The sequence below is a fragment of the Dermochelys coriacea genome, chromosome 5, assembly GCF_009764565.3.
Source record: "Dermochelys coriacea isolate rDerCor1 chromosome 5, rDerCor1.pri.v4, whole genome shotgun sequence".
Lineage (NCBI taxonomy): Eukaryota > Metazoa > Chordata > Testudines > Dermochelyidae > Dermochelys > Dermochelys coriacea.
The window spans coordinates 120,059,208-120,203,386 of NC_050072.1; the positions used below are offsets into that span (position 1 = coordinate 120,059,208).

The window sequence follows — 144,179 nt, forward strand, 5'->3', positions numbered from 1 at the left end:
ATTTCAGTGGTTTGTTTGTTCTATTTTTTCCTTTCTGTATCATCATCCCCAGAACCCAGTGTGCAGGGAACTGGACTGGGCTTCAAGAGTCCTAGGATGCTATTCCCAAGCACTGCCACTTGTCTGCTGTGTGGCCTCAGGCAAGTCAGGACATCGCTTGTGCTCAATTTTCCCATCTGTAAAATGGGGATGATGATACTTAGCTTCCTTGAAAAGTGCTTTGTGAGCTATGGATGAAACAATGAAGGAGTCATACAATAACTGTCTGTGGTATCTACCCAGTCAACACTGTGAAGTCCAAAATGTTCAGAGCTGACCTATGGTTCTGGGCTCACTATAATTGATTGTATAAGTTTTGGGGGGTATGCAGTTTGGGACAAATGTTGCACACATGAAAACATAAGGCCAGATCCTCAGATGATATAAGTCAGTGTAGCTCCATTTATTTCCATGAAACTATTCTGATTTACACCAGTTGAGGATCTGGCCCTTACATTTGCTCTGTAACTAGATTGGACCCAAAAGTAGTCACACATGCAAGCCAGGTATTGAGCAAAAACAAAGTTATGCACTTAGGGTTGGACAATTTAGAGGCCACTGTGAAAATTGCACAGTCTGAGAAGTTTTGAGTTTGGCTACAACAAGGAGAGCAAGGAGCATGGCCTATAAATTCAAAGGATGTTTTCCTTCCTGTTTCTCCATTATTTAAATTACAGAGCAGTAATTTTAATCCCAGTTATACTCAATTCTGAGTGATGCACAGAATTGCATGTATTGCACAGTATTGGCCTCCTGTCCAAGGACTGAATTTCACCCCAATTGCAGTGCTAGTCTACCCCAAGCCAGCCATGAAGTCGGTCCTTCTCTGTCCTTATTTCCTTCACGAGGCACTGAATAAAATCTGTCAGCAAATAAAATCTGTCAGCAAGATAAATTATAGAGAGAGGCCTAAATCAAAATTTGGGATCCTAACATCCTTGGGATGCATCCTGAGGAGCACAGTTCACAAATGCTGGATCTTGATCCATCTTCTTTGTTTTATTTTCAGCTGGACCTAAAACTTGGAAAAGGCTAATTTCCACTGCTAGAAATCAGAAGAGAAAATGAAGCCCATGTTTCCTGTACCCTACCTGCCTCCGCCCTCCGGACAACCTACCCATTCACTCATAATGTCTTCTGGAATGGGTTAGTAGGGAATTGCATAAACAACTTGTGTGGTTTGTAGTTACAAGAGGTAACAGTAGAGTGTCTCTCTCTCTCACGTGCGTGCATGTGTGCGCATGCACATGCACACAAATAGCCAACAGTCAGATCAAATAACTCAAACCCTACCTGCTGGTCCTGAAGAAAGAAAGAGAGTGATGTTTTTATTTGCAATTAATGAACAGCAGTGCTGGATGCTAAGTAACCACCTACCTAGATTGAGAGTAGCAGAGTGGACTGTGCTACTCCCTATTGTCCTGTGTAGCAAGGGCCATTGACTAACAGCTCACAGAAGTGCCCTGTTGAGTTAGTGGGTGGAGGTTTAATCTACTGCCCCTTACCTTGAAGGGGTAGTAGGGGCTCAAGTGGCAACCACTTCCAAGAAGGGGAAAATGCTACCTGAGACTATCAATCCAGTGCCAAGTGGAAAAGGGGTGATGACATCATTCTCAGGTGGAGACATAGATATGACTCCAGGGAAAGAGCAAGGTAGGATATTATAACACACTCAGCAATCTGGTTTGAATGCTGTTTATTATGCTTCACATCAAAACCTGCCTCCTGAATTTTCAGGTTGACAGCATCTGGACCAGGACAACTGAGTTTGGTATTTCTCCCTCCCACCCCACTCCCCACTGTTCCTCTGATATTCTTGTTAACTGCTGGAATTAGCCTACCTTGCTTGTCACCATGAAAGGTTTTCCTCCTTTCCCCCCCCCCTGCTGCTGGTGATGGCTTATCTTAAGTGATCACTCTCCTTACAGTGTGTATGATAAACCCATTGTTTCATGTTCTCTGTGTGTGTGTGTGTGTATATAAATCTCTCCTCTGTTTTTTCCACCAAATGCATCCGATGAAGTGAGCTGTAGCTCACGAAAGCTTATGCTCTAATAAATTTGTTAGTCTCTAAGGTGCCACCGGTACTCCTTTTCTTTTTGCGAATACAGACTAACACGGCTGCTACTCTGAAACCTATGTCTCTCTAGCAATTCTAATGCTGAAGGGAGTCCTTAGCAATTCTTACATTTTTGCTTAAAGTATTTCCAGTCCATTTGTCTAAAATGAAATATAAGAGGCAGAGTAAATTGTGAAATATTTACACGTGCATTATGATCTATAGCTGAAGAGCACTAGGTTATCGCAAATTACTATTACATTTAGTTAAGAAATTAATATGAAATAAATCTGGGGAAAACAATATGTCGGATGTGCCATGGAAGAGAGAATGGTAGTTTATTTTATAGGGCACCGTTTCTTTTCCTTTTTCCGTACTATCACTGGTTTAGACAGAGTTTTACTTTGAGATCGTCAGCGTGTGCCAGGACAAGAGAACAAAACTGAAGAACGGGAAAGGAGGAAAAAGCTGCTGGGTCTCAAGATCAAAGTCAAAGACAGAGACAAAAGGGAGTGTGTTAGCGTGCTCAGTTAAACTCAGAATACTGAGTCAATACGTGCTCAAGGCTTAGTGTAAGGGAATATTTATTTCCTGTGTCCGGGACTATTTTACCCAGATCCCTTAAACTCTAGACAGATTGTAGCATTAGTAGAACAGTAATATATTACTGCTGTTAATCGTGATCAAACCATTGTTCTTTTTTGGTCATACTGTAAAATGCTGAAAAATACTCTAACAGTGGGTTTTCAAACTTTATTCATTTGCAGTCCCCCAAAAAATTTCAAATGCAGGTGCAGACTCTTCCGGAAATCTCAGACATAGTCACCCAGAACATTGAAAACCTCTGTTCTATGGTAAAGACAACTTTTCACAGACCCCATACATATAGTCTGTGGACCTCCACAGACTACAGGTTGAAAACCACAGCTCTAATAGGATAAGGAAGGATGGTTTTGAGGTGAAGACATTGGAGTGGGACTCAGGAGAGCTAGGTCCAATTCCTAGCACTGCCACAGACTGACTGAGACTTTGGGCAAGTCACTTAATGTCTCTGAGCCTCAGTTCTCAAGCTCTACAAAATGGAGTAAATAAATCTTGTTTTCCCCCACCCCCATCTTGTTATATTGTCTGCTATCTCTTGTACAGCATCTAGCACAATAGGGCCTCAATTTCAGTTGGGATCTCTAAGTAAAACCGCAATACAAATAAATAATAGTAAGGGTTTGCTGTTCCCTGTAAGTTGCTCAAGTTTGTAGCCGGAGAACATGTTTCTGCTATCACCAGCATAATGCCTGCTGGCCCATTGCAGGCAGTGGGGTCCAGCAATCTGCAGTGGTACTTGACATCCCAAGACCAGGCAATAAAGATTCAGTCTTGCAATCCTGAACAATCTGGATATGCAAAGCCTGCAAGATCAGATTCTCAGTAACTACTGTGCAGGATGTGACCCTCTTAACCTGCTTATTTAGGCAGTCAAGTTCATAATTCTAAAATTTCTGGATCCTTGGTAAATCTATTTGCTAGTTACCTTGAAAGAAAATAAAACTGGAAAAGTTAATAAAGCTAAGAAATTACTTGACAAGTAAGAGACAGGAGCATTACAAGAAGTATTTGAATGAATTCATTCTTTAAAGTAATAAGGCCATGTATATACACCCAGTGAAGCACGCCTTTGTAGAAGCGTAAACTAGGTGTTTTAAGCCTAGTCAATGCGAACAGAAAGAAGAGAGAATACAGCCAGAATCCTGCCTGGGCATACCCCTGCTTATGCATAGACCCATTTCATAGAATCATAGAAGATCTGGGTTGGAAGGGACCTCAGGAGATCATCTAGTCCAACCCCTGCTCAAAGCAGGACCAATCTCCAATTTTTGCCCCAGATCCCTAAATGGCCCCCTCAAGAATTGAACTCACAACCCTGGGTTTAGCAGGCCAATGCTCAAACGACTGAGCTGTCCCTCCCTCCCCCAGCCATGAGGGATGGAGAGAGGCACAGAAGTAGCTGGATTTACACATCTTTTAATCTCTAATTTAAATATATACTTTGGAGGGTTCACCAGGATGATTCAGGTTACAACAAATCAAAAAGAGGAAAAACAAAGGAGATCATAGCCGTAGATGAAGAGAAGCCTGTATGACACATCTAGGATAGCACATCTCCTTACTAACAAGTAGGTTCCCTGTATATAGTATAGTGGACTATATTTTTTAAAAATTGGACTTTCCTCCTTCCACATCCCCCCTCCACATACTTGTCACCTTCTCTCCCCAAGTGGAATGACAATCCAGGATTCTTTCGAGGCATGCTCAAATAAATTTGTTAGTCTCTAAGATGCCACAAGTACTCCTTTTCTTTTTGTGAATACAGACTAACATGGCTGCTACTCTGAAACCCAGTAACACTCACATTCAAATCTAGCTTTCACATCCACAGTAGTTGATTGGGTCTGAAATTAGGCCAGATGGTTTTAACGCTCCCTTTTATTAATTCAAGAAAGGAAGGTGAATTTCAGTGAGTGTCTGATCATACCCATTTATGAAGGTTTATCTGACACCACTACAAAATACATTAGGACTGTCCCTTTTTGAAGTCAAAGCAGACGCAGAGATCTGCCCACAGGGATCAGCTGACATCAGCAAAGGGTGGCTATGTAATGTTACGAATATCTGTTATGCTGGGAGAAAAAAACCCAAACAAATGAGAGTTGTACTGTATGCAGAGAAAATTATATCTTCCCCAGCAAAGTCTGTGCCCAGTAATCAAGAGACGCTTTTCACAAGAGAGCTCATATTTCACATGTCAAAAGAAATGAAAAAGATTTAATTAAATTGCATGCTATCTTAAGAGAAAAAAAGTTCAGTACATTGATGTGTTATCTTTAGTCTAATCAAATGGAAAGACACATTTTGGAAAAAGAATTGTTTATGAGCTGTAATCCATCAAGAAACGCTACAGAGTTTATAACCATAGACCTACATATAACAGTTTGTCACAAACAGCAAGTGCCCAATGTGTGTTCTGAAAAGCAGAGCATAGGTGCTCAAACTAGGGGTATGGCAGCACCTCCTGTCTTGAAATGGATTCCATCATATACGGGTTTACAGTTTGCTTCATTGGCTTTCGGCACCTCCATTATACAAAGTGTTCCAGCACCCCTGAAGCAGAGAGAGACACAAATAAGCTCTAGCTCACCAAATCCATTGCAATACACACTGAAAGCTTAAGCTGCCCTTGTGCCAAGCTGCTCCAATGTTCTGTACAACTCCAGTTTATTAACTTGCATAAGTTATTTGGCCAAGTGTTATGCACTTATGTTATACATGGGTTAAAGTTTTCCAAGCCAGCTTGGGGGATTTAGCCACACAACTTCCACTAGTTTCAACCTAAAATTGAATTAGTGGTTATCTATTTACTAGATGTGTCTAAAGAAGATAAAGCTGGATGAAAGTGGCTACATCACCTATTGTGTTTGAAAATCTCAGCCAAAGACTTTATTTAAGCTAGTTCCTTAAAAAGTAACATTTTAATAAGTATCAGAGGGGTAGCCATATAGTCTGGATCTGTAAAAAAGGCAGAGTTCCCCACCCATAGCCTATTATAAATCCCAAAATGGAGGGTTGCACACATGCTTATAAAGAAAAAGGGGAAGAGAAATGGAATTATATTTCCCCCCCCAAGAACACTTTATTGTTGCATCATTATTTCTTTGTTTTGGGATAGCATCTAGGGGCCCGCATCATAGATCAGTGCCCCATTCTCAAACACACTTGCAAGTTTTGTCTGAAGTGGGGATATTAGGGATGTGTGCATTTTGCTTCTGAAAAGTGTACGATTGTCTCCTATTTGAGCATCTCGAGGACAGGGGTAACATCTACTTCTTCTTCCCCAGAGTTCATCTAACAAGGTGACAGGAATTCAACCCGTCAGTGACAAGTGCAACTCAGCACAATTATGGTCCCCGTTACCTAGTAGTTTAATGGTTTTGTGAAACTGAGCATTCCACATAGATGCCTCTGATAAAGAATATGCCAGATCAATGGGGGAGAAAAAACAGTTCATTTAACTGCATGGACACAAGTTTAAAAGCAATCTATTTTGTGCACTTCACAGTGATCAAAGAGAGAGGAAACACATGGAGAAAGCACCTGAGAGCTCAGTGTAGGCCACCCACAAATAGAGGAAAGGTTAAGAAATAAAACCCCTCAGTGTTCAAAGCTTTTCCAGCTTCATGAACCCCTCTTTCTCTCTCTTTGGAGGAAGAAACCATTCTAAAACAATTACGGCCAGTTACTACCAGTCTGCATGTTACCCTCCAGTCATATTTTTTCCTGTAAAAGCTGAAACACACAAGAAAAACTGAACTCCACACTTTCCCCATCCCTAACCTGCCTGTAAATTTAGAGCTAGTCCAAAACCACACTAACCAAAAGAATCAAGCCAACAAGAAGGCCTGCATAATAGAGCATTTTGTATGAAGACAACATTATAAGACACACACAAAAAATGTAAAAATATTACTTAACTACAGAAAAAATTCCTGCTTTCTCTTTTCATGGAATTCTCCTCTTTTCTCGCAGAGAACTTTAAATCTCTTGGTTATCTGATGAGGATACAAAGTTTTTACTGTATCCTTTAAAGAAAAGAACTACCAAAACAAAGATTTTCAAAAGAGCTGGGTAGAGCTGGGCAACACACGCATTTCAGGGGGCAGCGAAACCATTTGCTCTGAATTAGGCAAATAGTTTTGGCGGAACAAAACCTGAAAACAAAAATTCTAGAACTGTCAAAATGGTTCATTTAGTCATGGTCTCTAATCAACATTTCCAAAACAAAATGTCGGCTCAAATCAACATTTCATTTAGGAAGGGTCATCTCGAATCAAAATTCAAAAAACATTTTGCTCTTCCTGCACATATTTCCCACCCCCCCACCCAGGTTTTCATTTCAACAAGAAAAAAACCCCAGAATTCACATGCGGTTTGAAACACTCTCTTTTTTTAAAAAAAAAGTTTATTTTTGGCTGCAACCAAACCGGGAAAAAAATCAATTATTTGCTCAGCTCTGGTGGCTGCTGATTTTAGGGTCTCCCTATGTGGGTGCCCATATGAAGACATTGTAAAAAGGCCTAAATTTCAGAAAGTGTTGAGCACCCATCCTCTGAAAAAATCAGGCTACTTTGGGGCTCCCGGAATGGAGGCTTCCAGAATGAGTAGTTACTGTTCAGAAAACCTTGGCCTAGGTTTTTGGGTTGTGGGGGGGAGGGGGAAGATAACCTTTAACTTGGCTTTTATTTGTCTTATTGCCTTATTTGGTGGAGGAATAGACCACCTTCACAACAAAGAGAGAAGACATGGGGAGGGCATTACACTTTAATGCAGTTATGGCTCTACAGTACATAAAGCTGTGCGTGAAATCTGTGTCTGTACAGATAAGAGCATTATATCTACAATATTTATTCCCAGGATGTTTAAACAAGGTGAACAGCAATAAATAAGACCATTTTTGGAAGTGTCAGACAACACTCTTTTTTTTTAATAAGTGGTTGAGATTCTTGTTTGTATCCTTGTAAAGGTCTACACAGGGCAGAGTGAAAGCTTGATTATTTTGCACAAAAATAACCTCTGCAAGTCCTCTGCTCTTAGACGGTATCATTCAGACATACACACACACTGTATAAACACAGTGTGTTTCTTTTTCCCATTAAAGCACAACTTAACAGTTGCCAAATTAGCAATTATCTACCGTTTATACAAACATCACTTTACACAGCTCCTGCAGTGTAAAGGGGTGTTAAACTGGGCATAAATTACATTTACCCTGAACTTCAAGGTCCCTCCACCCTGCTGCAGTAGCATAAAGTGGACTTACAGTAAACGAGCATCAGGTCTCAATACACATTATAATACTTGGATAGGAGACCTCCAAGTAAAGTAAGGTGCTACAGGAAATGGGATCGGCCATTCAGTCCAGAGCTCCTTCCCCTCCGGATCTGTACTGAACCAGGTTACTAACAATGCTAGTGGTGTAACAGGATGAGCTATCTTTTAGCACGAGATGAAACCTGTCCTCTTATTTAAAGAGCTCATTAAAAATCTCTTCTCCTTTCCTTCCTCATGCTTAAAGCTCTTAAGAGATGAGGGCACGAAGGTGGAATTTGCCTTTCCCTACCATCCCACTTTCACTCTGAATTTCTCCTGATCTCCTTTCCTATTTACTTCCTTTAGGCCCATCAATAACCTGTTGCTGGTAACTGCTGCCAGCAAAATGCGCCTCCCACACCCACAGCTCCCAGTCACCGAGTGCTCAAATGCCAGTGAAGGTGGGAAAAACAAATCAATCATCTCAATCACACTTTCTGTGATGATGCAGAAAACCTTTCTGTCTAGATAAGGTCAACTCTTTTTTTTGATTTTGAACACACGGTTCAAAATAAAGAAAGGTTCCTGTGTCGAATTTTCTCAAACTGAGATACTTAGAAATTTTGAAATTAGAAATAAATTGAAAAGCATTTCATTATTTGTTTTCCCCACCATTTTTCCACCAGTTCTTGACCCACTAGCACTTAAGCAATTTCCAACACTGTTTGAAAGAGTGAAAGGAGACTGGGTTGCTCAGATCATTTTTCCAAACATTAGACAGGGCCTATGGGCAGGTCCTACACCAGAAGTGCTATATTGTCACACCAGCATTGATGCAGCTGCACTGCTGTAGCACATCTGGTGAAGACTCTCTATACTGACAGGAGAGCACTCTCCCGTTGTTGGGGTAAAATCTTGTTTTGGTATATTTCTCTTCTAGCCTCCATCTTGTTCTGTAAAAACAACAAGAAGGACTTCATTTTGGATGCCCTCCTTCATGGAGAGCTTCCTGCCCCTCCTCCCTGCCTTTTTCGAAATAGAGCGGGAAAAGGCAAGGAGCGGTTAGGATTACATGACTGCATAGTCTGCCTAGTAACAGCAGACTATATAGGTGACAGCCACACTGCTGCTCAGGGCTGTCCATCCTAGAGGCAGCCAGTGTCTCCCACGTTATCAGCCTGTGGAAGGAGTCCAGCTAGGCCAGGGATACAGTGTATGGTACCAGGTTCCATTGGTGTCATCCATTGCATGCACCCATTCTCATTTTCAGCTGCAAGTCTGCACACTACCACTCAGGACGACGCATAGGGAATGGAAGTGAGAAGGAAGAAGAGAGAAGCCACTTACCTGGTTATCATCGCGCCCTGTTCCTGTGCTCCAGAGTGTTCCTGTGGTCCAGCGTCTTCAGTCTTCCTTGGTTCTGTCCAGGATTCCAGAATCATCCTCATTGTGGTCAGGGTTCATTCCGTGGAACAGTCAGGGTCCATCCCTTGGACAGTCGAGGTTTGCGCCTAGGACAAGGAGAGAGATGGTACTGTAGTTTCCATTTATTGTCTTTCGGTTATCCCAGTGTATCACGTTTGTGGGCTCCTGACTTTAAGTACACTTCCATCCGCTGTTAACAACCGAGCCATTTGTATTTACCTGTGTTTTGTTATTGCTTGTGCTTTGTTATTACTTGTAACAAGGGTTCTGCTTTTAAGACCAAGTTGGTCTAATAAAGCTTACTGTATTTGCACCTTACCCGGTTAGTTTCATCTTTAATCACCCCAGTAACAGATACGGGAGGGAGAAGGACCTGTAGATAAGCCCATCTTCTCAGCGGCCTCAGAAGGTAAACATCTTAAGAACTGTTTCGGGCTAACACCGTCAGCATAATTACTCCACCTCCATGAGAGGTGGAAGCTATGTTAGCAGGAGGCGCTCTCCCACCAACATAGCGCTGGTGTGGACAGTGGTTAGGTCGCTGTAACTTGCATCACTCAGGAGGTGTCTTTTTCACACCCCGGAGCAACGTAAGTTAGATCTACGTAAGCAGGTAGTGCAGACCTGCCCTATGTTTCTTGCCATTCTCAAATTTACTTGTTCTTTTAGCTTCTGGCATCTCTCTCTCTCAAACACCCTGTCTTATTGCCTTCAAAAACCATCCACCAAATCAATACTGCTCACTGACTCCAAAGTTGCTACTGAACATTCATGTATCTGAACTGTGATTACTTCCAGGCTTATCTTTTCTGTTTGAATTATACATTAAACTATACAGAGCAAGCAAAGACTTTGTCTTTCTATGTGTTTAAAAAAAAACCATCATATGCTTATGGTGCTTTATTAATAATTAAATAAAATGTGTTCATATATTTCCAGGAAAACTTAAACCTCAAACAGTAAATATTTAACAAACCAACCAACCATCCATCTCTCTTCTTTCCTCTTACTTTGTGATATTAAACTAATTGCTTTATTTCAACAAGATTTGTATCTCACCTACCTCAGTGCACCTCCCCACCCACAGAACAATGCACACCTCTCCCCCACAAACTAATGCACCGTTCCTCCTGAGTTTTGCTCTAGAAAGGCCAGGAGGAACAGCATAGTCCTGGATTTATTAATTAGGGTAACTCTCTGCAGGTACAATCCTTATGCATGCACAGTGGTCCCAGTCAGATCAGCATTTGCCCAAACTTTACTTTTATTTAATACTGCTCCTATGAGCTGCACCATAACATGCCACACGTTCAAAATGGTTCAGCATATGTGTGTGAAATGAGCCAACATTTTACAGATTGGAATTTTAATAGACAACAAATAACCCTATGTTGCTACTTTTAATAGTTAAGGCAATAGCTCTTACATCTTGATCAAACTGCATTTTCAATATGTACCTTTCTTCCTTCCAATATTTCAAACCCTCCAATCTGTGAAAGGATCGATATCAAGTAACTAGTATAGGAGTGACTCTAAAAATGTGAGGACGTAAATGTTAATTTGTACACCTAGTCAACGTTTTGGAAACAAAAAAATTAAATTGAAAAATAGCCTAAAAATTGTCAACTTTTTAAATATCATTTTTGCAAAAATTGTTCCATCAACTTTTAAAATTGGAAATATCAAAATAGTTATCAATAATTTCATTTAATAAACCATTTTTAGGAAAAACATTTCAACAATCATTGCGGTAATGTTTTCAATCAAATCATGGATTTTAAAAATCAAACTGAAAATGAGTCATATGAATCTTGCAAACAACAACTGAGGGTTTTTGTTTTGCTTAAGCAAAAATGGTTTCAGTGGTTAATTACATTCACTATTAAACATTATCTTATTTCCAGCTTGAACTTTTCTGACTTCAGCTTTCAGTCACTGGATTTTATCATGCTTTTATTTGCCAGATTAAGTACCTCTGCATAGGTTCTTTATCTGTCTATGCCTGGTACTTATCTGGACCCCATTATTTTAGTATTGGAGCACCTCACCGTCTGTAATGTATTGTTCCTCACAACCCTGGGAGGCAGGGCAATGCTAGCATCCCCATTTTCAGTTTGATAACCGAGGCGCAAAGAGACTAGTGACTTGCCCAAGGTGACACAGGAAGCCTGTAGTGGAGCAAGGAATCAAACCAGGTCCCATACTAGCTCGCTCACCACGGACCATCGTTTCTTTCTTATAGATGGGATCAAGTTCTCTTTAGTATGCAAAACAGACTGAGCTCCTTCAGTCTCATTGAAATGGTTTTGTTGTTGTTGTTTTTAAACACAGACTACTAAAAGGATTGACAAGAATTGATTTGAAGGGTGTACACCAAAACTGGGCTCTGTATTTCAGTACTGGTCTCACTAATGCCATGTACAGAGATAAATTATCTCCCTGTGTCTACTTGATATTTCCCTGTTAATACCGGCAAGTATTGTGTTACCCCTTTAGTAACAGCATCACACTGGGAGCTCATGTTTCATTGATTATCTGTAATTATCCCTAAAGTCCTTTCAGAGTCACTGCCTTCCAGTGTACAACAACATGTCCCTTGATTTTTTAAGATGACCCCAGATCACGTCACAGCTACAGCCTATAGATAACAATTCTGATGATTCCACTGATGATATAAGAACCAGCTTCTCCTCTGATAAGGCAAGATATAGTGCACTAAGCACAAGACTGACAGCAAGGGACCTATTTTGACACTGACTCTCTATGGCATGTGATATGTCACATAGGCAATATTTTCAAACTTCTGTAAGCTAGACACTTAAATCCAAGGCTCAAGGTCACAGATTAAGCCTATGGAAGAGTCAGTAAATGAACCCAGATTTTCTTTTCTTTCTGAGTACCAGTCTTGTGCCCTAAACCCAACACCACCATTTTTCAAAGGATCTCAAAGTGATTTATTTCAGAGTAGCAGCCGTGTTAGTCTGTATTCGCAAAAAGAAAAGGAGTACTTGTGGCACCTTAGAGACTAACAAATTTATTAGAGCATAAGCTTTCGTGAGCTACAGCTCACTTCATCGGATGCATCCGACGAAGTGAGCTGTAGCTCACGAAAGCTTATGCTCTAATAAATTTGTTAGTCTCTAAAGGTGCCACAAGTACTCCTTTTCTTAAAGTGATTTATAAACATTAATGGATTTGGACAAACACCTCTGGAAAGGAGGTATTACCATACCCATTTGACAGATGAAGAAATGGAGGTGGCACACAGAAAGATTAAGGATCTGATTTTACTCCCACTTTCCCGAGGATATGCAAGATGTCTAACAGAGCTGGAAATAAAACCCTGGTCTCCTGCTTCAGACCTATGTTTTCTTCTTCTTTTCCCCAGTACAGATAGGGTACCATCAATTGGACATGGTAACTGTGACTGCTCTGTTGGTTATTTATATTACAGTTTGTAATCTACAAAGCCTTACTCATACATGTTATGTCTTCTTACATACGGATATACAGAATTGAGCCCTTTGTCAACACACTGCTCACGCACTGGGGAATAGGATGCCCTTCAAGAGACAAAATGTATCTGTTTTTCTAATTTCTGCCATCTGAAAGTTTTCAATTTTACAATGGGCTTCATACTGCTGTTTTTTACAATGATTTCACCTTTTTAACAAGATGGATGCCATCTTCAAAAGGTCAATTGCAATTATAAAATTTCTATTGACATGCATTTTACAGTTTGTCCATGTTGAGAACTGCTTATGAATTTCCAATCTGCTGAGTTCAACAAAATTATCAGACTTCTCCCTGAATAACTGCTGAGATGATCCACTTTTTAGAGAGGGCCCACCTGGGATGCACAACAAAGCAGTGACTGACTCCGGATACTCAGAGGAAAGATGCTACACATCACTTATTGGTTCAAAACAAAATGCATAGTCAGAAACCTTCAGATACCATTTACAATATGGGACAACTCTCACATTTACAAAAGAAAAGAAAAAGGAGCTTCCTATAATAAATCACCTGAAATAGGAAAGAAAAAATAGGAAAAGGGGATCATTAACAAGACACATTTGTGGGTTTAGAGGGCTTTTATGCTACATTGCCTTTTTATACATTTTAAAGGCCTGATAAAAACTAGCCTATCTGTGGACTCAGATATTGATCTAGTCTCAGTGGTGCTGAGACATCAGCTTACTAATCAGAACGTGCTATACTTTCTATTACCTTTCATTCCTCCCCCGTGCAGTGAAAGCAGTTCAAGGATTGCAACAGCGGAGCAGCTGGTGACGTTATTATGCACTGTGACTGAATGAATCACTTTCTCCAAGACGGTAATTATTTTCCATGTCTTTTATTGCAAGTTCTTCTTTTGCAGCAGAATTTTCCAAGTGGGTGCGCATGCAGCCTAAAAAGATAAGCGCTCAGTGTTGGCTGCCTGTAAGACCTTTGGAATTTTCAAAAGTGAGCTTGGGTGGGGATAGAATTTTGAAAAATCCGCTGCCTCTCTGGGTTACCAGGCTATCTTGGTCTTCTGCATGCATGGCCTTTGTGATTTTCATAAAGCACCTATCAGATGATAACATGGTATCCAATGACTGGGGCACAAACCTAGAGATTTTGTTCTGTGCACTGCTTTGAGTCTGTTGCCAGGGGGGAAAAAGAAAAAAAAAAAGAGGGTCTTCTTGTTAAAGCACTGGACTGAGACTCTGCAGATGTGGGTTCAATTCTTAGCTTTGCCCGAGGCTCCCTATATGACCTTCCCACGTCAATTAATCTGTGCTGCAGTCCCCCATCTGTAAAATGAGGCTCATATCTTCCTCATCTCTCGGGAGTGTGAAGGATACATTGCATAGTGCTCGAGAGACACTCAGATGCTACTGGGAATGGAGCCCTATAAGTAGCCAGGAAGCAATGCAAAGTCCGTACACGGACTAATGGAATAAAAGAAGCAGCCAGATGCCTGGCATGCATATTATCAGAACATGATTGGCAAAGCCTCTCTTCTTTTATAATACACCTACCCGTATGAACTGCTGGAGAAATGTCGCAGAAAAGGAACATGCAACCAATAAATGGCTACTTCAGCCATCGCTCTCTGAAGCAGGACAGACTAAGAATGCTTCTGATAACTTCCTTTGCTAGCTGTATTTTAGAACACCGAACATCAGAGTGCCCCAGGGAACACAGACACATATAATACAGTAAATTATGCTTGGTTATCTGTGACTGGAGCTTTGGATTGGGATATGAAGATGACGGTAAAGGGGAGGTGCTGTACGTGACAGATACCGAGAAAACTTTCCTCATTGCTAGCTCCCAGGATCAGAACAAGTGAGGGAACCAGTAGAGACCAATGGTCAGCCTTTCTTCAGCCTCAGAAAAGCAACTGGACTCCATATACAAGACACTGTCTACTAGAGGCATGCACCAACCTTTCAAATAAATGGTGTCACGAAATGTCATGGAGAAGCTCAAGCACAATGTTCCCTTTATAAGGACGGGGGCAAATACAACCCAGTCCTCTCACACATTTCCCAACCACCTGGACAGAGCAGATATTTATCCATCTCACCAGCACAGAGTCGGTTGAATTCAACTATATTGAACAGCGACTATGCTGCTTCCCCAAGTCAGGCATAGCTAGAACTCCTGTGCTTAGTTGCTGCTAATGGCAGGGCGCAGCTGACAGCTCAGGGCTGTGTGATGCATTGCACAGCCTCTCAGTCCAAAAGAGAAGACCAAACACACACAACCAGCAGGACAAAAACAAAACAAGACCACAAGCAAACCAACATCCCAATGGAGAGTGGTCACTGATGGATCTTCCATTTTCTGTAACATAAAATTTTCTTATATTTCAATTTGTCATTCCACGTATAAATTGACAAGTGATTGGCTGTTATGAAGAGTGTGTAATATCAGTCCACAAACTCAAAAATATTGTAAAACAAATCAAACAATGTTTATGCCATTATTGAAACCTTCCTGCATTTGATTATGCATTATACAGGTCCAGGGGTGTTGATAGCACTCAGCAGCCAGAGAAGAACAATGTCCTTGACCCAAGACGTTTACAGTCCAAATTAGCATTGGGGTTTGTAGCAGTAGATCAGACCATCTGATTTGAAGGACATACACTGTGAATGCCAAGGCTAACCTCAACTACTAATTTTTTTTTTTAAAAAGGTACTTTATATGGGTAGAACTTATTCACATGAGAGCTCCTATTGATCTCCAGATCTCACCTGGATAAGAGTTTTACAGCACTGGGTGCTCAACTTCTAGCCTTCATTGTTGGGAAGGCATCTTTGCAAGGGTAAGATGATTGTTGGGGCTAGCCTACTACTGAGGGAGGGGCTTGTTCCTTTTGGGAAGGGTTAGGTTTGAAGGCCAATCTGTGACTGTGAAAAGGCTGTGTTACGTATGATGCCACTGATGGCATTAAGGCTTTCTCTTCACCGCCAGTCATCTGCACTAAGTAGCCATTGTTGCTTCTGGCCAAACAGCTCAACTGAGTGAGCAGTTGACTGAGCTACTGGACAATACATAGGCCTAAAAAGTAAAAGAATCTTGCTTTCCAAGCCCCAATTCTCACACCAGCTTCCTCTGTGGACTTGATCAAGTTACCCCTCTTACACCACCTGGTTAGCTGCTTTTCTTGCTACACTCGTCTCTTATAATCCTTTAGTGTGCGAACCTAGATTCCTTAGACTTCTTTATCACACAGTAGACAAAGAGGTGCATAAGGGGGTTGCAAAATACACACTGATGAGAGGATCTGAGACTCTGATTCACAGTAGAGAGAGAAAGTCTAACATGGTAAAATATAATCTTTCGAGGGGCCAGAGGAATGTCTAAAGGTAAACTCAAAGACTCACTTTTCAACTTGGCCCTTAGGTTTCCTTGGACATGTAGGTATATAATGTATCCTTCCCTATATTATTGTTCTTTATTTATAAATTGCCATGTGAATATATGACACCTTCTAAACAGACAGAAACCCAGTGATCTACATGGTAAACATATAGCAAAAAGAATATTGTTTCCTTTCTCTCTTCCTCATGTAAGAAACTAATTGCTTTGCCCCTTTATTTTAAAAGCTGCATTTCACACACCCTGCACAAACACTACCACGCGGCTCCCCCTGAGTCTGAGCTCTGGGCAGACCTCAGTGAACTCTGTACTCATGTTCCGATTCATCCATGGTGAGTATTTGTATATACAGGCCTGGTGCATGTACTTCCCCAGTTCTTCCTCAGACTTCTACCTGGCCAAACATTTCTATTATTCAATACTAGTGCTTCTGAGTGCCACCGTAACATATGCTGTGTGTGCCAGTTAGCATTGTGAAATGAGCAAATATTTTATACTTTGGCATTTTAATTTGAGAAACTGTCAGCTTTAGAACTGCTAGGCCAAAACCCCTCACAGGTAAATCATAGCAAGGATATAAATTCGGAGGTCTGGCATTTTCTGATACCAGATTTTTTTTTTTCCCAAAAAGGATCTTCCAAAAAATTGTTTTACATCAGTGTTGGTGGATATTAAAAAAAAAACCTGACATCTAAACTAAGCCACGTTAAACAGAGGTGATACACTGTGCACTGAAGGCTAAGATTGGTCTATCTATCTTCGGCTTATCAGCTGGCTCCAATATCCTTCAATAGCATTCTAAAGCTTTTAAAGGTCAAACCACAGTGATGGAAATACAGCAAGGTACAACAAATATCTACAGTGAAAATTTACTGACTAGAACAGCACAGGATCTACAGATATTAATATATTTCACACTGTTATTAATTCCCCACCAGTAATATACACTCATAAAGTGAGTTGCATCTAAATCTGATAGCCTTCAGTAAAGTGCATAGTGAGCAGAATGCTGCACTCCGTTCTCAGGTTAAAAAGTTCCACCGAAGCCAAGGAGAGTTGCATGGGAGTTAGGAATTTGCCATTACACCCTTTACATATAAAGCATTCTAAGAGAATGCAAATTATAATTGCCTTAATGAAAATATGCTGAATGAAGAATCCATTTTATTCCTATAATTAATAATAGGTAAGGAGGCCCCATTCAAGGCTCCATTTGCTGGCAGTGATATTCTTAAGTACCTAAATATTCTTAAGTATTCTGAAATAGAAAGAAATGTAGATCCCAACAGCTGGTGCAGAGAGGAAGCTGTGGTCCAAGGTGGGGAGGAAGGAAGCGGAGGGGAATAGAACAATGAAGGAAAAAGAGGAAAAAAATGTATTTCTATTGGATGACAACATTTTGAAGGCTGTTCCCACTTTGATATATGTGTGTATCTAACTCCCATTTAACAGGGCTTGTGCACAGCACATCAAGAGGGATGGATGACTGTTCCATGACTGCCACGGAGGATGAGTATCCATCCACAAAAGGTAAAGATGCTTTAAATCAAATGTACTCACTTTCCAATTATTAAGCCATTAACAAAAATTCAAAACAAGTTCTCCTGAAGTTATTTAGATTCAGTTCTTAAAATCCAGATCCTTCAGAGAGTCCAGATGAGCGGATGGGAAGTTCAAGGTCTTACTACTCAATGCAGATCAGAGTTCACTAGAAAGATTTTTAGTGTTATGAAGAAAGATTGGATCCTAGTCCACATTATTCATTTAAATTTATATTAAGTGCTTAGTTGCTAACCAGTTTAAAGCCACCTAGTACTAACTGCTGTACAACCAACCAGAAAACGATTGCCTGAAAAACCTTACTATCTACATTCATTTCAGAATAGATTTCAAGCCAGATTAAAGACTCCTAATAAGAAAAATATTTTTTATAATTTGAAAAATGGGTGAACGTTTTCACCAAAAAGTTGCACTGAAACGTCCAATATTTGAGAAATATTGATGCACTCAGCAATGGACTACACTCAGCTCCTTGTGGCTACATCTGGGGATCAGCTCCCACCTGGTCTGGAGCCCCTTTCCATTGGTTACTCATGCTGTGACCCCCCCCTTCACAACTTGGGGTGCTCTTTCTCTGTGATTTAGCCCTACGGCCAGGTCGCTCTGTACTCCTCCCCTCTGGAGGAGAGATATGAGATAAAGTCCCTACGGACCAGCTGCCTGGTTGGCATCTCCAACAATCCTGTGCTACTTCCCAGGAGCTAGTAGGGAAACCAAGGCTCGCCCCCTTCCTTGGGTTCCAGTCCAGGGGCCCCTATAACAAGCAGCCAAGGTCTGCTACTCCTACTCCTTGCTGCTGTTTCCCTGGGCTTCTCCCTACTCAACCCTCTCAGGCTGTCTTTCCTCACAATTCCTCTAGGGTTGACTGGTCTTCCAGGGCTAGGATCCCAGGCAGGGCTGGCTCCAGGCATCAGCTTTCCAAGCAGGTGCTTGGGGCAGCATTCAGAATGGGGTAGCAGTCTGTGTCCCATGGCAGCAATTCGGCAGCAGCTCCGCTGTTCTTCCGGGCGCGGTGGCAATTCGGCGGTGACTGCTTGGGGTGGCAAAATTGGTAGACCTGCCCCTGATCCCAGGGCTTTTGCTCCCTTTTGGGTTGTCTCTCCCCCACCTCTCTGCTCCCAGGGAGTGACTGCTGGGTCTCTCTATGCTCTCCTCTCTCCACTTCCTGACCATATACCAGCCCAGCCTGCTGCTGCCCAGCTGGACTTCATCACTGTTAGGATATAGCTATTCAGGCCTGTCTGTAAAGGCCTATACTCTAAGAATTTAGGTGTATTCTTATCACTTAGCTAGTTCTAGAGGTATAAAAGAGAGAATCAAAATCACTGTCTGCCAGTGTAAGGTCCTTCTCTTACTGTGACAGTCTGAGGCCCTGTTCTTAGGCTAAGATCTTTGGCTAAGCAGTAGAAGCAGCCATAAACTGGGAAGCGAATGGTCACATCCTCACATTCTAACCTAGTCACATTGAAATAAGGTGCTATTGGGCTGTTAGAAATGCAGTCCTGTCCTGATAGTGCCTATCACCTCCAGAGAAAGGGAAGTGCCTAGAAGATGTAAAAGTAAACTCAGTTTGATAGCATCCTGTCTGGCAAGAACTCACTTATCAATAGCTGGGATGTGAAATCCTCATTTCTCTGTTTGTTCTATCACTGTAGTCCCCATTTCCCTATTGTTTGTCTGCATAATCTCTGTCTGGTTCTGTGATTGTTCCTGTCTGCTGTATAATTAATTTTGCTGGGTGTAAACTAATTAAGGTGGTGGGATATAATTGGTTAAATAATCATGTTACAATATGTTAGAATTGGTTAGTTAAATTTCAGTAAAATGATTGGTTAAGGTATAGCTAAGCAGAACTCAAGTTTTACTATATAGTCTGCAGTCAATCAGGAAGTAAGGGGGGGAAATGGGAACAGGGAATGGGGGTGGGGAATTGGAATCATGTTTTGCTAATGGGGGGAATGGGAAAAGGGACACAGGTAAGGCTCTGTGGTGTCAGAGCTGGGAAGGGGGACACAAAGGAAGGAAACTGGAATCATGCTTGCTGGAAGTTCACCCCAATAAACAAACATCAAATTGTTTGCACCTTTGGACTTAGGGTATTGTTGCTCTCTGTTCATGCGAGAAGGACCAGGGAAGTAAGTGTGTGTCTTCTGATAGCCCCCACAGCCCACAGGGTTGACTAGCATATGAGAGTCAGAGTGTTACACAGAAAGCAAGAAGCATTACAATTTCATTTAGAGGCCTTTAGGCAAGCAAGGAAGGGCTACCTTATGAGTAAGGGTCTCCAGTTCTATCCAACCTTCAGTCCCATGAAACTTTTCTACCAGCCTGTTCTCACTGTTGGCACTTAGCAAACAATAAATAATAATCCACCATGATAATAAATATAGCAGTTTGCAAATATTAATATGTCTGCTTTCTGCACAGGAAAACCTGCGGAGAGAAATATGGAATGTCTAGCTCTAACCATGCTTTCCAATTACTGAGATAAGAAATGTCAGGAGCATACGTCTTTAAATACACTCAACAGTCCACAGAGAGAAACACCTATTTCTAAGATGCAGGTGAAAGAATCAGACACCATCTTGCAGGTCTGCTCACGCACGCAGAGGGCTGAGCTGTTGAACACCATATACAGGATATTTCAAAAGCAATGTAATGAACTACAAGTCAAATAGCCATTGTGGGAAATATTCATTTAACCCATCTGAATTTCCTTGATCACGTTCCTTTTGATCTCGAGCTAAAAAAAAAAAAAAAATCTATGTCTATTCCTCGGCCCTGATACCTAGCTTTGGTAGCACAGCCCTCCCACATTGAGCTTTGTAAATTTAAGAGGCAGAAGTAAAGAATAAAACTTTATCTCCCTGTTCAAACACATTCCTATATAGTGACAAAACATCTAAAGTATTCAGCAACATTTCTTAACTGTCACAAATTCAGATTTCTATAATCAAGAGTAGCGCTGGCTGAACACTGCATTAGGAACATTTATTATTTATTTGTATTATCATAGCATTGATCCCACTGAGCGAGATGCTGTACAAACATTGAACAAAAACGAAGTCCTGTCCCTAAGAGCTTATAAAGTATGTATAAGAAAAGAAATTAATACAGGTGTGACTGTGCCCCCATAAGGCTTTATGGAAATATGCTTATGAATATATATGACATAACTGGAATATGTTCTATGCTACATATACCATGTAATATATCTATGTAAAGGTTATGACCTACTGAATCTATTAATCCTATTTGAATGCATGTATCATTTTTGTATACAAAGTTATGAATATTGGCCATATACTGGCTTGATTTCTAAATAGCCTTAGTAGAGCATTTGGTCAGTTCCTAGAGAAAGGAATTTGCAAAGTTAAGTGCCCAGTCAAGAAGCACTTAAGGAACAATGCATCTTGGAAGGCTCCAATCCACATAAGAAGTCTTCCTGGAGGCATTCAAGATGCCAGGTGGGCAAAGGCTGCTGCCTGTAAAAACTGTGAGTCATGCATGGACATGTGACTGGCCCAGGTGACTCCAGAACTCCATCTTGGAGCTGGACTTTGCATAGGAGAGAGGAGGGGGTCTCCACCCACAAGAGAAAGTCTATTTAAGCCTGTGGACCAACCCTCCAATTGGTCTTCTGTTGGCTAAGGAGGTAGCCTCTCCACCCCCAAGGATACCTGAAAGAAACTAGAACAAAGGACAGTAACTACAGGGGGTGTGAGTGGTTGCTGGACCTAGACTAGAAAGAGACCAGCCCTGTAAAAGAGAGCTTACTGGAACTGGTAAGGATTTTATCTGTATTCAGTTTGATTGGACATAGACTTGCATGTTTTATTTTATTTTGCTTGGTAATTCACTTTATTCTGTCTGTTACTTTTTGGAACCACTTAAATCCTACTTTCTGTATTTAATAAAATCACTTTTTACTTATTTATTAACCCAGAGTATGTATTAATACCGGGAGGGTGGGGGGGGCAAACAGCAATGGGTATCTCTCTATCAGTGTTATAGAGAGCGAACAATTTATGAGTTACCCTGTGTAAGCTTTATACAGGGTAAAATGGATTTATTTACGGTTTGGACCCCATTGGGAGTTGGGCATCTGAGTGTTAAAGACAGGCATACTTCTGTAAGCTGCTTTCAGTTAAGCCTACAGCTGTTAGGGGACATGATTCAGACCTAGGTCTGGGTTTGCAGCAGGCTAGCGGGTCTGGCTCAAACCAGAGAGGGCACTGAAGTCCTAAGCTGACTAGGCAGGAAAGCAGGCGCAGAAATAGCCTTGGCACATCAGGTGGCAGCTCCCAAGGGGTTTCTGTGATCCAACCCGTCACAACAGGTAAACCGACGGGGCAGTTCAAGGAAAAAATGAGACAGTATTGGTCAGCATGAGGAGTTATTAGTTCAGTCCCTTTTAAAACTAGAAATCAATCCTAATGTTTGTGATGAATGTATTGTTCTTAAGTATTAGCCAGTTGGTATGGAAAAATAGTGTTCTACTATACAGAAGAATAAAAAAACACCCATATCCTCCATCACAAGTATTATTTCTCCTTCTTGATTGGATGACTGAAATGGTATACTAATAGGAGAATACTAACACAGTATCCCGTTTTACCCCTTTTCCAATATCTTTGGAGAACATTACAATCATCAGTTCATTTCAGCAACATTGTCAGGAGGGCGATTGTATTGTCAGAAAGCCAGAGGAGACTGCAGAAGAGAAAATCTTGTGATTAAGGCATTGAAGTCAAATTCAGGAAATCTGGGTTCAATTCCTGGCTCTCCCAGAGATTTTCCCATGTGGACTTGTGCAAGTTACTGAACCATGGGGTGCCTCATTCACATCTGTAAAATGCGGATGATAAGACACCTAAACTAGTTACTTCAGTGACAGAATGGCTGATGCTTTGGTGGATATCCTTCCTGGATTAGAACTGAAATCTATCTAGTCCAGTATAGTATCGTATCGTATCCTTGGACAGACAGCAGTGCCAGATGCCTCAGAGGAAGAAACCCTCTAAAGCCCTGAGATTAGTTTAGTATGAGATTGAATATTAATTAAAAATACTATCATTAAGTGTAACAATTCTGGATAATCTTGTTATCTGTATAAATGCCCAGTCTCTTTCAATCTTGGACTAAATTCTTGGCCTAAACATCCTGTGGCATTCTACAGTTTAATTAGTCGTATGAAAAAAGTATTGTCCTTTTATGAGTTTTGAATCACTTTTTCATTTAACTGAATGACATTCCTACTTGCGTAGAGGGTAAGTCATCATCAGAAGGACTTCTCCTCCTTGTAACTGTTCAGATCCAAGTAAGATAAACATGTTGTGTTCATCACCTGTCTTTGTGGCAGGCAATCAACCAAACTCAGTTTTTGGCAGGTATTCTATCTAGTCAGAGCTGCTTGTAAAGCAGATCATTACCCAAGGAATTCCTCCAATAATAGCAATTATTCAAACCAGTCTTCCATGCCCAGGAAGAGATCATCAGATGAGTGGCCTAAAATGCAGAAGAGAGTTTGTTAGTTTTGAAAGGCGATTAACGTTTTGCTTCTCATTTAGAAAATGGAATAGATTTACACACTGCCATCATTTTTTCCAAGAAGTGAAATAACCAGATTAGGTATCAGAAGATCATCATAAACCAATATCACTGTACTTTTCTGTGTTACTTGTTAGTTAACTACCTTTCTTAATTATAGCCATCTAAATGGATTGAGAATACGTGACACATTCTTCCACGTGTAAGAGCTAGTCACGCTGTATATTGAAGACATGCAGTAATTCTTGCTCTGCTCATTCCCTTTGCTTATAGTGAGTGGCATTTTCAAAACCACTTAAATGAATGAGGAGCACAAGTCCCATTGAAATTAAATGCTGTGGAAAATCCCACACACTATCCTTTACATTTAGCACAGAGACAGGGTTACCCTAGAGGTAGCTGGACTCTGTTTTCTGACAGTCACCAGCAGACTCAATGTATGTCTTCACTGCAATTGGGATTTGTGCGTGAAGCATGTGTACACATACCCAAGCTAGCTTTAATCTAGGTAGCTCACCTACTGAGAGCAGTGAAGCTGTGGCAGCAGGAGCTGTGCAAGCCTGCCCAGGACCCTAGGTAATTACTCAGGAAGCTAGTCTGCACTGAGCCTATGTTGCCATGGCTTCATTGCTAACAGTGCACAACCGTTAGATCAAAGCTGTATCGAGTATATCTACACATGCTGCAATCACACCTCCGATTGCAGTGCAGAGGTAGCCTCAGAGGGAGAGAGAAGCTACAGTATGTGATCGTGGAATTAAACACTATCCTAATGCACATGAGGCAATTTAATTCCGACTTCTCCTGACTTCTGACTTTTCAACCTTAATAGTGTTCTTCTAAAGTATTTTTCAAAAAAGAATATACATACACCGGATAGTGGGGGTGGAAGGGATCTAATGACCCAAACCTCTGGTCTTCTCAAATGAGGTAAATTATTACCACTAGTTGCAAGCGAAATTTGCCATTAAATAATGCAACTATTGTCAGAATCAAGATATGGGTGTTTGTTTTGTTGGGGCGCCTCTTGAGGGAGGGAGATAATAAGGGGGAAGGAAAGGTTGTTTTCATTGAGTTTTACTGTTTTGCCAGGCTTTTCATAAATAAAGTAAATCTAAAAGAAATGAAGAAAGCAAAGAAGTTTTGCTCATCAGGGCTGTGCTCCAAGGCTCAATTCAACAGAAAAGAAGGAAAAAAAATAATCTTTTTAAGGTTTCAGAAATTGCATCTTGATTGAAACAGTTTTGCTTGCTGCTATTGCTTTGCTTTTTCCTCATTGACTACAGGCCAGAGTTTTAATTCTTTGTTGCCATTAGTTGCTTGAATTCTCTGCACTTCTACAAAGATTCTGACCTTTTTGATTTTCACAACCTTCTCCAAGAAACGTGTTCAAGTAGGGTGGGCGATGCTACAAAAAACCCCACATTTTAAAGGTTTTGACGTTCCGCTATTGGTAAGTTTAACAATAAATGATGGGTGTACAATATTTATAGACAGTGACATAATAACCATTTTTCAGATGTGAGCAGAATTACAAATGATTCAGTAGGAGCCACCTGCAGCTAGTTCGGTTTCACCTTTCCTGTGATGAACTGTTGCATTCTGACAAGTGAATCAAAGAAAGTGCATTTCTTCTACTCTGAGAAATGATCAAAATGGCATCTTGGAAATGTTTGTTGTTTTTCCATTTTCTAACCATGGAAACTCAGCTTGAGTTCTAAGAGTTAAGCTACATTATTTGATATCACCTGTAACAAAGGTTCCTTCAGGCAAAATGAGGTCTGTGCAAACTCAGTTCTTCAGGTTATGCCCTCACTGGCACTTGTGTAATCCATGTCAATGGGTTTGCACCGGGGTAACTGATCAGTAACCCTTCCCATGCATCATCCACAGAATTTAATAGAACCCAGATCCCTCTGTGCAAGCTCTGTAATGCGAACAAGGAGTAAACTCATATTGTCACCAAAACAAGCAGGCAGGACCCTGAATTACAGCTCATCAGAAAAAAAAATCCTCATGAAAAGCTTCAAAATTTCAGCCAAAAACCTGAATTTTTTCATCAGAGAACAAAAATTTTGATTAAAAAAATGAAGACATAGTGCCTCTTTCATGGGCTGAGTTCCCTGGTTGGATTACATCTTCCATGGGTGGATGTACTTTGAAAAATGCATATGTTGACCCTATTACACTGATTTAAACCTGGTTTAGACTGATTACTTATTGACTTTAAAATAAACCAATCATTTAAAACTAGATTTAAATCAATGTAATAGTGCCCTCACAGGGGCTTGTAACGCATGTAAATATATCAAAACTTACACCACAAGTAGCCCACTAAAATCTATTAGACTCCTCATGTAGTAAGGGGATCAAAATCTGTTCCTAATTATTTTATCACAGGTGCAGAAACTGATAAATCTTTAATATTAAAGAGACAAGATAACAAGAAAGGTAATATGTTTTATTGGACCAGTTTCTGTTGGAGAGAGACAGACACGAGCTTACACAGCTCTGAGCATGCATGAGTATGCATGCTCAGAGCTCTGAGCAAGCTCAAAAGTTCATCTCTGTCACCAACCGAAATTGGTGCAATAAAACACATTACCTCACCCACTTTACCTCTATAATATCCTGGGACTAACATGGCTGCAACACTGCATATAATAAGAAAAAAATAAAATATCTCCCATCGGGACATGCTTGCAGGATGCTTTTCTAGAGAAAAAATATCTAGCCTTCGACATGGTGCACGGGAAGGAATGATTCACATGTTACCGTTCTCTGGCTTTTAATTGGTTTATTAAAATTCAATACACAAGTCATGAAATGCTGAGTTTATCAAAATGATTATAAAAAACACATAATCAGAAGACGATACTTGTAAATGAATCTGCCCAATGATACCTTGGCAACAAAAACAAGCTTATAGTAATGTCTGCCTGTGTGCTCCTCTTCATTTTCATTCATCCTGCTGACAATAACCCTAATTATTTTAATATCATAAGTAAGGCTGTCGATTAATCATTGCTAACTCACGAGATTAACTCAAAAAATCAATCATGATTAATCACAGTTTTAATTGCACTGTTAAACAACAGAATACCAATTCAAATGTATTAAATATTTTGGAGTTTTTTCTACATTTTCAAATATATCTATTTCAATTACCACACAAAATAAAAAGTGTACAGTACTCACTTTATATTTTTATTACAAATATTTGCACTGTAAAAATGATAAAAGAAATGGTACTTTTCAATTCACCTCATACAAGTACTGTAGTGCAATCTCTTTATTGTGAAAGCACAACTTACAAATGCAGATTTGTTTGTTACATAATTGCACTCAAAAACAAAACAATTTAAAACTTCAGAGCCTACAAATCCACTCAGTCCTACTTCTTGTTCAGCCAATCGCTAAGAGAAACACGTTTGTTTACAGTTACAGGAGATAATGCTGCCCGCTTCTTATTTACTTCACCTGAAAGTGAAAACAGACGTTCGCATGGCACCTTTGTAACCAGTATTGCAAGGTATTTACATGCCAGATATGCTAACCATTCATAAGCCCCTTCATGCTTTGGCCGCCATTCCAGAAGACATGGTTCCATGCTGATGACGCTTATTAAAAAAATAAATGCGCTAATTAAGTTTGTGACTGAACTCTTTGGGGGAGAATTGTACGTCTCCTGCTGTGTTTTACTTGCATTCTGCCATATATTTTATGTTACACCTGTCTCAGATGATAACCCAGCATGTTAGTTTTACGAACACTTTCACTACAGATTTGACAAAACACAGACAAGGTACCAATGTGAGATTTCTAAAGATAGCTACAGCACTTGACCCAAGATTTAAGAATCTGAAATGCCTTCCAAAATCAGATCAGGACGGGCTGTGAAGCATGCTTTCAGAAGTCTGAAAAGAGCAACACTCCGATGTGGAAACTACAGAACCCGAACCACCAAAAAAGAAAATCAACCTTCTGCTGGTGGCATTGGACTCAGATGATGAAAATGAACATGCATCGGTCCGCACTGCTTTGGATCGTTATCGAGTAGAACCCATCATCAGCATGGCTCATGTCCTCTGGAATAGTGGTTGAAGTATGAAGGGACATATGAATCTTTAACGCATCTGGCACGTAAATATCTTGCAAAGCCGGCTACAACAGTGCCATACAAATACCTGTTCTCACTTTCAGGTGACACCGTAAACAAGAATTGGGCAGCATTATCTCCTGCAAATGTAAACAAACTTGTTTATCTGATCGATTGGCTGAACAAGAAGGAGGACTGAGGGGACTTGGAGGCTCTAAATTTTTACATTGTTTTATTTTTGAATGCAGTTATTTTTGTACATAATTCTACATTTACAAGTTCAACTTCCATGATAAAGAGATTGCACTACAGTACTTGTATTAGGTGAATTGAAAAATACTGTTTTATTTTTACAGTGCAAATATAATAAATATAAAGTGAGCACTGTACACTTTGCATTCTGTATTGTAACTGAAATCAATATATTTGAAAATGTGGAAAACATCCAAAAATATTTATATAAATAGTATTCTATTGTTTAATTGCGTAATTAACCGTGATTAATTTTTTAAATCACTTGACAGCCAATTGATTCTGTGTCAAATTAGTGTCATTCTTCAAGTATGGAATATGAAATCTTTAATTATTCCAATTAACAAACCACAGTAGCACACAGTAAAGTTAATGAAGGGCCCAATCCTGCAAGGTGCCAGGTGCCCTCAAACACTTGCACACTAAAGTCAATGGCCCTAAAGCTGATACTGCGAAAGCCAGTGAAGAACACAGTGAAATTATGGAGCTATGACACTTTACCCCAGCTGAAGACCTGGCCTGAAGTGCCTCCCTCTACCTTGAAAGATTTTGCTTCAGTGGATATTACGAGAACGCTGTCCAACAACTTCATCATTTCTTTATGCAGCATGGAATACACACTTCAATTCTGTTGATCATTCAGTAGCAAGAGCAGTTTGGTCAAAGAGCAATATTTTTTTTTCAGTACAGAATATGTAGTTGAAATGTGGTTCACTTTTGACTGAGGCAGAGTGCAATGCTGTTCTTCCTGACAAACTTTATTTCAAAATCTGGTTTTCATTGTATGTGCTTTTACAGGACTCTAGTCTCATTACGGAGGAGCACCATGTAAACAAGGAGAAAGGAAAAGGCTTTCCCCCATATGGACGTGCTTTTCTGGCAGAACAGCTTGTAGAAATATTTATGGACTAAAATCTATCGGGTCTATTATGATTTAATTTCTTGTAGACAGAATCACAGGCAATGCTACAAAATGGAAAAGAAATTGGTGTGCTTAAGGAAAACAGACCAGTGTTTTGAGGCAGCTGTTGCCTCCTCCTTTTCCTGACATTGAATTAAGTGTCGGTCTTTGGAAGCGTACTGCAACTATAGATGGGAGCCTCAGAATTTATTGATCCCTGAGGCTCTGCACCAGATATACACTAAAATTTTCAAAAGCACCCAAGTGAGTCAGGCACTGGGGAGCCTACATTCCAGTGATTGTCACTGAGACTTAGGGTATGCCTACACAGCAATTAGATGCCCGCGGCTGGCCTGTGCCAGCTGACTCGGGATCATGGGACTCAAGGTAAGGGGATGTTTCATTGCAGTGTAGGCTTCCGGCCTTGGGCTGGAGCCTGAGCTCTAGGACCCTGCAAGGTAGGAGGGTCCCAGAGCTCCAGCTGGGGTCTGAACCAGGAGGTCTACACTGCAATGAAACAGCCCAAGCCCTAGGAGACCAAGTCAGCTGGCACAGGCCAGCTGCAGGTTTTTCTTTCAGGTTTTCTTTTCTCTATCCTTAGGCTCCTAAATCACTTAAATTTTTACTCTGAATCGCCTCTATCACAGTGATGTGTACCAGTGTATTTTTAGTTATGGGGTCTTTTCTTCCCTAGATCTGTGCATGCATTTTCAACTTATGATAGTAGAAATTGCACATTCCTCCACAAAATTCATTTAGATTTCTCCTACTTTAAGAAAAAAATATTTGGGAATTATACTTCACTGAAAAACGTAATACAAAAAATCAAGGAGTCAGCCTGGAGGTAAAGACAAAAGAGTGACACTACTTCAGCTGCACCCACTATCCCAGAGGAGCTAGGTGTTGCTTAAAATGATCAGCAGCTAAACAATTCAGTGTTATGTTTAGGTTAACATCACTTTGAGATGAAGGTGAGCCACCAAGCCTTAGCTCTACTTATTTCTACAGATTAATAAAAATGTACCCAATCAACAGTCAGCACTTATATACAATGAAATCAAACAAATTAGCCAATGATAGATTATGGACTCCTCCCCCATCAAGCAATTGGGAATAATAAATACCCATTTTATAAATGTCCTATACACATTCATCAATTAATCAACCCCTATCTCAGACGTCTGGGGGAAATGATAGCAAGAATTTCCCCAAAAAGTCAATAGATTTTACCTGTAGGATCAGTGTGCAATGTAGGTTTCAAAGTCAAGGTCCATTAACTGAAAATACCCTCTCATAAATAGACTAGTGGATTGTCATTTTAACTACCTCATCTCATCTCAAATGTTGCAGTGTCAAATTAGGAGGCAGATGGTCTAAGGAAAGGCAGGGCATATTCCAAACCCATTGAGATTCTGCACTGGCTGAAGTTTACCAATGATTTTCAGGTTAAGCACCTCTGAAGAGCATGTTACAGTAATCCAGCTCTGAGAAGACAAAGCTATAAATAACAGTTAAGAAGTAAAGGCCAGAGCCCTTTAGCCAAGCGAAGACAAGAAAAGGATTCTTGGCCAATGCTGCTGTTTGGCCATCCAGATCAGTTGGAAGATCCAGCAAGACGCCTAGTAGAGCTGGTCAGGAATTTTCTTTCCAAATGTTTTTTCAATGGAAAATGTGGTCTTTGGGATATCAAAATTTTTCTTTATGAAGTTTTTTAAAATTTTTCCATCTGGAAAAAATAAATCACTTTGGGTTGGTTTGGGCCTAGGCCACTACAGCATCAATTTGAGGTGTAGTTTGAGTGCCTCATATCCCCATGCTCCTCTAGGGACTGGACTGCCTGCCTAAACTATCTTCCATGAAGAACTACGGTCTCCCATCCGGCGGAAATCCTTAAGTCCCTGCAGTGCTTTGCTGAATGGAGGCAGACTTAAGCATGTGCTCAAGTGCTTTGTTGACCTGATGCTTTAATCAACAGTTACCTTTATATCTGTTACAAAGGAGACCTGTTTCTTGTCAACTACTTGAGAGCATTACATCATGGCAGTTCATATACTCCTGTATTACACTAGGCTAAGAAGATTAAAGACAACCAATTTCTACTTGCTTTGTTATGGGAATAGCCACTGGTTGGTTGTCCCCATTCATCCTGCTTTCGTAAGTTAATCAATTTATTCTGACCCCTGTCCTCCTCCCACAAAATTTTGGTAAATACGTTTTGCAATGCAACAGAAATCTTTTGTAGATAAAACTTATATCACATTCATTATGCATTTACAAAATGCTCATGTGTACCCTAGCACTGTAATTAAATTATTTTCCAAAATTAACTTTTGCTGTGTAGATGATGGAATTCAAAATCCAATTTAATGTTAGATTAGTGAAGTATCCCCTCATGGGATAAGAGCTAGACAGCTAACAAAGCTCATTTACCATAGGAATAAAGGTTCAGAGAATTGGCACACAAAGATAGCTGCTGCAATCTACATGCCAGACACAGTTAGCTTCTTGTTCAAGGTCTCTAAAAGTGAAAATATTCCACAAAAGACAGATGACAATTATAATGTATTTTAACAATAATTAAAAAAAAGAAGGCACACAGCAATCAAAGGCTCCAAGATTATTTTTTTCTTCATGCCTATAATTTTCCTCCTGTTCCTAATGTTAACACGGTGCTAGATTGTGGCTTAAAAGCCAGAGCTCTAAGTAAGAGGTGATGCAAAGTCAAACCACCAGTGAAAGGAGCAGCAGAGAGACAGACTCTGAGGGTATACATACAGTGCAATAGTAGACCCACAGGCACAGCTGTGGCTGGCCCAGATCAACTGACTTGGGCCCACAGGGCTCAGGCTGAAAGGCTAAAAATCACAATGTAAATGTTTCAGAGTAGCAGCCGTGTTAGTCTGTATTCGCAAAAAGAAAAGGAGTACTTGTGGCACCTTAGAGACTAACAAATTTATTAGAGCATAAGCTTTCGTGAGCTACGAAAGCTTATGCTCTAATAAATTTGTTAGTCTCTAAGGTGCCACAAGTACTCCTTTTCTTTTTAATGTAAATGTTCAGGCTGAAGCCCAGGCTCTGAAACCCCTTGGGGTGGGGGGTGTCTCAGAGCCAGGGCTCCAGCCTGAACATCTATGCTGCAATTTTTAGCAGGGATGCCACTTGCCCACAGCAGTGAGGGGATTGCACAATCTGCTCCATTTATGCCCATGGGGGAGGGGGAGCCAAGCCCCAAGACCATACATGATCATCTGCACAATCTACTGTGAGTGGTGTCTCCTGCGGATGGAATTTATTTTATAGGGGGAGCTTGGAAGAGTACCATCACCTTCCCCCGACCCCTAATCTGACCTCTGGTTTCACTTGGCAGCAAGGAACAGTGACCTACTGGAACTTATAAAAGGATGCATTATGTATCTCCTTTCTCAATATCATTTCCTCCCTAGTACTTGAGCACTCACTTATTTGTTTGCTTTTCTTATCCTATGCAGATCAGCCCATAGAGTTTTCAAGTCACTTAGCAGAGATGTAACAATACCACAAGGACTACACAAGGCAGGGGAAAAAAACAGGGAAGTTTGCAACAAGTGTTTTGATTATGAATTATTAGGCATAGTCTCAAAAGAAAGATTTAATATAAAAGTATATTTCTAGACAACTACAGAAATGCTGGCAGAACACTACATTAATGAGTTAGCTGAACAACACTGTGAGCCGCATTTACACCACTTAGATAAAAGTGCAAAAGAATATTTTAGCCTCAACATGTGAAATTGCTCACTAACAATATAGCCTGTTGGCTTTTTTGATAAGAGATTCAGAAGTAACTGCTTTTATTATTTATATTTTTATTATTTATAATGCATACATCTAAGTGTCCATACTGAACAAACCTGTTTTCTGGATTTTTTTTTAAAAACTTTAGCACTTATCAAACTTGCTAAATTGACAAATCTGTTCTACCTATAACTGGCAGACCTCAGGAGGTCATCTAGTCCAACCCTCTGCTCAAAGCAGGACCAATCCCCAACTAAATCATCCCAGCCAGGGCTTTGTCAAGCCTGACCTTAAAAACCTCTAAGGAAGGAGATTCCACCACCTCCCTAGGTAACCCGTTCCAGTGCTTCACCACCCTCCTAGTGAAAAAAATTTTCCTAACATCCACCCTAAACCTCCCCCACTGCAACTTGAGACCATTACTCCTTGTTCTGTCATCTGCTACCATTGAGAACAGCCTAGATCCATCCTCTTTGGAACCTCCCTTCAGGTAGCTGAAAGCAGCTATCAAATCTCCCCCTCATTCTTCTCTTCCGCAGACTAAACAATCCCAGTTCCCTCAGCCTCTTCTCATAAGTCATGTGTTCCAGTCCCCTCATCATTTTTGTTGCCCTCTGCTGGACATTTTCCAGTTTTTCCACATCCTTCTTGTAGTGTGGGGCCCAAAACTGGACACAGTACTGCAAATGAGGTCTCACCAATGTCGAATAGAGGGGAACAATCACGTCCCTCGATCTGCGGGCAATGCTCCTACCAGCTAAATTTTGGAACAGAGCAATGGACCTACTGAGCTTCAGCAGAAACCAACAAGGACTAGTAGAGATCGACAGATAACATCTATAGGGACCATCTGAAGGATTCAAATAGTCTAATGGAATTTCCAGTAGAGAAAATGATAGATTTTAAGGCTCGAAGGGATTATGATCATCCAGTTTGAGCTCCTGCAACACACAGGCCATAGAACCTCACCCAGTAATTTTTGCATCAAGTCCATCACTTGTCAAAGCCATGCACTTGATTTAAACAAGTTTAAGTAATGAAGACTCCACCATGTCCCTAGAAGAGCTGTTGCAAAGGTTAATTACCCTCACTGTTAAAAATCTCAACATAATCTTCACACAAGAAATGGAAACCTAGTTTTTAATGCCATCAGGAAGTAAATAATGCTACAAAACTTCACGTAGTACATTTCCCATTGAAATCCCCTTCCCCTCATCTCTCATGGGGGAATCTTTACAGCACAGAGTCCACTACTGAGGGCTTAGATCACATGCTGCATGAGACCCAGGAGGCTTCAGATCCAGCTCCAAGCTCAGCAGATCACTTCTAGTACGTGATGTGAGGAAACAAGCATGCTGAGACCAATCTTCACCCCTTGTGGGAGAATCTCACAATCCCAAATCAGAGCCCTGTTGCATTTTTTCTTCTTTTCACAATCATATATAATGTGGAGGAACCACATGGTAAGGGTTGGGCCCAAATAACCTTGTTTAGTAACTACAGTATATACACACCAGCTTCTGGCAGCTTCTTAAACATAGCAGACCAGTGAGGATCATTAGAGGACTCTTAAAAGGAAGACCACCCAATTCCTATGCACTACAGGCCCCTTTCTGACCCTCAGGTTATTCATCCAGCCAGAAATTTCCCAGCATCTCAGATGCTATCCCCCTCCCACATCTCTGGTGCTGAACCCAACGGCCTATGGATCTCAGACACAGGAAGTCTGCATTGAGGAGGATTTGTGGGCTACTTCGGGGATGGAAGGAGGCAGCATGTTCCATTATCACCATGCATAGATTTATGGCAGTTAGTTCTCTAATGGTTATTGTGTTGCCCCCTCATGCCTGTCTTCCGGTTTTATTACTGGAAAGAGATTAAGGGTCTGAGTTCTTGTAACTACTTCAGAGGCTGTAATGGAAGTAACCAAAATGATGATAAAGTACCTACAGCTAAAAAGAGAGAGCACTGTAATTGTTTATATCTTCAGTCTCTGAGAAAAGTTATTGTTTAAAGTATTGCATTGTGCACACCAAGCTAGTCACAAAGCACAGTCCTGCTAACTTTACCCTCTTCGAAAAGGGATCAGTCTTCAAAAAAGTAAACAAATAATAAACGTGCATTTATTTTCCCTTCCCCATATATACTACTTAGCTTTACACTAACAATAACAAATGCAAACACATTGAAATGATGGAAAGCTATGACAACTTGTTACCTAGCTGATGACAGCAACAAGCATAGAGCAGCAAACTGCATTCTCAATATTTCATATGCACTCAAGTTCATTTCTGGATTGCAGCCAAAGAGCAGGAATTTGATTTTGCATTTAAAATTGTGGATTCATTGCTTAAACGCCTTCATATCCTCTGAACTCCTTGGATGGAGATGGACTTTTATTTTTACAGGAGCCCAGAATTCACCTCACTGGACAGGTAGAACTTTAAAGGCTATAGGGTTCTGTACTTAAAACTGTGAACAAACCTGATTTGGGAATGGATATTGCACATTTGCTTTGCTTAAATTCAAACTGGAAAAATCACCTCAGAAAATTAGGCCACAGATGTTGGCACACAAGTTTGAAAGTGTTGGCCTAGAGGACACACACATGTCCACAAGAACATAAGAAGAAGATAAGAACGGCCATACTGGGACAGACCAAAGGTCCATCTAGCCAAATATCTTGTCTTCTGACAGTGGCCAGTGCCAGGTGTCCCAGAGGGAATGAACAGAACAGGTAATCATCAAGTGATCCTTTCCCTATCACTCATTCTCATTCCCAGCTTCTGGCAAAGCTGAGACTAGGGACACCATGCCTGCCCATCCTGGCTAATAGCCATCAATGGACCTATCCTACATTAAATTTATCTAGTTCTTTTTTGAACCCTGTTATAGGCTTGGCCTTCACAACATCCTCTGACAAGGAGTTCCACAGGTTGACTGTGAGTTGTATGAAAAAATACTCCCTTTTGTTTGTTTTAAACCTGCTGCCTATTAATTTCATTTGGTGACCCCTAGTTTTTGTGTTATGAGAAGGAATAAATAACACTTCCTTATTTACTTTCCCCACCCCAGTCATGATTTTATAGACTTCAATCATATCCACCCTTTAGTTGTCTCATTTCTAAGCTGAAGAGTCCCAGTCTTATTAATCTCTCCTCATACAGAAGCCGTTCCATATCCCTAATCATTTTTGTTGCCCTTTTCTGAACCTTTTCCAATTCCAATATATGCTTTTTGAGATGGGGTGACCACATCTGCATGCAGTATTCGAGATGTGGGCGTACCATGGATTTATATAGAGGCAATATGATATTTTCTGTCTTATTATCTATTCCTTTCTTAATGGTTCCCAACATTGTTTGCTTTTTGACGGCCCCTGCACATTGAGTGGATGTTTCAGAAAACTGTGCACAATGACTCCAAGATCTTTCTTGAGTGGTAACAGCTAATTCAGATCACATCATTTTATATGTATAGTTGGAATTATGTTTTCCAATGTGCATTACTTTGCATTATTCAACATTGAATTTCATCGGCCATTTTGTTGCCCAATTGCCTAGTTTTGAGAGATACTTTTGTAGTTCTTCATAGCCTGCCTAGGACTTAACTATCTTGTAGTTTTGTATCATCTGCAAGTTTTGCCACCTCACTGTTTACCTCTTTTCCCAGATCATTTATGAATATGTTAAATAGGACTGGTCCCAATACATACCCCTAGGAGACACCACTATTTACCTCTCTCCATTCTGAAAACTGACCATTTATTCCTACCCTTTGTATCCTATCTTTTAACCAGTTACCAATCCAAGAGAGGACCTTCCCTCTTATCCCATGACAGCTTACTTTGTTTAAGAGCCTTTGATGAGGGACCTTCAGAAAGTCAAAGGCTTTCTGAAAACCTAAATACACTATATCCACTGGATCCCACTTGTCCACATGCTAGTTGACACCCCTAAAGAATTCTAGTAGATTGGTGAATAAAAGTGTAGATACATACAAAATTCTAGTAGATTGATGATTCCCTTTACAAAATGCATGTTGACTCTTCCCCAACAAATTATGTTCATCTATGTGTCTAACAATTTTGTTCTTTACTATAGTTTCAACCAGTTTGCCCGGTACTGAAGTCAGACTTACTGGCTTGTAATTGCTAGGATCATCTCTCGACCCAATTTTAAATATTGGTCTCACATTAGCTATCCTCCAGTCATTTGGTACAGAAGCTGACTTAAATGATAGGTTACAGACTACAGTTGGTAGTTCTGGAATTTCACATTTGAGTTCCTTCAGAACTCTTGGGTGAATACTATCTGGTCCTGGTGACTTATTACTGTTTAGTTTATCTATTTCTTCAAAAACCTCCTCTAATGACACCTCAATTTGGGACAGTTCCTCAGATTTGTCACCTAAAAAGAATGGATCAGGTTTGGGAATCTTCTTCACGTCTTCAACCATGAAGACGGATGCAAACAATTCATTGAGTTTCTCACAAGGGCCTTATCGTCCTTGAGCACTCCTTTAGCATCTCGACCGTCCAGTGGCGCCACTGGTTGTTTAGCAGGCTTCCTGCTTCTGACATACTTAAACATTTTTGTGCTATTATTTTCTGAGTCTTTCAATAGCTGTTCTTCAAACCCATTTTTGGCCTTCCTAATTATATTTTTACACTTCATTTGCCAGAGTTTATGCTCCTTTCTATTTTCCTCACTAGGATTTAACTTCCACTTTTTAAAGGATGCCTTTTTGCTTCTTACTGCTTCTTTTACTTTGATGTTTTGCCAGAATGGCACTTTTTTGGTTTTCTTACTATGTTTTTTTTTTAATTTGGGGTATACATTTAAGTTGAGCTTCTATTATGGTGTCTTAAAAGTTTCCATGCAGCTTGCAGGGATTTCACTTTTTGTGCTGTACCGTTTAATTTCTGCTTAATTAACTTCCTCATGTTTGTGTAGTCCCCCTCTCTGAAATTGAATGCTACAGTGTTGGGCGGCTGTGGAGTTTTCCCCACCACAAGGATATTTAAATGTAATTATATTATGGTCACTATTACCAAACGGTCCAGCTATATTCACCTCTAGGACTAGATCCTGTGCTCAACTTCGGACTAAATCAAGAATTGTCTCTCCTCTGTGGGTTACAGGACTAGCTGGTCCAAGAAGCTGTCATTTAAGGTGTCAAACTTTATCTCTGCATCCCTTCCTGAGGTGACATGTACCCAGTCAATATGGGGATAGTTGAAATCCCCATTATTGAGGGTTTTTTTTTATCACCCTGAGCATTTCACAGTCACTATCACCATCCTGGTCAGGTGGTCAGTAATATGAATCTCTACTCCTATATTCTTATTATTAGAGCATGGAATTATTATCCATAGAGATTCTATGGTACAGTTTGGTTCATTTAAGATTTTTATTTTGTTTGATTCTACACTTTCTTTCACATATAGTGCCACTCCACCACCAGCACAACCCGTTCTGTCCTTTTGTTATATTTTGTACTCTTGTATTACTGTGTCCCATTGATATCCTCATTCCACTACATTTCTGTGATGCCTATTATATCAATATCCTCATTCAATATGAGCACTCCAGTTCACCCATCTTATTATTTAGACTCCTAGCATTTGTATATAAGCACTTTAAAAACTTGTCACTTTTTAGCTGTCTGCCATTACATGCTGTAATTGAATGGGAATGTTTTTCATTTGACAGTTGCTCATCAGATCCTACTTGTATTTTATCATCTTCCATCATCTTCTCCTTACTAGGACAGAGAATCTCTCTTAATAGAGCTTCTCCTAAGGGATGTCACTGTCTGAACCATGTGCTCCTCCACACCTGTCGACTTTCCACCAGCCCTTAGTTTAAAAACTCCTCTATGACCTTTTTATCTTAAGTGCCAGAAATCTGGTTCCATTTTGGTTTAGGTGGAACCCATCCTTCCTGAATAGGATCCCCCTTTTCCCAAAAGTTTCCCCAGTTCCTAATAAATCTAAACTCCTTCACTCTACACCATTGTCGTCTCCACGCATTAAGACCCTGCAGTTCTGCCTGTCTAACTGGCCCTGTGCGTGGAACTGGAAGCATTTCATAGAATGCTACCATTGAAATCCAGGACCTCCATCTCTTACCTAGCAGCCTAAATTTGGCCTCCAGGACTTCTCCCCTATCCTTCCCCATGTCGTTGATACCTAAATGTACCACGACCACCAGCTCCTCCCCAGCACTACACATAAGTCTATCTAGATGTCTTAAGAGATCCGCAACCTTTGCACAAGGCAGGAAAGTCACCATGCGGTTCTCCCACTCATCGCAAACCCAGCTATCTATGTTTCTAATGATTGAATCGCCCATTACTAATACCCATCTCTTCCTAATAACCAGAATTCCCTCCCCTGGAGAGGTATCCTCAGTGTGAGAGGATACCACAACATCATTTGGAAGGAGGATCCCAACTATGGGATAGTTTCCTTCTGCTCCAGTTGGATGTTCTCCTTCCCTGAGACTTTCATCCTCCTCAACAACACAGAGGCTGTAAGACTGGGGGTGGAACCATTCTACTGTGTCCCAGAAACTCTCATTTATGTACCTCTCAGTCCCCTTTAGCTCCTCCAGTTCAGCTACTCTGGTCTCCATAGCCCGTACACAGTCTGAGGGCCAGAAGCTCCTTGCACCGAATGCACCCATAGGGCAGGTAATCATACATGCTAATCAGTGTCCAAGGCAGCATTGGAAAATTTCAGGCACCAGACTAATGCTTATTCCTCTAGAGCTCACCGACTTCCTATATCCTTGAAAACAGGGTTTAATAATAAATAGACAATAGAAGATGCACCAAATGTAAAATGGGTCTAAGATGAGTAACCACAGGAACATAATTTTGATAATCCTGATCCTCCTTCAACCCCATCCCCTCCCTAGTCCAGGTTTTAATAGAATTTAATACACTTTTCAGAGCAATTATTCGTACTGCAGTAGCAAGAAAAGCACTCCTGTAACATACCTCTCACACATCCAAGCACATTAATTAATAAATAAATAAATACTGATAATACGCACATGGTTTAGGAGAAGAACATCAGAAATAAGCTATTCCTGATTTCAGAACTTCTAAAGCAGGTTTCACTTATTACTACCTATGTAATATCAAACCGGTGGGTGCAACTGACCCCACTGCAGAGACCTGGCACAAAAACTGTGCCACTTTAATCTAATTTATGTCCCCAAAAGGCAGCTTAAGTGGGATTTAAATGGTTCGTAAGCATTTGTTGCCCTCTGCACAGGGTGAATTGCACCATATGTTACTGTCTATATATGCAGAGAGAAATGTAAATATAAAATCAGATATTCTGCATCTAAATATTAGCTTTTATATGAGCTATGCTGGATTTATTTATGAGTCAGAGAGAAGCGGAACCTTAAGTAGATTAGAAAGTCATACAAAATTTTTCAGTAAATTTCTTCTGACGCAGATTAGTGTGTACAATTTTCACCCAAGACCATAAAAATTGACTAATAGCTGTTTTTCATTTATGCAGTTAGCCCTCTTTCTACAGACAGAAATGAAGTGTCTTGCAATACAAATCATTAACATACATAAAAGAAAACCTATCCCAAAACAGAGTTGCTGTTGCACACATCTTGTGGGAGGCAAGGCAGTAAGAAGTGGGAGGAATTGTTTGTATTCTGCATATTATCAATACCTACATTTCTGTACCAAGGTTCCGTCAACTCCCTTCCCTGGGCCACACATCAGACAGCTCACCTCACTGTGCTTCTGTAACCCACTGAGCAGTGCATTCGTTATGAATTTCCCAATTCGCAAAAGGATATGGATCTATTGCAGCTCAAGTTTGACAGCTTGTCTCTCTTACTCAAGCTGTAGAGACTTGTATTTCTAGTTCTGGAAACCACTGGGTCAATCCTCACTGTCAGCAAAGATGGAGGCCATCACTTTTACCTGTGATATGGAGAGTAAGGAGCAAAGGAGAGTAAGAAGCAGTTGATTAAGGGAGCATAAGACACCATGGGCCTATTAATTGTAAGGAAACCATGGCTGTTTTTCAGCCTAATCCTGCTCACTAAAGTCCGAGACAGAAAATTACATCCCTTTTGGGAACAGATTTTTTTTACAGTTCTTGCTTAGCTACAGTGTAAAAAATGTTGAAGAATTAGACTAGATTCAAGTTCTCTTACAGGGACACTGCCAAGATAAAATAAACTTGTATTTGACTAAAGCAGGTCTTCCAGACTGGCATCCAGTCTTGATTTGAAGACTTCAAGAGATGGAGAAGCCACCACTTCTCGTTAGTTTGTGCCAACACTTAATCATTTAGAATTTGTGCTTTATTTTAATTTGAATTTCTCTGATTTCAGCTTCTAGTCATTGGTTCTTGTTATTCCTTTCTCCACTGAATTAATGAGCCCTTCAGTTCCAGGTATTTTCTTCCCAAGAAAGTATGTATACATTGTAATGAAGTCAACTCTCAATCTTTTTTTCAATAATTTTAAGCCTATCCCATAAATGAAAGACACACAATGCAGACAGCTGGCCATAAAAACCCACCATACATCTCCCGAATTAAACCTGCTCTCTTCCCAAAAATCCAAGAATTTAAAAAAAAAAAAAAAATAAAAGTCCCTTTCACTTTTTGGTTCTCGTATACTAGCAGAATACAATGGTGCCCTGGGGTTATAAAATCACTTCTAGGAAGTATTTAAAACTACATTTTATAAAAAGTTAATTGTTATATTTAATCTTAATTTTGAAATTAATGACCTTTTAAAAGATGCAAACCCTTTTATATAATCCTGGCCTTTATCCTCAGTGAGCTCTGTGCAAGCAAACTCCTGCACCAGTGTGACTTCTCTTTGAAATCAGCAGGGCTCCCTGTGGGTACAGGGTTCTGCCCAGTCAGCACTCATTGCGGGATCAGGGACCAATCCTACATAGCAGTGTTCCTTAAAACAGCCTTTATAAAAAGTTCAGAGGCCTGTACCACCGCCCGGCACCCCACCACCATGGCAGATCTTCAAACATAGCAGAAAAATCATAGAAAATGGCTCCTTGGAGACAGCACTTCAGACTTATTGTCCACATTCCTCCCATCCAATTAGATTATTTGAATTGATAGCACATAAATTGTTAATATATTGCTGGGTAAGTGAAGAAATATACTTATCTCATTTTTCCAGCCCACTGGCTCAGTTTCTGCACGATACAATCATTTATTACAAAATTTTCATTTTTTCATTACTTTTTATTGTTAGTACAGAAATAAAATCCCATTAACAGAGGATTTATGATGACAAGATAACTACAGTGCAGGAACGGAGAGTGTGTGAGTTTAATGACACACAAATAAAGTGTAATGAAATATCATGTAATGGAAATTATATAGAGCCTGAATAAATCTCTCCAGGAACTATATATTGTGATTGTTAGATGAGAAGATTTAGGAAAACAGTGTGATGTAAAAATAAGACATCACACTGAACACAGTGGCACTGTCCGAAATAGTTATCCTGGTCTACTTTTATATTTAAGAATTTCTCAAAAAATATCCAGCACAAAACACCCTTTCCTTTTCCTCATCTATAGTGTTCTACTAAAGAAATCTGCCAAAGTAATAGCTACTACATATGAAGAGCCATTCAGAATAAATACTAATGCAATGAAAAAGGAAATTGAGTCCATATTTAAGGTAATACCTATTGAAGCCTGACTTTTTGTTTTTTAGTCATCCCACAATTTCCTGGGCTGAAGGCAGGACATTCAATAATTCCTAAACACCTTTATTAAAGCAGGAGTTTTAAATATGCCTACCTTGTACAGAAAAGAACCAATAAGAATGAGTGGGCTCCTACGCTGCACCTAATTCACGTCAACGGGATTAGGTTGACTGATGCCAGCAGAGGAAATGGCTTTACAAATCTAGATGACAAAGTCAAGAGCATTTGGGATAAAATCCTGGCACCATTGAACTCTGCGAGAGTTTACCACTGAGTTCAATTGAAACAGAATTTCAGTCTTGTAGTTTAAGTTCGACAAATATCCTTAATTACAGCCCTTCCCTATATACTTGATCATCTTCCCACATCTGTTTCCTTAGGGTACTACACAGCAAAAAAAAGGCAAAAAAACAAATCACTGTTGCAGTGCTTCTCAGAACCTAGGTCAACTGACTTGGGCTTGTGGGGTTCATGCAATGGGGCAAAAATATAGCAGCTTGGGCTGGATCTCCAGATGTGATACTTGGTGAGGGTCTTGGAACATGGCTTTCAGAGCCTTGGTGAGGGTCTCAGAATCAAGCCTGAACATCTGCACTGCTATTTTTAGCCCTGTAGCATAGGCCCCTGGAACCCAAGTCAGTTGACCCAAGTCATCGGGGGGGGGGGGGGTTTGCTGTGTAGACATACCCTTAGATATTCATACACCTATACAATCCAACATCATCTACATTTCTAAGATGGATGTTCATATTGGGTGTTTTGGTTCAGGCCATTATAGAGAGATATGGGCCTTATCCTGGAAGATTGACTATGGATCCAAATTTCTCCAGGAAGTGTTCAGATCTTGGGTGTTGGTTCAGACCATCTCTAATATATTTTGGACAGGCCTTAATATATTTTTTCCTCCGTAAAAAGGTTATTTGGTAATTTGCATTATTAAGAGTGTTCTCTTGGGAGAAAAAAAAAAAACTGATGTTGCTTCTTCAGCTTCTTCTAATTTAGGTCAAACATTAGATGAAGAGGTTAAATTTGATACAGTCTTTGATTCATGAATTATTGTGAATCTGTCCTTGATAATTTTAAATATTTGCCAATATCCCAGATGAATAATTTGTAAACAATGGGTTGTTCACCAAATATTCACATCAGCTATTTGCTATTCATTTTTCATTATTCATGATTGGTCATACAATATTTGTTTTGCTTTTCTTTGTACACATCTTTTTCCACAGGCAATAGTTTGTGTTTAGTTTAGTTTTGGCCAGACATATTAATACTTGTACATAGAAGCATCCAGAACTCACTGAAGTCAAGGGAAAGACTCAGACCAATAGACATTTGCGATTGAAAATAATAGACCAGCCTGTCCATGTCCTTGGAAACTAAAGGGTTTTTTGGCAATATATTATTTCCCTCTCCTACACTTTAAAGCTAATTTTAATAAATGACTGGATCAATCCATTATCATTGCTTTGTGATATATGGAATAAGAAACATAATTGCTAAAACCTTGAAAGAGGGTTGTGTTGTAAAATGTTGATATATATTGACATTCGTTAATAAAATGTATCTGGGCATGTTTTTCAGTGCACTATTGTGTTGCAAATGTTCTTCAATCTCTTTTCAGGAAAAATAAACTATGAAGTTCCTTCTAAAAAAATACTGATTAATATGACCAAAAAAATCAGAAGAATGGCATTCAATCCTTACTTTAGTATTCTGTTTTTTTCTCCTACATCTATGGTACCATCACTTTAAAAATGGAGTAGTAGATTCACAGATCCCAGAACAACTTGTATTACGAGTCTTGCAATCTCTCTCTCACCCACCCCTGAACCCCCATACTCACCCTCCATCTTACGGCAGACATTTTCAATTTGCTCTCCTAAGAATGTAATTCTCCTGCAGCCATTTTTAAATCCTAGCTTTTCAAATACCTCTGCACTCAAATGTTTTATACTCAAAGGCTACATCTGCGCTACAAGCTAGTGGTGGTGAATCCCATGCTTGTGTGCACATACTCATGCTAGCTCTCATTTAGCTAACTTGAGCATAAACAGCAGTGCAGCCCCAGTAGCAAGGCTGAACTGTGCTGAGTACAAACCCACCTGAAACCAGCGGGTGCCTACTTGGCCCAACTCAGCCATACCTACCCATGAGATACTGCTATTTATACGTGTGCTCACTCGATGAGATCTGTTGCAAGTATGTGTACATAAGCAGGGGAATCACAGCCCCCGCTAGGGTTTGCCAACTGTCTACTCACAAAAACCCAAACACCCTTGCCCCGCCCCCTGCCTACCCCTTCCTCAAGGCCACACCCATTCCCCACCCCTTCTCCAAGGCCCCTCCCCTGCGCACTCCAGCCCCCACTCCATCCATTGCTCACTCTCCCCCACCCTCACTTTCACCAAGCTGGGGCAGGGGGTTGGGGTGCAGGAGTGGTGCGAGCTCTGGGCTGGGGAACGGGGCCAAAGGGTTCGGAGTGTAGGAGGGGTCTCCGAGCTGAGCCTGTGGCAGAGGGTTGGGGTGCAGGAGAGGGTTCAGGGTGAGGGCTCTGGGAGGAAGTTTGGGTGCAGGATGGGGCTCAGGGCTGGAGCAGAGGGTTTGGGTATGGGTGTGTGCTCTGGGAGGGAGTTTGAGGGCAGGACAGGGTTCTGACCTGGGGGAGGGAGTTTGGGTGCAGATGGCAGGTCAGGGGTGGGACAGGGGGTTGGGGTGCAGGCTCTGGGAGGGAATCTGGGTGCAGGAGGGGGCTCAAGGCTGGAACAGGGACGTAGAAGGGGGTTCAGAGCTGGAGCTCCGGAAGCAAGTTTGGGTGCAGGAGGTGGTTCAGGGCTGGGTCAAGGGGTTAGGGAGAAGGAGGGGGTGCTTGTTCCAGGAGGAATTTTGGGTGTGGAAGGCAGCAGGACTGGGGTGCGGGAGGGGCTCAGGGCTGTGGTAGGGGATTCAGGGTGCAGGCTCTGGGAGGGAGTTTGGGTGTGGGAGGGGGCTCAGGGCTGGGGCAGGTGCGGGAAGAGGTTCGGGGTGCTCCGGCCAGGCAGTGCTTACCTCGGGTGGTTCCCGGAAACGGCGGCATATCCAGCAGCAGCTTCTAGGGTCAGGGACACCCATGCGATTCTGTCTGCTGCCCCTGCCCGCAGGCACCGCCCCTGCAGCTCCCATTGGCTGCAGTTCCACATTTCTGGACAATGGAAGTTGTGGAGTTGGCACTCGGGGCGGGGGCAGAGCGCAAAGACTCCCTGGCCACGCCTCCTCCTAGGGACCACTGCCAGACGTGCCGGATGCTTCCGGAAGCAGCGTGGAGCCAGGGAAGGTAGGGAGCCTGTCTTAGCTCCACTGCACCGCCAGACTTTTAGCGGCCTAAAATCTCCCAGATTGGCTTCAGTAGTCTCTGGAGGATTGTGCCCGATTCTGGGACACTCCCGGCCAAACCGGGAGGGTTGGCAACGCCCAGCTCATAGTATAGACATAGCCTAAGAGGGATCTTAAAATTGAAACCAACTTTATTGCTAAACTTTAATAAAATTGATGCAGGGATGTGCTCCCAGCCTCTCTATTTCATATCTTATCTATAGTACAAAGAGAGCCTGAGGCACAAGTCCTGGTATTAGGGGCCTGGTGTAAGGCCTAAGGCCTGAACTAAAGTCAGGCCCTGCTAATATAAAGCAAAGTTAGCAAGAACCAGGCTATAAGCAAAATCAGGCCCTGTTAGAAAACATGCCTGCTTGCCGGTTCACTGTCTGGAACATGAATTTGGCAAGAATGGGGCAATTGCAAAAACAGGCACTCCCAAGAAGTACTATGCACAGGGTATTCATGTATGCACATTCCAGAAGATGCCAGTACCCCCTAACACAAAGAGATGGCATAAACACAATATTGGGAAATGGAATAGCAACACACCGACCCCAAGTGAAGCAAGGATGGGAAGACAGGATAAGATGATGGATGAAAATGTTTTGTTTGAATCAGCAGGTACAAGGTGTAGGGTTGGTAAATAACCAAGTCAGAAGGGCAATATATAACTTGCTTGTATCAGTGTATAAAAGAAGGGCCACAGAGGGGGTTTCTTTGTCTGGCTCAGGAGGGAATGGAAAGTCCCATTGTTCAGTGAGCTGGTCCATTGTAACAGGCATACATGTGGTCCTGTAAAGTCTACGGTATACTAGGACCTTACTTCGTTGACAATAAACCTGACCGAGTGCCTTCACTACAGAACCAAGCCTGTGGTCTTCTTGGGCAGTTTGATCGAGGTCTGCTGTGTCAGCTATCTGCCAAGCAGACACAGCACACATCGAGAACACACACGTAGCCAGCAACTGACAACACTATCTAAAACAAAACTTGAATTTCTGGATCAAATATAACTGAACAGCATCATCAAATTAGCACATTTGCAAATTTAGAAAGGATTTCACACTTTTTGTGAAGTATGATTGTGATCATTGATGGGATAATGGTCATTCTCTCTGGAGCTTCATTCTCAAAGAGTCAGGAAATGCCAAAGTTAAAATTCAATAAGCAGCCTTAACTAAGCCCCTTGTAATAGAGGAGAAAATGGGAGTACTTAATTTCTTAAAAATAGGATTTGTAAACAAAAATATATATAGTTTCTAGAATATATTATATTCTGAGCTCCTCAGAGGAGGAGCTCTGCCTACTTCTGTTGAGAAAGCAATTAATGGGGCTGATTGAATATTTTCCCTCAAAACTTCCCATTTTTGACTAAATGAAAATATTTGTGAAAGGATCCGCTTTCCTCAAACAATGTATGTTTTTCCCCCCCTTTGGAAAATTGAAAACTCCAAAAGCAAACATTTTCAGCCAAAACGCAAAACATTTTCTTTATTCAGCTGCTACTTTCCAGATTTGATTACCAAAAAAAAGTGAAAAATGTTCATTTTTAACTTTTCACTAAAAAGTTGAAGTTTTTCCACTGAAAATCTTAAAAATTGAAAAGTAATTTGTCAAAATTTTCCACACACACAAAACTAATGTGACAAAAACAACAACTATTAACCATGGATGCCACCAGAAAGCAATAGTGATGAGTACTTCTTTAATTATATGAGCACTAGAATTGGGCAAGTTATCAAATATATTACTTATCAAGTTTCCCCTTCTTTCTGACCAAATTGGCCACGAACAATTTGCAGTTTTCTCAAATGTATCCATGATTCCCAAGGATTCAACAAATAATTTTTGGCTTGTACACATCTTGTTTGAAATGGTTGAGAGTATTTATATGGAAGCCTGAATTAACCAATATGCACTTGGTGCATTTGCCCTAATCACCAGATCTGGGAGCAGTGCAAACAGGAGCATGAGGTCACAATGCCACTCAGGTTTGACCCAGCCACCCCTTCATCGTGAACAGGGGAGGAAAGGGGTAGCAGGCCTAATTTGAGTGAAGGAGGGACAATTTCCACAGTGCACAGAGCCACACAATTTTTTAACCTAGCACTATTCATGTGTTTGTTTTCTGATTGGATGAGTATAACTATTAAACTATTGCTTCTGGTGCAAATACTCTACTTACAATAGCAAATTCTATATTCTCTTTCTGCAAATATTCAGCCACTCTTATTCCCACCAACTAATACTTTATTCCACAAGCAGTCCCATGGGGAGATATTCCTCACTGTGAATAAAGGTTGCAAACTGAGACCTCGTATTTAACTGGTCAGCAAACAATTACAAATATATCAGTTGAGAAACATTTTTAGAAGAGCATGCCATTTGTTGGCTGAATCATTTGTGAACACCCAGTTCTATTATCCACCCTGAAAACTACCTGTTGAAAATTAATTTATTTTTTAACTGCGAGTTAAAAAAAAAAAAAAAAAGCTTTATTGTCCCATAAATTCACAAACAGCTAAACAGAGTTTGATCAACCCTTCCAGAAAACTTCACCTCTACAGTGAGATTAAGCATGGCAACTTTCTTTTGAAAAGGTAAAACATTCATAGAATCATAGAATATCAGGGTTGGAAGGGACCCCAGAAGGTCATCTAGTCCAACCCCCTGCTCAAAGCAGGACCAAGTCCCAGTTAAATCATCCTAGCCAGGGCTTTGTCAAGCCTGACCTTAAAAACCTCTAAGGAAGGAGATTCTACCACCTCCCTAGGTAACGCATTCCAGTGTTTCACCACCCTCTTAGTGAAAAAGTTTTTCCTAATATCCAATCTAAACCTCCCCCATTGCAACTTGAGACCATTACTCCTCGTTCTGTCATCCGCCACCATTGAGAACAGTCTAGAGCCATCCTCTTTGAAACCCCCTTTCAGGTAGTTGAAAGCAGCTATCAAATCCCCCCTCATTCTTCTCTTCTGCAGACTAAACAATCCCAGCTCCCTCAGCCTCTCCTCATAAGTCATGTGCTCTAGACCCCCAATCATTTTTGTTGCCCTTCGCTGTACTCTTTCCAATTTATCCACATCCTTCTTGTAGTGTGGGGCCCAAAACTGGACACAGTACTCCAGATGAGGCCTCACCAGTGTCGAATAGAGGGGAACGATCACGTCCCTCGATCTGCTCGCTATGCCCCTACTTATACATCCCAAAATGCCATTGGCCTTCTTGGCAACAAGGGCACACTGCTGACTCATATCCAGCTTCTCGTCCACTGTCACCCCTAGGTCCTTTTCCGCAGAACTGCTGCCGAGCCATTCGGTCCCTAGTCTGTAGCGGTGCATTGGATTCTTCCATCCTAAGTGCAGGACCCTGCACTTATCCTGATTGAACCTCATTAGATTTCTTTTGGCCCAATCCTCCAATTTGTCTAGGTCCTTCTGTATCCTATCCCTCCCCTCCAGCGTATCTACCACTCCTCCCAGTTTAGTATCATCCGCAAATTTGCTGAGAGTGCAAAATCCACACCATCCTCCAGATCATTTATGAAGATGTTGAACAAAACGGGCCCCAGGACCGACCCCTGGGGCACTCCACTTGACACCGGCTGCCAACTAGACATGGAGCCATTGATCACTACCCGTTGAGCCCGACAATCTAGCCAGCTTTCTACCCACCTTATAGTGCATTCATCCAGCCCATACTTCCTTAACTTGCTGACAAGAATGCTGTGGGAGACCGTGTCAAAAGCTTTGCTAAAGTCAAGAAACAATACATCCACTGCTTTCCCTTCATCCACAGAACCAGTAATCTCATCATAAAAGGCGATTAGATTAGTCAGATTCAGAAGTTCTCGGAACCTGAAAGTAGTGGGTTATAATGAAAAGCCTGACATAATCTTAGTTACAGTGAGTGCATGCCTGCCTCTGTTATAATAATGGTCTGTTATGTGATGCTCAAACATTGAAATTATGTAATAACTGTCCACGTTCTGGGACTTGGACTGGATTGTGTCTCTAGCTGTTAGCTTGTAGCAAGAGGTCGAGTAGCTGTACACTACACAAAGGGGAGCACTAGAAGCATTGCGTCTTGGAGAAAAAGAATGCCTTCCATGATGCAATGGTTGCACAGTGGGAAACATATTGTGACACACCCCTTCAAGGGACTGCAGTGTATTCCCCCACTGGACAGTCAGCCAGCTCTACTGGTCAGTATATTTGGAGAAAAAGCCAAAGCTGTGATTACTCTGCATTCCTCCCATCCCTTTTTGGGTGATTTGCTTTGGGAGGAGAAGGAACATCCAGATCTTCTCCACCCTCCCTCCCCACACCAGCATACGGACTAGCCATGCTCAGTCATGACTAAGAGAGAGAGAGTCAGTCTCCCTGTTCCATCTTTGTTCTCTATGCAACTGGCAACAAGGATGGGATCCTAATCCAGGAATACTGTACAATAGACTGAGCTGCTATGACCTGCAGCAATGTATCCAGGTAGGTAGGGCTTGTGTGTTTATATATAGTTAGCAAGCACAGTTATGTAGAATATGAGGAAACCCCATATTCACAACCGAGTTCCAAACTTCTTAGTCCACGACTCCAGTCTGCAATCTCACCTTATTACTCAGAATGTTTTAAAACAAAATAAAACATTTTGAACAGGGATAAAAATACATCAGCCCCTGTGGAGTGCTAACAAGCTGTATAAACAGCCCACGCAAGGTTCTTTTTCAAACCTCGATCTGCAAAGTTATTAAGCAGCCATCCATTTATGAAATCTTCCTCCACCCTCTTCTACCTCTTCCTTTGAGCTGTATAATAAAAGGGAGACTTTGGAAGCACCCTCTGTTTAGGAAGTTTTCCAGTGCAAGTTTTACTAAAGTGCGGCACCTACAATATTGTTTACTTCTATCAGCAGCACTAAATATCTATTGTGAACTAATCCCAGTTGGCAGGCAGCTCAGGTACAAAACAGCACTTTGTGCCACAGCTGGCTGCTCATTTCCTAATACATTGAAGTGTTTTCCCTTGAGCCTATGGGCCAGTCAACAAGCAAAAAGTCTTCCAGTGTTATAAATGCAGATTGATTCTGCCTTAGTCTTGTCGCACCACTGTAAGGCTAATAACAAAGACCCTTTTTAATCTATGTGCCCTACTGAATGTCAACTCTTTCTTGATGCAGGGCACTGACCCTGTTTTTCTGAGTATTGTTCCACATACTTTTTTTTTTTATGATAGAGCAGCAATGGAAGTCCAGAAAGCCCAGCAGCCTCCTATGCCCTGAGTGCAGAAGAAAACTCTGAACTGTGTATTATGGGATGCTCATAAATATGTTTGGACCTGATTTTCCTCTGCCTTACTCCTTGCACGGTCATTTACACCTGTGCAAAATGCCACCATTCTGATTGTGTAGTGCTTTGCACAAGTGAATAAGACTACACCAGAGAAAAAGGCAGTGGAGAATCAGGCCCATTTGTGTCTTAGTTTCCTTGGGCAATACTATATGTTACTCTCCATATTCAGAGTGTGCTTCCAGATAGGGCTCAAAATCAGTGTAGGAGAAAGAGAAAAGAAGAATTGACAGTCTGTTGGACCTTGAAATTCTATACATGTAGAATGAAATTTAAATTTGATCCTTGAAAGAGAACCAACAATGTATTTTGTCCCTGCTTTGTAACTAGAGCTGTTGAAAAACATCTACATTTTATTTCCCCGCCAAAATTTCTAAATACAAAGAGAGCGGGAATGAAAAGAAGGTAAAGATTCTTGCTGGATGTTGAAATGAAATTTTCATGTCATTTCAAAATTATTGTCTTTGAAAAACATAGTTGAAATGGAACTGCTTAGGTGAAACAATTTGACACACTTCCTTTTTCAACTAAAAAACTACTTCCTTGAAAAGTTTCAATCAGCTCTATTTCTAGCATGTTAATTATGGTGAAGTTCATGATCAGTTTCCAGTGAATATGAACCATATTTTTGTTACCACTGCAGCAGTTTTGCTTTCAAGTTTCAATACGTTTTTGTCATCAGCTAATATGTAAAAAAAAAGAGGATGTACAGGTCCCTGCTCATGCAAAATATGATTAAGCATTTCACTTAATATGCAACATGTTTTGCATACAACAGAAGAAATTAAGTTAGACACTACCTGTGTTAGAAAATAAGACACCAGAGAACAATTGGTTACAAGTTTACAACAAGCAGAAGAAAAGATTTGACAGAAGTAAACTCCAAAAGGCTTAGTACACATTTGCTTGTACTGAAATATTCCAGTTTATATAAGACAATAGTGAACTCCAGCTGCAGAGGGTGTTGTGGTTTTCAGGAATGGTACAGGAATCAGCAAGATATGAAACCCTAAATCTTGCGATTGGCTTAATTGTTCTGAATGAGTTGCATTGGCAAAGGTGACTCTACAGCACCTTTGCGTATCTCTAACTTTAGAGGCAGCTGGTCTGTCTAGTTTATATCTTGCTGCCCACGACTCCAAGGGGCCGCTGTGGCATCTGGAGATCAATGGAGCGTAGATTGTCTAACATTGTATGACCCACCAACCAGACACTAATCTTCAGAGTTTTGCACAAGACTAGCTTATAAAAGTACTATAATCAAACTAGCATTAGAAAGAAACACCAAGAAGATTCCGAGCCATCACCTAGGACGCCCAAATATCTTTAAAATTAGATCCGAGCTTGAATTAAACCCTCAAACCTGAATATCCCTGAACTTGGATGGTGTTCTGATCAGGACACAAATCTTTAACTAGTCGCTCTCTCTCTAATAGATTGAGACAAAACCCCAGATCAGAATAATACCGAATTTGCAGAAGTTCAAAACTGCATCTGGATCCACGTTTTGCAGATCAGGCCTCACTATATTCAAAATAATCACAACCTTGAGGGCTGTTTGTGGTATCCCTCTTACATTCTTGCAAGGACCAAATCAGGGGACTACACTTCTTGGAATGATTCAGAGTCCAGTGTGTAACCAACTTCAGAAAAGTAGCAAAAGAGTCACCCTGCCCACAACCCTTCTCCATTGCCATACACCCACCTTCCCATTATTTCCTGCCCAGCTTTTGGATTCCTTACTATTAGAAGAAATTCCTGAAGAAATTTCATAACAGATGTGTAGTCTGTTGTGTGCCCACTACCCACCAGCTAAAAATACATTTTTCTGCTTCCTGTATTACAACAGGTTCACTTAGCCAATGGCAATAACTTTTCAGGCACAAGGAATAATCAAGTATGATCATGACCCCAGAGCAGAATTACCATTATACAAGGTCCTGGCAGTACTGATAAAGTGTATGAAAAATTAGTTGGCCTTCAGCAATTTAGCCTAGTCATCCTTCATAGTGCCCTCCATCTAAATGCAGTCCTGGAAAGAAAAAACATATTTCAGAATGAAGTATTAAAAACAAAAACAAAAAAAAAAACCTGAGTTGCTTAAAGGGTGGAGCATTCAAAGGGCTAGATCTTCCTAGTGTAAAGAATGGTGTGCCTCTTTGAAAATGCTATACATTGGGCCCAGATGTACATATAATATTAAAAAAAGATGAAAAAGGCAGGAACTACCTTAAGTTCAGGAACTGGATTTAGTGCAGTGTAATATACAAGTTGGATCTAGTTATCAGAAAAGGACTATTCAGTGAGAATCACATTAACCTCCTGATCTCTAACTTGCTAGTGCAGGGGTGTCCAACCTGAGCCTGAGAAGGAGCCAGAATTTACCAATGTGCATTGCCAAAGAGCCACAGTAACACATCAGCCGCCACCCGTCAGCTCCACCCCCTCCCCCGTGTCTCTCACCCACCAACAGCACTGCAGATCAGCACCTAACCCTCCATCCCTGCTCCTCCTGCCTGCCGTGATCAGCTGTTCTGTGGTGTGCAGGAGGCTTGGGGGGAGGGAGGAGAAGGAGCAAGGGCACAGCAGACTTGGGGGAAGGAGTGGAGTGGGGCTGGGGCCTGGGGCAGACCCAGGGGTTGAGCAGTGAGCACCCTACAGCACATTGGAAAGCTGGCACCTGTAGCTCCAGCCCCGGAGTCAGTACCTATACAAGGAGCCGCATATTAACCTCTGAAGAGCGGCATGTGGCTCCGGAGCCACAGGTTGGCCACCCCTGTGCTAGGGGATACAGCTCCTCTGTTCCTGCCATAAGGCAGGAGTATTTTCGCAAGAAATACTTACAGACTTAGCATACACAAAGTGGATCTGATTTTGAACTGGTTGCTAGAAGGAGGAGCTCCTCATTGTGCTCGACTAACAAATCAACTTAAAAATGCTGCTCGCTTGGGCTACAATCCTGCATCAAGCTCCAGGTGGGTGGTCTGCCTTTGCCCATGCAGAGCTCAAATTAAGTTAAAAATCATGATGTATATCTACCTCCCAACCGGTACTCTTCTTTTAAATCCATTTTGACAGACAAATACATTCCCTGAATTGACAGGTTTCAGAGTAGCAGTCGTGTTAGTCTGTATTCGCAAAAAGAAAAGGAGTACTTGTGGCACCTTAGAGACTAACAAATTTATTTGAGCATAAGCTTTCGTGAGCTACAGCTCACTTCTTCGGAATTGAAGTCCATAAAGGCACAGGAGACTACTGGAGACCACAGCTGCAGAGCTTATTGCAGGATCAGAGGTTTGGGATAGCTTTTTCAGTGACAGGAAATATTACATCTGATGCACTGGAGGCAGCTAGGAATGAACACACACAAGTCCCTGCCCCCATAAAGCTCATATCTCCCAGCACTCTCAGGCGGGACTGTCCCCCTCTGCCTCTTGTCCTGGCTGAAGTAGAACATTTCCCATATTCAGTGGTGCCCACAGCTGTGTATTTCAAATAGCACACTCTATCGGCAGAGGCAGAGCTAGGGAGGACAGCACCTTCAGCTCCTGCTCATGCTCAGCCCCCACAAGTGTGCTCAATGGCTGCACTGAAGCTCAGGAATGGGGAATACACGGAGTGAGCAAGGCGTGGAACCAGCAAGGAAGATGCTGGGGCCAGCGACTGCAGCAAGGGAGTTTGTTTTAAAGGAGAATTTGTAGGAGGACAAAGTTGTAGCTTTGTGGATGTTTATGGGGAACTCCTTCCAAGTGTGAGGGGCAGCAGGGAACTTTAACTTTGCTACCATATCCCAGCCATTATTATTCAATTAATCGAAATCAGACAGCCCTAGGAATTATATAAATTTTCAGCCTCGGTGAAATGCAAGTCCAAATCACTTTGATCTGACCACATATCCAGTCACTACCAAACCCAACAGAGGGAGTTAAATCACATGTATTTGGTCTTTAAGCTTTCAATAACATGACTACTACTCTGCTAATTCCTGAAATACAGAGTGCAGCTGATTTTTGAGAATAGTTTAAAATCAATAAATCCTCTTCAGAATTATACCCAATAAGCTACTGCATCACAGTCAGGTGCTTTTTCCACATGTGCACATTGTTGTGATATAAATATTTATGCTCACTCTGCCTGAAGGCTTGTTTTATTACCTTAGATACTCCGGGCTACAGATTAAGGAACATGTACTGTAGATAACACCACATTCACCTCCTTTCTCATTAGCAGAGACATATCTAGAAACAGTGCATCCATTGCACTATCTTGGTAGAGCTGGTCAATGAATATGCACAAACTCTGATTCATTTGGCTTACTCAGACAGAGCCATTCCATTGGATTTATTTTTATAGCACCTTTGATCAGAGTGAGGGGAGAGAATAACAGAAAGGAACCACAGTACAACCGAATAACCCAACAATATCCATAGTAAAAAAGTAGTCAGCAACTGGCTATCCTGAAAGAGATGGAGATCAAAACAGAGTGGTAGTTAAACAAAGGGAAGGGAAGATGCATTAAATCACTAAAATAAATTACACTGAGGAGAGAAAGAGATTTTGAATTGGGGTTGAAAACAATAGAGAAAGTCAGGAAAACAGAGCTGAAGGACGTTGCAGAGAACTAAGGAATGTCACTTTTAAGGCATGAAAATTAGGGGGATAATCCTACACTGTATTTCATTATTTGGGAAGCGCAGAAAGAATCTGGCTTGATGCTTTTCAAAGCCAACATAGTCATGGCTGCAAATTCTTTCCTCCATTCCACAATGAACGTTCCGTAGTAGCATGGGACCCACTCTTTGACAGACCATAAACTGCTAGCATTGGAAACAGCTACAATGTGTATTAGGCACTGAAAAGCACAGATTTTCAAAAGGAAACTCCCTGTTTATTGCTCTTATACAAAGCCCAATGAAGTCAATGGAAAGACTTCCATTGACTTCAATGGGGTTGATATTAGGCTTTATAGGAGATATTTGCAAAGGGGAGGCTGACACTCCAAACCCTGACTTTCAGTGAGAGTTGGGAGTCTAACTCCCTTTTACACCTTTGAAAATCTTCCCCTGTTCAGTCTGTTTGTTGGCACACATACCCCAGAAGAGGGGCTAGGTGCCTACATTTTCAGGCCAAGCTACCTCCCTGCACATAGGTACATGCCTGCCTGCCCGCCCATGCACAACTATAGGTGTTTGGGTGGGTTTACCCAAACAACTTAGTGTGGGCCACTTAGTTTCGGAACAAGCCTAGCTGTGATCTCTATGTTCAGACAGCAACAAGCTTTGTTACAAATGATACACAATTTTATATTGGCTTAGGTCAGACTTTCTGGGTAGATCTATACTACCACTTAAGTCGCTGTAACTTACTCGCTCAGGAGGGTGAAAAAGACAAACCCCCCCCAAGCTACATAAATTACAGCAACCTAAGTGCTGTCCACACCAGTGCTATGTTGGTGGGAGACACTCTCCCATCAGCACAGAGCATCTTCACCAGATGCGCTACACCAAGAATGCAGTATGTGCACTGTATCACTGAACACACACTGAAAATATATTACCAATGTTTTATATTTAACTCTTATTACATTGCCAAACTACGCCAATATGTACAATATATGGAACATTTCACATTATTCCTATACTTACAGCTGTATTTTAGTATGTTATATCAGTTATCTCTTATATTTTTGTAATCCCGATTCATTTTGTACAAGGCTAGATTGTTGTAACTTTACAATCTGCCCTGAGTAAAGGGCAGCACACAGCTATACTGCTCCAGGAGCGGAGCAGAGAACAAACTGACTCAGGGTCACAATTCCGACCCTTCAATTGGTTGCCATCTAACTAGGGGCAGCCACACTTCCACATTCGAGGACTTTAACAAAATGGTGGTCACCTTCCCTGACTTCAGCTCCATTGAAAGTCATGGAGATAGCGGATATGTTGAGTAAGGGAAAATTCATGAGTTGAATTCAAGAAGCATGCTTTCATGTTGAAGATACAGAGATTCCAGAATTCACAAGACTCACAGTAAACGGCAATGCTAAGGAAGTATATTATGAAGATGTACAAATTTTCAGATCTACTCTGAGCGAGCCCTCTTTTTGGGGAGGCCTTTAACACGTGAGGGCCGAAGGAGCACGTGAATGCTTTTTTCTGGAAGAGAAGCTCACCTGTCAAAAGTTTTGGAAAGGCTGCCTCACCCTGTCATCTGCTTGGTGGGCACTTAAGAGCTGGGTTCATTTTTTAGAGTTCTCATTTAAGCAAATGTGCACACTACAACTCTGAAAACCTAGCTCTCAAAATAAAGTCAGAAATATTAATATATCTCAGTTAAGAATGCCTTGTACATGCCAATGGAAAGTAAAGCCAACACCCAGTCCAAAAAAAAAAAATCTGTCTCTTCATTATATATTAGCAATAATGACTTGACACAGGACATTTTCTGGGGATTAATGGCTGAAGGAGATTAATGGCTCTGATATTCTTTGAGCCATCAACTCCTCCCAACCAGTCATTAATTCCCAGGAAATGTCCCACACCTCAATCATTATTGCTTGAGTATGATGCGATCAGCAAAAAAAGTTGCCATTGCAATACAATTGTACTTTCCCAAGCAAGATTCAGCAACAGCAACAAAGTGTTCATGGTATTATTGCCTCTCTTTCACACATCTTGAAGATCTCATTCTCAGTTTAACCACACATCCAAAATTACCAGACTGTTAGAAAATACTGAGTTCAGAAAGCTTCTTTATCTGAACACCGTGGGCTAGATCGATACAGCCCTTACTCAACCATGCAGTGTTAAAAAGGAGACGTAAGCCCACCTCCATTCCCTTACTTAGCTCCCAAGGTCTGCTGCTAACACAATACTCCCTGGCTGTGAGTAAACAGGTGGGGATGGAGAGGTGTAGAGGAGGTGGGGGGAGTGGCAAGGGACTTGGCTCCATCCCTTATATGTCAGCCAGAGCACCTGGCTGGAGGCACTGCAGGTATAAGCTGCTCAATGAAAATGAATGAGTTAGTTTTGCTCTCCCCATGAATCAAGGTGGGGGAAGAACTGTGGCCAAGTCACCATGATTCCCAAGGCTCCTCCTGGGGCAGCACAGTTGTACTGTTCCCTTTGTTCAGGGGTAGGTGCTTTTAAAAAAAAAAAAAAAAAGCACACAAGCCCAACGTGATGAAGGGAAGCAATGATTAGAGCATGGCACCGGGAATCAGAGGACCTGGATTTGATTCTCAAGTTTGCCGGTGACTCACTGTTTGGTCTTGGACACAAGATTTACAGCTTGTCTACAAACAGCAAATTGCTGCATGGCAAATCAGGGTGTGACTCTACAGTACACCGGCCTATGGCACATGATCCTGTGTGAACACCACGAAACCAGAGTGCGGTTTGACCGAAACTGTGCACGAAGCTGCACTCCTGGATTTTCAGTGTGCTGCAGCAGTATCTGCACAGTACATTATTGGCAGGCCAGCTTGTGCACAATGGATTCATGCCCTGGTTTGCAGCACAGTAGCTTGTCATGTACACAGACACTTTGCCTCAGTTTCCCCACCTGTAAAGTGGGGATAATAAAAACAGCCAACTTTGTGAAATGCTGGAAAAGTCCCCAATTGAAGCCACTGTTTAAGTCCAAATGATCATTTATTATTTTCCCTCCTATTTGTTTTTTTTTGTCTCACAGCTGATATTTTGTTATATTAAGCATTACCTAAGTCAGATTTCTCAAAAGTAAAATTAAAAGTTTTCCTTTCCACTAAATTTTTAATGCTTTGATTGAGTTTTAGGGTGCTTTTGCATCAAGTGTATTGGAGTATGACCTAGATTATATTTGTAAGCCTAATTGGAAAAACATTACACGGAGCGCCTAATAATATGTCACACTTGTGTTGTGATAGTTGCAGCAGTTTTAAAGAAACTAAATCAGTAGCAATTACCATTACCATTACAATGTTTTTAAATGAAGCATTTCAATTATTAAGTCTCAAATTCCATTTCATATACCCACTAAAAGCGGCATCATATAAAAAAATAAATTTACTCATAATAAGGTAACATGTAAAAATAATTTCATGATGCTTAATTTTTTATTAATACAATCACTCTTGCCAGGGTCATTAAAACTGATATTTTCTCTATGCAATTAAGGAACAGCTTCTCATTTATGTAACACGTTCCTATAATTTCTTGCTTAGCTCAACTGGGAGAAAGTGCCACTTCAATAAACCCCAAGCTGGCTGATCTGCATGGAGTCTACATAGGCCATCTCAGGGCTCTGCCTTTCTCACCATATCCAAATGAATGAAACTGAACACTGTGACATAATACCATGGCTAAGACTGGACTGAATCGAACTGCTGTCTAGCACAACACAGTAGTTCAGCACAACTAATAGAGTATCAGGGGTTGCCTATGGGAGGTATATAAATAATTGAAAGGACAAATGCTCAGGATGTAACAGCTTTGGTGGTTCATAGATTCTAAGGCCAGAAGGGACCGCTGTGATCATCTAGTCTGACCTCCTGTATAACACAGCCCATAGGCTGTTGTTGTTGTATTCCATAGCATCCCAAGGTGCAACGTGGAATCCAAACCCTGCCAGGGACACTGGACATATGGATAATCAGTAGGTTTCCCAATGGAAATGGAACACGTGTCAAAGCTGTCAGTGTTACTGAGCCTATATCATTGTTTTTATATATTTTAGCTAAGTCATGTGTCCCGGTCCCCTGATCATTTTTGTTGCCCTCTGCTGGAGTCTCTCCAATTTGTCCACGTCCCTTCTGTAGTGGGGGGCCCAAAACTGGACGCAATACTGCAGATGTGGCCTCACCAGTGCCTAATAGAGGGGAATAATCACTTCCCTCGATCTTCTGGCAATGCTCCTACTAATGCAGCCCAATATGCCTTAGCCTTCTTGGCAATGAGGGTATACTGCTGACTCATATCCAGCTTATATGGCCTGCGGAATGGTAGATCACAATAGGACTGATCCAATGCATACTGATGTCAATGAAAGGATTCTGAGCACAGTTGCAGCCTGTACTGAGGGGGGGGGCTGAGAGATGCAAAGCATTGGTTCAGATAAGCACACAGTATTTGGATGCTTATGTGAACTTTATCCAAACTATCGGAGTCTCTTGTATCTGAATACCTGGGCCAGATGTGCTAGGAAAATAAGCTTTCCCAAAAGATTTCCAGTATTTCCTGCTTTCCATTTGGTTGAAAATGCCTGGAAAAAAAGAAGTCTTGCCATAGAATCTCAGATCTTTCACTTCTCTTCCTGTCCAGAAATGGGGTGACATAAAATAAGTTAAAGAAAATGTAACAAACTGTTGCAAACCTGGGGGGAAAAAAATCAATTTGGGTTCAGCTGGAGTTGTGGCTAGTTCTTATCCAAACCACTCGTCAATCCCTCTTTGATATTTTCTAATTCAAATATCATAGGTTCCCATCCAGGAAAGCACTTCAGGCCAGATTTTCCAAGGTATTTAGGAGCTTATGATGCCTTTGGGCACCTAGTAGAATTTTCAAAGACACCCAAGTGAGTTGGGTAATTAATTCATTGATTTCCAGTGGAAGTTAAGTGCCTATCCTACTTAGATGCTTTTGAAAATCTCACTATCTGCCTCTTTTAGCACCGAAATACTTAGGAAAATCTGGTTCTTAAGCACATGGCTTCCACAGGAACACTCATATCATATACTTCAAGTTATGCAGCTGCACAAGCACTTTGCTAGATTGGTACTTTATCCAGCGTTATTTCTCATTTTAAATGAGGGGAACAAAATATTTTCTTGTGCCTTGATTTGTTTTCTCTGGTGTGTGTTCTATTTTTAGACAGTTTTCTGCTCAACAGTAGCCACTAGAAAAGGATTGCAAGCCAGCCCCATGAGCGTGTTTTTCTAGATTAGGCCTTCATTTAAATTTGATAATATCTGGCATAGAGAGTTTGCTGAGATAGCGAGCCATGCAGGCCCTCTCCCAGTGTGACAATTAAAAATATTGAACTATTCGGTAAATAATATAAAATCTACAAGTACAGCAAGTTACTTTAAGATAATAGTACATGATAAGGAGTTCATTACATTTCATTGGGGGGTAAATTCCTGTTACATATCCACTCCTAGGATAAGCAAATTAATGTATTGACTGGAAGATGATAATACTTGAGGGGAGAAGGGCAATTGGGTTATATGTTCAGCCTTTGCAATAGCGCTGAAGGATTTAAAACTCAACCCAGTTAGTTCATTTACAGAAAGTGTAACAAACTCCCATAGGGATGTGATAGGGTTATATTCTGGGGACTTTCAGCTCCATTTAAAATGGTCTTGAAATTTCAATTTGTTATTATTTGTATTACAGTAGCTCATAGGTTTCCAGGTGAGATTCAGAGATTCCAAGGCCAGAAGGGAACACTGGGATCATCTACTCTGATTTCTTGCAAACCACAGGCCATAAAACGTCCTCAAAATAATTCCTAGAGCATCTCTTCTGGAAAAAACACCCAATCCTGGTTTACAAATTCTGGATTCTCCATCACTAACCACAACCTTTGGTAAGTGGTTAATTACTCTTACTGTTACAAATATATGCCTTATTGCAGTCTGCATTTGTCTAGCTTCAACTTCTAGCCATTGGATCATGCTATACCTTTCTCTGATAGATTGAAGAATTCATTATTACATGTTTGAACTCCATTTAAATACATAGAGACTGTAAATCAAGTGACCCCTTAACCTTCCCTTTGCTAAGCTAAATAGATTGGGCTCCGTGAGTCTATCAGGCATGTTTTCCAATTTTAATCATTCTCATGGCTCTTCTCTGAACCCTCTCCAATTTATCAACATCCTTCCTGAGTTGTGGCCATCAGAACTAGACACAGTACTCCAGAAGCAGGCGCACCAAATATAGCAGTAAAATAACATCTCCTCTTCTACCTGAGATTCCAGTTTATGCACTCCCGGATCGCCTTAGCTCCTTTGGCCCCAGTGTTGCATCAGAAGCCTATGTTCACCTGATTATCTACCGCAACCCACACATCTTTTTCAAAGTCACTTCTTCCCAGGATAGAAGAAGTCCCCCAGCCTCTAAGTATGGCCTACATTCTTGGTTCCTAGATGTATAATTTAGCCATATTAAAACATACTATTTGCTGGTACCCAGTTTACCATGCAATCCAGATGACTTTGAATCAATCATCTTCCTTATTTACCACTCCCCCAATTTACCACTCTACAGGTCATTGATAAAAATGTTAAATAGAGTACAGCCAAGAACCTCTTTCTGTGGGATACCATTGGAAACACACCTGCTTGATGATTTCCCATTTACAAGTACATTTTGAGACCTATCCGTTAATCAGTTTTTAAATCAATTTAATGCATGCCATGTTTATTTTATGTATGCAGTGGAGTTGAAGCCATGTTGGTCCCAGAACGCAAGAGAGACAAGGTGGGTGAGGTATTATCTTTTACTGGACCAACTTCTGTTGGCGAGAGAGAGGCTTTCAAGCCACACAGAGCTCTTCTTCAGGTCTGGGAAAGGTACTCCTAACATCACAGGAAAACGCAACGTGGAACAGATTGTTTAGAAGTCGAAGTATAGTATGTCAACAACTATTTTCTTTATGTATCAAACCGTAATCTCATCCAAAAAGATATCAAGTTAGTTTATATCAAGATGGGCAAGCGCGGGGGCTGCTGTCACGCGCAGGGGAGACGTTGGTAGGGTGCCTGCTGCTGGCGGAGCACAGTGGCTCAGGTTTGCTGGGATGGGTAATCTTCTTAAGGTCCTTACCAGGGAAGTTGAAAACTATCCACATTTTTTCCTGGATTTTGAAAATGCATAGCCTACAGATGGAGAAAGGGAGGTATGGAATCAGATCAATGCAGTTTTACAGGATTCTGAAAGCTTGCTTGCAGACCTTCAGGCTTACAAAGGAGCTGGACAAGAAATAGATGCAATACAAAACCCAAAGGATATCCAACTTCAAGAAAAAGCTTGGAATTCAGTGAAAAAAATATTGTTTGAGGGAACTGGGAATATTTAGTCTGCACAAGAGAAGAATGAGGGGGGATTTGTTAGCTGAGAACAGTCTAGATCTATCCTCTTTGGAACCCCCTTTCAGGTAGTTGAAAGCAGCTATCAACTAAATCATCTGATGACAGAACAAGGAGTAACGGTCTAAAGTTGCAGTTGGGAAGGTTTAGGTTGGATATTAGGAAAAACTTTTTCACTAGGAGGGTGGTGAAGCACTGGAATGCGTTATCTAGGGAGATGTTGGAATCTCCTTCCTTTGTAAAAAGAAAAGGAATACTTGTGGCACCTTAGAGACTAACAAATTTATTCGAGCATAAGCTTTCGTGATGCATCTGCTGAAGTGAGCTGTAGCTCACGAAAGCTTGTGCTCAAATAAATTTGTTAGTCTCTAAGGTGCCACAAGTACTCCTTTTCTTTTTGCAAATACAGACTAACACGGCTACTACTCTGAAATCCTTCTTTTGTGGTTTTTAACGTCAGGCTTGACAAAGCCCTGGCTGGGATGATTTAGTTGGGGATTGGTCCTGCTCTGAGCAGGGGGTTGGACTAGATGACCTCCTGTGGTCCCTTCCAACGCTGATATTCTATGATTTAACATGATCTATTCTCCATAAACTCATGTAGATTTGCACTAGAAAGGCAACTATTCTCTGAAAACTATCATGGGATTTGATAATTGCAGTTCATCATTCATTTATGTATGCAGCCCTAGCAGATGTACAGGAAAGTGGATAGAGCCTGAAATTATCATACAGGATGGCAAATAATGATCTAGGGTCTCTCAGTCCTCTCACCCACCCCCCATCTCAGCCCAACTATGTGGCTCCCCGAGCATGACAACTGCTGTATAAATCACACAGAGAGCAGGCATCCCAAATAGTAATTGTGCTCTGGCAACATCAATTCATTGGAAATTATCAGCATGGGAGGGAAGACTGGAGCACTAGATATGATGCTCCTGTTCCCTGACTCTTCCTTCCTGTTCTTGGCCTCTCCCCCATTAGGAACTTATTTTTGGCGGGAGCTCCTCAGATCATCGCCATGTGTTAATTCCACATGGCACACTAAGCAATGAGGTTTTCATACCAAGGCCACACAGCCCCTGTCCAACCCCACTGATGATACTCCCCTTCCTATACCACCACTGCTCCCCCTCACCAACACTGCCCAGTCCACCAGCACACACCTCCACTTACCCTCATGTCCCCAGCCATCATCTCTTAGCCTAGCTGCTTCCTCTTATCCCACAACCCCTCACCTAAACTGCAATCCCTACTTTGCTCTTCCCTGTCTTCACATACCCCTCCCTGCCACTCTACCAGCACCATGCCCCTGCTGACTCAGACCCTACAATCCCTCTTCTCCATCCATCACCCATTGCTGTACCTGGCCTCCCCCAGCCCACCCATTGTCTCCCCCATGCCAATCAATAAACCTCCAACTCCCCAACCACACACACCCAGCAATTCTTTCTGCCCTCCCTATTTACACTGTCTCCCCCACACCCAAAACACATTCCTCTATGTTCTTCACTCAACATCTTATACACTTCCCCACACCTTAAATCAAGGAAATCATCCCCCCCACAGCAAAAAAGGGGTCACTGATTTAAAGTTAAGTTTGCTCAGGTATTTTCTTTCAATACAATCACTGAATTTCCGAGAAATCACCTGCTAAGACATCAAAACAACCTACTTCATTTCACATGCTATTACTACTCAAATATCTTAACATCCAAATTCACTCACCAACCTCTTTCCCCCTCAACAAACAGCCTTTCATTTCCAATACACAACCACCCACTTTCCACATGTCCTGTTTCTCAAAGTCACACTCAGGCAGACAACACTAAAGCCTACCCTCAGATTTGTTGAAGTAGTAATGATAGGCTTTTGGATTACAAGTACAGTAACATCATCACCTTGCTGAGGGCAGAATTACAGTTGTGCCAGCAGTGTTCATAATGGTGCAATAATGGAACAGGAATCTATTATGTTGCCAGTGGGGAATGGCACAAAATTATTTCAGATGCCTGAACAAAAATGTTAAAACCGTCTCTGGTCCATTCACCTTACTTATATTCAAGCACTACAAAAATCAGACTCTGAAGAAAGCTAGGTAGTGATTTTACTTTATCTTTTTTCTCTCCCTACCCCACATATGAACCAATCTCTAATTATTAAACGGCTTTGTTGCAGTTTTACTAATTCCTTTGCTTAACCCAAACTTGTCCCTGTTAACATGAAATGTTACCATAGAAACATAATTAATCAACAAAGCCCCCTGTGCATTATAGAAAACAATCACTTCTGCTAAGAAATAACTGTTTCAAATGAATCAACTGCCAATCTCTCCTCTATGTATAATAATGCCAGATGCTGATTGGTGAGCAGTTTGCAAAGATAGGGAAATTACATGCTCTGCACAAACTGTTTGTCCTACTCTGTCCACCAAATGTTTTAAAGCAAACAGCCATTATCTGGATTGCTGCCAAAGCATTAAATCCAGAATCACAGCTGAGGAAAAAGCCTCCATGCTGGCCCATTGGTGTTGTGCATGTAGACACCTCTGTTTAAACTGATCCACTACCAATGAGCTGATTTAGGCTGCCTTTCATTCAGCACCCCTTCATGGTGGTATCACAATGTGTGCAAAAATGCTATTAAGTCATTTAACATCAATGTAGAAAGCTGGAAGGAGCGCACAGAATCCCATCCAATCTCGAGGAAATATCTAGCACTGAGTGTAGCTCAACATGAAGCTGCTTTGATCCCGAGGATGGAAGCAAAGCAAGGAAGAAGAAAGCAGCGTGTGTAAACTTGGTTTCTAATGCAGACAACACTTGGATCTGTGAAATTTGTAACAAGCTGTATCGCTCTCACAATGGGCTTGTCAGCCATAAACAGATTCATAAGGCACCTGACTAGATCTCTTATCTGTACACCATGATCAGTGGATCAGCGGTTGCCTATACTAAACATTCAGCATCAGGATCATCTGCCATACTCCAATACAGTAGCAACTAAAGGGTAGAATTGTCCCCTGCTTGGGAAATAGCCTACATATGAGCCAGGACACTGTTTCAACTCACGTTTTCTGCAGATCCTTCTAGCGAGGGGAACGGGGTCATTTTCCAATAGGCTGGATGAATAGGTCATCTCAGAAATTTACCCATTGTGTACACATTAAAAATTTCATAACAAATTACTAGGTGTGAACAAACCCATCAAATAGCTTGTGTCACACTTAAAGTTGTTGGTTAAAGGCTATGTATTTTACTGACATGGAGAAAATGATTCAGGACAGAGTAGAGTTTGACACAAATTCACCAGAGGTCTGTAAAAAGCTGATTACGCAGGGAGAGTGCTTGGGCTGAATGAAAAAAAAACTTCTAGAACACAAGAAATAGCTCAAGCCCAGCTTAAAAAAAAAAAAAAAAAACACTATATCTACAGCCATATTGTCAATTCCAAACACTCAAAAGCCATAAGCCAGGCCACTAAAAATCATGAGAGACTTCTTAAAAATAATAAACTTGGGGTTTTTATTTGCCTTCTGGGTTTTGAACTTTTAGGGTTCATATTTTCAAGCCTGCCATGAGAGCTAGAAACTTACTTAAATGAAAGCTGAGATTCTCATACAATCACATGACTCCAGGGGTTGGGGATTTAAGAAAATGACAAAACATCGTGAGTCTTGTGATATGATTGCCTAAATTGGCAATGCTGCTACAAAGGACACAGTTTACAGAGAAGCAAAGCCTCAGCATAATTTCAGGCAGCTTCAAAATCAAGAAAGGGTTAAATCCTGACTCCACTGATAGTCAGTGGTATAATTGCATTGACTTCACCAGGATTTCATGCAAAATATCCAATTCACACAAGCACACAGGCTATAAACCAGTAAACAAAGGAAGAGCCTGTGGGAAACAGACACAGGCAAAACGTGTCACAAATGCACAAGTCCAGAGAATGGATAAGAATCCGTAATACAACACAGACAATGTTTTAGAGGAAACAATGTCCTACTCAAGAGCCTGAGTTGCAGCAGCTCCATCTGCAACAGACCAAGTCTTCACCTAGGTTCCCAGTTGGAAAGATAGGTCACCAGATCAATTTAAAATTGGGTACTTGTGCACAAGTTTGTATATACTATGTGTGTATTATATCAAGTTAAAGCACTCAGGCTCATCGTCCAGAAATTGTTTAGCTGTGTATGTGACCCACCAGGCATGCAAAGTACAAGTACTGAGATGTGTAAGCACAATAAGGACCAAAAAGCATGCAAAATGTTGCTTGTAAAATCAGTTTTGTCTCAGAGCAAGTCTGGATCTGAAATTGATCGAATTGGTAACAGTAACTGGGCCGACAATGCAGTCTCATTGTCTCTAAGCCACATGATCTAATGAAAGAATACAGGAAGTATTTCATATTTTTCTTTAAAAATGTTCTTCTCTTTGGAAAGTTTCAAAACTAACCAAACTTTTTTTAAATTCAGCTTTCAAAAAAATTGGGTTTTTTTTTTCTCCCCTGGACCATTGTTGCATTTTTTTTCCCTTTCGTTTCTCTGTAACATTTCCACCTCTGGAGAAGTTTTTGAAAAGTTTGAGTGTGTGTGGGGGGTGGGGGAGGAAGGAAGTAGACATAAATGCAAAATGTGTGTTGGGGGGGAAATCCTAAACAATTATTCATTCTATACCATTCAAAAACAAAATGGAACAAAAGGGGAATGGGGGAGGGGCAGGAATCAGTTTCCAAATATTCAAATGAAGTGAAAATTTTAAATAAGAAACAATTTCCCTAAGACAAAAATGTCAAAAACCTCAAATCAAAATGTCAAAAAAGGAACTTTTCTACAAAAACTATTTTTGACAAGAATTTTTTTTCTGTAAAAAAATATTTTGATTGGTTGTATTCACTATACAAAGATCTGACTGAAATCATTTCCTATATGCAAAACTGCTGCTTAGAGAATAGACCCAAGCAGACAAAAAAAAAACAGGATCAAAAACATGACAAATTTCGCTGTTTGGCCGTTTCATTTTCAGATTCTTAATGCTGTTATGTTTGGGTTTCAAAAACACCAAGGAAAGAAACGTGTCTATAAACTATTTTCACTGGAATTACTTTGTTAATGTGGAAATATTTGCTGATCTCGTATTTTATTTAAAAAAAGTTTTGTTTTATAGAGTTTAAATTTGGCACCAAATTTAAACTGACTGCTGCTAACGAATTCCAATAATCCAATTCTGGAGTAGAAACAATACCACCTGATTTTGGTAACAAATTGCACACCTTGAATATACAGGAAATAGAGTTAACAATTTATGAATTACCCATAAAAGTACCCTGGGCTATCTGACAAATATTTATCAATAATCAGCACATGGGCAGTAAATAATGCTTCTCTCCCATGAAGTCAATGGGGCTTCATACAGGCACAATAGCTTATCCACATCGATCACAGCACAGGACTGGGGTCTGGGATGAGTTTGTGAATCACTCGTGACCAGTACAAAAGGATGAAATCTTCAGTGAATATTATTTATGATGAATAATTCAGACTATATTTATGACCATACAGGATGCATTTCAGATACTAGCTCTAGACAGCATTATACTGCTCTTTTCCCCCCCTGCTGACCATCTCAGCAAGTTGTCATGAAGTCAAATAATATAGCATTTAATGCCTATTAAGTTAGTCAGAATTAAATGCATCTTCCCTCTCTGAAGATTGCTATTAAATCTTGGGGAGAATCTGTTTAACTTCTGGGGTATATATTTCCAGCTTTTGCTTATTTAGCTTAACCACACCCAACAAATGGGAAATTCTATTATTTATAAGCAGACAAGAGCTCATTCTCTAAATTAGACAAGTAACATGATGAATAATGGCATGAGACCATTGGAGCATGTGTGTGTATGTGCAGTAGGAGTAGGTAGCAAAGCCAAGGAAGCAGGAAAAAAATGGAATAGTTTTGGCATTAAATTTATAGCTTAAGTTCCCAGTAGGCAATGAAAGAGAGAAAACAGAATGAAGGATCGCTGCAGTAAAACTCGATGAGGAAATATTTGTTCTACAGGATCAGGTAAGATATGCAATTCTGACATATAAATGGGTAATGGTCAAAAAATATGACCACTGGCTATATTTAATTTGGGAGAGATAAGGAGATCTCAAATAAAAGTCCTTCTAAAGTAAATTTTACTTAGTTAGTGATCCATAAAATTCAGGAGGTGAATTACTGAGTCAATGCTTTGGACAGGTAGATGGAAGAGTGTTTGGAAAAGCTTGTTCCATTTTGGGGAAGGGTATTTTGGGAAACTGCAATTTTTAGAGCATTTATAATAGAAAACTTGACAATCCTGGAACAGTAAAGTTCTCTGTCCGCTGCAGAGGTAGAGGAGCAGCAATTCAAGTTTCCACACATTGACATGCCAATATGTTTAAACCATGACCCAAAGGGTTAGTTCAGATTCCACGTGCTCCGATTCCCATTAAAAGAGTACAGGGCACACATGTGATTCGCACTGATGAGAGAATGCAGAGGAAGATAGGGTCCTTGGTTTCCTTGCTGAGACCATCATCCAAGGTGCCCATTATGGTGCTTGTTTTGGTGATGTGGAATCCAGGATCTGGATCTGCTAAACTCAATTAATGTAGGAGAACACCAAAGAACTTAATCTGGTAACAAAATTCAGTCACTGCTGACCTAGTGACAAAGTGATTTATTTTTTCATAGTAAATTCTATCCTTTCTATGACAATTATACCATGAGGCCACAAAATCCAAGATCATTTTTCATATTGTACATAAGAAATAGCAGCTTTCTGTAGAATATAGTTCAGGTAAATAGATATTTTAGAGATTATAAACTAAGGAGGTTTTAAGGCCCAACCCAATGCTGACAGAAATCATTAGAAGGATTCATTGGTATCAGTTGGTGTTGGATTAGGCCTTTGGATGACGAAGCAAGAGATTTCAGTTCCTGGGCCTGATTCACTGTTACCCTGCGCCTTGTGTAGATATTTATCCCAGTGCAAAGTGGATGTAAAATGCTTCCTGATCAGAATGGTACCATAGTACACTCCCTTTGAATTGGACTAAATCAGTGTTTTTCAAACCATGGGTCGCAACCCACTAAGGCACTGGGTCGCCTTGTTGTGGTCAGCACTGCAGACCGGGAGCGGTGCTGCCCAGCTAAGGCAGGCTAGTGCTTACCTGTTCCGACACCGTGCTGCGCCCAGAAGCGGCCAGCAGCAGGTCCGGCTTCGAGGCGGGGGGGGGCCCCACGGGGTGCCGCATGCTGCCCCAACCCCGAGCACCAGCTATGCACTCCCATTGGCCGGTTCCCAACCAATGGGAGCTGGGGGGGGGGGGATCGGGGAGTGTCAGGGCCTGCGAGTGAAAGTCACACACCTCTGCCTAGGAGCCAGACCTGCAGCTGGCTGCTTCTGGGGTGCAACGTGGTCTGTGGTGCACCCCAGCCGCGTTGCTGACCGGGAGCCGCCAGAGGTAAATCCATGCCCCAATCCTGCTGTCCAATCCCCTGCTCCAGCCCTGAGCCCCCCCAAACCCAGAATCCCTTCCTGCACCCCAAACCCCTCATCCCCAGCCCCACCCCAGAGCTTGCACCCCCAGCCCAGAGCCCTGACCCCCTCATGCACCCCAATCCCCTTCTCCAGCCCTGACCCCCAAACCTGGAGCCCCTCATCCCCAGCCCAGAGCCCTGACCCCTTCTTGCATGCAAACCCTGAGCCCCCCTCAAATCTGGAACCCCTTCCTGCACCCCAAACCCCTCATCCCTGGCCTCAGCCCAGAGCCTGCACCCCCATCCCAGAGCCCTGACCCCCTCGTGCACTCCAACCCCCTGCCCCAGTCCTGAGCACCCCCAAACCTGGAACCCCTTCCTGCACCCCAACCCCCCATCCCTGGCCCCAGCCCAGAGACCTGACCCCCTCCTGCATCCCTACCCCCTACCCCAGCCCAGAAACCCTTTCGCACCCCCTAAACCTCTCATTCCCAGCCCCACCCCACAGCCCTCACCCCAACCCTCTGCCCCAGCCCTGAGCCCCTCCCACACCACAAACCCCTCATCGCCAGCCCTGTTGTGTCGCGGGCATCAAGAATTTTCTTCAGCTGGGTCCCCTGAAAAAAAAAAAAAAAGTTTTAAAATCACTGGTCTAAATGACTACACAAGGCACAGGGACACAGATTGTCAAGCCGCACCATCTACTTTTAATCTTCACTTCCCGTAGAAGAAACGCTGGATTTAGGAGAACCACCAACAAAGCAAGTGACATGCCTATTTGACTTACTAAAATCAGGAGAGATATATAGGAAGTGTGTTAATTAAGAACTAAACTCTGCTATGGTGTACGATTGCAACTCGGATTTCACTGTAACAGCCGTGTTAGTCTGTATTCGCAAAAAGAAAAGGAGGACTTGTGGCACCTTAGAGGCTAACAAATTTATTTGAGCATAAGCTTTCGTGAGCTACAGCTCACTTCATTTCTAAGGTGCCACAAGTACTCCTTTTCTTTTTTTAAGATTTCACTGTGGATATCACGGGTTTCAATAGTTTCACCTGCTTGCACCAGGGGTGAATTTGGCCCTTTGTATAATCAAAAATAATGGGTCCGTAAAGCACACCTAGCACAGTGGGGCTCTGGTCCATGACTCGCCCTCCTCCATGCTACCTGAGCTCAATACCAATAAAAATAATAGAAGTAATATGATGGTGCAAAATATTTTTACAACTAGTAAATGTGAAGAGGGAAGAAACATGACATGACGTTCTAAGATTTTCTGTGTTACTGAACTATATGCTAAATCTAAAGCAATTCCTTCTTTCCCTTCCTAAAAAATGTTCTCTGGTTTCTCCCATACAGAATCAGATTCGGACACTGTCGTTCCTGTCTAACGACTAACAAAAGAGCTGGCAAAATGAAATAGCTTTGCCGTTAAATTCACCATAAGCTTCCCACACTAGCATCCAGATATACAAACATAACATACGAGTGTTGAAATCCATTCCATTGATTACTTCAGCTTTGCCAGAGGCAGCAAAAAACATTACATAACTCTACAAGTCAGTGAAGGCCGTTTTCCCTGCTCTTTGTTATTGCTTAAATAACTACCAACAGTAAACAAAACACAAAGTAACAAATGAGACTACTGCCTTCTCTCTGAAGCAAAAGAAACAGACAGGCAGCTATTATTTATCAAAGGACAGTGTATGGTACCAGGCATGTGCCTACAAATGCAGATAAAAGAATTAATGTGTCAAGATGAAGAAGCCTTATACTATATAAAGGGTATTGCTAAGTAGTTTTAATGAATAAGAGCCACTATGGTCCTTCCTCAGAAATTCAGGATGAATTTGAGACACACAGTTGAGATCTGAACAAGTTCTCTTTTTTGTGTGTGCTTGAGATGCCTAAGTATCTTTGAGGTTCTGGGCCTTGGGGGCTTCCCGATTCCATCTGGAATCAGCAGTGCAGAATCACCATGAGAGAAGTTATTCTTATATTCTAAGGAGACTTCCAGCCCAGTTTTGGCAAAATGGTAGGTTCAGATACACTTGGGACAAACATCTGTGTTTCTGGGTGTTCATGGGCACACCAATCTTCTCCCCTACGTTCTATTGTGTCGGCTGGGGGAGTGAGGTTCTATCCCACCAAAGAACAAGGGGAACAGGGGATGGGTCTGGAATTGGGACTTTGTGAAAAGAGGTTTTCTGTTGAACAGGAGGAGGAGAAAACTTGTGATGTCCCACAGCTTGTACTGTGATAAAGGGGGGAGATATTCTGATTTCCCACAGTCTCAAGTTATTTTCACCACAGAGCTCTCATTTCGCATAAAGCAGCTCATACCTAACACCATGCAGCACAGAAGCCCAAGCAGTAAACACCACACCAGCATTTCAGCTTGATCTGGTTGGGATTGCAAACTTTGATGAATTATTTGAATTGGCCCTGAAGAACTAAAAGCTGCACCACCCTCTAATGCAGAGGTGCGCAAACTACGGCCCACATCCAGCCCATGGGACCGTGCTGCCCATGTCTTCAGCTCCCGGCCGGGAAGGCTAGCGCCCCTGCCCCTCAGCCTCAGCTCGCCATGCCGCCAGCACTCTGGGCGGCGGGGCTGCGAGCTCCTGCCAGGCTGTGGGGCTGCGAGAGCCGCCGGCCTGCCCCGGTGCTCTAGACTGTGCAGCGGTGTGGCTGGCTCTGGCCAGGCGACGTGGCTGCCAGTCCTGGTGCTCTGCGCAGCATGGTAAGGGGACAGGGAGTGGAGGGGTTGGATAAGGGGCAGGAGGTCCATGGGGCAGTCAGGGGACAGGGAGCAGGAGGAGGTTGGATAGGTGTGGGAGTCCCGGGGGGCCTGTTGGGGGCTGGATAGGGGTGTGGTCCCAGAGGGGGCAGTTAGGGGACAAGGAGCATGTGGGGTTGGATGGGTCAGAGGTTCTGAGGGGGGCAGTCAGGGGGCGGGAAGTGGGAAGGGACGGATAGGGGGTGGGGGCCAGGCTATTTGGGGAGGCACAGCCTTCCCTACCTAGCCCGCCATACAGTTTTGGAACCCTGATGAGGCCCTCAGACCAAAAAGTTTGCCCACCCCTGCCCTAATGTCTCATGTCACGGAAGAGAGGGGAGCCAGAAATTGCAGGATGTGCTCCACTCTCCCTCAGAAAGCTCAGGGAATACCACTGTGATTGGCAGTCCTGCAGCAGTACAAGGTTCCTTTATATACTTACCCAGGAGTCCGCCACAATTTGACCTTCAGTATGTTTTATTCTGGCTTGCACAGTATTCTGCCTTTGTTTGCTGAAAGCTTGTTACCACCAGTCACATAAGACTATCTTCCTTTCCAGGACAGATTATTGTGTTGTGTATCCAGTGAGAAAGAAAGAACCTCCCAAGGGAAATTCTGGAATCCCATCACATGGGACATTTAAAATCAGACTGCACAAAGCAGTTCTAAATGTACTGTAGGGAACAGTACTCATTGCCAAACATAGGAACTATGTGACCTAAACGTCAGAACTGGTCAGCAAAGGATTTTTTAACCCAGCTGTGAGACCTGCAATGATAAAAAACCATGCACATGTTTTCCTATGACAGAGGTATTGGGTACAATTCTGATTATTATACAGTTATACCATCAAGTTAGCTCTATCAAATCCCAAATTTTGCACTTATTGGTTGTTATTTTTGTCTTCCTGAGACAATCTATATTGTTCTTTATATAAAAGTAGACTGTGAAATAAGTTATTTGGCATTACAGAGCTCTTATCTTATGCTCTCTAGGCTCCTGATGTCCAACGGTATTTTAAATATAGACTTGCCTTTAAAGTCTCCAGGAACCAAGGTCAAAGCACCGATAAACAAAAACTATACAGCATACACTATCGATTGATTCTCCATTGCCTTGCTGCAGTTTTTTAGGAGTGTGATCTTATTGATTTCAGTGGCATTAAGCAGTCGTACAACTGGACTAACACAGCAGAGAATTAAGGCATACATATTATGGGATGTCAAGTTTCAGAAGTAAATTGAGTAATACCAAGTTAAACACTTGGAGCATGAGTTGCAACAAACTGGGATGTTCATAAAAATATGTGGCTGAAGCATCTGCTCTTTGGTGGCGTCCACCTAATCAACCCCCATTGTCCTTGGCAGAGCCTCTCTCAGTATTCATAAGTAACATTGTCTACAAAGTTTTCAGACCAGAGGCTGTTTACGAACTATTTGACTTTGTGTACATATCTATGTTGCATGCTTGGTCATCTCAGTCACATGGCATTATTTCTTTCACCTGACTGGATGACAGTATATTTTCAAATGAATAGAAACATGCTAAAATCTATAAACTTTTGAACTCCATAATAATTTCCCTAAATTCATAGGAGTCATCCAAATACTTGCAAATGACGAAATAATACGACACCACAAATCAGCACAAAATGAATATGACACTCATCTGTTACTCAGTAGCTTTACTATTCAGTAAATGGACCATTGTGATCATCACTACAAAAGGGTTTTTTCCTCCTGCTGATAATAGCCCACCTTAATTAATTGGTCTCATTACAGTTGGTACGGCAACACCCATTTTTTCATGTTCTCTGTGTATATACATCTTCCTACTGTATTTTCCACTGCATGCATCCGATGAAGTGGGTTTTAGCCCACGAAAGCTTATGCCCAAATAAATTTGTTAGTCTCTAAGGTGCCATAAGTACTCCTCATTTTTTTATTCAGTAAATTGCTGTATTCATGACTAATAATGAAACAGACACAAACCTGAAAGAGAAAATTAACAAACCCCGGCTTTTCAAGAGATTCCTGAACACTACTAATTGCTCCTATTGCTTTAAAAGTGTCTCCTCATTTAGAAAGGGAGCTGGATTCCTTATGAGTAGTTCATAAAATATGGTTGTTCAGTTTGCCTTGGACATAACACACACCCACCAGGATATAATGCATCCCCTTTACTGCCCCAATCCCAACCCAGAGACCTTTATTGTTTCTGTGGCACTTGCTACTTTAGTATCTTTAGCATTCTTAACAGAACACATTATTCCTTTAGCGGTTTGCCTTGCTGTACATTAAAAGACATCATGACACAACAAGGAAAGCACTGGACTGAAAGTCAGGAGACCTGGGTTCTATTTCTGGCTCCTCTGCTGACCTGTTTTATGCCCCTGGGCAAGCCATTTCTCCTCTCTCTGCTTCTCCCTCCTTTGTCTTGCTGACATAAATCATAAGCATCATGGGAAAGGGATTGTTTTAGTCCATGTTTGTACATTTCCTAGCACAATGGAGACCCAGTCTCAGCTGGGCTGCTCCATACTATTATTATTGTATGCTCCTCTACTTAACAGCCTCTTCCCAAACTAAGAGAAAGGGGAGCTCCTGAATAAGGGAACTCGCTTTTGTTGGAGCACATCGGTGACTCGTTGATTATCTGGAGAGGCTGTTGTTGAGAGAAGCAAACCTCTCCGAACATTTAGATTGGCTCTTGCAGAGCATTTAAAAATGAGCCAGAAATTGTTCCATGTCGGGCAGTGTCAACAGCATTTGCCTTTAAAGGGACAAGCGCAGCTTGAAAATAGTCACACTTCTGCCTGAACACCTATCACCCTGCTATTGTCATGGGGGACGTTCAATATCACTGCAACAGTAAGAGATAAGAGTGAAGCTATTTTGTTCCCCGTGTTCAGTTTGTTTGAGCATTTGACAGCACTTTGCGTAGTCAGTTTCTCTGCTTCTCTTGCATAACCACTCAGGTCCCAATCCTGCAATATGATCCACATGAGCAGATTCCTGCACCCAAGGGAGCCCCATGGATTTCAATGAGGCTCCACATGGAAACAGAGTCTGCACTCAAGGATCCATTTGAGCAATCTGGCCCTTAGTTGGTTAGAATCCCTTGATGTTGGTATAGATCTTTCACCTAACAACAGAGGGGGAAATATTTTTTTTTAAAAGATGGAAAAATTAGATTGCAAGCCCACAAAAATGGGCTGAGGGATTCAGAGACAGGTGCAATTTGTGAAACTATTTTTTTTTAATAGAGTAGATTTCAATTTGACAATGTCCCTTTTACCTATAAGGTCAGACACTGAAAACTACTTAGAAAAAAAGATATCACTGCATGAGTTCTCCAAGATTCTGCAATATGTAATCTGGCCGTAACAATGCAGTTCCAGAGAATAAAACAACTGGTGTGAGAATATTATATTGGGTGACTATTCAGTGGTTTGCCCTGCAGGATATATTGAATTGTTTGAAACTAGACCTGTTTAGGATAGATGTGCATGTGGGCGCACGACCCAAATTGATTCTATTAACTTTACAGCCAGGCTAAGATTTTCAAAGCCATCTGAGGGATTTGGGTGCTCAAGAAATTAAATGGGCACTAAAATTCCCTCAGAGGCTTGGAAAACCTCACACTAAATGCCTGTTTTGACAAAGAATTTGCTTGTCAGACCCATTGGTAAATCAATCAGTCCTCCTGCATGCCAATTAAAGCTACTACATTTCCCTGGGGGAAGAGAGAAATGACCGCCATCCTTCCTGCTGCCAGGCATTGCTGTAAGTTTGCTTTTCTCTGGTATGGTATCATTACCTCTATCAGGTGCTGGCCAATAAAAGTAAATGTGGCAGGTCTTGTCATATAAATAAATGCAATTCAGTAAAGAAGATGATTGCAGTACTACTCCCTGCATTATCAATAGTGTCTCACTAACTAAACCTATTCTATCTGGTGCATGCAGCATGCATCCTGGCTCTCCAGCATAATGCCCTAATTATTTTTTGATACATCAAGCTATAACAATAGCACAATGTACTATCTAAATGGCTCGTACCTTTCTGGTCTGCAGTTATGTCGACTGAAGAAAAGATATTCTAAAGCCCTGACACATTTTTAGAGCATTTTAATGGTCATTTTAAAAACCAATGATGGCGTATGATAAAAATCTCCATCCATCAATCATATTGAGTAGGGTGATTTTGGTTGCAATGCCTGGTTTCTGCAAATGCTAAACACAATTCAAGACACCAGTTCTACATGCATGGACACTCTCAAACTAGTATTCTAGATTTCATTAACTTCCCTTCTCATTCCCATGTAGCATTAGACCCTTCTCTCTCCCCACAGCCCCTGCCACTAATGGCCACTTACTATATGGAACGTGACGAACACTAGTGACCCTAGTAGGTATACTCAAAAGCGGGAAATTGGCGTAACATTTACAGGGTTCTAGGAGCATGACTTAATTTTGGTGTCCATTAAAATGGTCTTTTTAGGCTCAGCCAAAGTACCAAGGACAAAGAAAACATTGGGTTAGATGCTGTGCTGGACCTCTTAGGAGATAGCCATCATGGCACTGGGAAATGATCTCCTTTTGAGCCCAGATGAGAGCTGTAACTCCATACCCATGGTGCTGGACCTGTTTGCATATCTAGCAGGGCTGACCATAGAATCCTGCTGTCCCACCTTACTCACGTAGCCGGAGCTAAGGGGAATCACTGATATGGAGTCTATCGTTGCTTTCAGCACACTCATCGTAACCCACTGAGCACACTTGCTCCTCCATCTCCAAAGCCCTCACCAGTGGAGACGCAAAGAGACCCAATCTTTCTGCCATCTGGTTTAACATTTGTATGAAACCATCGGAGAGACTGCTGACATTTTACCCCAGGCCGTCTCACAATATGGAGACATCACTCAGCTCTCCATCACCTCCACATCAGATGCAACATGCATCATTTCCCTGATCTCCTGGGACTTGACTGAGATCAGCAAGTTGGAGCTATGTCCTGGAAAGACTAAGGCATCTGTAACATCACTGTCCACTGAAGGTTTCTATCCTTATATTGTTAGAACCATCTGCACCCTCTATTCACCCAGGCTCCATCAGGATATGCAGATAGGAAAAGGCAAATTTCATGGCCCTGACTTCTCTATGGCTGGCACAGACCCTCCATCACCCAATACTACTACAATCAGACTTAGACAAACTGTTCCACACATTTGCGACCTCCAGGGCTCAAGTGTTTTATTTTCTGGACGTGCTGATCTTAGAAAGTTACAACTGTAATTTAGAAAAGTTGCTCAGCAGCAGAGTGCAGAGAGAACATCTTCCTAGAGCTCCACTTTCTTAACTGGCTCCTCTTTAAATACAGACTAAAATTTAAACACATTCCAGTCCTCGTCTTCAGTGGGGCCTTCCATGGTGCTCAAGTTACCTGAGCATGACTAACTTTCCAGCTCAGCTACATAGTGATACCTCACTGGGTCTTGGGTAACACGGAAGCACCAGCAAACTCAGATGCTGTGCAGCATCTCGCCCTGCACTTCTCTGTTGAGCTATCAACAGGATACTAGGACTTTCCAATCCACACATCAGACTCAAGATTGCCCAAGAAATGTTCACCAACCAAGGCTATGCTGACAACTCTGCCTTGCTTGTGGAAAGCCCAGAGAATTTCAGCCCTGCCCTTCAAGGTTTACAAGATGTTGACCACACCATTGGGTTGAACATCTCATTGCAGAAGTCCAGAATCTCAGAGATGAGCCACCAGCCCCACCAATGCAGTGGGTTAAGCACTATAGAGAGCGTTGGCAAGTTCATTTACCTAAGCAACAAGACGAGTTCAAATAGTTACAGCAAGCCACATGTCCTTCAATGACTAGGCCTTGCCACCTCCTGAATGAAGTCCATTCTCACCTATGGATGCAAAAATTTCTTTGCTGAGACAAAGTTCAGGATCTATCCAACCTGAGTAGTACCTGTACAGATATATGGGTCAGAAAACTTGATCCTCTTACAAGCAGACTTAGAGACAAAAGGTATTCTATATCCACCGTCAGCACCAAATCCTGAACATAAAAAGAGGCTTGACTTTGTGCAAAAGGTATCCCATAAACTTGCAGAGATCTAGTCTTCCTCTAATCACTCACTACATCCAAAACTAGCATTGTGTGCTCTTTGGCCATATCACTAGGATGGAGAAAACATTCCAGAACATCATGCTCTCAACCTCTCCACTGACGTGCAAAGGGGTGCATGGCTTGACCATACCTGGCATCACTCGCAGGGACACCCCCAGAGATTCATAGGATTGAGCCAGTTCTGTGAACTTCATTCTACAATGCATGGTGCAATGGTCCTCAGAAGACTATGCACATTTGATAATGATGACAGCTACATACCATGGGAACAAAGACATTGTCTGTGCCACTTGAGAGATTTGTGCATGCAGGAAACCGTTTTATTGGCAACTGACCTCAAATCTGGAATTCCCAGAAGAGCTCAGGATGACTACAAAGTGCAGCACATTTGACATTAAATGCTAAAGCTCCTTCAACTTACAGGAGCCATCCATACATGCACATGAGACTAGAGCTGGGAGAATTTTTTTGGCCTAAACCATTTTTCCCCCCCTATTGCAGAGGACAGGGTAGGGGCAAAAATGCAGTGTTGTCAACATCAAAATGTGTGAGAGAGAGATTTGCCAAATTCTTCATATAAAAAAAAATTCTGCAAAAAATAAATCAAGACATCTCATTTTGACATTGTCAAGATGAAATGTTTTGATGTTGCAGTTTTCATTGACTGTTTCAAAATTCCTTGAATTATATTTAAAAAAAAAAAAAAACACACAAAAATATTTTAAAATGGTCAAAACTGAAACAAAACGTTTAGTTTGACCCTAGACAGAAAAGATTGCCCGATCAATTTGCTAAAAATTTCAGAAATTTCCATTTTTCATCTGACCAAAATTACTCACTTTTTGAAATTGCTAGTGAGTTGAAAAATCCATCCAGTTCTACTCTAGCCCTAGCTTTCCCTCTCCAAAATCCCACTTTAAATTATTGCAATCATATTAGTTTTGAGTCCCCCTTACAAAGCATCCCAACTGCCCAAGAAGAAACTGAGTGCCATTCCCAACTGCGGCAAACTATACAGACTCAAACCTATAAGAGCTGGGCACACACAACTCCTGTTGAAGTCAGTGGAAAGTGAAGGTTCTGAGCACCTCAGAGAACTACTCAGCACAGTGCTGGAGTAAACTCCACCTCTAAGTTCGAACAACTTTATTTCAGCATACAATGCCATAGCAGGAGTTCCCTTCTGCCCAGGGAAACTGCCCCATGCTAAAATAGCTAGAAACCTAAAGCTACTAAGTGCCATCACCCAGACAATAATTAATCTCATAATCATCAACTCAGTTGGCTGAAAATTGTATTATTTCATCAGTTTTCATTGGCAGGAAATGAATGATTTCTATCTTCCAAAAAATGAAACAACTCAGTGAGCATAACAGGAATGTTATTTATTAGGGGGAGAATAAATCATAATCAAAGTACCAGCAAATAAATAGAAGGGAAATTCTGACAGTTCTCTTTCAGGCAGGTGCCAAAGAGTTACTACACCGCCTTTTTTTATTATTATTATTATTATTATTATTAAATCTAGATCCAAGCTTTAATGGACCCTGATTTCTGTTCCGCTCTCGCATGTCAAGTGCCAAGATATCTAGTGCCAACAGAATGCAACTATTCATCTTGTCTGGAAAATAGCAAACAAAAAACAAAACAAATCAGGAGGCGGTTTCCCAGAGTGGGTCATGAAGAGCAGTATCTGAGCCTGGTGCATCGAAATAGAGATTAGCCCAATAAAAATCACCCCAATTTTCAACATGGACATCTCCAGGGACATGGGTTCAAATCCTTGATTACTTCATAAGCAAAGAGAGGCTGAAGGCATCATCCTAAATGTGGGAAAAAGAAAAAAAAAGCCCATTTGGCAGCTTACTGATCAGGAGGCTCATTACAGGATAAAGCCGGGATGATGCAGATTTAGGAGCGGGATGCACTGGCAGAGCTGTGTAAGGGAGTTTGCATAGGAGCAGCCCATACTCTATCTGAGCACAGCTGGCACTATAGGTCTCTGCTTTAGCCCACAGACAGTAGCAGCAACTGGCTTGCACCAAGCCAGCATGCGCGAAGTGGTGGCACAGTCCTAAACAGAGAGATTGGAAGGAAGCAATGTGATTAAACAGCAATCCAATACTCCATCTTCTTTGTAAGCAACAGAGATGAATTAGCAGGTTTATTCATTCAAGCGGGTACCTTTTTCTTTTGCAGATCTAATTATTTTTGTGTCATTTGCCAGGGGATGCACTTGCCACTATGGCCAGAAATTCATATAATTAAAATGGTGCATTGGGGCCCCTTTCCTCTTCAGGCCCTGCTCTGGTAAGCTTGCCCCAAGAAGCAGGTTTTTTAGATCCGATAGCTGCAGTGACTCACAGCTTTGAGCCTTCGCAGGGGTGTATGACGACTCTGGCTATGTAGCATCTTTGCAGCCACGCTGAGGGGATATGTGGAAGTGCAATGCTCAAGCGTTTACAGCATGCTGTTACAGGCAGAATTGTTTCAGTGGCGCTGAAGGAGTACTCTCAGCAAAGACAACTGCTACACTTTGACAAAGGGTGCAGCAGGTATTCTTCCCAGAGCTAGGCTACAAGTGCTTATGGGTTGGGAAGCTGGTGGGGCTCCACTCCCCAAAATCTGAGGGATTTTTTTCACTAGCCTGTCCCATTTCCCTTGCACTCACAGAACACAATACTCACTCCAACCCTGAAGGTGCACCCAGCTGGTAAGGGCTGTGTGTAGTCAGCCACCCACCTTACATCATCCAAACAAGAGAAACCCTAATCTGATTCTATGGCTAGAACAGAGAAGAAAGAGGGGCAGCACCTCAAGAATTTATGGGATTGCAGTCTGTCACACAGCGTCTTGTGCCCCAAGATCATTTCCTCAGATTTTGGTTAAGGGTAAAGGTCTTCTTCATAGGGCAGATGGAACCGAAACTAAAACCTTCACACCATCATGGCTGATGACCACATATTTCACATGGTTATTGAGCGCTTACTAGAACCTTTTCACATCTTATGTCCCTTCTCTCAGCAACCAGATGATTTACTTCATGGAAAAGCCATCTCTCCTATCATTTCCAGGAGACTCTACACTCTCACGGTATGTCTACACAGCAAAGAAAAAGCCATGGCTAGCCTCTGCCAGCCAACTTGGGACCGGGCTGCAGGGCTGTGTAGACTTCTAGGATCAGATTGGAGCCCAGGCTCCAGGGCCCTGAGATGTGGGAGGGTCCTAAAGCCCAGGCTCCCTCCCAAGTCTGGAAGTCTACACAGCAGTGAAACAGCCCCACAGGTTTTATCCTGAGAGCCTGAGTTGGCTGGCATAGGCCAACCGTGGCTTTTTCTTTGGTGTGTAGACATACCCTCAGGGGCTCCAACCCTGGGTTTGCCTAGGACCGAATCAAACCTGAACTCGACAGCCTGTTTTCCTTCTGTGACAAAAACCAATACTTACAGTACACATTAGAAATAAATAGTTGCCACAAGCCATCCTTACTGTTAGGATCACAACTCCACACGGACATCAGAAACATCAACCAACGCATCGAAGGTCAGAATTAGAACTAGATATGGGTTCCAGACCTACAATTCAGCTCAAGGGGATCAGAATTTGGGGTTTTGGGGGGCCTATCTCGAGTCAAAACTCACAAACAGGGCTCCAGAAACACAGGTCTCAACCTACAGTGTTGAACTAAAGGAGTAGTCCCATTGACTCAACCAATAGAAGGAGACTATACGTAGCCATGTTGGCCATGACTGCATAAGCCAGACTACCAATGGCACTGCTAGTTCTCTTGTTCACTGGTATGTCCAAGCTCACCTCTCTTGCCTGTCTGCTTTCCTGTCTTTATAATTAAACATGGCATTGATCTGTATGAATTAGCCCTGCTGTGTTCTCATCCCCTACTTTAATATTTTTTCCTCCTTTAATTTTAATAATTGCACATTTTTATGTAAGAAAAGAACCAAAGCTATTCACTCCTCACCCTCCCCTTCTCACTGCATCTCCAGTACCCATGAACATTAAACATCCATCATTGTTTCTGGAGATTCAACTTTTTAATCAGGGCTGTATGTCTATTGGTTTGAGCATGTGGCAGTTTAATTACCCTCTTGAAAATGTGAAACACATCTTTGTCATATCTACTTATATCTGAAGAGTGAGGTATCCTATAACACTAATTAAAGTAGGAGGATGACAATTTTTCCCATACTCAAATTATATCCCATCTGTCTAGTCATCCCTGTGTTCATTCTCTGGATTAATTAAGGGTGGGGAAAGGTTGTTTCCCAGGAGTTTCACCTAATGCTGGGTGAAAAGTCAGTTTTAATGAAGAAACATGCAAAATTATCTTCCCCCTTGCCTCCCCCCCCCAAAAAAAAAGAAAAGAAAAAAAGAACAAAGTAAAATTAAGAACTTTTATTTGCTGATGTCTGCCTAATCTACCTATCAAGATATGTCCCTGTTCTATGTGCCCTGCTTTTGAAAGCAGTATGTTCATGGTTATTTACTGTTGCCAGCAGCTGGTCTAATAGCACACACAATACTGTCAACAAATCACAGACAGTCACTGTGTCCTGGTACCTGATTGCTTTCTGGTCAGGACAATTGTGCGCTAATGGTGTTATTAAAGGACAATGTGACATTGAAGCCAATGGACATAATGACAAATTGTTTTTTGATCATTGTCATCTTTTATCGCCCGGAGAAAGTTTTGTCTCGAGGTATTTTCTTCAGGGGTTTGAAATGTTTGGATAAAAAGTAACTCCACAAGGGATTATATAAACACACAAAATGGTTCTCACTATTAGCACTAGTTTTGCTCCACTAGTGTTCACCATTTTGGGAGCCCTAGGGTAAAACAGACTCGGGCTATTTTCAGTATATGTCAGACTTCATCTGAGAAAATTTAAAGGAGGATGGTTCACTGATTGGAGCATTAGCCTAACATTCCAGAGTCTTCAGTTCACTTCTCTGCTGTGCCACAGATTTCCCGTATGACCTTCGGCAGGTCAGTTAGGGTACTGAGATGCCTAACTCCCAGAGGTTTCAATGGGAGTTAGGTACCTATAAACCTTTAAAATCTGTCCCTTAGTTTCTGTGTCTCAGTCGCCCATCTGCAAAATAAGAACAACACTTCCCTACCTCACAGGCATGTTATCAGGGATAAATACATAAAGATGGTGAGTTGCTCAGATACTAAGGTAATGGGAACCATACCAGTACCTTAGATAGCTAGACAGAATTAACATGGAAACAGCTGAGGACAGCTGCTGGAACCAGTCAGTTACACAAGGGTTTCCAATGCTGCTATCACTAGCGCCATCACTCTTTTTAAAGTGCCCTCTTCTTGCTTAGTCAAGTCCCACAGGATTAGGGGACAGACTTGGGCCATGATGTGTAGCAGTCCCTCAGTCCCAGCTCCAGAAGTTGGATCATCTCTAATTTTGTATTTCAGTGTTTTGTTCAGAGCTATCCATTGTATTGTATCTTTCCCCCACATCGCTAGATGACTGTGACACTGAGAATCCTGTTTTTGGAGAGAATATTCATGACTAGCACTGTACTGGAACAAGAATTTCTGTTTTGTAGGAAATTTGTTTTGTTCCTATTTGGAATGGAAACAAATTTCAAACTTTACTAGAAAACAAAATGTTCTAAAATATTCATTTTGGGTCAATCAAAACATTTCCATTTCAATTTTGATTTTATTTTTAAAAAATAAATATAAAAAAAACATATTTCAAAACAAAAAAAATTAGAAATGAAAAATCTTAACATTTATTTCTGGAATATTGAAAGGCTCTGTTTCAATGTTATCAAAATGCTTCATTTCGATTTATTTCTAAATGAAATTTCAATCAAAAGTGACATTTCCTATGGAAATTTTCAATTTTGACAAAAAGGCATTTTCGGATAGAAAAACGTTCTTGGAAAATTTTTGACTCAGGGCCCCAAGCATGAACTTTGCAGCCTAGGAACATGCCCGCCAGCAAAGTCAGTGGCTAGAATAGTAGCGGGAAGTGAGCACGGTAAGGATGCAAACAGTCACAACAAATATTCCACAAAGTGCTTTGCTAGCTCTGTTTGGCTCCTGCAGAATGCCCTCTACTGGCTAAATTATTTCCCCCAAACCACCTTCCTCCCACGTCCCTTACTCCGTGCAATCTTCTTTCTTCATATGGCTAGGCCATTTGGAAAATGGCCAGCAGTGCAGAGGAAATGGGGCAAAAGTTATAAGCAGTAAGCATTTAAAGTACCTTTGATCCAAGGATCTCTCAAAGCCTTTCTCCAAAATATATCGAGTCTCCCAACATCTCTGTGAGGTGGTTTTGGGATTATTGAGAGATTTACTTGGGTTTAGGAATCAGATCCCGCTTCTTCCTACAGTAAAATCCATGGCACAAGGCTTAGGGGAAGGAATATTTCATGAACAAGAGTTCATCCCCCCCTCAACTTCTGGCAGCAAACATGGGGTCATCCTGCACACTTAGAGGATGCCCAAGGATCCACACAAAACTCAAGGGGATCAGCAACAGAACTAGAGCCACCTGTATAAAAGCTCTGCGCCCTGGTGGCTCTGGGACAATCCTTGGTAGAATAGCTCAAGAGGAGCCACCAGACCTTCCCTCTGAATGCATCTGCCAAAGAAATCCTCATTCAAGGAAAAGCCCCTTCCTCTCCCTCCCCACCAAGTGATAAGGCTCTGCTGCACAACCCAGACTGAATTACCTCTCCTCATAGATTTTAAGGCCAGAAGGGACCATTGTGATCTAGTCTGACCTCCTGCACATTGCAGGCCACATAACTTCTTCCATCCACCAACCCGTCATAGATCCATACACTCTCACTGAGTTCCTGAAATCCTCAAATCATGATTTAAAGACTTCAAGTTACAGAGAATCTACCGTTTACTCTAGTTCAAACCAGCAAGTACCTCATCCCCTATGCTGAGGAAGGGGACCAACACCAGGGTCTCTGCCAATCTGACCAGGAGGAAAATTCCTTTCAAATCCCAGATATGGTCATCAGTTAGACCCTGAGCATGTGGGCAAGACCCACCAGCCAGACTCCTGAGAAAGAATACACTGTAGTAACTCAGAGCTCTCCCCATCTAGCGTCCCAACTCTGGGGATATTTGCTACTACCAGCCACAAAAGAGTTACATGCCATTGCAGACAACCTCATTATACCATCCCCTCCATAAACTAATCAAGATCAGTCTGGAAGCCAGTTAGATTTTTTTGCCCCACTGCTCCCCTTCAGAGCCTGTTCCAGAACTTCACTCCTCTGATTAGGGTTGCCAGGTGTCCAGTTTTCGACCAGAACGCTCAGTCGAAAAGGGACCCTGCTGGCTCAGCTCAACATTGCTGACCGGGCCATTAAAGTTCCAGTTGGTGGTAAAGCAGGCTCCCTACCCAGCTCCACAAGACTCCTGGGAAGCTGTGGGCATCTCCCTCTGGCTCCTAGGCAGAGGGACAGCCACGGGGGCTCTGTGCACTGCCCCTGCCCGAGTGCCAGCTCAGCAGCTCCCATTGGCCAGGAACTGCGGCCAGTGGGAGCTGAGCGGGAGATGCCTGCAGGTACAGGCAGAGCCACATGGTCATGTCTCCACTTAGGAGCCAGAGGAAGCTGTTGCTGCTTCCCGGGAGCTGCCAGAGGTAAGCACCGCCCGGAGCCCACACCCTGAACCCCCTCCAGCACCCCAATCCCCTACCCCAGCCCTGAGCTCCCTCCCTCACCCAAAACCACAGCCCCACCCCAAAACCCACACCCCCAGCTGGAACCTTCACCCCCCACACCCAAACCCCCTACCCCAGCCCAGATCCCCCACCTATACCCCAAATACCTCATTTCTGGCCCCAGCCCAGAGCCTGCACAAGCCAGACCAGAGCTCATACCCCCTCCTAAACCCCTGCCTCAGCCCAGAGCTCCCTCCCACACCCCAAGCTCCTGCCCCAGTCTGAAGCCCTCTCCTGCACCTCAACCCCTCATCTCCAGCCCCACCCCAGACCCCTCAGCCCCTCCTGCACCCCAAAGCACTGTCTCAGCCCGGAGCTCTCTCCTGCCCCAAACCCCTCATCTCCAGCCCCACCCCAGAGCCCTCAGCCGGAGCTGTCACCCCGTTGCACCCCAATCCCCTGCCCCAGCCCTATGAAAATGAGAGAGTGAGGGAGCAATGGAGGGAGGGGGGATGGAGTGAGCGGGGTGGGGGCCTCAAAGACGGGGCGTGTCAGACCGCAGAGCAAGGGTACTCAGTTTTCTGGAAATACAAAATTTGGCAACCCTACCTCTGATGGTTAGGAATCTTCATCTAATTTAAAGCCTAAACTTGATGGGCCATTTATATCCATTTGCTAACTCTACTGGATTCAGAGCCATCCTCTCCCTCCTACATTCCACCTTCACCCCCATGCAGAACATGGACGCTGCCGCAAAGGCAACCGAGCTCTCCTCTAGGGCAAGAGCATGGAGATCTGCACATGGAGGGATGTCTCTATGTACTGATATGAAGGACTCAATCCAGCTATATTCTCTGACTCTCATGCTTTACACACAAGATTATGCTACTGATAGATCAGGGTAGTAGTAACAGCAAAACCTGGATTTCATTGGCCTGTGTTATGCATAATCATAATGGTCCTTTCTGGTCTTCAAATCTATGAAGATCTGCTCTACTTTTGCTGGTGTGACTCTGCAGGACATTTCCCCCATCTCCTCCCCATGGCTATGTTACCTGCTAGTTATAAAGACAACAAAACCAGGATGTGGACTTTTAAGGGACTGTGATGATACTCTATCTCAGAATAAGACTAGTATTTTTATTATGTATTTTTTTAACATGACGCTGCAAATACATCATAGCAAATTAATTCATTTTATAGCAATAACTGTTCATAATATTAATTTAGGATCATCAATTTCTGTGAGCATATTCTGATCCTATGATTAGGCCAGAGGATATTAATGACTATAAATTTGCATGCAGAAGAAGAGAGTAATTGTTGAAGCCCTTAAAAATATTTCTCTAATAACATTAATTTTTTATTGTCATTCTTCATAGCTTAGTTTTCATTTTAACATTTCTCACAATTTAGTATTTGCAAACGTATTTTTTCTTGTCCATCTAAGACAATGAATTTTGACGGGAAGCTTATATACGTCTTGCTGTTCAGTTTTGTTTTTATAAACTGGTGTTAACCTGCTTGCCAGTAAGCCATTAGGAAGTAGAAGGAGGAAAGAATAAATATGCTGCCTGTATAAAAATTGAACAATAAACATTTTTCAATCAAAGTTTTTCACAGGAACTGCTTCAAAAACAGTAATTTTTTTTAAATGCTTCCCAGAAAACATTAAGAATTTGGTCAACCGCTACGAATTTTGAAGTTCATATAGTCTATACTTAGATCTTATGGCAGTTGTGATATTAGCTTAAGGGATGTCTTCAGTTAAAAAAAAAAAATCAGACCAAAGTGGTGGTAAGATTTTTTTAAACCTATTATTGTTAATAGCATCACACAATCATTAATGGAAGAGTCTAGGTTAAAAAAAAAAAATCTTTAATTTTTCACCATTTCCCCACATAATTAAGCACCAATCCTCCAGTTGAATCAAGCAGGTGGACCTCTACCCGCACACATAGCCCCGAGTTTTATACTCTAGGTTTTCATATATTTTATATGAATCAATAGATATTAATTCAAATAACTACAGCACTGAAAATGCAACCACCTCTTAAGTAAAAATGCAGCAGCTGTTTTACAATGCAGAGAAACATACTCCAGGTTCAAATCCCAGCAAGGCCAACTTGGCCCCTGAGTGTTCCAAGGGAGAACAGCTGAGTGACCTTGTCATTTACTTTATGGGTCTCTTTTAGAATAGTCCTTAAAAATGAGATCCTGTCTGGCCTTCATGGCTAAAGATTTCCATGGCAGATTTTGCCAATTTTTGTGGACTTTACAATCACATTTTACTTTATTTTAAAGCATTATTTTCTCCCACATTGAATTAAGCCCAGTATGTTGATTAATTGTCCATAGTTGAAGCTTTCTGGCTTGAAGGACTTCCCTACCATAACCTTTCTGTTCAGGAAGGATGATCTAGTGAGTAGGGCACTGGACAGGGACTCAGGAGATCTGGTTTCAATTCTCAGTTCAGTCAGAGACTTTTAGCATGATCTTGGGCAAGACAGACTCTCAACCTATCCTGTTGGTCAATTCACCATTGGGAAAATGGAGAGAATACCACTCTGTGTCACAAGGATGTTGTGAGGCAAAAGTCCAGGAATGAGTGTAAGGTGGTGCTCAGACTCAGATATCCAAACAGACAGAAGGACTTAATCCTTACTGAAGGCAACACTCCCAGTGAACTAAAGTGACATGTGGGGTTTATAAAACCACCTCTGGCTTTCAATGGGACTTGTTCTCCTACATCACTGAGATGCTTTTGAAAATCCCATCCAAGCTTTTCTATTTATGAATAGAGCTTCTAATGCTGAGAGCTCATGGATCCGAACCTGCATTTCCACCAACAAAATTCGAGTTGTAAGTTTACTACAGCACCCAGCACAATATGCGACAGCCCTGAAATCCATTGCCTGCCATTTCTTACTATGAAATATTGAAACAAAACACATCCTGTGTGCATTAGCCAAGTATTACAGCCATTTTAAATGCAGAATGGAAAGAGACATAGTTGCTTTTATAGTGGTAAATGGAGGAACAATCACAATGGAAACACTGTCATTTTTCAGGCAGATGGAGCTGCTGGTAGCAGCTGTAGGCTTTGTCGGGATGACTTCATAGTTTTGCAGCTTATTGTAAATGGGAGATTAGTGGCTTAACTATTAACTTTTGAATTACTGCAACAATAGATTTGAATCCTAGCAGGATCATCCCAAGCCTTTATTATTCCATATTTGACTGGTAAACTGAGTTCCATGTCATTTGCTGTATGGGGCTTTTCTGGATAAGATCATTAAAACCAAGGGCCTCATCCTGGCATAAGAGGAAGGATGGTCCAGTGCTTTGGGCACTAGTCTGGCACTCGGGAGAGCGAGGTTCAATTTTCTACTCTGCTATAGACTGCCTGTGAGACTTTGGGCAAATCACTTGGGCACCTAAGTCCCTGTACTGGCCCCACTATAACCCACAGAATTCTCACTGAACCCCATAGGGGCCTCAACTCTCTCACTGCCTCAATCATCAGGGTAAAAGTTCACTCCGTACCTAAATTTGTACCTCTGGTAGGCGAGAGACCTCTGTTCATATCTTCTCTCTCTAGCAAAAACAGGGAATTGAACCTGGGTCTCCAACATCTCAGGTGACTGCTCTAGCCACTGGGCTAAAAGTTATAAGATGGGCACCCCATCACCATCTCCTCCTCCCACCATGTTGTGAGGAGTGTATCAGGGGTCTCACTCATTCCCACAAAAAACAGGCAGGGCCGGTGCAAGGATGTTTCGCGCCCTAAGCAAAACTTCCACCGTGCGCCCGCACCCCCGGGAGCCCTGCGGCAGCTCCCCGCCTTGAGCCCCCCGCCCAGCAGCTCCCCACCGCCCCCCCCTCAGCGTCCACCTAGCTTGCCTAGTGGTTGCACCCGGCCCTGGGCTCAGGTGCCTAAGCTGCCTGACTCCATTTCAGAGAGGGTGAGGCTTAGCACACACCCATTATCATCATCTCCCATCGGCAAGCTTGGGCTGCTCCCCATCTAGCATGCCGGCTTTTGTCGATCGCATTCGAAGATGCCCATCTCTGTTCACGCATTGTATAGGGAACCTAGATACCTAACTCAGGCTTTGTGGATCAGTGCCGTTCCTGTGATTGTCTAGGCACCATCATGCGGAGACTTACAATGCCTTCATGGATCTTAGTCTCTCTATGAGTTCCCCATCTATACAACAGGAATAATAGCACTCCCCTACCTCACAGGGGTGTTCCGAGGATAAATACATTAAAGAGGGTCATGTGCTCAGATACTACAGTCATGGGGGCCACAGAAGATAGGCAGATTGAAAACCTGGCCCTTCTCTGACTTGGGTCCCTAAAGGCAAGTTCCTGCAACCATATTTTTTCAGCTACCAGGAAATACCTTGGGCCTCATACACAGAACTACTGAGTAGTCCCCTTGACTACAGTCCCGTTAACAAGAGTTACAGAATTTGGCCTATAAAGAGAGGCATGATGTGCTGCCCCAAACAGAGGACACCATAAGTAGTCAGGACACACAAGACACCAGGAGAGCCAAAGAATGGGGCTAACTCACAGGTCTGTATACTGTAAATGAGTCCACTCACCACTAGGCACTCCCTCATGGCATAACAGCTCTCTTGCTTTGCTGGCACCCCCTTGTCAATGATCGATCTCACACTGCGTTGGCTTCTCCTCCAGTGACTTGGCCCTCCATCCAGGTCACCATATACAGTCCACCCCTTCGGGTCTTCCAGGCTTAGCCTGCAGTACTCCTGCTGGGCTCAATAACCATTGCAATGGACTTGTAGACCCCATTCCTTAGAGCCAGTAGGGAAACCCCATGCCACCCTCTACTCAGGGCTCCAACCCAGGGCCCTGTGGTGAACAGCTAGGCCTGCTCCTTTACCCAAGCTTCAGTTTTCCCTAAGCCACTTTCTACCCAGCCTCTTACATTCCCCTCTAGGTCACTTCATTTCTTTCCTGCTTTATGCATGGTCTCTCCCAGGCCTCCCTGCTCCAAGGCACTTACCTGGCTATCACTCCAGCTGTTTTTCCAGCTGGACTTTATCATCAGTTATGCCTGACTCTTCCTTTTTGGTGTAGCCACCTTCTGCTCTTTATGAGGAATTACCTGATTCCCCTCAGGCTGGGCTCATTCTGTAATGATGTTGGCTTAGCCCTAGGCCCTCCAGACCACAGGGCAAGCCACATGTAACATCTCCTTTTATCTGCCCATAAGTAAATGTAACAGGTTTTTCTGACCTAGCATTTGTGGGCCTCACAAACTAAGTGGGTCATGAGGAGGGACTTGACTGGAGAGAGGGTAGCTTCTGTGATGAGCTGTTTATTTTTTGTTTTAACTTGTCTCCCTTTATAAGCTTTTCTAAGGGTTTAGTAACAGCATTGATATCCAACATTCTGATCTTAATATAATAAATGCATGGAGATCACATTATCCAATTTAAAACATCACTTTATCTAATATAATCACTTGCTGTAATTTAATTTCACTTTACTTCATATAATGAATGTCGATCATTTGACATAATTGAATAAGAAGTTTAACTGGCACTCTCCTCCTCTCATACCACAAAAACTGGCTGTTTTTCTGTAATCTACTGGAATCATACTGTAAAAAGAGAAGCTTGGACCTGGCTTCTCCCCTCCTCTATATGTAAGTTAGTTGATTTATGCTGGCATACATGACAGCAGAATCTGTCCACTAGATACTTAGAAATGACCTGCCATCACCATCATAAACCAAGACTTTCAGAAAGTCAGGCACCTAAACAAATGGCCTGATTTTTAGAAGTTCCAAGTACCTAGCAATTTCCAGTTAAGTCTGTGGGTACTGATCAGTTTTGAAAATCAGGAGGCTAGGATTTCATTTATTTCAGTGGTTTGAGCATTGGCCTTTTAAACCCAGGGTTGTGAGTTCAATCCTTGAGGGGGCCATTTAGGGATCTGGGGCAAAAATTGGAGATTGGTCCTGCTTTGAGCAGGGGGTTGGACTAGGTGACCTCCTGAGGTCCCTTCCAACCCTGAGATTCTATGAATTTATTCTCAAAACATGCCTGTGAGCTGGAGTGCGCAATTATTTCATTTTACAGGTGGGGAACTGAGACACAGGGAGACTATTGGTCAGGTTTTTAAAGGAATTTAGGCACCTAAAGATACAGCTAGGCACTTAGTGGAATTTACAAAAGCCCCTAGGCACAGAGCTCTAAATTCTTCAAAATTCTGGCCCTAAGTGACTTGCCCAAGATCACACAGGAAGGCTGTGGTAAAGCAACCAATTAAACTCATGTCTCCTGAGTCCCAGGCCAGAGCCACAGGGCCATTCTTCCACCTCTCAAAAATGAGACTGAAAGGGGCTATTTAATTGTACATTTGCAAAAAAAACAAACAAACAAAAAAAAGCCTGTATACTAAAAGTCAGTTGGAGATATAGCACCAGATCCTCAGCTGGTGCAACTCAGCCTAGCATGATTGATGTCAGTGGTGCTATGGTTTCACAGGGAAATTGACTGGAACCGCTGTTTTGGAATAGCTATTGTATTTTGGAAGTGGATTAAGCTATACCAGAAAAAGGCACTTGTATTCCAGAATAAGCATCTCCACCAGGGGAGCTACTCCAGAAGAGCTATTCACACTGCCTTATTCCAAAATAGGTTCCCCTTGTAGACAAGCTCTAAACCAGTTCATGTCAGCTGAAGAGCTGCACCTTAGATTGAAGAGCTGGCAGCACTAGCAAATAGCAATACAAGCGTCTTTCTTTCATGAAAGATCCATGTTCCTGGTAGATGTTAACATTTTAGCAACTTTTAGGAGACAGAGTTCACACATTACATCCTGGAGGGTTACACTACACTGTTTAGATCTGGAAAAAGAAAAGGAGTACTTGTGGTAACAAATTAGTCTCTAAGGTGCCACAAGTACTCCTTTTCTTTTTGCAAATACAGACTAACACAGCTGCTACTTTGAAACCTGTTTAGTTCGGAGTGATTTCTTCCCTCTTTCAAAAGGATGTTTTCAGACTGTGTGGTTAGAGTACTCTTTTCATTAGCCAATGAAGCATCAAACCCTCTTTTTATTAATTAATTTAGATTCAACTTCATACTTTCACTAACAAATAAAGCTGCATTCTGGCTAATTTTTTTTTTTTAATCTTTTTAGGAGGAAGCCTTGATAAGAAATTTAACAGTTTCAAATCTAATCAAAAAGGCCTGCTTGCTGCATCTGTTGATGGTTATCAGAGGAGACACTTGTTGGCATATTTTAAAGGATGAAGCATGAACAGATGAGAAATTTCCTGTGAGCAGGTAAGTCTCTCAGGCATTCCATGTGATCAACAGCTACCACATGAAGTTCCCTTAATTAAAAAGGGACATCTAAGAAACAAATTGCAGTACAATTGCCCAATTTCAGCCTTATCACCCAGTGAACTTCTGTGCAAGTCTCTAAAGGATCCTCAGACTTTTTTTTTTTAAAATTACTTGCCTAATACCATAGGACAGATAATCATGCTTTTATTTATTTCAATGGAACTTTAGCACCGCACAGTATACATGTGTTTATGCAGAGACACAAATCACACATTGCATATTCCAAACATAATATACACCAACATATATGAAAATCATACACAATTTTGCAAGAGGTTTCCCCTACTAAGGATCCATTCAGAATTTAAGAGTGGATTAAACTCAAAGGGATATACAACATGAATACCATAGGGGCTATGTGTACTACCCTAAGCTTTTCTCTGCAATTAGTAAAGTTCAAAGAGCTGATGAGTTGGCTTCAAATATTAGCAAGACACTTTTAAATAGATATTTTTCAAGGTAGGATCATCTCTTGGAATGTCTATTTCTCTTCCCTAATTATTGAGTTTTCTAAGATATTAACAAGAGAGCATGATTTAAAACAAAACACTGCTTGCAATCAATTTGCAAACAGAAACAAGTATTTGGAGTCATTTCTGTGATGTTCAGCCATAGTGTCTGTGTATGTCACAAACACATAAAGCCTCCACACCTCTGCAAGGTTGGGAAGTTACTATCCCCATTTCATACGCAGGGTCTGTGAAGCACAGAAAGGTTGTGTTTTGTCAAAAGCCATTAAAGGAGTCTGCAGGAAAAAAAAAAAACAAGTCTCCTGACTCCTAGTCCTGTGTACAAGACTAATCTTCCACTAAAACAAACAAAACAAAAACAAAAACTCCACACCTGCTAAATTTGTCAAACAACCTGTTATTCACACCGCTCTGAAAAGCGGAATGGAAATATCTTTGAATTGATCTGTTTACTTTTTCCTCCCCTTTGTGTTTTATGTTTATATGAATTTCTTGGAAGCAGTGAATATTCGGGAATTTTGGTGGAGTCTTAGGTACTTGAAATGCAAACACTTACAAATCTGAGTAACTTTAGGCAGATGAAAGAAAAGGAGTAATTGTGGCATCCTAGAGACTAACAAATTTATTTGAGCATAAACTTTTGTGAGCTACAGCTCACTTCATCTTATGGTCTCTAAGGTGCCACAAGTACACCTTTTCTTTTTGCGAATACAGACTAAGCTACTCTGAAATTAGTCAGATGAGTAATTCAACTAGAGTCAAGTTACTCACATGCACAAGTGTTCGCAGGGTTGGTCCAGTCTAAGGTGAGTAATTCCATGTAAAGTACCAGTATATTCTTACACCAAACAAGATAAGTGTTTTGTAAGAGCTGTGCAAATGTAAGTCATCAAAAGGTCTCTCTCACCCTTTTCCCCCCTCAATTATCCCTGAATTGAAATACCAAACTTTGACTTCACATGCTGTTACAGTACACGTCATTATTATTATTTATTTGTATTATTAACAACTGGGAGCCCCAAACATGGACCAAGATCCCATTGTGCTAGGGTGCTATACAAACACAGAAGAAAAATATCCAACCCTGTATACAACCCACCACTAAGGCAATTAAATCCAGTGTATCATGTGTTTTGAATTTTTCAATTAACCTTAGTTTCTATTTAGATTGTGACAAGGGTATCTGTTTCCATAGTGACCCACAGTAAACAGCAAACAATAGCAGATTTTCTGAAAAGGTTACCTCCTTTAAAAAAAAAGGAACAAAAAGGCATGCAAAAGGGGGCTCAGCAGAAAGCCAGGTTTTAGAGCACCCTAAATATCTTTAAAAAAAAGAAAAGGAGTACTTGTGGCACCTTAGAGACTAACAAATTTATTAGAGCATAAGCTTTCGTGAGCTACAGCTCACTTCATCGGATGCATCGATGAAGTGAGCAGTAGCTCACGAAAGATTATGCTCTAATAAATTTGTTAGTCTCTAAGGTGCCACAAGTACTCCTTTTCTTTTTGCAAATACAGACTAACACAGCTGCTACTCTGAAACCTAAATATCTTAATATTAGTATATTCCAACCCTTCAGACCGTAACTGAACATCAAACAGTTGTGAATTCACGGTCATGTTACTTCCTCCTTGAAAGCTTCCCAGAAAATATTCTTCTGCTTTAAACAATCCAGTTATCCATGGGATAGTTGTACAAAATGGGGATTCTTCCAGGTGTTTGAAGTGGCAGCTGCAAGATATTGGCAAAGGCTGTCCCTGGTGGTGTTACTCGGCATGCAAGATTCTACTTACCTACTAAAGCTGCAGCTGTTGCATGGAAACTTTCCTAGCTGGGGCAGCTCACCCAGCTGAAAAGTGTTAAGGCCTCTCCATTTTTCATAGAGTCTAAGGCCAGAAGGAACCTTTAAAATCATCTAGTCTGACCTCCTGCATAACACAGACCAGAAAACCTCACCCACTCATTTTTGCATCAAGCCCAGAACTTCTGTTTGAAAACATAACTTTCAGGTGATTTTCACCACTTCAGTGACAGAGCAAGCAGGATATGAAGCTTTAACCACTTGGAAACACAACACAACACTTTCCCCTGCTCCACCAATCCCTGTACATGCCCTGCCCGTGTACTTTTAGTATCATGTATTAACATCGCCCACAAAGGAGGAGTATAAAGGATGAGACAGTTAGTGCATCAGGGCCAATACCAACTTCTAGCGTTAGCAGTTCCTGAGCTAGGAATAAAACAAAATACCTTTCACTCTAAAGAGCCAAATTCCCCCTGCAATAACATACTATCTTTTCAGAAAAGAGAAGAGGAAATAATAAGAGAGTTAAAACTGCTCACCAGTGGAAGGTGTAGAAGAGTCCTTGAACAGCAGCCAGTTCTAAAATGGCCACTTCTTAAAGTTACAGCTGTCAGTCTTTGCCAAATTTAAGAAGACAGCCCCAGAAAGGCTTGCTGGGAAAAAGACTCATTTAAAAGGGCAATCCTGCTTTAGGGGAGGATTAAGAGGGATTAGCTAGCTATCAAAGAAGGTGTCTTGTCTTTCTGCTGTCACTAAATCGTGATTATATTTCCTTCCCTTTGAGAAGGAGTGTCTTCTTTCACTGCTTACATTTACCTCAGTCATTTTTGTTAGAAAAGAGGTTAATCCTTCAGAAGCCATTGATTCCCCCAAGATTATCTCAGGAGAAAGGTTCCAGGTTACTCTACAGGAATGTTAAAGATCATGCGATGTTTTGTAAGCAATGGGGATTAGGCTCAGTTCCCTTCCCCTTCAACCACTGTTGTATAGCATGCTACATGCAAGTTACCTGTACGGGCACTGCTCACATATCATGTGAGAAGCACTTTGAGATCTCCTCAAAATGAGACATGCAATAGCAATGTATAACATTACAAAATGACTGTAACATCTGTTACAGTAGTATCTGAGCACCTAATTACAATACGAGTAGAAATGCACTGGAATGACATCAAGGGAACACAACTGTCCTATTTCTTTGGATACATCCAATTTTTTAAAAACTGGTTCCACATAGTAACCTTCCTCATACAAAGGCTCTCAGCCTGAGACTAAATAATTCTTAATAATAATAATTTACTTAGCGACCTTACTACGTATAACCTTCTCATTTGTAAATCCGTTCTCTTTTGCTTTCACCCTCCACCATTCCTGCCAGGGTCAAAATAGTCTATTTGATATTCTACCAAAATAGGTTGTACTGTATGTAGGCCACCAAATACATTTTTGTGGTGTTATTAAATATGCTCAACAAATCAACTGTGGGGGGTAAGTCCCAATGCAGGTTTAATTCCCTCTTTGTTTATTGTTTCTTTAATACAACAGCTCCACTGTAAGACTGGTTTCAGAGTAGCAGCCGTGTTAGTCTGTATTCGCAAAAAGAAAAGGAGTACTTGTGGCACCTTAGAGACTAACAAATTTATTAGAGCATAAGCTTTCGTGAGCTACAGCTCACCTCATCGGATGCATTTGGTGGAAAAAACAGAGGAGAGATTATATACACACACACACACACACACACAGAGAACATGAAACAATGGGTTTATCATACACACTGTAAGGAGAGTGATCACTTAAAATAAGCCATCACCAGCAGCAGGGGGGGGAAAAGGAGGAAAACCTTTCATGGTGACAAGCAAGGTAGGCTAATTCCAGCAGTTAACAAGAATATCAGAGGAACAGTGGGGGGTGGGGTGGGAAGGAGAAATACCATGGGGAAATAGTTTTACTTTGGGAAGTCAGGAGACAAACTGATCTTTTAGAGGGCAAAAGATGAATATGAAATTCCCATGTGACACACCTCTTTTTTCTAGCTGAGAGGTGATGCCATTGCTCCACTTACCAGCAAAAAGGATGGGAGACCCCCACCATCTTTTCCCTCTTGAAAGACCCTAGTCCATGCATCCTCAGTACCCAAAGAGGGGCAGAAAGGGGAGTGACTGGGGGAGGGGGAGGAGCTAAATTCCCCAAGCCAGGGAGATGGGGAAAAGGAGGGAGTTCATTCTCTTAGTTTATCCCTTAATTGCTTCAAATGACTTCATTTCCTAACTATTTGTAAAATCACCCCCTTCTGATTACATCACTGAAACATCATAGCATCATAAAATGTTTGTGCATTCAGATAATGTCAGGCTATGATAGCTGAGTCTCTTCTGGTTCCTAAGTATGTTACTCCATCATGCAATATCTACACTGTAAACTGTAACAGGACTCTTCTTAAAGGTTTCTTATTATCCTGCTTGAAAACTCATCCAATTACCTTTGTTGTACAGTTTTTCAAGTCTTAGAAGGCTCCCTTGGCTCCCTCTTTTCCAAAAGATCCATTGCACTCCCCCTTTTTGTTCATTAACAAAGTTGTTTCCCTGTGGATACGCACCATTGGGTATTTGATTTGAATGAGCTCTGCAACAGGTTTTATTTAATGTTTTTCACATTTTTAAACAGGCTTAACTGAATTAGTTCAGTTGTATTCCGAGAGGAGATTCCCTTAAACAAACTTTTTTTTTTTTTGGTAATACTACACTTTAAGTTTTGCCATCGTTTACTAACTACAGCTTGTCATCTTCGAAAGCTAATAATTTAGTGATTAAAAACAATTTATTCCTTCTTTAGTTTTGCCATAACAAGTCTCAAACACTTTCATTAAGCAAAGAGGGGAAACTTGAGGGTTTGTTAAATTAACCATCTCCATAACAGCTGAGCTTGACTCCCCCCCACACCACTCTTCTGTCTTCTGCAGTTGCTTAGATGCCATGATCTACCTTTTCCAGTGCTTTAATTCCCCTTCCCCCACACAGATATTTCATAATCCATGCAGTTTGCCATTCCTGATGAACAACATAGATAGGGATTTCTGTTAGCAAAATAACCCTGTATTATTCCAGATCTCTTGGTTTGGGTACAGTAGAAAAATATTAGAATGATATTAGCCAGTAATAAAAAAGATAATCCTAATACAATACTCTTGTTTTGATCCTTTTCTCCTCTCTCGGGCCTGTAGCATAATGCCAGGTGTGAAAGGCTGGAGGGATGAATCTGCTGGTTTGAATTTATGGTCAAGTAATAGGGACTGTTTCTGATCTCAGTTAAAGCTCTGACTCCAGTGAGGTCAATTAAGTAGTCAGATTTATTCTAGTGATATAGGCCCTGATCCTACAAGCATTTAGGCACATGCTTAACTTCTCATCCCATTGATTTGACTAATGATGCTTTCCTGAGCCAAATTAAGCCTTCAACTACACCTGTGGCAACTCCTTTATTTTCAGAGGTTTCAGTTTTGCATACACTCAAACGTGCACCCCTTCTAAGGGGCTTCATTGCCCACTCAATTAACTGAATTAGATTTGCAAATACAAAAGATATTTATTAATATCAGTTTTATAAAATCAAATCCAGGACCTGGCCATTCTTTAAGAGAGGGTTTTCCATTTTAGGGAAAATTAGCAGTGGGTTAGAATGGGTTTCTTATGTTTAAAAAAAAAAAAAAGTCTGCATTCAGCATAGTTGTAACTGGTGCTGACCTACATCCTCAGGAGATATGGGGCAGATCAATCAAGTTCCTGCTTCTTAAGTCTATGAAAACGTGGCAGAGTCCAGAATTCGGAAGTCTTGGAATGGCCTATGCTTCAGGAGTATCCCGTTGCTAATGGCAGCTAACATCTCCAAACAACCTACAACAACACAGCACCAAAACACATAGCCAAGGACAAACTGCAGCCGATAGCCCAGCTTCCTTAGACAGCCCTCCTGAAAGAGCTGCTCTAACCGGTGCATGTTACCAGTACAATCTGAATAAGTCTCTTTACAACAGCTTTCAGGAGCATATATATTTCCAGTGTGGACGTGTCGTGAAGCTGCTGCCTCTGCCCAATCTGTGTAGTTGTGGACCCCACAACACAGCAGCTGTCTCTGGATTATGTCCACAGCCCTAGTGCCCGGATGATGGGAATAAGTCCCATTGTACTGATGGAACAGGTGACCCATGGTGTGGTTCAGTTCAGAGCTCTTCCTGTCAGCATAGATGTGTGCCAAGATTGCTGAAGAGGCTTCCAGGCAAAGAAGAACAACAAGCAAGTACATGAAAGTCCCCTGTTGATAGCGGGAGTTCCTTGTGGAGATACAGATAGCTAAAGCACCCGTGGGCAGCAGCAGAAAGGCAGATGCAATAGCCAGCCAGCCTGGTACAAGCAGGAAACAATCCCAAAAGAAGGATTTATAATTTTTGTATGTAAGGATCACAAAAGCTCCACCAAAGACCAAAGCTGCAGCAGCCCCCCACAGAATAAGACCAAGTAGAGCCAGCAGCACTCTAGCAAGAGGTCTAACCCAGGACTCCATGGTGCAATAAAGAGGCTGCAAACTAGCACTATATCTAACCCCCTTCATCTTTCTTAGCTCCTACCTCTGTAGGTGTTGCAACCACCATTTGAGAGGCCTTCATCTACTTATCCAGGTGCAGCAGATGCAGCTCCCACCCAGCATCAATTGATGTTTTAAAGGAGACAAAGCAAATGAGAAGATCTAGCTTTCTGAGACAGATCACAATTAATATTATCCCAGGTATGCATGTGTGCTGCCTTTTCAACACAGTTTGAATAGATCTGTGAGATCAATATAGTACTTGTTAATAAAAGTCCATTTATTTTGCTGTCTGTGGAGACATTTTTCATTTGCAGAGGCAGAGCAAGGATGGCAGCAAAAGGGCAGTATTAGCTATAAAACAAACACTAATCTACTCCATCCACATGATAAAGGGCTAAAATGAAGGAAGCAACGAGAGTAGCTTGTTCATTCTGCATTAATCACACCCCTTGGCCCTTCCAATTTAGAGGCTAGTGATAAGGTTAATCCAGCCATACATTGTAAAACTCAGTCCTTCATCACTAGTTAAGACACAAACTATTACCCAGGTCAAAGTGGTTTAAGATGGACAGGTCTATTTAGTCCAGTACCTCCATATTTACCACCTCACCCCCAAAACCAGACTCATTATCCTTTTCTTCTTGTCTTTGTGTTGTACATTCATTGACTTTTATGAGAGTTTAACATAATAATTAATACTTGGGCTTTGTCCTCATTGCAAAACTTCTATCTGTGAAATGAAAATCAATCTAGTTATGTGGGTGAACCCCTGCCCAACACACACACTATACACACACTTAACCCTGTTTAGATTGCACCAAAACTGATTTTAGACAAATGCTATTGCAATACACACAATAATGGCATTATTTTCCTCACTTTGTATATAGGGAAAATGAGTCTCAGAAAGATTAAGTGACTTGCCCTGGGTCGCTAAGGGAGTCAATGTCACACATCAACAGATAGAACAGAGTCAATCCCTGGGTGTATACGATGTGGGAAAGGACAAAGAAAAGCACCATAGTCTAGTGGTTAGAACATGAGCGTAGGAGTCAGGAACTCCTAAATTTCAGTGTCAGTGACTCACTCAATGTTTTAGATTAAGTCACTAAACGTCTCTTCTTCTATTTCCCCATACACATAAGAACGGTCAGACTGGGTCAGACCAAAGGTCAATCTAGCTCAGTATCCTGTCTTTTGACGGTGGCCAATGCCAGGTGCCCCAGAGGGAATCATCGAGTGCAGGTAATCATCGAGTGATCCATCAGGTAATCATCGAGTGATCCATCCCAGGTCACCCGTTCCCAGCTTCTGGCAAACAGAAGCTAGGGTCACCATCCCTGCCTATCCTGGCTAATAGCCATTGATGGACCTATCCTCCATGAACTTATCTAGTTCTTTTTTGAACCCTGTTATAGTCTTGACCTTCACAACGTCTTCTGGCAAAGAGTTCCACACACTGACTGTGCGTTGTGTGAAAAAGTACTTCCTTTTGTTTGTTTTAAACCTGCTGCCTGTTACTTTCATGTGGTGCCCCCTAGTTCTTGTGTTATGAGAAGGAATAAATAACACTTCCTTATTTAGTTTCCCTGCCCCAGTCATGATTTTATAGACCTCTATCACATCCCCCCTTAGTCATCTCATTTCCAAACTGAAAAGTCCCAGTCTTATTAATCTCTCCTCATACAGAAGCCGTTCCATACCCCTCATCATTTTGGTTTTGCCCCTTTCTGAACCTTTTCCAATTCCAATATGTCTTTTTTGAGATGGAGCGACCACATCTGCACGCAGTATTCAAGATGTGGCGTACCATGGATTTACATAGAGGCAATATGATATTTTCTGTCTATTATCTATCCCTTTCTTAATGATTCCCAACATTCTGTTCACTTTTTTGACGGCCCCTGCACATTGAGTGGATGTTTTCAGAGAACTATCCACAATGACTCCAAGATCTCTTTCTTGAGTGGTAACAGCAATTTCAGACCCCATCATTTATATGTATAGTTGGAATTACTTTTTCCAATGTGCATTACTTTGCATTTATCAACATTAAATTGCATCTGCCATTTTGTTCCCCAATCACCTAGTTTTGAGAGATCCTTTTGTAGTTCTTCATAGCCTGCCTGGGACTTAACTATCATGAGTAGTTTTGTATCATCTGCAAATTTTGCCACCTCACTCTTTACCCCTTTTTCCAGATCATTTATGAGTATGTTGAATAGGACTGGTCTCAGTACGGACCCCTGGAGGACACCACTATTTACCTCTCCTCATTCTGAAAACTGATAATTTATTCCTACTCTTTGTTTCCCCTCCTTTAACCAGTTACCAATCCAAGAGAGAACGTTCCAGGTTTAGGAATCTCTCTCACAACCTCAGCTGTGAAGATCAATGCAAAGAATTCATTTAGTTTCTTGCAATGGACTTATTGTCCTTGAGTGCTCTTTTAGCATCTTGATCGTCCAGTAGCCTCACTGTTGTTTAGCAGGCTTCCTTCTTCTGATGTACTTACAAAATTTTTGCTATTACTTTTTGAGTCTTTGGCTAGCTGTTCTTCAAATTCTTTAATGACCTTCCTAAATATATTTTTACACTTCATTTGCCAGAGTTTATGCTCCTTTCTATTTTCCTCACTAGGGTTTAACTTCCACTTTTTAAAGCATGCCTTTTTGCCTCTCACTGCTTCTCTTACTTTGTTGTTTAGCCACAGTGGCTCTTTTTTGGTTCTCTTACTATGTTTTTTATAATTTGGGGTACACATTTAAGTTAAGCTTTTATTATGGCGTCTTTAAAAAGTTCCCATCCAGCTTGCAGCTTGTAAATAATATTTATCTGACATGACATTGGTGAGGTCTAATGCCCTGATTTTTTGAGGTGCTGACCAGCTGCATGCTCAATCAAAATCAATGGGAACTGTTTGGAACCTTGAAAATGTGACCATAGGTGATTAGCCAGTGATTGCAAGGCACTGTATAAAAGTGCCTCATATTACAATACAGTCATATATACATACAGAGAGCGGGCTGATTTCCATTAACACGCTTCTTCCGTGTGCTGTACAAATGTGTCACTAAAGCTAATTATTTTGGAATGAGATGTATTGCTTTTATCATTTTTAATCCTCACCATTTACAGCAATTAGCATACAGTGATTGACTTGTTACATCTTAAGCAAATGCTTACTTATTTCAAAATGGGACTGGGATATGTTGCCCTGCAATTTGTCTCTGAACTCCGTGCCCACCCACCCACATCCTCCAGCATGCAGAGCCGTGCTGGTTTAAGTGAAGTTGCATTCTCATTGTGTGGAATGTCATTTTCTCTAATGGCTGTAGCCAGTGTCTCCAGGGAAGGTGGTAGAGGGGGAGGAAGAAAAGGGAACACCAGTTGCCCCCAACCTCCCAAATTTCCACTTTTTCACTGCTTTAATATGTCCATGAAGCAGGAGAGATGCCTCACAGAACTATTATAAATAGTCTGCAAGTCTAATGGCAAGCTGGCTGTTTATTGCTATTTTGTGGCTTTGTGAAAAGAGTCCACAAAGCAACCTTTTTTTCTTCTTCTTCTTCCCTCATGCTCATAAAACTTAATGGGATATTAACAATCGAATTACAGCACTCTTTATTTTTAGCTTATTCTGCAAGCTTTGAAATACATTAGGCTGCCTCAAACTGCCTATAGGAGAATTTTATAACACCTGCAGGTTGTTTCAACCTGGGTAACTGCCATCACCTCTCAGAATATACAAGAGAGAATTTCAGTGGTTATGGAGGCCTAGAGGCTCTTGTCTTGCTAAATATTCCCCAATATACAATTTCCCATTTACTTCAGTCTGACTCTTTGGATCACATAAAACCAAAGAACATTATTTGTCTCCTTTTGTAAAACATCCAAATGTCTAAGCACTTTCAGGCCTTTTATTAGTTTCTTTTTCCATCAGGAGAGCAAGAGCGGAACAGGCTTTTGGAGATGTAGGCCCCAATCCTGCAATGAGTTCAGTACAGCTGTACGCGCATGGAGACCCATTGAAATAGATGGGGCTCTGCACAGTCACGGGTCTACCCACATGGAGCTCATTGCCGCAGCTGGGTCCTAGCTGATAAAGTGAACACGTGGAAGGATCTGTGTATCTTTTTGGTTACTCCTTTGGACAACAGTGTAAGCTGTGGTTTCCCCAAAATGCTAAAAAGCACCGCTACACAAAAGTAACCAAAAGCCTGATCCTGTCAAGTACTGAGAGCTCTCAACTCCCATTGGCATTAGCGGAGTGGAGAGTGCTCAGCATCTTACAAGAGGGGACTATAACATTCCAGGATTATTGTTAATTGCACTAGAGGAGTGTCTAGAAGCTCCAGCCAAGGTCAGGGCCTCATTGTGCAAAGCATTGTACATACACACAGTAAGAGACAGTCCCTGCTCCAAAGACCTTACAATCTACATAGATGAGTCAGGCACTGGGTGAGAGAAATACAGCCCTTAACTATCACCCTTAAAGATGCCATCTTTTTAACGTGTAAAATAGATTTTAAAGGCACATCCAGCCAAAAGAATTGCAAAGTGCTTAGTGAAGGTATCCACCAAAGCAAGAAAATTTGATGATGAGAATATAGATGAAGTGGAATGGAAATGCTCTTCTGGTTTCCTTCCACTGACAAAGTGGTATAACATGATGAATGTTGTCTCTGCTTTCTCTGGGGTCATTTCTGCATGTGAAATGATGGGTATTGAAATTCAAATGCAAATTTAACAGCTAATACAGCTTAGATAAAATGCTTTCTGATACATTGCTGAAAGCATAATCCTTCAAGTTAATAAAACACCAAGGGCATGTTTTTTTGCATTATTGTTGTACCAAACTAAGATTAAGATTGAACTGTTTTGATGAGGAGAATGGGTCAAACAGGTTCATTCCACAGTGGTTTGGAGAGTGGATTTCAGAGCACTGTGATGTGTGTGTGTGTGTGTTGACACAAAATGAGATGCAGACAGAGATGTGGATTGATTTGATATGACGTGGGCTGTCATTCACAAGGATCAGCAAGCCCTTGCTGTGACAGACAACTGAACTTAAGTGGGCCAGTTAAGAATTATGCAGCAACTGGAAACAGAACCTAGACAAAAAGAAAAGGAGTACTTGTGGCACCTTAGAGACTAACAAATTTATTAGAGCATAAGCTTTCGTGAGCTACAGCTCACTTCATCGGATGCATTTGGTGGGATGAAGTGAGCTGTAGCTCACGAAAGCTTATGCTCTAATAAATTTGTTAGCTCTACATGCCAACTCCACCGCATTCCAGGAGCATTTCAGGACAGGATGAAGTATGGGGGTGGGGCTTGAGCACATTGATCCCTGGTGATCCTGGCTGGTGGAACAGCTCCTTTACTGAAGCGTATGTAATGTGCACCAGGGTCTGACTTAGTCCTCAGTATCTCCCAGGATTGGGAGGTGAGGGGTAGAAAGCTGGTGGAAAGCCACAGCATGGGAACCAGCCCTAAGTCTTTGTAAGAACTAGAGGTACTTTGACTAATTGACCCGTCTCAGGTTCAAGCTATTGATCTTCCCCTCCTTGTGGCCTTAAGCCATTTTGACTGCTCATCAGAGGAGTTAGCAAATTGGGAACTGGTGATTAAAGCGGGTTGGAAATTTTTCATTGAAACAGTTTTTCAACAACAACAAAAAAAGCCATTTTTGTCTAAATTGGAAAGTTTCAAAACTGGTGTCATTTTGATTACATTTTGTTTAAAAAAACCCCAAAATGATTATGTAAAATTGTCGCATTTTGACATTTTAACTGGATGTTTCCAGTTTTTTGTACTTCAAAATGAAAGTTATTATTTTCACATGAAAAACATTAAAGGTCAAAATCTTTTATTTTTTTTAAAGTTTTCCCATTTTTCATAGAAATTTAAAATCTTGACATGTTAAATGTCAAAAATTTGAACTTATGCATTTTTGCTACTTCCTTTCTGCTTTCCCTCCTCTTCCCCTTTTCCCCTTTTTTACCACTGACTATAATAGAATGCATGATGTCTAGGGTTAATTTATCCAGTTTTACATTTTTCTTTTTCCATTTTTTTTTCTTTTTTTGCCACTCAGTAATTGCTGAAAATTTCCTCAGACTTTGGAAAAGGTACACAAAAACAGAAAAGAAAAAGAAAATTAACTCTACTTCTCTGCAACTTCAACATTTGGAGAAGTATTGAAATTACAGAGGAGCAAAAGGAAAAACTGAATAAAAAATTAACAATAAAAGCCTGGCCATCATTCATTTTATTGCACTTGCTAACAAACATATACATAAATAATTAAATAAATATAATAGGAGGGAATGGAAGGGGGAAAACATTCCAAATTTCAAACATTCCAAATTTTGAAATTTGTGGAAAAATATTGTTGGGCAGAGCAGGGGGGGAACTGTTCTGAGCCCTGTGAAACAGATGCCAATTTGAAATTATTGTTTTTTCAATCAGCTCTAGATACATTATTTTAAAATGTGACTATTTGTAGTTCACACTGTGCACATGACATTCCAGAGGTTTCAAAAATTCTAAAGAGCAAGCCTCATCCTCAATCACAAAACAAAACAAGAGGCTTTTTAATTGCTAACTCATGAAAATGATTTACTGCTTTGCCTGTAGGGAGATAGACATCATGTCTCAGTGCATTAGTGGAGAATTTTAATAGTAGTCGAGTCAACCTTACTGAATAAAGAGGAGGCAATGAGTTCTGACAGCACATTTTGAACAAACCCATCAGCTGAAAGAGATCCTAGTGAGACATTTTCCCCTTGCTAATATGAGTTAGGGACCTCATTCAGCAGTGAGCTGAGCAAAACTTTAGGCTGAGAGTTTTTAAAGCTGCCTAAGGAGTTTGGAATAAACTTTTCAAAAGCACTTAAGAACCCTTAGTCCCATTGAAAGTCAGTGATTGTTAGGCTCCTAAGTCACTTAAATACATTTGAAAAGGATACCCAATTCCTAATGGGAATGAGGCATTCCGATCTTCAAGGTACCTTTGAAATTTTCAGCCTTAAACTCAACAGAAACTACCACATTTTGCACAGTTCTGGAGTAATGATCGCATTCCAACATAAATTCATATAGAGGCATCCACTGACCATGAACAGCTAAACCGTGTCGAGATAATTGTGGCCTGTAAAACATAGAGGGCTGCTGACATGCGTCACCTGCAGGAGATTCAGATACTTCCTGCAATATGGGTCAATTGGATTACACAAGTGCAAGTATGTAGCCGGACCTGTTCAGATTGTGCTATCAGGTCATGAAGTCCCACCAGCTGCAGTGTGACTTTTTAGGTCTTGTGGTCCTTTGCCATACGGTATGAAGAAAGAGCTCCTTCATACAGACACAGATTAGAGATGATAGTAACTTAAATTCTCTAGAGAATCAGGATGTCTCTGTTTCTATTACAAACCACACAGGGACACGTGCTAGATTTATTCTTTCATCCTGTTGGAACCTCCATTTTCCAACGTCTCTCTCTCTCACACATATACCCTGTCTGCAATTCTGGCTACATTACCTGTTCTTCGGTTCAATACCTTTCTCTCCAACTGCCAAGGTGTAGCAGTTGAGAGTGGGGTGAGGAAGGAGGTTGCACACTAAAATCTTGAACCAAACAATCAAGGAGGCCACAATTAAATACATTTGCAAAATGACCTAGATTTACTTCAACCTGGGAGGAGAAGTTGGCCAGCATTCTGTGGACCAGAGGTGTTTAAATTCTGGCCCATACAGTCCTGGACTGGACACTGAAGTAGAAATGTTCAAATCTTCAGCCTTTTTTGTCACAGAGGCAGTTCCACAGTCCAGCAACCTTGTTACTTGTATCTTAGTTCCTGTTGCTGTTATGAGTTCATAGGGAAAGCAACTGAAGGTCTTCAGAACTGCAGAAATCAGAGATGTAAAAAATCTATTTGCTGATTTAGTTCATCCTACTTAGTGCAGGATTGTTGCCAACTGTCCATTTAGTAGATTTGCTCTTAAAACTATGCTGCTTGTTGCTCTTACTTAAATTGTCTCCGTGTTTAGTGAATCCCACACACACACCCCATCCTCCCCCTTTAATATTTCATTCATTACTTTACCAGTGAGAAACAGATTAGAATTCCTTGATGGTAACTGTCAGGACAACTCTTCTAACCTTTTTTGAAAGGTGGACCCATATTGCTGGTTTCTGATGTTCCTGACTGTATCCAATTGTTGATGTTCCTGATTATATCATTTTTTTCTCTGTGGATGTCATTGTATAATCAAGGGGAATGCTTCATCATTATTCAGGACAACTGACATCCATTTCTTTGGTATACAGTCAGCAGCATAACATCCTGTTATCTGTATGTGGAGTGCAGCTGTCTTGAACTAAATTTCTCCTGACAGAGGAAAGAGCATGAATTCAGAATAATGAAGTATATTTTATGCTACACCACCACACATCCCAGTTTTGAATGGGTGTCCCTATGTCCTGCTAATTATATTGAAAGTGGGGTTTTGTCTATTCAGAAAAGTACTTAAGCGGAGGCAGCACGGGCTGGCAGGTAGTGCAGTGGCCTGGGTCTCCAGAGACATGGATGTTATCCCAGCATTGCCACTGGTCTGCTGCCTTACCTTGGTCAAGTCATGTCCCTGCTCTGTGCCTCAGTTTCCCCCTCATTTTATCTGTCACATCTATTATGGTGTAAGCTCTTGGAGGCAGGGACTGTCCCTTACCTGGCTTTGGTTACACACAGTTCCTAGCACAATGGGACCCTGATCTAGGTGCTATTGTAATACAGTTGACACAATTTTTTTTTGTTTTCTTTATATTTTATAGATTTATTTTTTAAAAAATAAGGGGGAAGGGAAAAAAACAGAGGAACAAAAAAGTAAAGAAATGGGAAGGGAAGGATGGGAGGCAAGGAAGAGACAGAAGAGTGATTCCTAATGTATGGTTTCAGAGTAGCAGCTGTGTTAGTATGTATTCACAAAAAGAAAAGGAGTACTTGCGGCATATTAGAGACTAACAAATTTATTTGAGTATAAGCTTTTGTGAGCTACAGCTCACTTCATCGGATGCATTCAATGAGCTGTAGCTCATGAAAGCTTATGCTCAAATAAATTTGTTAGTCTCTAATGTGCCGCAAGTACTCCTTTTCTTTTTCCTAATGTATGTTTCTGTGTTCTGCTTGATCAGAGCCAGTTGAGAGAATCCATGTTCATTTACCACATTCTCTCCCCAGATCTGTGTTGATAATGCTGATGCTGTCTGGACATAAACGAAGAAAGTAAACTAAACAGGACCAGCAGATTACAAGAGCACAAGAATTAGAAATCTTCTCCATTTGGCAAAGAACAATATGAGGAGGGAATACATTTTATTATCAAGCTATAAAGAGGGTGCAGATATGGCAGCTGTAGGGGTGGGAATTAGACAGCATCTTGCTCTTTATTGTTCCAGTGATAAACAGGCATATATCAAATGTGATGTTCATATCATATCAATATCACATATTATAGTTACTACAGTACATAATCTATTTTTATTATCTTTCCAAGCTCGTGATAGCAGTATAGAAAATGTCAGTATTAATTCTATGGTACACAGCTAGGAAGCAGAACCAATCTTAATGGGATTTTTAGGCATTTCTATTCAGATTAAATGTTAATTTAAAAAAAACAACAACATGATAGGTGCAATTTACTTCTAACCTGTGTTGCTACCTACAATTCCCTCACCACACAATTGCTTTCAAAAGGCATTTTTCTTTTAAGCATAGGTACTGTACGCAAGTGGGGAGATAGTCTATTAGGTTTATATTCCTAGGAGCATCTGATTGCAAAAACAAAACAAACAGCTGTAAAAGTTATTTGAACATGGAAAAATAAACAGAATGGAGCATAGTTAAAGAATAAAACAGAAATACAATTCCCCTGCCTATTTCCAGGAAAGGGGTCCCCATAAAACCTTACAGACCAAATTCAGCCCTGCAGTATGTAGCCACAGATCCCCTTGTCACCAATTGCAGCTATGCTGTCCTGTTGCCATGGCTTCATTTGGTGCTCAGGGCCCCATTTTCAAACATGGGTGCTTCAGTTTGGACACCTGTGTAGCCCAAGCCCCATTTTAGAGACCTAAGGGTGGGATTTTCATAAGTGCCTAATCTAAGGTAATTATATGGCCCCCATTACCATAGTATGTGAGTTGCCCTGCGATCCTGGGAGCCCTTCAAGGCCAACTCACATCAGGCCTGACACATCACTGCCCGAACACGCTGTCGTCATAACAAAGATCTCAAAGGTATCATGTAAGGCAGTGGTGACCAAACTTTTCCTCTCGCCCCCGAGCCTTACCTGTAATAGAACGGGTCCGCGCTCTCCCTATCCCCCGGCCGGGAGTGGAATCACAGCCAGAGGCTGGGAGTGGAGTCGCGGCCGAGGGCCGGTGGCTGAGCTGCAGCCGGGAGTGGGCACACAGCTAGGGCCGGGAGCCAGGAGCAGAGCCGGGGCTGCGGCTGTGGCCAGGGTCGGTGCTGGAGTGCTGCTGGGGGCAAAGTGGGGCTGGCCTAGGCCCTTCTGCGCCTCCCTGGATGTTCCTCAGTGCCTTCCTAGGGGTTGTGCCCCCCAATTTGGGGGACCTCTATTGTAAGGTATAGGGTTGCCAACTTTCTACTCGCACAAAATTGAATACCCTTGCCCCGCCCCCCTGCCCCGCCCCGATTGAGGCCCCACCCCTGCCCCTTCTCCAAGGTCCTGCCCCCACTCACTCCATCCCCACCTCCGTCTGTCACTCATTCTCCCCACCTTCACTCACTTGCTCATTTTCACTGGGCTGGCTCAGGGGGTTGGGATGTGGGAGGGGGTATGGGCTCTGGGCTGGGGGTGCAGGTTCTGGGGTGGGGCCAGAAATGAGGGGTTCAGGGTGCAGGAGGGGGCTCCGGGATGGGGCAGGGGACTGGGGGGGATGTGGGGGTGAGGGCTCTGTCTGGGGGTGTGGGATCTGGTGTGGGGCCAGGGATGAAGAATTTGGGGTGCAGGAGGTTGCTCTGGGCTGGGGATGATGGGTTCAGAGTGCGGGACTGGGCTCTGGGCTGATGCCGAGCGGTTTGGAGGGAGGGGGATCAGGGCTGGGGCAGGGAGTTGGGGCGTGGCGGGTGTGAGGGCTCCAGCTGCGGGTGCAGCTGGGAATGAGGGTTTTGGGGTGCAGGAAGATGCTTCAGGCTGGGAATGAGGGTTTCAGAGGGCAGGAGGGGATCCAGGCTGGGGCAGGGGGATGGGGCACAGGAGGAGGTCATAGGTGCAGGCTCTGGGTGGCACTTACCTCAGGCAGCCCCCAGTAGCAGCAGCATGTCCCCCCGTCCGGCTTCTACATGGAGGTGAGGCCAGGCGGCTCTGCGTGATGCTCCATCTGCAGATGCTGCCTCCACAGCTCCCATTGGCTGTGGTTCCCGGCCAATGGGAGATGGAACTTGTAACAGGGGCAGCGCACGGAGCCCCCTGGCTGCCCCTACACATAGGAGCTCGAGGAGGACGTGCCACTGCTTCCAGGAGCCACACAAAGCCAAGACAGGGAGCCTGCGCTAGCACCACTGCACCACCAACTGGTCGAAAACTGGACACCTGGCAATCTTAGGTAAGATGTCTTATATAAACCGGAGATACAATGGCCCTGAAAATCACTGTATGATAATATATATGGGTTGAGTACAAAAAGTTACAGATGTGTGCTGAAAATATGTTCTTAAAATGTGTTTGGGAGGCAGAGCATAAAACCAGCCTGTCTTAGACAAAGGAATGTGTATTTACCTATTTGACCAGCTTGGTTAAGGCAGAGGACAATGGAAGTACATTCACATATAAGATAAACAAAGTCATTAACATTACCAAGCAGAGAAAAAAACTATGTCATGATCATGCTGGGAATCCGAGTCTGCACCCCTGGAAGCCTTCCTGGGTCTTGAGTCAGAGACAATGGACTTTGAGTAAGATAAGGAGAGCAAAAAGACTTTTTAGTTATCCACCACTCAGGGGACATAGAGTGCAGCCCCTTTGAGTCTGTGAAAGTTGGATCCTCTAATCTGGAGGGCTAGTGATTCTGATAACTTGATGCAAGTAAGGCAATTGCTTAGGCAAAGATTGTACCTTGCTAAAATCAAGTTTTCGTAACTTGAAGCTGTGTTTTGTTTAGTTGTAACCGTACTGGTCTCTTTTATTTTTGCTTAGTATCACATACATCTCTGTTCTTTGTTAATAAACTTATCCTTGTTTTATGACAAAACCACCTCAGTGCTGTGTATTACACAGAAGTGTGAGTCTTCAGCTAATCTAACAGGCTAATGAGTCCTCTGGCTCATGAGTCCTCTGGCTCTTAATAATTTCTCTCAGTGTCCAGTGAGAGGGACTGGATGTGGCAGAGAGAGGTCTCTGGGAAATTCAGGAACTGGGGTTCACTAACTGTTACTTTCAAGGCAAAGTTTAGACTGGCAGAGTCTTGAAGAGTTTGCTAGCAAAGCAGAGAACTGACACACAACTTAGCCGCAACAAACTTGCTAATACAGACTGGTAACACAGAGGCTCACAGTTCTGGGTGTCCTGCGCACGATGTCACAGCCTCAGGAGCCTTATTGTATTTTTCTTCACAACATCCCAGTGAGGTAGGGCAGTGCCATTGTCAATCCCATTTTATAGATGGGGACCTGAGGCACAGAAAAATAAAAAGAGACATATCCAAGGTCATACACAGGAAGTCTGTGGCTTGCCCAAGGTCATACACAGGAAGTCTGTGGCAAGGCACGGAAATGAACCTGAATCTCCTATGACCTAGACTGGTGCACTAATCACTTGATCCCTTTTCCTCCCTGCCCCCACAATGGCACTTGTGCTCTGAAATTGCATGTGCTCTTTTGAATCCTACCCTAAGTGCTTCCCTCAGCACCTGACTGCAGAATTGGACAGCCAGACCTGCCCACCTTGGTAGGAGTAGGTGATACATTGTGAGACCTGGAAGGACAGTGAGATAATGCATAGTCGCCTCTCCTAGCTGTGTCCCTCTTCAAAACCCTTTGTACCCACTAAAGCTTTTAACCTCGACTGAGTCTTGACTCACACTTAAGCCTCAATGTGGCAAGCACTCAAGCACACGAATAGTCCCATTTCCTTCAGTAGAACTACTTGTGCTGATTACATACATGGACCAGGACCTTAAGCCTGGAACTGAGCAGTCTACAGCAAGGGGAGAGAAAACAAAGATGATAAACCACACTAAGAACAGTGAGAAGGGAAAGTAAGTGGGAAACAGTTACTCGTAATAACACAATGACCCATTCCCACAAATAATGCTGTAGCTCATGAAACACCTGTAGATGGAGGATGCAGTTGCTGGATCAGGATAAAGCCTGGAAGTACAGAGGTAAGGAATGTATTAGCTTTTCTCCTCTAATCTCACTTCAGAATTTTCCTCAGAGGTTCTAGCACAGAGAAGCACTTTCCATTTTCATACCGTACCATTGCCACCCAGTACTGGATGTAGACATTTTTGTGAAGTCTGAGTTTGTTACATAGCTATGGCTTTGTTTACAGAGAACAAAGCCCAGAGGTAATTTTCAGAGCTATTGTAACACCTACCATCTTGGCCAACACACCTTGCATTGAACCAGGGACCTTCTGAGCTAACAGCATAGGCTGCTATAGCAGTAGCTGGGAGTGTAACAGATGCGTAGCCTCTTTGAATTGGGCACAGAAACACACACTGCCAAGTGGGTAACACTATATGGCCTGTACAAATGTGTTTCATTCAGCATGCAGCATATTATTGACCTTTGGATGGGACGTAGAGAAAATCGTCGTGCATCACAGAAGCAGGAGGCAGCAGGGACCGGCAAGTCAAGGGATTGGTAATGGGATACGGAAACTTTCCCATCTAGGTGGTTAGTTTCAGTCTGGTTCATGACATAGGCACCAATCCTGTAATTGTGTCCACATCGGCAGATGCCTACACCCATTTGGAGGTGCAATGGGACTCAACGCTAGCATAAGGGTCTGCTTGCATGGATAGACTGCAGGGTTAGAGCCTTATATTAGTAGTTGCTGGATGTAGAGCTAGTCAAATATTTTCAACTAAACTTTTTTCCACCAGAAGACTTCACAGAAATGGATCAGTTTTGATGACGCTTTCATCAAGAAGGTTTTTGTCTTAAATGCTTCAAGTCCCAACCTAATTTGGAGCAGGTCTCCCCTGTCCCAAGACAGTGCCCTAACCCCTAAGCTATACAGGGTCAGAGAGTCCATCTCACTTTTTCTCAGCTATAAAAAGTCAGAGTCTCTGAGAATGTATACACTGAAATCAGGTATATGACTCATGTAGACTTACCGGAGCTAGTTTTAATCTAGGTAGCTTGGGTACCGGTAGCAGTGAAGCAGCAGTGACATGGGCTTCAGTGCAGACTAGCTGCCTGAGTAGTTAACCAGCATTCCAGATGGCCTCAGTTTCACTGCTATTGGTACCCAAGCTAGCTAGATGAAAATGAACTTGTGTATGTCTACACAAGCCGTAATTGCTCTGTGATTACAGTGCAGACATATCCTCTCTCTCCAACTTTTGAAAGAGCTAATTTTCTTTTTGGGTCAGAATGAAAACCAATTTCAGACCCTCCAAATGGGCCAGGAAACCAAACTGTATTCCTGCCAGCCCTAGATGATGCCATGTGATAGCTGTCCAGGAGCTGGTATGAAATGAGTTGGTGGTCTCAGCTCAGCTTCCAGTGCACAGGCACCCACGCCACTACAGTCTCTGCTACCTCTAGCACGGGCTAGCGCCCTAGTGGCTGCCACCCCTTGTTGCCATTCTCAGCAGAAATAATTTTGAATGAGCATAAAAGCTGCTCTCTCTCCTCACTTGCAGTGGTCCCAATCAATGTCAGGAAGAAAAGCATCCCACGGCTGTCAGTGCTATATCAGCGCTGGGGATAAACAGACAGCTTCCATTTCTCTGCTTGCCGTCCTGACATCTTGCACCAGCACTAAATTCACTTTATAAATATTTATATTTATAGGCCTGTCACAGAGCTAAATATGCAAAAAAGCTGCGGCAAATAAATGACAAAAATACTCGTCTCCCGCAAATACAGGATTCTGAGGTAGTGGGCTCAGTTTTCAGTCTGGCCATCAACATTTCTGTAATCCAGAGAAAGGAAGGTCACAACAAAACCCTAGGACTCCACACCCTCACTGATACTCTATCCACAGACATCACAATCAATGGCAGATGCCTTAGGTAAGCCTAAAATAGACAATGATTAGAACAGACAGAATGATGAGAGAGCCATTCAGCCTCAACTTCCCACCTGGACTGGAGCTGTTGCAGTGACAAACACTCTGCAATGTTTCCTCAGTTGCAAACACAGGAATAGAATTAAATTCCCCTCTTTTTTGTGTTCAGTTTGGTTTAGTTAATCGACTGGCTTTTGTTACTAATGATTACTCTCAATACCAAAAGACTTTGCATTTCAGTTGATTTAAAACATTTTTAACCCTGTGTTGCTATGCATGTATCAGGGTGTTGTAAAGAATGAGCTGCTGCTCTTTTGCACAAGTGACCTGTGTGTGTAAACATTTGATTATGTTACCACCCTGCAGTGTTTCTGCAGCTGTGGTCAGTGTTCGAGTTCCAAGTTGGTCTGCTTTGGTTACAATGGGAAAGCGACTGTCAGTTCAAACAGTGTCAGTGCCTGCTAATTTGTGCCCAGTCCAAGACAGTTTTAGGCTTTCCAGACGCTTTTCTGACCCACTTAACGACAATAAACAACAGGAACTAAGGAACTTTTTTTAAAAAATCCATATCAACAATCCGATCTAGTGTGTGACTTCTTTCATCAGGAATGTTTCTTTGGTTTAAATTTACCCTGGATCAAATTTGCAGAAAAATGCAGCAAACAACACAGGGCAGAACTAAACTACAAACTGAACCAGAAAGATTAGAGTAGTGGGGGCTAAAGGTAGAAACATGGGATGGGGTTACAATTAAATGGAAAATCCTGCACCCAGATAGAAGAATGTAAAGTGTTGATAATATGGAAACATCCAAGCAGTCACCTACATCTCAGTAAAGCAAACTTATTTAAGCTTCTTCTTTTTAAAATACTGCCCTTATATTGATCAGGAAAGCAGGCACTGCATGCTTTAGGGAAATCAGAGAATCTAGATTCAGAGGAGGAAAGGAGGCAGTTCAGAGTTGGATCCAGCTCCCATTGAAGTCTGTGGGAATCTTTCCATTTAGTTCAGTGGTGATGAACTCAGTTCCATGAAAGGATCCTTATCTTTGCAAGTGACCTTCTCTATGAAAAAAACTGAGAATAATGGACTGAATAATGGATGTAGAAAAAACAGATAGACAGATATTTCCATGAATATATATTAGGACCCGAAACAAGAACTGGTCAGAGAAGCTTCAATCAAACCATATTCCATTGGAACATGCATTTCCATCAAAAATGAAATGCTTCACAAAAATGGGTCGATTTAAACAGAATTTTATGTTGGACATTTTCAGAATGAACTGTTTCAATCTTTCATTTTGAAATGCCTTTTCATTTATATTTTATATCATATATATATGAATGTCATAAAATAATTTAAAAACTCAAAATCAAAAGAAATGTTTTGAACAACGCGTAAATAATTTTTTCTCTGAATCTTCCTTAGGGGAGAATTTCAAACATTTTGGTTTTCTCTCTGATTCAGGACAAAGCAAGATTTTGAAATCTCAAAATCCTTCACAAAATGGAACTTCTGGCCTCCATACAGCTCTAAGAGATACATACAAAAGTCTTGCTAAAAATGCAGAAAGATTTTTGGGGAGGGAATCTCTGTGTTTGATCATGAAGCTTAATCCTGTGTTTATCTTCAATAGGAGTTTCCTGTATGTGAACTGATGGATGGGTTGGGCGATTATTTAAATAATCAATCTTCATTTAATCCACTGTGCACTTGGAATCTTTTCATGCTTTCTGATTTGTCTCTATACTGATGTAATCAATGAAAATAGAACAGTGTAAAACCAGAATGAAATCAAAATTGGGCCTAATCTGCCTACTATCTTAAAATATGTTTTAAAATCTCCTCACATCCAGTAAGGTTAAATTAGCTAATTAAAAATATTTTATAACATTTTTGGATTTCACACTTATAAATCACATACACACACAAAGCTGGAAAAAGAATAAAAGAGCTAAAGGTTTGAACAATATTAAACCATTAGCCTATCATCAGGGATATACAAAATGCATATTCATGTACTAGATAATATTTTGGTGAATAGATTAGCAGGTGGTGTTAGATGCTGGCTTTCATATTTAATTTTCACTCTTTTTCAAATGAAACAATAAACTAATATATCTATTCAGACTGCTTAGACTAGATTTCAGTTGCATTTGAATAGATGCAAATATTGACATCCTCAGTAAACTTTGACTTATAAAGTGTAGGGCTGAAATTTAAAAGGACATAATTAATTTTGAAATCTAGTCATTTTTAAAAAATAAACTCAAAGTAGTTTCAGATTCTACACCTACTTATATTGTAAGTCACGGTGGGCAGGGACCTCCATTTTTAATAGATACATAAACAGTATTAGTAGTAATATTCCTGACCCTGAATCCTCTGAGCTATTTTTGTCGTTTTATAACCACATTCTCCTCCTCCCACTGTTTAAGGATATTTTTTTCTCCCTGGACAAACAACAAAGGAAACTGACTACAGGAGAAACAGTGAAACTGACAAGATACAACATGCTGTTGAATGCGCAACATTAACAAACTGAACAAGAAAAATATCTTTTTCCCTAATCCCTTTAATTTCTAGGTCAGATTAGTCATTACCTGTAAAATAGTAGGCAACACTTTTTTCATATAGAAGTGTGATTTTTACATGAGTGGTATCTCTTTAAATATATATTCTAAAGGGCTGAGGGATCAAAGCCTTGTTAAGAAGCTCTCAGCCTTGCCTAGCAGGCCGCTAGGTTCAGCACACAGACCCCCAAACAAGCAGACCATACGGTATATTTCAGTCAAGTAGCAAGCACACCACAAACACACACACTACAGACAACAAACTTACCCCCAGGATCATGTAATTGCTCCTCCTTCACCTGGAGAACTCCCTGGCAAAACTCCTCTGTTAGGCGCAAACCTAGTGTTAAGTGACTTATGATCTATCGTAGGGTTTTATGCTGCTTCTATCACTATAGTATCTGAGTACCTCTGACCTTGAATTGGGTTCAGCTTGTGTGAGCTGCTTTTCATCTATGAGCTGATTTCTTGTAGGCATTCTGACTTCTTCGTGGCAGTAGCTGAATCAGTGGTGAATGAGCTATGTGGCGGAGTGTGGCTTACTGTTGAAAGCTAAGCATTGTTATTGCACATGTGGCGGTCATTGAGTTCTTCAGGCCAAATTTCCAAAGGGTCCTTCTCCCAGCCCCAAAGTTTGCCCAGCAATAATTTTCCTGTGCAGGTACAATACAAACATTCATGAATTTATTTTTGTTTAAAAAACAAAGTTCTAAATTATCCCATTTTTTCAGCAGTGAAAGATTTGTGAAACCACCCCAAATATGACTAGTTGAGAAGGTGGAGGTACCATTTGCTTTAGCTCAGCACCTTCCTGCTGTTTTACACCCCTCTGTATCCCACACCAGCACCCAGCCAGAGCCTCCATCTTGAGCACATTCCCACTGCCTTTCCTTCCCAGCTCCCTCCACCAGCACCCAGACAGATTGACTCCACCTCCCAGCTTTGTCTCCTCCCTGCCCCCCACCACAGTGCTGCCTTCACCCACCATCACCAGTGGGTGTGAGGGGAATCTTACCCATACAAGGGAGGAGTGTCGCAATTTGTGCCTCATCTCCATTACTTCCACTGAGCTGGAAGCTCTGTGGACAGAGGAGACTGTGAAGAGCCCTCTGAATCACTAGCTACTTGCAGAGTCACACTCCCCTTGACGTTTCCATGCACTGCTCCCAGCCTGAGAAGAATTTAGCTTTAAATCTGAGGCCTGGTCTACACTGGTGGGGGGGGGAATCAATCTAAGTTATGCAACTTCAGCTACTTGAATAACGTAGCTGAAATCGATGTACTTAGAGCTATTCACCGTGGTGTCTTCACTGCGGTAGGTCGATTGCTGCCACTCCCCCATCAACTCCACCTGCGCTTCTCACTCCGGTGGAGTACTGGAGTTGACAGGAGAGCGCACGGCGGTCAATTTATCTCGTCTTCACTAGATGTGATAAATTGACCCCTGCTGGATCGATCTCTCCAGAGATAAGTGTAGACATGCCTTGAGTAACTCCTAGGACAAATATAATGATAATCAGAAACACTGAGCTTTGCTAGTCCTGGTTTTTTTGATCCCTGTATATTGGTAGCCATTAGTGCTGCAGTAAAGCACTCACACAGAAAGGAATGAGTTTTGATTAAAAATGTTTCTTCTCCAGGAATACTAAGTCCCTGCTTGCAAGATTGGAAAAGTACAATGAAAGTGACAAGCAGGTTTTACTCTTTCAGACTGACAGTAAATAATTCTGAATTACATGCACCACATGGACACTTGCTACAATTTTTACATCCTCATTTTGCTCCATCAGCAAGTGCAAGTCCAGTGCTACACCTGCCACTTGTCCCCACATGCGGAGATGTCATATGAAGAAAGAGCATATATTTTTCTGTCATAGGAATAAACTCTCAAAATTAAATCTAGGAGGAAGGACTAAACCAGAGTCTTGTAAAGATGCACTAAGGATACTGAAAGCTATGCACTCAGGTCACTTTGAGTAATGAAATCATTTTAAAGATCAAGCTTAATTACTTACAAATTTGACTTTTTTTTTTTTACCTTTCAGGTTGAAGTCTTTAATGAGGAGCAAACTGACAAGAGACAAGGATAATGTATGATGAAAAATTAGGTTTATCTCTGAAACCAGCAGGGACATTTCAGAGACGCTAACAGAAATCTCAGTACTGAGCTAATAACACATTTAGCTCACACCTCTTCTCTCTCATTTTCTTCCATATTTTACTGTGGGTCCTTTACACCATTGGCCCATTGTTAATAAACATACACAGGATGAGAGGAAGTGAGCATAAAGCGCCGTTGAGCAGGGAAGTGGCCCGGGCCTGGATTCTGCCCCCATCCCATGTTCCAGAACACTTCACATTCCCCAAGGAGCAAGCAGGCAGCTGGCTCCATATTGTGATTCTCTGTGTACTGCCCCTTCCTTAGACTAAACTGCAGGGTACCAATCCCATCCATTGTTCTTTCCATCCCAGGATCTGAAAGCTCTGCTTTATATATTTACAAACATTAATGAACTTAGTTTCCCAATAATGAGCAGGGGAGCATCACCATCTACATTTTATAAATGCAGAAACTGAGGCTCAAAAAGTAACTGGCCTGCCCAAACTCCTTCATAGCTTTCCTTATTTCATGTCTTTTGCCATAGCCACAAGAGTTCCCTTCCTCTTAACTGTTTCATGGGAGACTTTCTTTAAAATGATGATGAAGAACAGCAGGACACACTTTATATTAAGGGTATTTTAATTACAGTGTAACTACATTGCAGTTACAAAAACAACAAGGAGTCCAGTGTAAGTCCACTCTGGCTTTGTTTTTGGCCTGCAATTACCACTAAATCTTACAAGCAGAATGTAATTATCTGACTGATATAATTTATTACTTAAGAACCCTTCAGTGTTCTTAACACATATATTATCAGAATCCAGGTTTATTAACTACATTATATTTACATTTACTCTCAGTCATGTTATAAACTCATATGAATTAGTGGTAATTACATATATCAAAAAGCATAATCACAGAGTCATTATGGTATAATTGAAATCTAACCACAATGTAACTACTATATATTTATTATAAAGTATAACCAAACAGGATATTGTTTTCACTATCACCAACCTGTCTAGCCCTCTCATAAAGTGTTATGAGAATTAACTGGTTATGGCCCCACATTGGTACATTCTCGAATGGCTGCATGTAAAACATTCTCCAGGAGCTCTGCACCATGTCTTCTACATGCAGAGCTGAAAAAACATTTTAAAAACATTGACTAGCCCTATTTATCAATTAATAATTTATTAACCTTTTATAAAATTATTTAGAAATGTACCCTTAATATAAACAAAGTGAGGCAATGAATGCTTACTCAGATATAGAAAGGGAGCTGTATGTTATGAAAATGGCTTCATGGCCATAGGTTGTTTATTATTAATATTATTATTGTAGGCTGTTTAGCAGAGAAAGGAAGTAGAGAATTTAGGGTATGTCTTCACTGAATTTTAACCCAAGCTCTTGCCCAGCCCAACCACTGTTCACACAGAAAAAACTCTGATCTGGGTTTGGAGGTGTTTTACACCTGGGCTACCTTGCACACTGCTTTATCTCGGGCTGGAACCCACCCACTTTGCAGTGAGGAGAGAGGCTAAATAACTCAAGTACTGATAGTCCTCCAATGCCCTTTCCACAATTCCCCTGAACGACTGACAAGTTCTCCCACAATTGACTGGGAAACAGTCCTAATGAACTTAGTGAACTCTCGGACATGTCTCGCATGCACACAGGCGAGTGAGGACACAGTAACCCAGGTAGGACTTTGCAATGGGAATGCTCACACCCAGGCTAGGCTAACCCAAATACCAATCACTCCAGGTAACTCTGCAATTAAGACATATCCTTTGTTTAATTGCTTTTGCTCTACTTTTGTGTCCTACAAGGAGTTCAGGAACCATTTATAACGTTAAATCCTGTTAAGTCCCAGGAGAATGGATGATCAGCAGCCAGTTCCCGTTTGGACAACTTCTTTCCAGAAAACCCCAAAGTCTTTCCAACTAGGCGATATATGTTGCAATCTGAAACTCGGCCTAGGTGTCCTGAAAGTCTGCAAATCTTTCAGAGAATTTAGGCCATCCTTCAAGCAAACATCTGATAATTTGTGAAAAACATGTAAAATTAAGTAGCTTTGTAACATTTTGATCTGAAGATCAGCTTAACTTTGGTGTTTCAGCTGAAATGCTGTCTGAATGATACCCTGCAAGTTGAAACTCTCAAACTTCCTACACTGGTAGTCCTAACAAGGAAATGCATGTTCGTTGTCCCATGAAATCACAACAGAAATACATTGCATAAACCTTCAAAGGCATTGCTCAATGGCAATTTAACGTGAATGAAATTTAAAACTCCTTGATTTGTTTAAATAACTTTTTCTGACTTCTATGAAGCCATGCAAGTGTCACCCTTAGATTGTCCTGAAAATTTATACTTGGAAGAATTGATGCAACTTCATATTTTTAAATAAAAAAGAAAGTCATGCAATTTATCCCTGGAGAAAACTTGATGGAGGCACGTTTATCACCTTACCCAATGATACCAATGTCAAATGATGAATAAAGCCTGAAGTACAACTGACAGTGCCATTTACATTCATTCATTCTATACTGGGAGCATCTTCAGAAGCTCCCATTTTCAAATTACCTTGTTATCTTTAGTACATCATTTGTTACTGATGTCACATTATAAAACACACCACCGCTGAAGGTCTTGTACAGGGATACTGTATTTCAAAAACAACTGCTATTAAGGATTATTGGTGCATTTTTAATATGGCAAAATATTTCAGCAGACTTCACTCTAAATTGCACATTAAGGTTCAAAAGTGTTTCATCTGGAGGAAGAATGATCTCCTCCCAGGTTTTCAACACTGCATTCCCCTCCTCCAAAGATCTAGATTCAGCGTTACCTAACCTGGTACAAGAGTGATTTACAATAAACACTTTCTCAGGAGCTGAAGTAAAGTATACTATTGGAAGAGTATTCCACTAATCAAGGTTCAGGTCACATTAACAGTGTAACAGGGTGTCTAAGAAAAACAGTATAGTGAATCAGTTACCTGCAAGTTCAGTACAGTATATTAAAGATAGCCTCAAGCATTCACTTAAAGATGCTAGCATGGCTGGTGAGTTGATGCTTGGGAATTCCTAGCAACTGATCAAACCAAGTGGAGAACTGTAATCAGGAAGGGAACGAACATCTTTGAAAGGAACCTACTGGAAAAAGTCAGATGTGAAAAGGCTTGCTTATTATTAATCCAGACAGGATAGATTCACATTCCCTACTGTCATCACATTACTATTCTGCTTTGCTAAATAATGAGGGGAAATGATAATCATCATGTGCCAGCAATACTTGATGAATCAGTTCCAATCCTTAAATCAAATACCAACAAGAAGAATTCAGAAAACCAAATTCTCACTTTTTACATTTCTGTTTATTGCTTACTCCAAGTTCAGTGAAAACATAACAGAACAGGGGTTCTCAGACTTCCTCACGCGAAGCACATCTTAACAGAGAGATCATCTTGCAGACAGTGCCTTCCCGTTCACAGTTGCACAGCAGAGCCTGAAGGCTGAACCCAAGATCAGGCCCCACTGTGCTACGCACTGTACAGACACATAGCAACGGACTTTCATTGACTTTCATTTCATTCCAGAAAGCTTGCTAGCTAAATCGGCCAGACAAACAAAGCATTGGAGGGGAGAAAGAAGCACAGAGAATGGAAGTGACTTGCCTAGATTCACGTAGAAGATTAGTGACAGGGTTGGGAATAGAACTAAGATCTCCTGAGTCCTTCTACAGCATCCTTTCCAGTAGGCCACACTCCCTTTCTGCTGCTGCTCTTTCCAGGAGCATTTCTTTTCCCATAGATTTCCTATATCCATTCCCACACACCTGGATCATCTCACCCTACTTTCCCAAAGTAGGTCCAGTATTGAGGTAAAATTCCTGTGGCTATGCAGCAGTTGCTTGCATGGAAAAGCATCATTAGTGATGTATGTACTTGTAACTTCTTTTCATGTGGTTTACCTGGTGGAATCATTCACTTCTTGACACGCCAGCTCTCCTTGCACCTCGTTTGCTCCATGCACCATAGTTTCAGAGCCTAATTCCAACACTCTGTGTTACACAGAGGAAATAGTTCAAATAAGTATGACTTCCACTTCATGTATCAGATACCTGGAAAAAATAAGGGAAAAACTATTTTAATGCAATATGAAGGCCACACAGATAAAAATCACAGAAATCAGATCAAGATTCATAGATTCTAAGGCCAAAAAGGACGACCGTGATCATCTAGCCTGACTCACACCCCCGCCCTGACCCTGCATGACACAGGACACACGACACAGATGGAACATTTCAGTCTTGGGCCTGTCACAGCTCCATGGGCTGCATTCTGCCCATTTCAGGCATCCTTAAATAAAGAAAAAGTATTAAAAGGAAGTTATAGCTCCAAAGTGAATTACCCCAAGGTCCATTGTCCCCTCACAATCATCCCCCCACCCCTTTGTGTAGGACAGTCTTTAATATGATCACATGCTATCCTGCCTCACTGTGGGCCTGATCCAACAGCCAGTGAAGTCAATGTAAAGACTAACAGTGGGTTTTGGATCAGGCCCTTGTTGGAAGGTGTGAAGTAAATGATGTGGGAGTCTTTCCTGTGGATCAGAGACTCGTTTAGGGACAACTTCTCTTGGCAAATGTTGTGAACAAGGGTATAATATGGGTAGTATATTTTATAAATGCTATATGCCCCTCAGGTTTACCTGGGTACTATTATCCTGGCTGAGTGCAAAGAGTTAAATCAAAGGAGGCTGTAAGGGAGAAACCAACAGGAAATTTAACAATAGCAAAGTACAGTGCTATGAGAAGTTATACCAAGATTCATGTTGTGATAACTGGGCCTACAAATTTACCCTAATTGTAAACTCAACTGTGAAAAGTGAATGAAAGATCATAAAATGTCACAATAGCCTACACTAAACATAACAATAAATGTTGATGGGACATGGTGCAAAAGAAAAACAGAAAACTTGAATTAGTCCAAACCAAAGGCCTAGTGGTATAATTCAAGGTGTTAAGATCATGCCTGGAGAACAACCCAAGTGTGAGACTGGCTATCAATGAACAAAAATTGATGCCTCCAGTATTAGGTCTAATTGGTGAAGAAAATATAAGAGGATGGGCTATTCTGCCCATCGTGCCCTTTTGGGGTCCTCAGAAAGAAGCTTTGGGGGAGCCTGGCTAGCATCAATGCTGGCTGACTAAAAGACGAGGAAAGAGTGGACTTCATCATCATGGCTGCCACCCTACCCTCTTTTGGATCCTGGATGTTCTTCGTGCTAATCCTGAGACATCTTGATCAGACCACACCAAGAGAGAGGGAACCAGATGGCATCGCTACCTCCACTAGCTTTCGTTAAATCCTGAACAATACCTGGGATGTGTGTGTGTTTGTGTGTATCTCTCTCTCTCACACACACACACACAGTGTCCTTTTCCCTCTCTACCTTATTTCTTCTCTTTCCTATCCATCTCCTTTTACTTTCTGTCCAATAAGAGTCTGGCTTTGCCAGCCACAACTGTATATTTTGCAACACTGCTGTGACCAGAAAGGGGTGACTAAATATAATGCCCTAAGCAGCCTGATGTTGGTACTAGTTTGCCAGGTCTCAGAGGGGCTGATAAGATTGTGTGTTGTACCTGTGTTTTCCCAGCAGTGAAGTTGCCAATGAGAGTTGACACCGGAGACAAAAGCTGCATTTTCTATTTTTGCTATTCTTTTCTTTCCTCTTCCGTGTGTGTCTTTGTGTGTCTTTTAGGAAATGGGATTGGACTTCAACAACAGCAGCAAGCAGAACAGCTCAAGCTTACCTCAGATAACTTCTTCCCTTTCCCTGCAAAAGTACAATTGTTATCTTCTTTGATACCATCAGGGATGCCAAACAAGGGATGTTTTTCCTTTAAAGACTCTTGACAGCTCCAGGGAAAGGGAACAAAGGATATTGTTAATACAAAATCCATTCATAAGATTTTACATTTCAAACATTTTCATTGTTTTTCTTTCTTTTCTGCACCTTTAATAACAGGTTTTAAAGAATATTTTAATGGTGTTCGCCATGGTACTAAGCAGATTGAGGTCTTGGTATTCCAAATCCTGAACCTTGTTTAAAACTGCTTGATGTTGGACAGTTTCAGGGTCATGTGAACACATTTGACTCCTTGGGCCCCTTTATTCCATCTCAATTAATACAACAGTCCTTGAGGAAATAATAGGGAAACCATTAAAAGGGGGAATATTCCCTTTCAGTCTCCAGCTAATATGGTAAGGTTTATTCTTCAGAGACCAAAATCCCAGGAAAAGCCTTAAAGATGCTGGCCTGAAGAAAGGAAAGAGGGAAGGAAGGCATGAGCAGACTGAGACACAAACAGAACCCAAAGACTGGCCCAAACAGCTTGTAATATAAACATAAGACAAGAGACAACACATGGATACCAACAGAGTGGGGAGTTCAAGGAAACAATGAGACAATATTAGTCAGCAAGACAGGCAGTGGTCTCTGCCCACCAGCAACCTAACCATTGTCAAATCTGTGTAGGGCTCACAGCCAAAGTGAGTTTTAAGGAGGGATTTTGAGGAGGATAATGAGGTAGCTTTGCAGATGGTTACAGGGAGTGCCTCCCAAGTGTGAGGGGTGGCATGAGAGAAAACACAAAGGAAGTTGTTTGAAAATTAACAAGTGGGCGATGGAGGCTGGCATCGCGGGCCGATCAGAAGCAGGAATCAACATTTTGATAGTGATTGAGTAATGATAGGTAGGGTGGAGACGGGCCATCAAAGGCCTTGGAAGTGAAGACAAGCAACTTATGTTTGATGCAATGGAGAAGGGGGAGCCAGGGGAGGGATTCAAAGAGAGGGGTGACCTAGTCAAAGCGACAGGCTAGAAGAATGATCTTTGTAGCACCTATAAGAATGGACATGAGCCGGGTAAGTTTGCATATGTCAAGACCAAATCTTTTCATTTGTCAAGACCCAGGTTAAAGTAATTGAGATGAAGGGAGCCTGGACAAGGGTTTTACCTGTGTGGATCAGTAGTAAAGGGTATATTTTAAAGACGTTATGCAGAAAGAATCTGCAAGATTTAGACATAACCTGGATGGGATCCAGTGTAGCTTATAGTAATTAGGAAACAGAGAGAGAATAACTGAAAAACAGGTGAGCTATTTCCAAGGCCTAGCATGTTTGAAGGTTTTCAGGGTCTTTCTAAGGACTCTGAAAAGTTGGTGGAGTTTATCAGGTTAATATTTAAAATTAACCAGCAAATTTCTCTTAACAGTGTACTCTAAATCTTCTGGCATCTTGTAAAATGGAGATAGAAAGAGTGATCAATAGGCTAACTAGAGAAATAGCTGTCTTAAAGTCCTTGCAGGTGTCTTTAAAAACCAGAGGCTACCCAGTCAACCGAGCACATACTGTACCATTTTCACTAAAAGAACAAGAACTTTTGTATTCTTTTAAGCACTCTATGGTTCACAGTCTTAAAGGAAATAAGATTGACCTATCTAAAAGCTTTTGGCCAGATTCTGATCTCACTAACACTTCTTTTTACACCCTGACTTTTTCAGGATTACAGCAGAAAAGATGAGAGGAGAATAAAGCTCCTTAGGTTTTATTTCAGCATTGTTTTTATGAAGTGGCTGAGGCAAGCATGATTAGCTTGCTGAAAATGTGATCCTATCTTGATGTGGCCTACAGAGTCCAGTGTAAGGGAAAGAAATAAAGAGAAGGAAAAGGCCTTTATCTCATTAATTAGTGGTACTTTGTGACGGCTGCTTCAAGATGAACTTTGTAGACTCATCCGACGAATACTGCCAACCACAATCAGTGCTACTGCCGAGGAGATAATTTCATTTATGAACACATTCGCTCCTCAAGCCTAAGTACTTGAGTTACGGTATGCAGACTTCCCAGAAAAGAATAACTCATGTGCCAGAAATATTTTACTTTTTAACTACTTCTTTCCATCTTTCCATTTTAAAATTTCCTGATGCTACTGAACAGGTTTCTTCTAAGCTACAGCCACAATCCAAATGCGTTCCTCTCCAATAGCTTTCATCAGAGGATCTCAAAGTGTTCTGCAAGACAAACCTTCCATAACTAAGCCTCCCAACGCCACATTTCCTGAAAGTTTTATTATCCTCATTTTACAGAGGGGAAAAATTAAAGCACAAAGAGTGTAAGTGATTTGACAGGTCACAGCAAGTGACTGAAAGAGTTGGGAATAGAAGTTCTGGGTGCAAGCCCCCCAGTCTGATCACTAAAGAACATTGTCACCTCAGTGAAACAGGACTCCAATTTGGCATTGATTTCATTGGCCCTGCTCAGCCAGGCTGAAGCAGATAGGGGCACCCTCTGCTTCAGTCCACCAGCAGTTCCCTTGGCCCAGGGTCCTTGCCCACCTACTGCCACCATCAAGCAAAGTCATGTTGGCCAGGGACAGTGGGCTGCAGACCCCCTGGGCTCTGCCCTCCACTGGGCCCCGGGCTCTGTGGGACATGCCACTCCAGCTGGCCGCCTCCAGAGTGAGGAGTCGGCTGCAGAACTCACCCCTAGCCTGGACCTGCTGCTGCCCTGCAACTTCACTCACAAGGTAAGGTATGGCCTTGTACGTCTTACTGAATCAGGGCCTTAGTGTCTGAACAGTGGAAGATGCAAAATTCCCTCAATTCCCATTGAGTTGAGTATCCTGGATGAAATACTGTCCCCACTGAAGTCGATGGAAGTTTTGCCATGGAACCAAGATTTCACCCCAGGTCTTTAATCGTTAACACTGTTTAAAAAGAAACCAGCAAGCAAAATCAGATTGGGTCTTTTCTGGGAAACTCAGAAATTCAACAAAATCTCTCTTATATCAAGTCTAGATTAGTAGACCATTACTGTGCTATGGAGGTAATATCGACGCAACAGTGTAAAACAATTAAAAACCTACAGCTAGACCAGGGGAAAGAATCAGACATGATACTTTTTCCACTATCATGTGAAAAATGCAGTTTTGCATTTGGGGCAGTTTTGCTGTAAGTTAAAAAGATTTTCAAAGGCTAAAATTGTGTCTTTTCTCCTTTCTGAAATCCAAATATGTATAGCAGCCATCACTACAAGTTGTATCATTTATTCCTGCAGGTGCAGTGGAGGTAACTGCAGAGCTCAGCAGGGAATCTCCATTCCAGATCATTGTTCTGCCTGACAAGTGCAAACCAGACTCTGAAAGACTTCACAGCACCTGCAAATGTGGGCTTTGCTTTTCAGTGATGGCTACAGGAGAAGCCAAAGTTTCAATGAGGCACACAATTTGCCAAAACACCAGGACCTACCAAAATGCCCACCGGAGTTCATTAAGGGTATCTTTACACTGCCATTAAAAACCTGTGTCTGGCCCATGCCAGCTGACTCAGGCTCATGGAGCTCGAGCAAAGGGGCTGTTTAATTGCAACATAGACATTCAGGCTCGGGCTGTAGCCTGAGTTCTGGGACCCTCTCACCTCTCAGGGACCTAGAACCCGAGCTCCAGTCCAAGCACAAAAATGTCTACACCAGAGGTTCTCAAACTGGGTGCATGCGCCCCTGGGGGGCACGGAATGTATTCTGGGGCTCATGAGAAGGCAGAGCTGAGAGCTGTGGCCGCTGGCTGTGTACCCAGCTCTGAAGGCAGCACTGTCACCAGCAGCAGTGCAGAAGCGAGGATGGCATGGTACGGTATTGCCACCCTTACTTCTGCACTGCTGCTGATAGTGGTGCTGCCTTCAGAGCTGGGTGGCTGAAGAGCTATACATTATATACTTACATGGCTCTGTTTGAATGAATGAATTATTGGTTTTAATATTTAGTGAGAGTTGCATGTTGATTTTTTATCAGTATATGTGGCAGGATAGGGGGCGTAAGCTACCACAGACAGAAAGAAGGGTGGTACTATCAAATAAGTTTGAAAACCATTAGTCTACACTGCAATTTAACAACCCCTTAATCCAAGCCCCATAAACCCTGAGTCATCTGGCACAGGCCAGCCAAGGAGTTTTAATTGGAGAATAGATGTATCCCAAGGGTCAGATTGTGAGACCCTAATTTGAATACAATGAGTAGTATCCTACTCCACATTGCTTCAAACAGAACTACTCATGGCATATGGTACTGTTCACCATGACTAAGGGGATCCCAATCTGGCCCAAATTATCAAGGATGCTTGAAAGAGAGGAAACTTGTAAATCGCAATAGATTAGATCAGAGACATACAGATATTACTGCTTGAAAAATAATACAAAAAAGTGTGAAGTTTGAAATTAATTCTCCTCTAACATGCTTTTATCTCTGCCTTCTACAAACATGCAGGCCATTAAATTTACCATCAGAAGGAACCACACAAGTGTTCACAGAAACCCAGTTTTACATTGGAATGTGCAAGTATTCAGGCCAGAAGTGCTTGCTTATTCAGCCTGTCATGCCCCCTGGAGTGGCTCATGACTGTGAATGCCCACCTCAGGACAGACTGTCGGAAAACAGGGCAGACACCCCAAGCTGGTGGTGTGTTCTATAATTAGATTTCACCACGCCAGTAACAAATATGAACTCCTGGATCACTATACCAGTTTTTCCATGGAGTCACAGACAGTTCCCTTAGGCGCTCCAGTCTATCTTGCCACCCAGACAAACTGGACTTTGTCATAAAAGGTCAATTAAACAAAAAATCACACCATATTAAGTTGCTCACAGTATCAAGAGACCAGTCACTTACCCCAGATCAATTGGTATCCTAGATCTTACACCAAAGACAATGCAGGTAGCCAATTCTATAGTAAACTAACTAAAGGTTTATTAGCTAAGAAAAGGAAGTGAAAGTTATTGAGAGATTAAAACAGGTAAAGTATATGCATCAGTGAGTCACAGTTTGTAATTCCAAATGGTGGCAGTGATGTAATAAACTGCCAGTTTCCCCAACAATCTTTTCAGGGTACCCAGACTGTCTCTGGGGATCTCTGCTTTGCATCCAGTAGACTTCCCTTTAAGAGTCCAAACAGTTCAGAGATGAAGGATCTTTCCCTGAATCCAAGCTTACAGCTTCTTCTCACAGAACACAAGCTGACAGGGTCACTGCGTGGGCTTTTCCCTTAAGATGGAAAGTGAGGAATGAATTTTGAGTCTTTTACCTCCAATCATCACACACAATGACCACTTGCTTTGAAATTAGCATTTTTCAGGTGAAGTTCTTCATTTGCATGCCACAAGGCTTCTTTCTCCTGTGATGGGTTATTTAGTTACAGGGATATACACGATATAAATGTTTGCTACCAATAAGTAAAAACAATGCAAGTAACATCCCACCAGTTTTCATGATGTCTACACACCAAATACACTCTTATACATTTAACAATCGCTTTGATCTATACTAATACACAAGTGAATTGGCTTGGGGCTCTGGCAGGAGCTGGCACCTGGTCTTCCAACATCTCAGAGCCAATCAGGGAACAGAAAGAATAATGTAACTAATCAGAGCCGTGCAACGTGGCACAAATTTTGCACTTTTTCATCCATCCACCCAGCAATATAATTTGAAAAAAGTTATTTACTGAGGGCAAGTTTGTTACACATCCTCTGCATCCACGCAGGGGAAAAACGGGTGTTCTCACTTCTGTGAAAGAGCCCATCTATTTCTGATCACACACTGCAGTGTGTAGTAGGTCAAATTTCATTTAGGAGTCACTCTTCTTCTAGCCAATTTGAAGGCAGGCTGAGTCTTCCAAGAATTTTGAGACCGCAGTGACTGAGTACTTAAAACATCCAGCCAACTTTCAACTCATATTGATTGCTTTGAGCATAGATGGCTGCTTCAGCTCAGCATAGCTTATGCTGTAGGGTGGGTGAAGCAAATGATAAACGCTATATTTGCTGGAAGCTTTTTTAATGTTTTGCTCATTTGCTCATAAATCAACTTGGATGCTGGCTATGGTAATCGTCCAACTTTCTGGCACATTCAGAAAAGTAATGGATATCAAGGTATCCATGTGCTTATTACTGAAGGTCTCGCAATGCAGAAGAGCTGATCGGCTAGCTGATTTGCTGAGTAATCATAACTGGGAGTGATGCTCTGGGTTCCCTTACCTGACAAACATTTTCATAGAATTGTGATATATTTTACAAGAACATCTTCCTGGAAGAGAGCCAAAATCTTTAGCAGTCTGACAATTTTTTCTTCTTCCATAGGAGAATGTATCTCCTTGTCGTCTCACCCAGAACTTTGTGCATCCTTACTTAGGCCCTGATTTAGCAATAAGTCCATGCTTAACTTTAAGCATATGTTAAAATCCCATCATATTTAATGGGACTTAAGCATGTGTACTTAAAGTTATGTAAAGCTGAGTGCTCTGCTGAATCAGGGTGTTTAGACCTGAACCTGCTTCCACTGAAGTCCCTGGGAATTTTGCTGCGGACTTCAGTGGGATCAAAACTGGGTGCTTTCTGTGGAGATTCCAGCTTCCAGGGCATCTTCTTGTCAGTCTCCTGTGTGATACCTGTGTCGTCTCGATCCTTTGGGGGTACCTTATACAGCATTAGGTCATTCAAATTCCATCCTGTTTGTTGTAGTATCCCAGGATTTTACTATGATTGGGCTCTCAGATGCTAAAGAAATGCCAAACCAGGCTTCCTTCTCTCATTTAAATGTGCAAAGGAACAAGATGGAAGTTTTCTGCTAAATCTCATGTAACAGGTTGCACTGGAATGCTGATTGGCAAGTACCTACCCTCAAATGTGCCATACTACTGAATGACATGTCACCACTGAAAGATCACAGGAGATTTGGAAATTTGGGCCTATGCTCAGCGCACTTCTCAACTAATCCACCTACATTGTAAAAGCTGGGTTTCTGTCGGAATGAAAGATTTGTTTCAGTGCCATCATTAGCACAGTGATCTGGGAGTCCCCATATAATATGTGTGGCAGGGTGATTCAGGGCTGTGAAAGAAGATGACCTCACTCCAGGGGGTTGTATTGCACCGCAACTTGGCTGTGGAAGAGAAGCAAGGCACATGAAATTTAGTTTCACAAGACAGAATCACTGACACTCCTACAGTTAGGAGACAGCCTTGGCAGTGGTATGTTATTCATTGTCTTTCCATCTTATTAATTTCTTTGGTTTTGGAAGCTGACACAATTTTTTAAGACTTCTTGGATGTGAAAGACATCCCTTCAAACAGCATAGTGAGTTTCAAAACAAACTGCAACCTTTCTGTGTATGAGAATTGTGCCTGTAGTTATGGAATTGAAAGAATAAAGACACTCATCAACCACCAGGCTCCATAGAAAAAAGCTGATCACTGTCTGGGATTAGGAAAAAAAAGTTCACTCTCCCCACTATGATACGGTCTCAGTTATATGCAATAGAGGAGTGGAGTATGGTTATGATTTCCTATGATACATCAGATATGGACCAATCAGCAATGGGAAACTATACTAGAAGGACTTTTAGCCTAATTGTGTAATCGTTCGTATTTATATAGTGCTTTATGGGCCTAATGTTTCTCTGACTTTCACAAGTTTTATAGCTGTGTAACACTAGTGACTTCACAGACATTTTTTCTGAATTTACTGCACTGTAACTGAGAAGAGAATACAACTCTACATGTTTAAAATGCTTTATAAACATCAACTAACTAACATTCATAACACCCATATGAAGCAGACAGATACTTCATGTGTTGTCATCCCTGTTTTACAGGTGTGGGAAAATGATGCAGAGCAAGGTAAGTGATTTGACCAAAGTCACATGGAGAGTCAATGGCAGATCTGGGGATAGAATCCAAGCCTTACGTTTTTAGGGCTTGATTCAGAGCCCACCAAAGTCAATGGAGAGACTTATACTGATTACAATGGGCTTTAGATCAGGCCCTTAGACTGCCAGTTAAACTAACTAAGATTTAGACAAAAAGAACAGGATTATTTTTTGTAGATACAGACTAACACGGCTGCTACTCTGAAACCTAAGATTTAGACTATGATCATAGGTGTGTTTTCACCAATCCCCATTACTGCCTCATGAGGAGGATGTTCTTTCCCCAGTTTCACAACAGGGATGCAATTTCTCACCTTTAAGTGGCCTGCATAGACTCTGAGAACTATAGGACTGAGAAGCAGCAATTATCTAAATCAGTGGTTACCAAACTTGTTCCACCGCTTGTGCAGAGAAAGCCACTGGTGGGCTGCGCCGGTTTGTTTACCTGCTGCGTCCACAGGTTCGGCCGATCACGGCTTCCAGTGGCCGCGGTTCGCTGCTCCAGGCCAATGGGAGCTGCTGGAAGTGGCAACCAGTACGTCCCTTGGCCCGCGCTGCTTCCAGCAGCTCCCATTGGCCTGGAGCAGCAAACTGCGGCCACTGGGAGCCGCGATCGGCCGATCCTGTGGACGCAGCAGGTAAACAAACCAGCACAGCCCGCCAGCGGCTTTCCCTGCACAAGTGGTGGAACAAGTTTGGGAACCACTGATCTAAATTATCTGCAACAAAGAGAATAGTCTCCAGGTCCTACTTTTCTCTTTAAATGCATGAACATAAAAGGTAATGGAAAGATGGAGGTAAAATATCACTACCCTTTAGCACTCCTGATAGTATCTGGAAAGTATCTTTTGCTTTTTATGAACTTTTTAAAGCCCTTTCAGTTGATAGATTTGAGTGTACAGTTATAAAATGCAGATAATGTCGTTTTCAAGGGAAAGAGCAGTGGCTCAAAATATTTATATTTTCTAGTTTTTGCATCATCTTACTGCTTTTCCATTGCTGGGCCAGATTCTTTATTATGCTCAACCCCTTATGCTACTCCTGTGGAACAAAGAGGTCACAAAGGGGGTAGAAACAATCCTGGGGGATTATTCCCAACATAAGGGGCAGCAAAGAGCTCACATAATGACTCTACACTGACCTTCCTTGCACCCTTATTAGCAGAGGACAAGGATGAGGGGTGTGTGGCCAGAGTGTACTGCACTCCTGTTATTGTCCACCCTACCGTGCTGGGAAAGATTGGCCCAATTTCGAGCAATCTAGAGGCCACTCTAATTTGCACTGAGTGCTGGACAGAGCCTGGGCAGAACCAGAATACTGGAGGCACAACAGCTGCTCCAGATCCCCTTTCCCCACCTCCTCCATTCCTGCATGAATGGAAGAACACAGAACCTGCACCCACCTCAAATGTAAATACCTGGTGGGGGGGGACCTCTGAGTTTCAGAGTAGGGGAGGCATCTTATCTGTATTTGTACCTTTCTAAGGAATTTCAGATAAATGTTTGCTCTGTTTAGATCCTGTTTCAGAACATTCCTGTAAGCTCCAAACATAACTTGCCTCAAACTGTAGCTAAGTGCCAAAGGATTAATGTTTGTCTGACAACCATTCTGCCTCTGTGCATATTGTATGTGGTGACAGAACAGGGCAAAGCTACTTCAGGCATGAGGCATGCCGATACACAACCTTCAGCTCCACAATCAGAGGCTTCTACTATGGCGGTTAAGAGCACTACTCCATTCATTTATCCAAAGCCGTGAATTTATAAACACTTGAGCAGGCTGACACACTCCATCCAATAGTGGTTAGTGATACACATGTACAGACATCAACACAGTATAGTGTGGAGTGGCAAGCCTTTATTATGTCCATGTGATGGGGTGAACTCAAGAAAGAGATCTGGGAAAACTTCAGCTCAGTGAGCAGCAGCAGTCAGAAAGACTGACAGAATAGTAGGAACTATTAGGAAGGGCTAGAAAATAAGATGTAAAATATTATAATGCCACTATATAAATCCATGGTGCACCCACACCTTAACTACTGCATGCCGTTCTGGTCTCAAAAAGGAGATAGTGGAACTGGAAAAGGTTCAGAGAAGGGCAACAAAGATGATCAAGGCTATGGAATGGCCGCCATATGCGGAGAGACTAAAAACAATAGGGCTGTTCAGTTTAGAAAAGAGGCGACTAAGGGGGGATATGATAAGAGGTCTATAAAATCATGACTGGTATGGAAAAAGTGCATAGAGAAGTGTCATTTATCCTTTCCCACTATACAAAAAAACCAGAGGTCACCCAAGGAAATGAATAGGCAGCAGGTTGAATACAAAAAAGAGGAAATATTTTTTTCGTACAATGCACACTTAATCTGTGGAACTCATTGCAATGGGATATTGTGAAGGCCAAAAGTGTAACTGGGTTCAAAAAAGAACTAGATAAGTTGATACAAGATAGGTCCATCAATGGCTATTAGCCAAGATGGTTAGAGATGCAACCCCTGCTCAGAATGACCCTAAACCTCTGACTGCCAGGAGCCAGGAGGGGGAAGACAGGGATGGATCACTCCAACTGCCCTATTCTGTAACCTCTCCCTGAAGCTCTCGTACTGAACTGTTGGAAGACAGGATACTGGGCTAAGTGGACCATTGGTCTGGCCCAGTATGGCAGTTCTTATGTTCTTATCCTGTCACCTACCATAAAAGGGGGGAAACAATTAGAGACATGTGGGGTGACAGATTTCCTCTCAGCTAGGGTGACCAGATAGCAAGTGTGAAAAATCAGGAAAGAGGGTGGGGGGTAATAGGCACCTATGTAAGAAAAAGCCCCAAATATCTGGACTGTTCCTATAAAATCGGAACATCTGGTCACCCTACTCTCAGCCAGAGAAAGCAGAACTAAGTGATGAACCATCAAACACCTGGACCTTATGCAGCCTGAGGGAACTCACCTTGAGGATAGAGATGGCAGAGAAGGTAGGACTCTCCTGCAAGGAGAGAATCCTAGAGAACAAGGCAGGCTCTTGTGAGCGAAGACCTGGGAAGGACCAAGAGCAAGACACAGGATTTTGTGAGAGGAGTCCTGAGGAAAGCCTGAGGCCAAGGTAAGCGCTCATGGAAGAAGTCCTGAGGGATAGCTGAGAGCAAAGCTGGCAATTTTGAGAGAGGTCTGTGAAGGGGCAGAGGACCTTTTTGGTTACCATTGTTTGAAATTTATTTAATTTATTTCATCCCGAGTTTAGATACCCCCATAAGGAACAAGACTGGAAATGCGTCTTGGCTGGAAGGCTACACCACAGAGCAAAAGACAAAGGACAAGCCAGTGCAGCACAGTGGAAGTAAGGGGTGCTAGAGGTGCAGATCCATGCAGCAGTGACTCCAGAAGCCAGGAGGCACTCTGACTGAAATTAGAGCTGCTTACACTCTCCTTCCAGTATTCTACCTGCGTTAGATATGTGATTTCCCTTTCTTACTATGGGGCTCATCGTCAGCTGATGTACATTAGTGTAGCCTAATGCTCCTGTGTTGGGATATGATAACATGAGTGAGAGAAACAAACAACATCAGACTGTTTTGGAAAGCGATCTGTCTCCTGACAATGTGAGGATCTGCTGCTATTCCACCAAGTACTTGGAAGATATCTGTAGCTGTTTCAGATTTGAATATGTTTCAACTATTTGTCACATCCCTAACATACAGAATTATTTAAGCAGGTTTCAGAATAGCAGCCGTGTTAGTCTGTATTCGCAAAAAGAAAAAGAGGACTTGTGGCACCTTAGAGACTAACAAATTTATTTGAGCATAAGCTTTCGTGAGCTACAGCTCACTTCATCGGATGCATGCATCTCAGTGTGGGTTTTCTGGTGTAAAATAAGTCAGAGGGGAAAACAGAGTGACTAGGCGTAAGGGATCTCGCAGGAAATTTTGTAAATATTTATGGCTCCCATCAAGCTTTTCAGGGAGATTTTCAAGTTGCCTTGTTGGCTGGCATGTGCCTGCAATCACTGTTGCAAATATCTAATGTAACACCACAGTCAAGGCTGTGATAGACCTTGAAGCTGCATGGAACTTTGAAATAGATATGTAGACCAGCTTGTACAAATGAGTATAACTCCACTGACTTCACAAAAATTTACACCAACTCAGGATTTGGCCATAATTCCTATTGATCACCCTAGGGATGGTTTAACTGTTTGAGATAAAATTAAAAAACAAACAAAAACTACACACTTTCTTCCCAAACTTTGAATCAAACATTCCTGGAGCCTGGGAAAAAAATGCTTATTTTTTAAAATTACATTTTCATTTTGGTCACAACCAGAACTAAAATGCTGAAATATGACCAGAAAAGCTGTTCCCTATTATATGCACCCTGATTGGAATAGAAAACATTGGAAATAGAAAGCTTGCTGTCAGGAGACTTGCAGTCCAACCTGGGAGCCTCAGGAGATATGATAATTATCCATGCAGGTGGATACTTATTTAAAGTGAACTTGTACCTCCAAACCTTTTGTGATGTATCCATCAGTAGGCATCACAATATTTCATTCTCTTAGGGTCCGATCCAACTCAACCACTGACATCAGGAGGAGTTGAATCAGGGCACTTAGACCTTCAGCTGGCAATGTACCATGGAGAGGTGGCTAGGATCCTAACCGAACTGCCTTTAAAGAGGACAGAAAGACTATCATTGACTTTAATGGCATCTGAGTCAGGCACTTCACTGTCTTTGTGCTATATATACACAATGGTGTGTAGAATTGTTCGGAAAATTTCCCAAGTCTTAATGTTTCATCAAAAAGTGAGGGAGTGGGGGTGGGGGAGAGGAGGAAATAGTCACAAACATTTTTGCAACATATTGCCTTCCATTTTCCAACCAGTTCTAACACGAATGCTGATTCCAGTTGGTTGGTACATGCATTCCTTTCCCCTTTAGTTCCATTTCGGCTACCACACCAATTTGTTTCTGAAGATCCTTCCCCAACAGAAAAAAAAGCCCTCATCACTTGAGATGTGGACACAGACACTTACAGAAATGAAAAATGATGGATAAGAGGATCTACATTTTTATATAAACAAATATCTGTTATTAAATAAAGCCCCTGACATCTAAGAAAAGAGGAAGTGCCATCTGGCAAACAAACTTGCATCAAACAGCCCTTGGTTGGAAATGCTTCTAATTTGACTGGGGGAAAATATACGGAGTATATTGACAGTGTAGCACAAGTCATATAAATATGAAGAGGCAACTTGAGAGGAGCGTGTGAGAAGATTTTGTTGGGGATCCAAAAGGATCCTTCCCTAGAAATCTCTTTGGAAAAGTCTGATCATTGGGTACAATTTTGCATTTTCAGAGGCTAAAAAAAATATCCTCTTAAAAATTATTTGTATGCACCCTAGTGTCTAACCATCTGTGGGGGATTATCTTGAGGGGGTGACTCCATCAAAGGCAGAGAAACAGTTGGTAGAATTTTACTAAGGGGTTCTTGAAATGATGCAACAGCTTTTAACCCCATGTATTTAGAATGCCATTGAGGTTCTCCAAGTCTTTAGCACATTATGTTGCTATTAGAAATAAAAATGTTTAATCGTTTTCTTCTTGACTTTGACTTTCATTCTGAATTACCTGGTCTAATGTGCCCTGTTAAATTGATTTGTTATGCTAAATTTGTGCCAGATAAACAACGAGTTTCCAGATTTGCCTATGGTGTAACAAGGCCAGGATTAAATTACTTCCAACAGTATTCCTATCGGTGGCTGTCTACAAAAATATGTCATAGAAACTAGAAAATTTACAATTCCCCAATATGTTACTTGTTACAATGTCAATGTTTCCTGTGCTTTGTTGCATTTTTAAAGTAGCTTGTCAGTATGCGAGTGAGAACTGAAAGGGTTTGGTTAGTCCATATCCTGAAGGTCTCATCTACAGCATACAGAAAGTCCATAGAATAACCCCACCAGGAAATAAAGGAAAATATCATTACTGATGTTCAATGACTCTTGGAATTGTGTTTTGCATTGGGTGTAACAAGTAGCATATTGCAGCAGTCTGAAACTAATTTATATCAGTGATCAGACTAAGTGAACTGATTGGGGGCCACTGGAAATCTCATGACACTTAATATAAGCACATGGTGGATAAAACGTTGTCTCCACTACAGTCAATAGCAAAACTCCCATTGACTTCAATGTGACCAGGAGTTCACACAATATTCCTCCTCATCACCAAATCATATTGGGCCATATCCTAGGGGCCTTACCCCCAAATCAGTGTTGTTACCTTGGATTTACATTGGCAGAATACCATCCTGAGCTTTTACACAGCCTTTGCACAGGTTAACCCCCAGGAGTGTTTACATGAGTAAAGACTATATAAAATTAAGTGCCCAATTCCACCAGGAGTTGTATCTTTGTAGGTGAGAATTGACACTGACATCAATTAAATCAATTGGACTACTCTCTTGATAAAGTGCTACTCTTGGTGAGTAAGAATGGAAGAGAATAGGGTTGCAAATAAAGTACTCAGATTGGGCCTTTTGTTTGAATGATCCACTAGTTCACCATCCTGCAGAATTTATTTATTCCAGTGTTCCTAAACCACCAATAATAGAAATGGGTAAACTCTAGTTTTGAATATCTCCACTTTCACTTCTGCCCTTCCTACAGTCTCACAGTGAGGAAATCTTCCCTCTGCAGATGTCTCTGACTGTAGGGGTAACATCTAAGGACTTTAGTTCCAAAACCTATTTATTTCCTGAGCTATAAAATATTCTTTTTGAAGTAAATGAAAGAACATTTTAACCATGCAAATTGTGTTTTCTGAATTGTTTTCTGCCAACAGTCTCAAGTTTGGAAACATATGCAAGACATTCTCCACCAGTAAAAAGATACCAGAATATATTATTATGGAAGAGCACAAATTGTCAGTGAGTTTGGGCCTGTGTGGCAGAAGGGATACTATGGGAAACAGAGGAGGGTGGCAAAACTAGTTTTTCTTTTAAGTTCTGTTTGAATTTTAGGTGTCAAATGAACCCAAAAAATCTGTACGTGAAACCTGTGGAAAATAAAACTATGCAAACCTTAAACACAGCTCTACAAAGGACCAGGAAGATCTCACTCTGCTACCTGCCTAACTAAACCATTTTGTAAATTTCAATGTCTTTGCTGTTTTCACATCTCCAGTGAAGGTAGCAAATGTACTCCACAATCCAGAGCTTCTACCAGTTCTGGAAGACATGGGTTATTATTTATTTATTTAAGCTTAGCGTTTGACAAGCACTTAAGAATAGAAGATCCTTACTCTAAGGAGTTTACACTCTTATTTGATTTTTCTTAACCTACCACATCTGTGGATCCATTCACTTAGCACTGAGATACCTTTTTGTCAATTCTATCACTAAGAGTTGGACAAGTGGATGATATGTGAACTGGGATGTAGAATCCTGAAAAGTATAACAGAAAACTCCTCTATAGGTTTGACAAAGGGGCAAAATAATTGAGTATCTGTGAATCTGGGTACTTCATGGCCTCCAGTACCATAGGTATCTGAGAGTCTCACAAACACTAATAAATGAATCCTACAACACCTGCATGAAGGGGGAAGTCCTAGTATCCCCATTTTGCATTGCAGGGGAAGTGAAGCACAAAGGGTAACATTTTCAAAAGTGCCTAAGTGACTTAGGAGCCTAAATCCCACTTTCAGAAATGATATAGGCATATTGACATCTAAGTCCCATTGACTTTCAATAGGACTGAGGTTCCAAAATGCCTAATGACAGATGTTCTTGAAAATTTTGCCCAAAGATATTAAGGGTGAAATCCTGGCTCAAGAGAAGTCAATGACAAAACTCCTATTGACTACATTGGCAGGGGCAGGTCTATCAATTTTGCCACCCCAAGCAGTTGCCGCCAAATTGCTGCCACGCCATAACAGCGGCGGACCTGCCGCCAAATTGCCGCCACGCCCAGAAGAGCGGCAGAGCTGCCGCCCAAAAGCCGCAGTGGTGGAAAGAGCAGTGGGGCTGCCGCCGAATTCCTGCTGCAGGACATGGACTGCCACCTCACTCTGAATGCCACCCCAAGCATCTGCTTGGAAAGCTGGTGCCTGGAGCCGGCCCTGTACATTGGTTCAAGATTTCACTCGATGTCCAGGAAGTGCTACATTTTTAGAGTTCCATTTCAGTGATTTAATCCCAAAACCATCCACATCATTACTTGTTGTTATTCTTAGATTTTCAATAAATTACTCTTCTCTCCAGAGATATTTTTATTTGGTGATATGTATAACCAGATGTGGATACAACCTGTGCTTCTCCTTTGTCAGCTGTTAGAGATGGTGAAAATAGTGCAGATGAAGCAGAACCAAGACCAGTGACTTTAATAGCTAAACCAATAAAATACTTAATCAACCATAGCAGGTAGCTTCTTCCTGGCTGGGAGAAACATCATGGAACTATAATATGAAATTTAATGAGACAAATGAGTTAATTATTTTGTTAAGGCATAGAAATGCATCAGTGTTACTAGTGTACACTAATGAGATTAATAAAATAACCATATTGCGATGTTAGAGATATAATGAGTCACCCAAAAGGGATTATCGTTCTCCAGATCATGCCGGAGGCTAGTAACATCTCAGTGGTGGAAAAAAAGGCATTTCTAAATTGGAGAGCTAGTTTCACATCTTTTCTGAGATCATATGAGACTTGCCTGAGGTGGGGAGAGAAGTACAGACACTTTGTCCAAAAAATTTATTATTTATAATAATTTATTAAAAGAATAGGGAAATAGCCAGGGAGAAAGGTCTCCCACCCCAGTTCTTCTTGAAGTGAGATGCCATGAAAGATTGCAGTAATGGCAAGGAGTTTATCCCTACAGAATATTGGGTTTTGAATGCTCCCAGGGGTCACTGAATCTTTGGTAAAGGGGGTTAAAGGAAGTTTTTCTAGAAACATATTTCTTACAGATGGGATGAAGAGAAGGGCAACAGCAGCTACCACTCAATGTATATTTCCTAAAAGACTTAGTTCTTAAAAACAAGGGCACCTACAGCGTATTTTGCTGAAGGAAGTATCTTAAAGAAGGTGGGCAGCCGACCAGTTTCCACAGTGCACAGGACTCCAAAATTCTTTAATTCAGCACCATGCACTATAAAACAGACTTTAATTACAGAATCACATGCTATTTTTCAAACAGGACTCA

At 41.7% G+C, this 144,179-nt stretch overlaps 1 protein-coding gene and 1 long non-coding RNA gene across 3 annotated transcripts; both read right to left on the bottom strand.

Annotated features, from left to right (window-relative positions):
* Positions 1–4,721: 4,721 nt before the first annotated feature.
* LOC119855951 lies at positions 4,722–97,384 on the bottom strand. Of its 2 annotated transcripts, XR_005293085.2 has the most exons (4): positions 97,228–97,384; positions 70,973–71,030; positions 9,305–9,468; positions 4,722–5,254 (listed from the first exon to the last, which is right to left on the bottom strand). It is a non-coding gene; the product is annotated as an uncharacterized LOC119855951 (long non-coding RNA). The 2 variants fall into 2 exon arrangements; XR_006281577.1 differs by lacking the exon at positions 70,973–71,030 and having other exon boundaries at positions 97,228–97,379.
* A 3,096-nt stretch (positions 97,385–100,480) lies between these two features.
* Positions 100,481–101,245, bottom strand: LOC119856316 (tetraspanin-3-like). Its single transcript, XM_038403691.1, has one exon. It carries the CDS (start codon positions 101,243–101,245, stop codon positions 100,481–100,483), a length of 765 nt encoding a protein of 254 aa, XP_038259619.1.
* Positions 101,246–144,179: the final 42,934 nt, after the last annotated feature.

Excerpts from the sequence above, each read along its gene's own strand:
- LOC119856316 (XM_038403691.1), bottom strand. The coding sequence starts at position 101,245 with ATGGAGTCCTGGGTTAGACCTCTTGCTAGAGTGCTGCTGGCTCTACTT.